At 44.9% G+C, this 144179-nt stretch overlaps 1 protein-coding gene across 2 annotated transcripts; it reads left to right on the top strand.

Moving 5' to 3' along the window:
- Nucleotides 1–31716: 31716 nt before the first annotated feature.
- Nucleotides 31717–138347, top strand: ICOSLG (inducible T cell costimulator ligand). 2 transcript variants are annotated; one of them, XM_063441796.1, is made up of 5 exons: nt 31717–31743; nt 105273–105383; nt 124492–124526; nt 136706–137059; nt 137954–138346. In XM_063441796.1, exons 2-5 carry the CDS (start codon nt 105367–105369, stop codon nt 138292–138294), a joined length of 747 nt encoding a protein of 248 aa, XP_063297866.1. In that variant the 5' UTR covers nt 31717–31743; nt 105273–105366; the 3' UTR covers nt 138295–138346. The 2 variants fall into 2 exon arrangements, with proteins under 2 accessions (XP_063297866.1, XP_063297868.1); XM_063441798.1 differs by having other exon boundaries at nt 31719–31743; nt 136706–136933; nt 137954–138347.
- The last annotated feature ends 5832 nt before the right edge of the window (nt 138348–144179 follow it).

Here is a 144179-nt window from a genome sequence, read left to right as displayed (position 1 = left end):
CACACACACACACACCCTGACAGACATACTCACACACATACTAAGACACACACACAGACACACACACAGACACACTGACAGACACACTGACAGACATACACACAGAAATAGTGACATACACACACAGAAACCCTGACAGACACAGACAGTCCAGGTGTGTAAAATGAGGAATAGATATAATGGGGCACAGGGCAGTGCTGAAATATAGCTGGAGGTTTTAATGACAGTAATTTCACCCATAACATAAAAAGACATAATGTCATTGGAAGACAATGCAAAATAATTACAACATGAAGCTATTGGAGCATCTATAAAACCTTATGCAAACATAAAATGGACATTGGCATGCATGAAAGCAATTCCCCTCTGGATTTAAAATGGATTCAGGCACAAGAATTAACCTGATATTGCAGGCATTTGTAATGATCTATAACTATGTATAACAATTGGTCATTAAAGCCATATGTAAAGCCATCATCACATGCATATGTAATGCACGGTATATAACAAACACACAGAAAAGCAGATCACTGTATAAAAAAACAAAAAAGCAATCTCAATACATTGCAATGTGAATTTTGTAGTCCAAGTCTTCACACCCTCCAAACTACTTAGCATGTACACTTTATAATTTTCAGATATACAACCAGGATGGGTAAAAATCTGTGCTCTAACCCTCTGGCCCTTCCTTATGGGTTCCCTGGGGTCCAGTGGCAGGCTGAGGAAGTTGAGAGTGTGAGGCTCCTGCACTCCATCTCCCTCCTGACGGCCTCCTCCTCCTCCATCCCATGCGGCTTCATTCTATCTGGGAGGAAGTGACTCACGGCAGTCACTTCCTCCCAGCCTGCTGCAGTAAAACAAGGGGGCCCGGTCGTGCTGTTAAAGGGCCACAGTGCCCGACCGGGCCCTCTTAGTGTGTGGGCTCCTGATGCTTAGTGTGTGGGCTCCCGATGCAGCTACTGCACCGGCGGGCCCATGGGGAAAATACATTTTTTTTTTACGGACAGCGGGGCCCACGGGGTAGCTGCATTGGGCCCCCCAGGAGTAAGTGGGCCCGGGGCAGCTGCCCTGTTTGCCCCGCTTTAAAGACGGCCGTGGGATGGATGTGTGTGATTGGTTGTGTATGAATGTGTGGGTGGGATTATGTGGTGTGTGAGTTTGGGCCCAACAAACAGCTTCCCTCCCGCCCGCCCCATGGGTTTGTTTCGTCACAGCTAGCCGGGGGTATGTCCTTGCCAATTAAGTTTGATCATGTGGAATGAGGTGGTCAAGTTTCAGGTCTCGACCTCCCCTGCTCTATAGGGTTAGTTTACCTGTTATGACGTGCCCACCGAGCGAGGAAAAGGTCAGCTGGTGGTAAGCGTTGGGAGGAAAAGGAATTTATACCGAGGGGGGAGGTGAGAAGAAGTGATACATAGACCCATGGTCAGTATATTAGCAAGGACAGTTGGGTAACACTGTATGACACTATGTGTTAAGTTATTTGTTAAGTTATGGTTATTTATGTTTGACGTTTGGTTTATATCAAGTAAAGTAAAGATTAAAATAAATTATAGATGTTTTATACAGTAATTATCATATGTTATAATAAATGCTGTGGCCGGTTTCATCCATACTACGTTGTATGTCATTATTGGGTGGTAATTGGGATAGTTCCATGTTAGTATGCGGCATCACAATTCCCCACTACGTACATACATGTCCCCAAATATTCTCTGTGCCTCCAAGATGAGTAATTAGAGTGACAGAGACATCGCTGGTGTTATTCAATAAAAACGTAAGTTGGTTTAAAAACTTTAGGGTACAAAATGCAAACTGGAAAATGTTCTCCAAGTCAGCTAAGCTTCCCATTATAAAATTCACTTTGAGCTGCGATATTTCACACTAACCCATGCCCTGTGTATGGCTATTCTCACCTATGGGATCACTGCAAACTTCCAGCTCCACATACAGTACACAGCAGCGCAGATCACCCCTTGCGGCTGGCTGGAGCGTGAGATGCTCGGACACGTTGTACAGCCCTGTCACGGGATGCTGCTGAGGCTCCGCAGGTTGGGTTATGTTCTCATGCTGCTCCTGGACAGGTTTCCAGATGACTTGGGCCTTGGGATAACCATTGTGAGAGGTGCACCAGGCGGTTCGCTGCACTGTGTCATGTCCGCTTCGGATCCCAATGTGAGGTAGAGAGAATTCTGCTACATAAAGAAAGACATGGTCAAAGTCACGGTCTAAACACCAGAATGCTGGCAATCAGCCTTGCAGATAAAATCAATGATGTTTTGTGAGACACATAGCTTTTTACAATTTGCAGTTTCCATGACTAGTAGTGGCTGTCAGACATAAGGACACTAGGGGCTTCCAACACAAATAGATTCAGTAACCTAATCTGACATCTGGCGTCAATAGGTAAAGGTTCAAGAAAACAGGGAAAAGTCACATGTTCAAAATAAACATATCAAGGACTCATGGCTTGACCTCAAGCCAAGTTTCAAAGAAGGGGGTAACCTTTAAATTAAGTACAGCAGAGAAAAAAGGAGTCCCTTAAACGAAGCTCCGTCTGAAGCAGGCCACGGGTAACCCGACTGGTTACCTCCGCTAATTCCCTTCCTTCAGCCGGTCAGGAACCATTTAAAGTACCACACACAGCTTTTATGCATAACCCTGTGCAAGGGGTTTGCCACACAAACATACAAGGACACATCCCATGATCCTCCTACTCCCTGGGGTCCTAACACAGTAAGGGACTCCTTTCCCTTTGTCCCCAAAGCCCGCCACTAAATCCATAGAGCTCCCCACACCAACCACCAGGGGTCTTTTTCCCCAAGAGCCTCTGTGCCTGAAAGTCCAGACGCGGGAAAACAGGACCTTCCCTTTGTCTCCCAGACCAGAAAAGCACGCCTGCAGGAAAAGAGCTGGTCTCTTTGTCCCTCAGGCTCATAAGAGCCCGCCAAACTCGCCAGTGCCCCAAAAGTGCCCACACCAATCTTAGAGACCCTCACCTCGGTCCCTCGATCAACTAGTCTCCGTTTGCGAGGTCTCGGTGTGAAACCCAGACACGGTCTCCTTTCAGGGTATGAATGCTCCCCATGGCCGCCGTTCGTCTATATGAATGGTGGCCACCCAGGCGAGCACTCATTAATTACTTCCCTTGCGGTTTCATACCTGTGTTGCGAGTGCGATCATTCTGATTAATTGGTGTGAGCGTTCTAATGGGGCACCAGGGAGGTCCTCGTTCGGGAGATAAACGAGGTGGGAAACAATACACAAATGCTCCCCCTGGTGGCATTCGCCTTTGCGAATGGCGGTCACCCAGGGAAGCATTTATTAACTGTTGTGGTCCCTTGCGGTTTGGGGTTTTGACACATGTTGCGAGGTGTGAACATTCTAGCCTAATATTCTAAATGAGGTATTGGGGTGGTCCCCGTTCGGGAGACGAATGGATTACCTTCGTGTAAGCACTTCTGAACGGGTAAAACAGGAAAAAAGAAAAGGAAAACTCACGAACGAGCAGCGGTTCTGCCACACGTCAATACAGAGGGGGAAGGAGTCCCTACCTTTATTGGATCTAGGGATAAACGTGACAACAGTAACCAGAACTATGGGAACAATAGGGTGGGGGTAGTGCTTTGGAGTCAATATCCAATATTTGGTGTCGGTTGGCTCAGTATGCGCACAATGTCCAAAAAGGACAATGCCTTAAGTTTACACCCAACTAGTACCAAAACCCACCGACACTAGCCACTAACCACAGGGTAGAGGTAGGAATAGAAAAGAGGTAAATGGGGGATGTTAGTGTGGGAATCTTGATAGACATCCAAAAACACTGTCCATATTCCAATTAAAGCTCCCCCTAACCATACCTCGGCACCGTGGATAAATCCACTAGTACCTACCTAAACCAAACTTTCCCTGCCTGGAAAGAAGCAAAAAAAAAAAAAAAAACTAGTGCTAAATTAAAGTAACATAGTGCTACAAAGTGCTATCAAGTGCAAAAAAGTTTAAAATAAAAGAGCTTGACTCGCATTTTGGCAGCACGCCGTCGTCAGGAGCAGGTAAAGTAACACATTACTATAGGGTTAAGTATTTTTTTCCATGCTGCTGACAGGGCGCTTAGTTTAGCCTACTGAGACCAGCCTATCGCATTGCTAGGGTAGAGTTCTTCGTTTGAGCCCAGCCTATCGCATTGCTTGGGTAGTGTTTCTAGTTTGAGCCCAGCCTATCGCATTGCTTGGGTAGTGTTTCTAGTTTGAGACCAGCCTATGGCATTGCTAGGGTAGAGTTCCTAGTTTGAACCAAGCCTATTGCTTGAATTGAGTTCCTAGATTAAGCTCAGCCTATCGCATTGCTCAGGTAGACTTCATAGTTTGAGATCAACATATCACATTGCTTGGGTAGAGTTCCTAGTTTGAACCCAGCCTATCGCATTGCTCTAATAGACTTCATAGTTTGAGATCAACCTATCGCATTGCTTAGGTAGAGTTCCTAGTTTGAACCCAGCCTATCGCATTGCTCTAATAGACTTCATAGTTTGAGATCAACCTATCGCATTGCTTAGGTAGAGTTCCTAGTTTGAACCAAGCCTATTGCATTGCTTAAATTGAGTTCCTAGTTTAAGCTCAGCTTATCGCATTGCTCGGGTAGACTTCATAGTTTGAGATCAGCCTATCGCATTGATACGGGAGAGGTCCTAGTTTGAACTCAGCCTATTGCATTGCTTGGGTAGAGTACCTAGTTTGAGCCTAGCCTATCACATTTCTTGGGTAGCGGTTTTGATTGGTCAATGTCTTACCCCATACAGAAAGGCGCAGCTCGTCACTATGCTCTCTGCTGTAGCTCCCCTCTTTCAGCAGGAAGAGGTGACACTCATAACCACCCTCATCCCATGGCGTGACATGCCGCAGAGACAGTGTAATGTTGTCCTGGTATAACTGGGTGCGATTCCGGAACTTCCTGTCCTGTTGATCGACACGCTCTTGGCCATTGGAGAAGGCAAATACAACCTGGAGGGAGTTCGGCCGTTGGATGAATAGCCGGAGGGTGAGCCACTCTGCTGGGCTGGGTGGAGGCACGGCCCAATGTAATTCCACACTGCCCCCCACTTTGGCCAAGATCAGCTTTGCTTCTGCAAACCCTGGGGGCGACAGGGACATAAATTTAATAAAAGGAATGGAACTTTTTAGCTGTGAAGAAAGGTTAACAAATTTAAACCTCTTTAGTTTTGAAAAAACATTGCCTCAGAGGGTATATGATAACATTATGCAAATATATCCGGGGCCAATACAAACCATTGTGTATAAATCTATTTACAAACAGGACTATATATAGGACACAAGGTCACGCGTTGAGACTGTAAGAAAGAAGATTTGGTCTAAGGCAAAGGAACTTTTTTTTACTATAAGAACAAAAAGAAGAAGTGTTTTTATCAGAGTCTGTACAGATATTTAAACAGAAACTAAATGCATACTTGCATAAACATAAACATAATATTTTTCTTCATTAGGGATGTGCATGGGCAAAAATTTGGTTCAGTTCGGCATTTCTGAAATTCGGGACCCCGGCTATTTGGGACTTCGGCAATTCCCTAACCCCAACCCTCCCGAAATAATCTTAAGAATCATTTCGGATGCCGATGCGAAGGCCAGAGAGCAACGTGAGCTGCAAGTTATGGACGCGCCGGCCCTGCCCAGAAGCGTAACGCAGGAAGTTCAGGGAACTGAGGAATGCGGACAAGGACTCTTACACAGAGTGGGCTTGCCGGATGCACCGAGCTGCATCTGACTGGATCAATGGCGGCCATGCAACCACCTTGGAGGATGTATTACAATTACTGTTACTCGAACAAATCTTCAATTTGGTGCAGCCTGACGTTAAAGACTGGGTGAAAGACCGCCAACCTCTTACTCTTCCAGAGGCGGACAGATTAACGGATGAGTACACAGATGCCCACAAACTGGACTGCCCTCAACCCAGGGTCCAAACTCCCAGAACTGACTCACCAGTACCGACAACCGGGGGAAACTATCGCCCTTCTCCATGACCCACTACGAATAGTTATGGACAGCAACAAAAGACTGTGCCTCGCTGCTATTGGTGCAACCAAGTAGGTTACATAAGGAATAATTGTCCCCTGGAACCCCCCAGACCAATTGGACCTGGCCAGGGATCCCAAGGACCGCTACCCACTGCATCGACCACCCCATTGCTCAGACATGGGAAGCTATGGAGCTGAGCCAGGAAGAACTGCAGGGGGTTCTTCATGAAGCTGACGCAATAATTTGTTGAAAAATTTAAATTATAGGGTAAAAGTGTCAGGTTGCTATATGAAGGCTGTGGGCAACCCCTATAACTTAAGTACACAAGAATAAAGACCACTCACAAACGTTATGTGGAACTAAATAGAGTTCCAGCATATCTGTCATGAAGAAAAAAGCAACCCATTTGTAGTAAGCAAAATAGATAAAAATAAAACTTAAAGGGACACTATAGTCACCAAAGCAACTTCAGCTTAATGAAGCAGGTTGGGTCTGTATAGATCATGCCCATGAAGTTTCACAGCTTAGCATACTGCCATTTAGGAGTTAAATCACTTTTGTTTCTGTTTATGCAGCCCAAACCAAACCTCCCCTGGCTGTGACTGACACAGCCTGCATGAAAGCAAAACGGTTTTGTTTTCAATCAGATGTAACTTATTTTAAAGTTTTTATCTCCTGCTCTGTAAATTGAACTTTAATTACATACAGGAAGCTCCTGCAGGGTCTAGCAAGCTATTAACAGAGCAGGAGATAAGAAATTCTAATTTAAACAGAATGTGCAAAAAAGGAAATGTAAACTTTAGACAAATCTTTACAGGAAGTGTTTAAAAGGCTCTGTAAGTCGTATGCAGGGAGGAGTGACAAGGGCTGCATAAACAAAGTGATTTAACTCTGAAATGGCAGAGAAATGAGCAGCGAGACTGCAGAGGCATGTTCTATACACCAAATTCATTACGCTAAAGTTATTTTGCTGACTATAGCGTCCCGTTAACGTTTATTAATACATTAAAATAGTAAACAAGAGAGTGATATGAGAAAAATAATGATGGTAAATAAAGAACCTATCTAATATATCATCAAGAAAGTCTGTATATTGGGTGAAGTTAATATATTAACAATATAGCTGCCAAACATGTATCCAGTTTGGGAGAAAAATAAGCAGGGAAAAAGAAACAAAAGTATCTGTAGATCGATACAAATTAGCAAAGAGGTTTCAGAGAGGCAAACTGAGCAGTAATATTTCTATGTGCCTTCGAGGGGTTCGTCTTGCGCACCTAGTTATGCCAACTCTCCTGGGATGGTGGGAGGAGACTATGGTGCACATTGCAGATAACCAGATATATACAGACCATATCTTAAAATGGTTTAGGTATATACTGATCCTCTGGACTGGCCCAGTGGCCCACTTTAAACAACTAGTGGAAACACTGAATCATAATAACATCAATTTAAAACGTATCCACGTTATAGTTACCAATGAATTGGTCTTTTTGGACCTAACTATTAATATCCTTGAAGATGGGGAAATTACCACTAAGCTTTACAGAAAACCTACCGCAACAAACAGCCTGTTACATTGGCACAACATCATCCCTATAATCTCAAAGCAAACTTACCTTATGGCCAATATCTGCGAGCTAAAAGAAATTGCTCAAACTCTCAGGAATTTGAAAGAGAAGCTAAAGATCTTAGGTACAGATTTAGAAATTTAGGCTACCCTAATAGGGTACTGAAAAAAAGCCTATCAGCGAGCCAAATGGGTTGGCAGGTCAGAGAGTCTACATAGATCATCTAGAAGTACATCTACATCTACTACAACTACAAGATTTATAGCCCAAGAAGTCGTCAATAGTGATGTCGCGAACATAAAATTTTCCGTTCGCGAACGGCGAACGCAAACTTCCGCAAATGTTCGCGAACGGGCGAACCGGGCGAACCGCCATAGACAGGCGAATTTTAAAACCCACAGGGACTCTTTCTGGCCACAATAGTGACGGAAAAGTTGTTTCAAGGGGACTAACACCTGGACTGTGGCATGCCGGAGGGGGATCCATGGCAAAACTCCCATGGAAAATTACATAGTTGATGCAGAGTCTGGTTTTAAACCATAAAGGGCATAAATCACCTAACATTCCTAAATTGTTTGGAATAACGTGCTTTAAAACATCAGGTATGATGTTGTATCGATCAGGTAGTGTAAGGGTTACGCCCGCTTCACAGTGACAGACCAAACTCCCCGTTTAACGCACCGCAAACAACCGCAAACAGTCCATTTGCACAACCACAAACTCCCCATTTGCACAAGGTTGGATACCGATCGATGGTTCGATATTCTGAGCCCTCTCTGATTTACTGTACACGACTATTCGATATTCCCACAAATTTTATATAGCATTTTATGTTTGTTTGAGACCACCTTAAAAATATTGGATATCGCTAAAAATCACGATCACTATATACTTTCTCTACAAACCTCTAAAACTAACCAAACTACTCATCCATCCGCTATACCACTTTATCCCACCTAGAACTAGTGCCCAGTTAAAATACTTGACTCTTACTTACCCACACTCAGTCATGCCACACACATTTCACCACTACTCTCACTGAATCCCTCTGACTACGGCTAAATTCATCTTCTACATCAGAACACTACTCCTAAGATTGGGTTGTATCCATGTCTTGCGTCTTTCATTTAGAATAGGGGCACCTTCGGTCTCCTTCAACACTGACACTCCAGTGCATATTATTAAAAGATTGGGCAGATGGAAATCCTCAGTCTACAACCGATATATTCCTCATCCCGAGAAAGAAATGAGGAAAGCTTTTAAAAGCTTTTAAAAGTTTGGCTTTGTAAATTTGATGCAATAAGTGTGTTTTTCTTTAATACCTTTTCACCCTCTTTGCATGAACCCGATTTACATATATTACTAAGATGTTTCTGAACATATATATTATATTATTCACTCATAGTGATGTACCGAACTGTTCGCTGGCGAATAGTTCCTGGCGAACATAGCGTGTTCACGTTCGCCACGGCGGGCGAACAGATGCGCGGTTCGATCCGCCCCCTATTCGTCATCATTGAGGAAACTTTGACCCTGTGCCTCACGGTCAGCGGACACATTCCAGCAAATTAGCAGCAGACCCTCCCTTCCAGACCCTCCCACCTCCTGTACAGCATCCATTTTAGATTCATTCTGAGCTGCATTCTTAGATAGAGGAGGGAAAGTGTAGCTGCTGCTCATTAGATAGGGAAATTGATAGCTAGGCTAGGGTATTCAGTGTCCACTACAGTCCTGAAGGACTCATCTGATCTCTGCTTTAAGAACAGCACCCCAAAAACTCCTTTTTAGGGCTAGAACATCAGTCTGCTTTTTTTCCCTGTGTAATCTAATTGCAGTTGCCTGCCTGCCAGCTTCTGTGTCAGGCTCACAGTGGATACTGTGCCCACTTGCCCAGTGCCACCACTCATATCTGGTGTCACAATAGCTTAAGCTTGACATTTAAAAACAAAAAATTTTTTTCACTGTAATAGATTGAATAGCAGTTAGTTGTCTGCCAGCTTCTGTGTCAGGCTCACAGTGGATACTGTACCCACTTGCCCAGTGCCACCACTCATATCTGGTGTCACAATAGCTTAAGCTTGAAATTTAAAAAGCAGTTAGTTGACTGCAAGCGTCTGGGTGTCAGGCCTTCAGCGTGTACTCTGCCAACCTCTGCCAGTGTACTTTGCCACTCATATCTGGTGTCTCTATAGCGTGCCTTTACAAAGAAAAAAAGTTTTTCACTGTAAGCTAATAGCAGTCAGTGTCCTTAAAGCGGGTGTCAGGCCTTCAGCGTGTGCTCTGCCAACCTCTGCAAGTGTACTTTGCCACTCATATCTGGTGTCTCTAGAGCGTGCCTTTAAAAAGAAAAAAAGTTTTTCACTGTAAGCTAATAGCAGTCAGTGTCCTTAAAGCGGGTGTCAGGCCTTCAGCGTGTACTCTGCCAACCTCTGCAAGTGCACATTGCCACTCATATCTGGTGTCACAATAGCGTTGATTTAAAAACAAAAATTTGTTTTCACTGTTATAGATTGAATAGCAGTTAGTTGTCTTCAAGCGGGTGTGTCAGGCCTACAGCGTGTACTCTGCCAACCTCTGCCAGTGCACAGAGCCACTCATATCTGGTGTCACAATAGCGTGCATTTAAAAACAAAAAACTTTTTTCACTGTTATAGATTGAATAGCAGTTAGTTTTCTTCAAGCGGCAGGGGCGGACTGACCGGTCGGGCACTTCGGACATGGTCCGAGGGCCCGGCCGGGAGGGGGGCCCACCATCAGGGGGCCCGGCGGCACACTCTGAGGGGGCTGGCCGCCCCTTTAAATGCTGCAGCCGCCTGAGCGCTCTCTTAAGAGCCTCAGGCGGCTGCAGCTTCTCACCTCCCCTCCCCTGTAGCGTGGTCGAGCTGCTCTCCGGTCCGCGGTGCCCGGCCAGAGTGATAGGAAGGTGCACACTGAGTGTGCACCTTCCTGTCAGTCCGGCCGGGTACAGGAAACAGAAACTCCTGTTCCTATCACTCCGGCCGGGCACCGCGGACCGGAGAGCAGCTCGGCCACGCTACAGGGGAGGGGGTAAGAACAGAGGGGGAGGGGGTAAGAAGAAAGTGGGAGGGGGCAGGGGTAAGAAGAAAGTGGGAGGGGGGGAGCGGGTAAGAAGAAAGTGGGAGGGGGGTAAGAAGAGAAAGGGAGGGGGGGTAAGAAGAGAAAGGGGGGGTAAGAAGAAAGAGGGTGGGGGGTTAAGAAGAGAAAGGGGGGTAAGAAGAGAAAGGGGGGGTAAGAAGAGAAAGGGAGGGGGGTAAGAAGAGAAAGGGGGGTAAGAAGATAAAGGGATGGGGGTAAGAAGAGAAAGGGGGGTAAGAAGAGAAAGGGAGGGGGGGTAAGAAGAGAAAGGGAGGGGGGTAAGGAGAGGGAGGGGGGTAAGAAGAGAGAGGGAGGGGGTAAGAAGAGAGAGGGGGTAAGAAGAGAGAGGGGGTAAGAAGAGAGAGGGAGGGGGGTAAGAAGAGAGGGAGGGGGTAAGAAGAGAGAGGGAGTAAGAAGAGAGAGAGGGGGGTAAGAAGAGAGTGAGGGGGGTAAGAAGAGAGGAGGGAGGGGGTAAGAAGGGGGTAAGAAGAGGGGGAGGGGGAGTAAGAAGAGGGGGGAGGGAACAGTAAGAAGAGGGGGAGGGGGGTAAGAAGAGGGGGAGGGGTGTAAGAAGAGGGGGGAGTAAGAAGGGGGTAAGAAGAGGGGGAAGGGGGAGTAAGAAGAGGGGGAGGGGGGAGTAAGAAGGGAGGGGGGAGTAAGAAGGTGGTAAGAAGAGGGGGAGGGGGAAGAAAGAAGAGGGGGGAGGGAAGAGTAAGAAGAGGGGGGAAGGGTGGTAACAAGAGGGGGGAGGGGGGTAAGAAGAGGGGGGAGTAAGAAGGGGTAAGAAGAGGGGGAGGGGGGAGTAAGAAGAGGGGGAGGGGGGAGTAAAAAGAGGAAGGGGAGAGTAAGAAGAGGGGGGAGGGGGGTAAGAAGAGGGGGAGGGGAGTAAGAAGAGGGGGTAGGGGGAGTAAGAAGAGGGGGTAGGGGGTAAGAAGAGGGGGTAGGGGGGAGTAAGAAGAGGGGGAGGGGAGTAAGAAGAGGGGGGAGTAAGAAGAGGGAGGAGTAAGAAGAGGTGGGGGTAAGAAGAGGGGGAGGGAAGTAAGAAGAGGGGGTAGGGGGGAGTAAGAAGAGGGGGAGGGGGGTAAGAAGAGGGGGTAGGGGGGAGTAAGAAGAGGGGGGAGTAAGAAGAGGGGGGAGTAAGAAGAGGGAGGAGTAAGAAGTGGTGGGAGTAAGAAGAGGGGGAGGGGGGAGTAAGACGAGGGGGAGAGTAAGAAGGGGGAGTAAGAAGAGGGGGAGAGTAAGAAGGGGGGTAAGAAGAGAGTGAGGGGGGAATAAGAAGAGGGGGAGAGTAAGAAGGGGGGTAAGAAGAAGGGGAGGGGGGAGTAAGAGGAGGGCAATTGCTGGTCTTGCCGCAGCTGGTCTGCCTCCGTGGCTGAGATCATCAAACTTGCCAATCCAATTCCTGGTGGTCGCAGTGGTAAGAGTGAACTCTAGCCCCATAAACACACTGCCCCCACACACCATACACATTCACACACTGCCCCCCATACACCCACACACACCATACACATTTACACACATTGCCTCACACACACACACATACACTGCCCACCCATACACACACAGCCCCCCATACTAACATTGCCACACACATACACAGCCCCCTCATACACACATTGCCCCACACACCCTACACATTCACACACTACACCCCCTCACACACACTGCACCCCTTACACATTGCACCACTGCTCCTATACCCTACTACAGCCTCATATCCCAGCAGACCCCAGGTAAGTTGTCAAACTGTTCTTAAACGGTTTGACTACTTACTCTGAAAGGGGGGCCCGGCCCTCCTGGCACCATAACGACTACACAGAGCAGTAGTGGTTATTGTGCATGGATTATTTCTTTAAATAATCTACAAGTACACAGGCTGGCCAGTAGCCAGCCAGCCAGCCCACAGGCCACCAGTTAGGCTTACAGCCAGCAAGCCCACAGCCTGCCAACCACAGCCAGCAAGCCCACAGCCTGCCAACCGCAGCCAGCAAGCCACAGCCTGCCAGCCATGGCCCATTAGCCCTCAATTGTAGTCTCTACTGGGGCCTCGAAGGGATTATTGCACTTTTGTTCCTTGTGTCTAAAGATTGTGTAGGGTGTGGCTGGAGGCGGTGCATGGAGGCGGGACATGGGTGGCGCTTGCTGCGGAGTATAGGTGGGGCCTGTAAGGGGGCCCTTGATTTATTTTGCCCGGGGGCCCTGAGGGTTCTCAGTCCGCCCTTGTCAAGCGGGTGTGTCAGGCCTACAGCGTGTACTCTGCCAACCTCTGCCACTGCACAGTGCCACTCATATCTGGTCTCACAGTAGCTTGCACGCATAGTACCACTAATCCAAAAAAAAAAGTGACAGGCAGAGGCAGGCCACCCCGCAGGGGCCATCGTGGTCGTGGTGCTGTGATTCCCTTTGGCCCTAGAATAATGCCCAGTTTTCAGAGGCCACGTACCCTGAACTTGAAAAGTTCTGAGGACATAGTTGACTGGCTAACACAGGACACCCAATCTTCTACAGCTTCCGCTCGGAACCTTGACGCACCATCCTCCTCCAGCTTAGCTTCGGGCACCTCTCAAGATACCACTCACCCGTCTGCCGCCACCACCAACACTAGAACCACAGCCGCTTCACTTGGTATGTCAGAGGAGTTATTCACACATCCGTTTGAAGAAATGAGTGATGCGCAACTATTATTGCCAGAGGATGTAGATAACAGGGATATGTCTCAGGCAGGCAGCATTACACACATGGACGTACGGTGTGATGATGATGATGTTGTACCCGCTGCTGCTTCCTTTGCTGAGTTGTCAGATACAAGTGAAGCGGTTGATGATGACGATGCGTCCATGGATGTCACGTGGGTGCCCGCTCGGCAAGAAGAAGAACAGGACGAAAGTTCAGATAGGGAGACAGAGAGGAGGAGGAGGAGACGAATTGGAAGCAGGGGGAGGTCGTCGCAAGAAGCTAGTGGCACAGTCAGACAGCATGCATCGGCACCCGGGGTCAGCCCGACAGCACGCCAATCAAAGCATGCTGTGTCCACCACCAGAATGCCGTCATTGCAGAGCTCAGCAGTGTGGCATTTTTTTTGTGTGTCTGCCTCTGACAACAGCGATGCCATTTGCAACCTGTGGCAAAAGAAACTGAGTCGTGGGAAGTCCAACACCAACCTAGGTACAACTGCTTTGCGTAGGCACATGATCGCACATCACAAACGCCTATGGGATCAACACATGAGTACAAGCAGCACGCAAACTCAAAGCCGCCATCCTCCTCCTGGTCCAGCATCTTCAGCCACGTCAACCACTGCTGTCCTCCTTGCCCCCTCTCAACCATCCGCCACTCCGTCTCCCGCCTTGAGCAGTTCCCGCTCATCTGCCCACAGTCAGGTGTCTGTCAAGGACATGTTTGAGCGTAAAAAGCCAATGTCAGAAAGTCACCCCCTTGCCCAGCGTCTGACAGCTGGCTTGTCCGAACTATTAGCCCGCCAGCTTTTACCATACAAGCTGGTGGAGTTTGAGGCGTTCCAAAAATTTGTAGCTATTGGGACACCGCAGTGGAAGGTACTCGGACGAAATTTCTTTTCACAAAAGGCAATCCCCAACCTGTACTCGATTGTGCAAAAGGAAGTAATGGCATGTCTGGCACACAGTGTTGGGGCAAGGGTCCATCTGACCACTGATACCTGGTCTGCAAAGCATGGTCAGGGTAGGTATATCACCTACACTGCGCATTGGGTAAACCTGCTGACGGCTGCCAAGCATGGAATGCGTGGCTCTGCAGAGGAGTTGGTGACACCGCCACAACTTGCAGGCAGGCCTGCTGCCACCTCCTCTACTCCTCCTACTCCATCCTCTTCCATAACCTCCTCGGCTGAGTCCTCTTCTGCTGCTGCGTCTTGCTCCACATCAACGGCACCCCCCCAGCTCCCCAGGTACTATTCCACATCCCGGATACGGCAGTGTCAAGCCATCTTGGGTTTGACTTGCTTGAAAGCAGAGAGTCACACCGGACAAGCACTCCTGTCCACCCTGAACGCACAGGTGGAAAAGTGGCTGACTCCGCAGCAACTGGATATTGGCAAAGCCTGCTCCAACAAGAAAAAGCCGTTAATGAATATTTGTATGACCGGGGTGCTAGGACAGCCTCTGGGGAGCTGGGAATTTTTTTGCCACGTTACTGTACGCTCATGCGCAATGCCTGTAGGCTCATGCGTCCTTTTGAGGAGGTGACAAACCTAGTCAGTCGCACCAAAGGCACCATCAGCGACATCATACCATTTGTTTTCTTTCTGGAGCGTGCCCTGTGAAGAGTGCTGGATCAGGCCGTAGATGAGCGTGAAGAGGAAGAGGAAGAGTTGTGGTCACCATCACCACCAGAAACAGCCTTATCAGCATCGCTTGCTGGACCTGCAGCAACGCTGGACGAGGATTGTGAGGAAGAGGAGTCAGAGGAGGAATGTGGCTTTGAGGAGGAGGAGGAAGACCAACCACAACAGGCATCCCAGGGTGCTCGTTGTCACCTATCTGGTACCCGTGGTGTTGTACGTGGCTGGGGGGAAGAACATACCTTCATTGACATCACTGAGGAGGAGGAACGGGAAATGAGTAGCTCGGCATCCAACCTTGTGCAAATGGGGTCTTTCATGCTGTCGTGCCTGTTGAGGAACCCTCGTATAAAAAGGCTGAAGGAGAATGACCTGTACTGGGTATCCACGCTACTAGACCCCCGGTATAAGCAGAAAGTGGCGGAAATGTTACCGAATTACAACAAGTCGGAAAGGATGCAGCATTTGCAAAATAAATTAAAAAGTATGCTTTACACAGCGTATAAGGGTGATGTCACAGCACAACGGGAATCTAACAGGGGGAGAGGTGGAAGTCATCCTCCTCCTCCCACGACCACGCCGGCAAGGACAGGACTCTTTAAAGACGTGTTTTTGATGGAGGACATGCGGACCTTTTTAAGTCCTACGCATCGCCACAGCCCTTCGGGATCCACCCTCAGAGAACGACTCGACCGACAGGTAGCAGACTACCTCGCCTTAACTGCAGATATCGACACTCTGAGGAGCGATGAACCCCTTGACTACTGGGTGTGCAGGCTTGACCTGTGGCCTGAGCTATCCCAATTTGCGATAGAACTTCTGGCCTGCCCCGCTTCAAGTGTCCTGTCAGAAAGGACCTTCAGTGCAGCGGGAGGTATTGTCACTGAGAAGAGAAGTCGCCTAGGTCAAAAAAGTCTAGATTACCTCACCTTTATTAAGATGAATGAGGGATGGATCCCGAAGGGACTGAAACTGGGCGATACATTCGACTAAAAAAGGCCTGATGAGATGAGCTGCCTTGGGCTAAAAATGGTCCACACGCTGCTGTATTTTAGCTCTGAATGCCGGTTGACTTGCGTGACTTATCCGCCACTAACTAGGGTTCAAGCCGCAATGTTTTAGGGCACTTTCTGCCTGGGAAACAAACATCAATTTTTATGGCCGCTGCTACAGCAGCGGCTGCAACAATACCTAATTTTTCAGGCATGTGTACATGCCTAATTTTTCGGCCATCTGGTGCTGCACTGTGGCTTCAAAAACCAAACAAAAAAAAAGGCACATAACAGGGATTAAACTGATAGGAATAGTACTACTTAACACACCACTCCTATCTGGTGGCACATTAGATTGCACGCGCAGTGCCCCAAATTTGAAGTAGGAGGACCGACCAAGCATCTTTTTCCATCTCCCGGTTCCTAAAATCGATGCCATATACACGTCCCCTGATAAGGCGCCAGCTCGTTATTCTCTTTTTCACTTCACTAGGGATACTTTACTGCACTATGGGCACTTAGACCCACTCTTTGTCTTGCACAGTGTTATTCCTAGCCAGCATCTGTGATGGGAAATCAGGCAGTCATCTAAACGTTTAGATTGAGCTTTAGCTTAGATTAGGGCTAGTTTAGAGGATTCTTCTTAGACCTCTCTGAGTCTTTATAGCCCTTCTACCTATCCAGCATTTCTGGAAACTAGCTAAGAGAAAGGGTGGCTGTGTGTCTGTGATACATTTAACTTTATATCACCTTATTGACACTTTATCACTCCGGTCTCCATACTCTCTGCCTATACCCATCTATTTAGAGGGAATTTACTTGCCCCTGCCAATATTATATAATAGGTAATAGTATTACCATTATTACACAATTAGGTCTCTGAGGACAGGTGTCAATCCATATCTGCCAAGTGACCCTATGTAGGGGGAACAGTCCCTATTCTGCTCTGTGTCAGTGTGTATCAGGGATCATTAGGATAGGTGTCAATCCATATCTGCCAAGTGACCCTATGTAGGGGGAACAGTCTCTATTCTGCTCTGTGTCAGTGTGTATCAGGGATCCTTAGGATAGGTGTCAATCCATATCTGCCAAGTGACCCTATGTAGGGGGAACAGTCCCTATTCTGCTCTGTGTCAGTGTGTATCAGGGATCATTAGGATAGGTGTCAATCCATATCTGCCAAGTGACCCTATGTAGGGGGAACAGTCTCTATTCTGCTCTGTGTCAGTGTGTATCAGGGATCCTTAGGATAGGTGTCAATCCATATCTGCCAAGTGACCCTATGTAGGAGGAACAGTCTCTATTCTGCTCTGTGTCAGTGTGTATCAGGGATCATTAGGATAGGTGTCAATCCATATCTGCCAAGTGACCCTATGTAGGGGGAACAGTCCCTATTCTGCTCTGTGTCAGTGTGTATCAGGGATCATTAGGATAGGTGTCAATCCATATCTGCCAAGTGACCCTATGTAGGGGGAACAGTCCCTATTCTGCTCTGTGTCAGTGTGTATCAGGGATCCTTAGGATAGGTGTCAATCCATATCTGCCAAGTGACCCTATGTAGGGGGAACAGTCTCTATTCTGCTCTGTGTCAGTGTATATCAGGGATCCTTAGGATAGGTGTCAATCCATATCTGCCAAGTGACCCTATGTAGGGGGAACAGTCCCTATTCTGCTCTATGTCAGTGTGTATCAGGGATCCTTAGGATAGGTGTCAATCCATATCTGCCAAGTGACCCTATGTAGGGGGAACAGTCTCTATTCTGCTCTGTGTCAGTGTGTATCATGGTCTCTGAGGATAGGTGTCAATCAATATCTGCCAAGTCACCCTATGAAGGGGGAACAGTCTCTATTCTGCTCTGTGTCAGTGTATATCAGGGATCCTTAGGATAGGTGTCAATCCATATCTGCCAAGTGACCCTATGTAGGGGGAACAGTCCCTATTCTGCTCTGTGTCAGTGTGTATCAGGGATCCTTAGGATAGGTGTCAATCCATATCTGCCAAGTGACCCTATGTAGGGGGAACAGTCTCTATTCTGCTCTGTGTCAGTGTGTATCAGGGATCCTTAGGATAGGTGTCAATCCATATCTGCCAAGTGACCCTATGTAGGGGGAACAGTCTCTATTCTGCTCTGTGTCAGTGTGTATCATGGTCTCTGAGGACGGGGAACAGTCTCTATTCTGCTCTGTGTCAGTGTGTATCATGGTCTCTGAGGACAGGTGTCAATCCATATCTGCCAAGTGACCCTATGTAGGGGGAACAGTCTCTATTCTGCTCTGTGTCAGTGTATATCAGGGATCCTTAGGATAGGTGTCAATCCATATCTGCCAAGTGACCCTATGTAGGGGGAACAGTCCCTATTCTGCTCTATGTCAGTGTGTATCAGGGATCCTTAGGATAGGTGTCAATCCATATCTGCCAAGTGACCCTATGTAGGGGGAACAGTCTCTATTCTGCTCTGTGTCAGTGTGTATCATGGTCTCTGAGGATAGGTGTCAATCAATATCTGCCAAGTCACCCTATGAAGGGGGAACAGTCTCTATTCTGCTCTGTGTCAGTGTATATCAGGGATCCTGTGTGTCTTACACACAGTAAGACACACTCAATCCATATCTGCCAAGTGACCCTATGTAGGGGGAACAGTCCCTATTCTGCTCTGTGTCAGTGTGTATCAGGGATCCTTAGGATAGGTGTCAATCCATATCTGCCAAGTGACCCTATGTAGGGGGAACAGTCTCTATTCTGCTCTGTGTCAGTGTGTATCAGGGATCCTTAGGATAGGTGTCAATCCATATCTGCCAAGTGACCCTATGTAGGGGGAACAGTCTCTATTCTGCTCTGTGTCAGTGTGTATCATGGTCTCTGAGGACGGGGAACAGTCTCTATTCTGCTCTGTGTCAGTGTGTATCATGGTCTCTGAGGACAGGTGTCAATCCATATCTGCCAAGTGACCCTATGTAGGGGGAACAGTCTCTATTCTGCTCTATATAATAGGTAATAGTATTACCATTATTACACAATTAGGTCTCTGAGGACAGGTGTCAATCCATATCTGCCAAGTGACCCTATGTAGGGGGAACAGTCCCTATTCTGCTCTGTGTCAGTGTGTATCAGGGATCCTTTGGATAGGTGTCAATCCATACCTGCCAAGTGACCCTATGTAGGGTGAACAGTCCCTATTCTGCTCTGTGTCAGTGTGTATCAGGGTCCCAGAGGACAGGTATCAATCCATATCTGCCAAGTGACCCTATGTAGGGGGAACAGTCCCTATTTTGCTCTGTGTCAGTGTGTATCAGGGATCCTTAGGATAGGTGTCAATCCATACCTGCCAAGTGACCCTATGTAGGGGGAACAGTCCCTATTCTGCTCTGTGTCAGTGTGGCTCTGAGGACAGGTGTCAATCCATATCTGCCAAGTGACCCTATGTAGGGTGAACAGTCCCTATTCTGCTCTGTGTCAGTGTGTATCAGGGTCTCTGAGGACAGGTGTCAATCTATATGTCAAGGTGTCAATATGTCATATGTCAGGTGTCAATCCATATCCATTGTGATTTAGGAATGTTAGGTGATTTCTGCCCTTTATGGATTAAAACCAGACTCTGCATCAACTGTGTAATATTCCAAGGGAGTTTTGCCATGGATTCCCCTCCGGCATGCCACAGTCCAGGTGTTAGTCCCCTTGAAACAACTTTTCCATCACTTTTGTGGCCAGAAAGAGACCCTGTGGGTTTTAAAATTCGCCTGCCCATTGAAGTCTATGGCGGTTCGCCCGTTTCGCGAACGTTTGCGGAAGTTCCCGTTCGCCGTTCGCGAACCGAAAATTTCGTGTTCGCGACATCACTATATTCACTCACTCACTCACTCACTCTCTGGGCCGGCCTAAGACATCATGCTGCCTAGGTCCAACGATAAATGACTATGAGGGATAATGTATAATAAACACAGGTTACTGGCTATGGGGGGGATAATGTATAATAAACACAGGCTACTGCTATGGGAGGGATAATGTATAATAAACACAGGTTACTGGCTATGGGAGGATAATGTATAATAAACACAGGTTACTGGCTATGGGGGGATAATGTATAATAAACACAGGTTACTGGCTATGGGAGGATAATGTATAATAAGCACAGGTTACTGGCTATGGGAGGGATAATGTATAATAAACACAGGTTACTGGCTATGGGAGGGATAATGTATAATAAACACAGGTTACTGGCTATGGGGGGGATAATGTATAATAAAATCTGTGTTTATTATACATTATCCCCCCCCCCCATAGCCAGTAACCTGTGTATAATAAACACAGGTTACTGGCTATGGGGGGGATAATGTATAATAAACACAGGTTACTGGCTTTGGAGGATAATGTATTGGATATTCACACAGTAAGACACACTATGATATACACACAGAAAGACACACTATGATATTCACACAGTAAGACACACTATGATAATCACACAGTAAGACACACTATGATAATCACACAGTAAGACACACTATTATATTCACACAGTAAGACACACAGTGATACACACACAGTAAGACACACTATGATATACACACAGTAAGACACACTATGATATTCACACAGTAAGACACACTATGATAATCACACAGTAAGACACACTATGATAATCACACAGTAAGACACACTATGATATTCACAAAGTAAGACACACTATGATATTCACACAGTAAGACACACTATGATACACACAGTAAGACACACTATGATATTCACACAGTAAGACACACTATGATATTCACACAGTAAGACACACAGTGATACTCACACAGTAAGACACACTATGATATACACACAGGAAGACACACTATGATATTCACACAGTAAGACACACTATGATATTCACACAGTAAGACACACTATGATATACACACAGTAAGACACACTATGATATACACACAGTAAGACACACTATGATATTCACACAGTAAGACACACTATGATATTCACACAGTAAGACACACTATGATATTCACAAAGTAAGACACACTATGATATTCACACAGTAAGACACACTATGATATTCACACAGTAAGACACACTATGATATACACACAGTAAGACACACTATGATATTCACACAGTAAGACACACTATGATACTCACACAGTAAGACACACTATGATATACACACAGTAAGACACACAATGATATACACACAGTAAGACACACTATGATATACACACAGTAAGACACACACACTATGATATTCACACAGTAAGACACACTATGATATACACACAGTAAGACACACTATGATATACACACAGTAAGACACACTATGATACTCACACAGTAAGACACACTATGATATACACACAGTAAGACACACAATGATACTCACACAGTAAGACACACTATGATATACACACAGTAAGACACACTATGATATACACACAGTAAGACACACTATGATATACACACAGTAAGACACACTATGATATTCACACAGTAAGACACACTATGATATTCACAAAGTAAGACACACTATGATATTCACACAGTAAGACACACTATGATATTCACACAGTAAGACACACAGTGATACACACACAGTAAGACACACTATGATATACACACAGTAAGACACACTATGATATTCACACAGTAAGACACACTATGATACTCACACAGTAAGACACACTATGATATACACACAGTAAGACACACAATGATATACACACAGTAAGACACACTATGATATACACACAGTAAGACACACTATGATATACACACAGTAAGACACACACACTATGATATTCACACAGTAAGACACACTATGATTTACACACAGTAAGACACACTATGATATACACACAGTAAGACACACTATGATACTCACACAGTAAGACACACTATGATATACACACAGTGAGACACACAATGATACTCACACAGTAAGACACACTATGATATACACACAGTAAGACACACTATGATATACACACAGTAAGACACACTATGATATACACACAGTAAGACACACTATGATATACACACAGTAAGACACACTATGATATATACACAGTAAGACACACTATGATATACACACAGTAAGACACACTATGATATACACACAGTAAGACACACTATGATATTCACACAGTAAGACACACTATGATATTCACACAGTAAGACACACTATGATATACACACAGTAAGACACACTATGATATACACACAGTAAGACACACTATGATATACACACAGTAAGACACACTATGATATTCACACAGTAAGACACACTATGATAATCACACAGTAAGACACACTATGATAATCACACAGTAAGACACACTATGATATTCACAAAGTAAGACACACTATGATATTCACACAGTAAGACACACTATGATACACACAGTAAGACACACTATGATATTCACACAGTAAGACACACTATGATATTCACACAGTAAGACACACAGTGATACTCACACAGTAAGACACACTATGATATACACACAGGAAGACACACTATGATATTCACACAGTAAGACACACTATGATATTCACACAGTAAGACACACTATGATATACACACAGTAAGACACACTATGATATACACACAGTAAGACACACTATGATATTCACACAGTAAGACACACTATGATATTCACACAGTAAGACACACTATGATATTCACAAAGTAAGACACACTATGATATTCACACAGTAAGACACACTATGATATTCACACAGTAAGACACACAGTGATACACACACAGTAAGACACACTATGATATACACACAGTAAGACACACTATGATATTCACACAGTAAGACACACTATGATACTCACACAGTAAGACACACTATGATATACACACAGTAAGACACACAATGATATACACACAGTAAGACACACTATGATATACACACAGTAAGACACACACACTATGATATTCACACAGTAAGACACACTATGATATACACACAGTAAGACACACTATGATATACACACAGTAAGACACACTATGATACTCACACAGTAAGACACACTATGATATACACACAGTAAGACACACAATGATACTCACACAGTAAGACACACTATGATATACACACAGTAAGACACACTATGATATACACACAGTAAGACACACTATGATATACACACAGTAAGACACACTATGATATTCACACAGTAAGACACACTATGATATTCACAAAGTAAGACACACTATGATATTCACACAGTAAGACACACTATGATATTCACACAGTAAGACACACAGTGATACACACACAGTAAGACACACTATGATATACACACAGTAAGACACACTATGATATTCACACAGTAAGACACACTATGATACTCACACAGTAAGACACACTATGATATACACACAGTAAGACACACAATGATATACACACAGTAAGACACACTATGATATACACACAGTAAGACACACTATGATATACACACAGTAAGACACACACACTATGATATTCACACAGTAAGACACACTATGATTTACACACAGTAAGACACACTATGATATACACACAGTAAGACACACTATGATACTCACACAGTAAGACACACTATGATACTCACACAGTAAGACACACTATGATATACACACAGTGAGACACACAATGATACTCACACAGTAAGACACACTATGATATACACACAGTAAGACACACTATGATATACACACAGTAAGACACACTATGATATACACACAGTAAGACACACTATGATATACACACAGTAAGACACACTATGATACTCACACAGTAAGACACACTATGATATACACACAGTAAGACACACTATGATATATACACAGTAAGACACACTATGATATACACACAGTAAGACACACTATGATATACACACAGTAAGACACACTATGATATTCACACAGTAAGACACACTATGATATTCACACAGTAAGACACACTATGATATACACACAGTAAGACACACTATGATATACACACAGTAAGACACACTATGATATACACACAGTAAGACACACTATGATATTCACACAGTAAGACACACTATGATATTCACACAGTAAGACACACTATGATATTCACACAGTAAGACACACTATGATATTCACACAGTAAGACACACTATGATATTCACACAGTAAGACACACAATGATATTCACACAGTAAGACACACTATGATATACACACAGTAAGACACACTATGATATACACACAGTAAGACACACTATGATATACACACAGTAAGACACACTATGATACTCACACAGTAAGACACACTATGATATACACACAGTAAGACACACTATGATATATACACAGTAAGACACACTATGATATTCACACAGTAAGACACACTATGATATACACACAGTAAGACACACTATGATATCCACACAGTAAGACACACAGTGATACACACACAGTAAGACACACTATGATATACACACAGTAAGACACACTATGATATTCACACAGTAAGACACACTATGATATTCACACAGTAAGACACACTATGATATACACACAGTAAGACACACTATGATATTCACACAGTAAGACACACTATGATATACACACAGTAAGACACACTATGATATTCACACAGTAAGACACACAATGATATTCACACAGTAAGACACACTATGATATTCACACAGTAAGACACACTATGATATTCACACAGTAAGACACACTATGATATTCACACAGTAAGACACACTATGATATTCACACAGTAAGACACACTATGATATACACACAGTAAGACACACAATGATATACACACAGTAAGACACACTATGATATACACACAGTAAGACACACTATGATATACACACAGTAAGACACACACACTATGATATTCACACAGTAAGACACACTATGATTTACACACAGTAAGACACACTATGATATACACACAGTAAGACACACTATGATACTCACACAGTAAGACACACTATGATACTCACACAGTAAGACACACTATGATATACACACAGTGAGACACACAATGATACTCACACAGTAAGACACACTATGATATACACACAGTAAGACACACTATGATATACACACAGTAAGACACACTATGATATACACACAGTAAGACACACTATGATATACACACAGTAAGACACACTATGATACTCACACAGTAAGACACACTATGATATACACACAGTAAGACACACTATGATATATACACAGTAAGACACACTATGATATACACACAGTAAGACACACTATGATATACACACAGTAAGACACACTATGATATTCACACAGTAAGACACACTATGATATTCACACAGTAAGACACACTATGATATACACACAGTAAGACACACTATGATATACACACAGTAAGACACACTATGATATACACACAGTAAGACACACTATGATATTCACACAGTAAGACACACTATGATATTCACACAGTAAGACACACTATGATATTCACACAGTAAGACACACTATGATATTCACACAGTAAGACACACTATGATATTCACACAGTAAGACACACAATGATATTCACACAGTAAGACACACTATGATATACACACAGTAAGACACACTATGATATACACACAGTAAGACACACTATGATATACACACAGTAAGACACACTATGATACTCACACAGTAAGACACACTATGATATACACACAGTAAGACACACTATGATATATACACAGTAAGACACACTATGATATTCACACAGTAAGACACACTATGATATACACACAGTAAGACACACTATGATATCCACACAGTAAGACACACACTATGATATACACACAGTAAGACACACTATGATATACACAGTAAGACACACTATGATATTCACACAGTAAGACACACTATGATATTCACACAGTAAGACACACTATGATATTCACACAGTAAGACACACTATGATATTCACACACAGTAAGACACAATATGATATTCACACAGTAAGACACACTATGATATACACACAGTAAGACACACTATGATATTCACACAGTAAGACACACTATGATATACACACAGTAAGACACACTATGATATACACACAGTAAGACACACTATGATATTCACACAGTAAGACACACTATGATATACACACAGTAAGACACACTATGATATTCACACAGTAAGACACACAATGATATTCACACAGTAAGACACACTATGATATTCACACAGTAAGACACACTATGATATTCACACAGTAAGACACACTATGATATTCACACAGTAAGACACACTATGATATTCACACAGTAAGACACACTATGATATTCACACAGTAAGACACACAGTGATATTCACACAGTAAGACACACTATAATATTCACACAGTAAGACGCACTATGATATTCACACAGTAAGACGCACTATGATATACACACAGTAAGACACACTATGATATACACACAGTAAGACACACTATGATATCCACACAGTAAGACACACTATGATATCCACACAGTAAGACACACACTATGATATTCACACAGTAAGACACACTATGATATACACACAGTAAGACACACTATGATATTCACACAGTAAGACACACTATGATATACACACAGTAAGACACACACTATGATATTCACACAGTAAGACACACTATGATATTCACACAGTAAGACACACTATGATATTTTTTTTCTTTCAGGAAGTGTTCCGGAGGATTGGAGGAAGGCAGATGTGGTTCCTATATTCAAAAAGGGTTCAAAATCCTTGCCTGGAAATTATAGACCTGTGAGCTTAACTTCTGTGGCTGGTAAAATATTTGAAAGGTTATTAAGGGATAATATTCAAGAATTCCTTGAGAAGAATATGGTTATCAGCAAAAATCAGCACGGTTTTATGAAGCACAGGTCATGTCAAACTAACTTGATTGCGTTCTACGAAGAAGTAAGTAGAAGTATAGATCAGGGTGTTGCAGTGGATGTGATCTATTTGGATTTTGCCAAGGCATTTGATACAGTTCCACACAAAAGATTAGTGTTCAAACTCAAGGAAATCGGTCTCGATGAAAATGCTTGTTCTTGGGTAGAACATTGGCTTAAAAACAGAATACAAAGAGTTGTCGTTAATGGTAAATTTTCAAGCTGGACAGAGGTGGCAAGTGGTGTCCCTCAGGGGTCTGTTCTGGGACCCCTTCTATCTAACATTTTTATAAATGATCTTGAAGACAGCATTGAAAGTCATGTTTCAGTGTTTGCAGATGACACAAAACTTTGTAAAATAATACAATGTGAGCAAGATATTACTTTGCTGCAGAAGGATTTAGATAGACTGGAGGACTGGGCACTCAAATGGCAGATGAAATTTAATGTTGAAAAATGCAAAGTTATGCACTTCGGCGTAAAGAATACACAAGCAACGTATACCCTTAATGGAAGCGAATTAGGGATAACAACACACGAAAAGGACTTGGGAATTGTTATAGACAACAAACTATGCAACAATGTGCAATGTCAATCAGCAGTGGCCAAGGCCAGTAAGGTATTGTCATGCATGAAAAAGGGCATTCATTCTCGGGATGAGAATATCATTTTGCCTCTCTATAAATCACTGGTAAGACCACATATTGAATATGCTGTGCAATTTTGGGCACCTGTTCTAAAGAAGGATATCATGGCACTAGAAAAAGTGCAGAGGCGGGCTACAAAATTAATAAAAGGAATGGAACATATCAGCTATGAAGAAAGGTTAACAAATTTAAACCTATTTAGTTTAGAAAAACGTCGCCTGAGAGGGGATATGATAACATTATACAAATATATTCGGGGCCAATACAAACCATTGTGTGGAAATCTATTCACAAACCGGACTTTACATAGGACACGAGGCCATGCGTTTAGACTGGAAGAAAGAAGATTTCGTCTAAGGCAAAGGAAAGGTTTTTTTATTGTAAGAACAATCAGGATGTGGAATTCTCTGCCTGAAGAAGTGGTTTTATCAGAGCCCATACAGATGTTCAAACAGCTACTAGATGCATACTTGCAAAGACAGAATATTCAAGGATATAATCTTTCAATGTAGGGTAATAACTGCTTGATTCAAGGATAAATCTGACTGCCATTCTGGGGTCAATAAGGAATTTTTTGTCCTAGCTTGTTGCAAAATTGTGCTTCAAACTGGGGTTTTTTTTTTTTGTTTTTTTTTCTCTTTTGGATCAACAGCAAAAAACAGGAGTGAGGAAGGCTGAACTTGATGGACGCAAGTCTCTTTTCAGCTATCTAACTATGTAACTATGTAACTATATTCACACAGTAAGACACACTATGATATCCACACAGTAAGACACACTATGATATACACACAGTAAGACACACACTATGATATTCACACAGTAAGACACACTATGATATACACACAGTAAGACACACTATGATATTCACACAGTAAGACACACTATGATATTCACACAGTAAGACACACTATGATATTCACACAGTAAGACACACTATGATATCCACACAGTAAGACACACTATGATATACACACAGTAAGACACACACTACGATATTCACACAGTAAGACACACTATGATATACACACAGTAAGACACACTATGATATTCACACAGTAAGACACACTATGATATTCACACAGTAAGACACACTATGATATTCACACAGTAAGACACACTATGATATCCACACAGTAAGACACACTATGATATACACACAGTAAGACACACACTACGATATTCACACAGTAAGACACACTATGATATACACACAGTAAGACACACTATGATATTCACACAGTAAGACACACTATGATATTCACACAGTAAGACACACTATGATATTCACACAGTAAGACACACTATGATATTCACACAGTAAGACACACTATGATATACACACAGTAAGACACACACTATGATATTCACACAGTAAGACACACTATGATATACACACAGTAAGACACACTATGATATTCACACAGTAAGACACACTATGATATTCACACAGTAAGACACACTATGATATTCACACAGTAAGACACACTATGATATTCACACAGTAAGACACACTATGATATTCACACAGTAAGACACACTATGATATTCACACAGTAAGACACACTATGATATTCACACAGTAAGACACACTATGATATTCACACAGTAAGACACACTATGATATTCACACAGTAAGACACACTATGATACACACACAGTAAGACACACTATGATATTCACACAGTAAGACACACTATGATATTCACACAGTAAGACACACTATGATATACACACAGTAAGACACACTATGATATTCACACAGTAAGACACACTATGATATACACACAGTAAGACACACTATGATATACACACAGTAAGACACACTATGATATACACACAGTAAGACACACATGTACATTAATCTACACATACACAGTACATCAGATGTGCACATATTCTTTGTATCATTCTTATCATTTGTATAGCGCCGACATACTCCACAGCACGGTACAATTATAGAATGGGGATAACTGACAGCAAGTGAAGCAGTCCCTCCACCAACAAGGATCGCGTACACACACTTACTGAACGAAGCGTGAAACGTGTTATGTTACCTGCACTCAGCACCATACACAGCATGTGCAGGAAAATCCACGAGGGCCGGCTTCCACCACACATATCATCTCTCTCCAGGACACCTAGCTGAGGCCCATGGCAGGTTCCCCCGATGGGAGTGAGAATCCGCTCAGCTGGGAGTGAGAATCCGCTCGGCTGGGAGTGAGAATCCGCTCGGCTGGGAGTGAGAATCCCCTCTGCTGGGAGTGAGAATCCGCTCGGCTGGGAGTGAGAATCCGCTCTGCTGGGAGTGAGAATCCCCTCTGCTGGGAGTGAGAATCCCCTCTGCTGGGAGTGAGAATCCGCTCGGCTGGGAGTGAGAATCCCCTCTGCTGGGAGTGAGAATCCGCTCGGCTGGGAGTGAGAATCCGCTCTGCTGGGAGTGAGAATCCACTCGGCTGGGAGTGAGAATCCGCTCGGCTGGGAGTGAGAATCCGCTCGGCTGGGAGTGAGAATCCGCTCTGCTGGGAGTGAGAATCTCCTCTGCTGGGAGTGAGAATCCGCTCTGCTGGGAGTGAGAATCCCCTCTGCTGGGAGTGAGAATCCGCTCGGCTGGGAGTGAGAATCCGCTCGGCTGGGAGTGAGAATCCGCTCTGCTGGGAGTGAGAATCCGCTCTGCTGGGAGTGAGAATCCGCTCTGCTGGGAGTGAGAATCCGCTCTGCTGGCAGTGGGAATCCGCTCGGCTGGGAGTGAGAATCCGCTCGGCTGGGAGTGAGAATCCGCTCTGCTGGGAGTGAGAATCCCCTCTGCTGGGAGTGAGAATCCGCTCTGCTGGGAGTGAGAATCCGCTCTGCTGGGAGTGAGAATCCGCTCAGCTGGGAGTGAGAATCCGCTCTGCTGGGAGTGAGAATCCGCTCTGCTGGGAGTGAGAATCCGCTCTGCTGGGAGTGAGAATCCGCTCGGCTGGGAGTGAGAATCCCCTCTGCTGGGAGTGAGAATCCGCTCGGCTGGGAGTGAGAATCCGCTCGGCTGGGAGTGAGAATCCGTTCGGCTGGGAGTGAGAATCCCCTCTGCTGGGAGTGAGAATCCCCTCTGCTGGGAGTGAGAATCCGCTCGGCTGGGAGTGAGAATCCGCTCTGCTGGGAGTGAGAATCCGCTCTGCTGGGAGTGAGAATCCCCTCTGCTGGGAGTGAGAATCCGCTCGGCTGGGAGTGAGAATCCGCTCTGCTGGCAGTGGGAATCCGCTCGGCTGGGAGTGAGAATCCGCTCAGCTGGGAGTGAGAATCCGCTCGGCTGGGAGTGAGAATCCGCTCGGCTGGGAGTGAGAATCCGCTCTGCTGGGAGTGAGAATCTGCTCGGCTGGGAGTGAGAATCCGCTCGGCTGGGAGTGAGAATCCCCTCTGCTGGGAGTGAGAATCCGCTCGGCTGGGAGTGAGAATCCGCTCGGCTGGGAGTGAGAATCCGTTCGGCTGGGAGTGAGAATCCCCTCTGCTGGGAGTGAGAATCCGCTCGGCTGGGAGTGAGAATCCGCTCTGCTGGGAGTGAGAATCCGCTCTGCTGGGAGTGAGAATCCCCTCTGCTGGGAGTGAGAATCCGCTCGGCTGGGATTGAGAATCCGCTCGGCTGGGAGTGAGAATCCGCTCAGCTGGGAGTGAGAATCCGCTCGGCTGGGAGTGAGAATCCGCTCTGCTGAGAGTCCTTCCCCACTGTGAGTGAGAATCTCCTCTGCTGGGAGTGAGAATCTGCGCTGCTGGGAGTGAGAATCCGCTCGGCTGGGAGTGAGAATCTCCTCTGCTGGGAGTGAGAATCCGCTCGGCTGGGAGTGAGAATCCGCTCTGCTGGGAGTGAGAATCCGCTCGGCTGGGAGTGAGAATCCGCTCAGCTGGGAGTGAGAATCCGCTCGGCTGGGAGTGAGAATCCGCTCTGCTGAGAGTCCTTCCCCACTGGGAGTGAGAATCTCCTCTGCTGGGAGTGAGAATCTGCGCTGCTGGGAGTGAGAATCCGCTCGGCTGGGAGTGAGAATCTCCTCTGCTGGGAGTGAGAATCCGCTCGGCTGGGAGTGAGAATCCGCTCAGCTGGGAGTGAGAATCCGCTCTGCTGGGAGTGAGAATCTGCGCTGCTGGGAGTGAGAATCCGCTCGGCTGGGAGTGAGAATCTGCTCGGCTGGGAGTGAGAATCGGCTCGGCTGGGAGTGAGAATCCGCTCTGCTCAGAGTCCTTCCTTGCTGGGAGTGAGAATTCGTTCGGCTGGGAGTCCTTCCCCGCTGGGAGTTAGAATCCGCTGTGCTGGAACTCTCTATATCCCCCCTATAATGGCAGGTTCAGTCTCACTATGGTGCAGTAAATTGGGGAGTGTGGCCCCCGGGGCTCCTAACAGAGCTCTCGTGGCGGAGGCTGAGACCATGTTACTTAATCTGAGCTCTCCGCACCCCACCCCCACTCACTGCACTGAGCATCACTTCCCAAAAACAGCCCACGACTGCAGGAGGGAGTACCAGGGGAGACGAACACCCTGTCTCTGTATAACACCCCGCCCCTGTATAACACACTGAGGGAGATACCCCGTCTCTGTATAACTCACTGAGTGACAGTAACACCCCGTCTCTGTATAACTCACTGAGTGACAGTAACACCCCGTCTCTGTATAACTCACTGAGTGACAGTAACACCCCGTCTCTGTATAAAACACTGAGCGACTCTTACACCCTGTCTCTGTATAACACACAGTCTCTTTATAACACACTGAGTGACACTAACACCCCGTCTCTGTATAACACACTGAGTGACAGTAACACCCCGTCTCTGTATAACACACTGAGCGACACTAACACCCCGTCTCTGTGTAACTCACTGAGTGACACTAACACCCCGTCTCTGTATAACACACTGAGTGACACTAACACCCCGTCTCTGTATAACACACTGAGCGACAGTAACACCCCGTCTCTGTATAACACACTGAGCGACACTAACACCCTGTCTCTGTATAACACACCGAGTGACAGTAACACCCCGTCTCTGTATAACACACTGAGTGACAGTAACACCCCGTCTCTGTATAACACACTGAGCGACACTAACACCCCGTCTCTGTGTAACTCACTGAGTGACACTAACACCCCGTCTCTGTATAACACACTGAGTGACACTAACACCCCGTCTCTGTATAACACACTGAGCGACAGTAACACCCCGTCTCTGTATAACACACTGAGCGACACTAACACCCTGTCTCTGTATAACACACCGAGTGACAGTAACACCCCGTCTCTGTATAACTCACTGAGTGACAGTAACACCCCGTCTCTGTATAACACACTGAGTGACAGTAACACCCCGTCTCTGTATAACTCACTGAGTGACAGTAACACCCCGTCTCTGTATAACACACTGAGCGACTCTTACACCCTGTCTCTGTATAACACACAGTCTCTGTATAACACACTGAGCGACAGTAACACCCCGTCTCTGTATAACACACCGAGTGACAGTAACACCCCGTCTCTGTATAACACACTGAGCGACTCTTACACCCTGTCTCAGTATAACACACTGAGTGACAGTAACACCCCGTCTCTGTATAACACACTGAGTGACACTAACACCCCGTCTCTGTATAACACACAGTCTCTGTATAACACACTGAGCGACAGTAACACCCCGTCTCTGTATAACACACTGTCTCTGTATAACACACTGAGCGACTCTTACACCCTGTCTCTGTATAACACACAGTCTCTGTATAACACACTGAGCGAAAGTAACACCCCGTCTCTGTATAACACACCGAGTGACAGTAACACCCCGTCTCTGTATAACACACCGAGTGACAGTAACACCCTGTCTCTGTATAACACACTGAGCGACACTAACACCCCGTCTCTGTATAACACACAGTCTCTGTATAACACACTGAGCGACTCTTACACCCTGTTTCTGTATAACACATAGTCTCTGTATAACACACTGAGTGACTCTAACACCCCGTCTCTGTATAACACACTGAGCGACTCTTACACCCTGTCTCTGTATAACACACTGAGCGACACTAACACCCCGTCTCTGTATAACACACAGTCTCTGTATAACACACTGAGCCACACTAACACCCCATCTCTGTATAACACACAGTCTCTGTATAACACACTGAGCGACACTAACACCCCGTCTCTGTATAACACACTGAGCCACACTAACACCCTGTCTCTGTATAACACACAGTCTCTGTATAACACACTGAGCGACTCTTACACCCTGTCTCTGTATAACACACAGTCTCTGTATAACACACTGAGCGACTCTTACACCCTGTCTCTGTATAACACACAGTCTCTGTATAACACACTGAGCGACACTAACACCCCGTCTCTGTATAACACACTGAGCCACACTAACACCCTGTCTCTGTATAACACACAGTCTCTGTATAACACACTGAGCGACTCTTACACCCTGTCTCCGTATAACACACAGTCTCTGTATAACACACTGAGCGACTCTTACACCCTGTCTCTGTATAACACACTGAGCGACACTAACACCCCGTCTCTGTATAACACACTGTCTCTGTATAACACACTGAGCGACTCTTACACCCTGTCTCTGTATAACACACAGTCTCTGTATAACACACTGAGTGACTCTAACACCCCGTCTCTGTATAACACACTGAGCGACTCTTACACCCTGTCTCTGTATAACACACTGAGCGACACTAACACCCCGTCTCTGTATAACACACAGTCTCTGTATAACACACTGAGCCACACTAACACCCCGTCTCTGTATAACACACAGTCTCTGTATAACACACTAAGTGACTCTAACACCCCGTCTCTGTATAACACACTGAGCGACTCTTACACCCTGTCTCTGTATAACACACTGAGCGACACTAACACCCTGTCTCTGTATAACACACAGTCTCTGTATAACACACTGAGCGACTCTTACACCGTCTCTGTATAACACAATGAGCGACACTAACACCCCGTCTCTGTATAACACACAGTCTCTGTATAACACACTGAGCGACTCTTACATCCCGTCTCTGTATAACACACAGTCTCTGTATAACACACTGAGCGACTCTTACACCCTGTCTCTGTATAACACACTGAGCGACTCTTACACCCTGTCTCTGTATAACACACTGAGCGACTCTTACACCCTGTCTCTGTATAACACACAGTCTCTGTATAACACACTGAGCGACTCTTACACCCTGTCTCTGTATAACACACTGAGCGACTCTTACACCCTGTCTCTGTATAACACACTGAGCGACTCTTACATCCCGTCTCTGTATAACACACAGTCTCTGTATAACACACTGAGTGACTCTTACACCCTGTCTCTGTATAACACACAGTCTCTGTATAACACACTGAGCGACTCTTACACCCTGTCTCTGTATAACACACTGAGCGACTCTTACACCCTGTCTCTGTATAACACACTGAGCGACTCTTACACCCTGTCTCTGTATAACACACAGTTTTTGTATAACACACTGAGCGACTCTTACACCCTGTCTCTGTATAACACACAGTCTCTGTATAACACACTGAGCCACACTAACACCCCGTCTCTGTATAACACACAGTCTCTGTATAACACACTGAGCGACAGTAACACCCTGTCTCTGTATAACACACTGAGCGACACTAACACCCTGTCTCTGTATAACACACTGAGCGACAGTAACACCCTGTCTCTGTATAACACCCCGTCTCTGTATAACACACAGTCTCTGTATAACACCCTGTCTCTGTATAACACCCTGTCTCTGTATAACACACAGTCTCTGTATAACACCCTGTCTCTGTATAACACCCTGTCTCTGTATAACACACAGTCTCTGTATAACACCCTGTCTCTGTATAACACACAGTCTCTGTATAACACACTGAGCGACTCTTACACCCTGTCTCTGTATAACACACAGTCTCTGTATAACACCCCGTCTCTGTATAACACACAGTCTCTGTATAACACCCTGTCTCTGTATAACACACAGTCTCTGTATAACACACTGAGCGACTCTTACACCCCGTCTCTGTATAACACACAGTCTCTGTATAACACCCTGTCTCTGTATAACACCCTGTCTCTGTATAACACACTGAGCTATTGTGAATTTTTGTGCGCGGTGGTTATGGTTATTTGTCCTAGTGATATTTAGAGCTGTATTTCGTGCAGAGTGTGAGTTTTATTGCTGTGGAGCTTTGTGATTTACCTACACATACTGCAAGCATACACTGGGCTCCCCCGCAATAATTTCATTCAGATTGTCTACACCGGAGCGACCGTGAGTCACAGTTATCACTTCCCCATTAAATCCCCATTGATGTCACAGCCTCTGGTGGGGGGGAAACCCGGGATCTAATGATACACACTGTCTGCTATTTATTTATTTTTTATATATATTTATAAATCTTTATTTTTCAATTTAAAAATTTCATCCATATACATTTTTTCAAAAATAAATTTGAAACACAGTACAGTATATTACATTACAGTAAAATAAATAATTATGCATGTTTTGTATTAGAACCGTATTTCATATATTTACACGTGTTCTGCTATAACTACAGTCATACTAAAAAAGAGGATATAACCTACGATGCCGTTCCTCTTACTTACTTATATCTCACATTTCACTGCTACCTAGAAGTGGCTGTCTATAGGGGGGTGGGGGGGTTTGAGTTTTACGGTTAAGGTATCTAGCCCAAGGGGCCCAAACTTCATCATATTTCTCCCTGGATATCTTGTTTAATGCTATCCCAGCTTCCATTCTGCATTGATATTCTATTTGTATACGTATATCTTGCCAGTTTAACGAACCCATACTTCTCCAATTTCTAGCCATAACAATTTTTATTGCCATATTGATTTTTGGCAAATCTAAGTGGAACAAGAACATTTGAGGCGTAATAACAGTTTCAACCTTCAAAATAGAATCTACCAGTTCCGATAAGATTATTTTCATAGGTTTCAGCTCCTCACAGTCCCACCAGATGTGGGAGAATGAGCCTAGCTCCCTGCCGCATCTCCAACAATCTGGTAGGAGTGTGGGTTGAAATCTATGAAGGCGAGTGGGTACCAGGTACCAACGGTATACAAGTTTGAAGTACACTTCCTGTATATTCACCCCATATATATATCTTTTTACTGATTATAAGCCCGAAAACCAATCCTCAGCCGAGGATGAAAAATGGAGTTCTTCTTATAAATTTGTTAAATCTAGATGCTATTTTTTTTTTTGTAATGGAATGCTACGAACTGGTCAATTGGAGAAGTTTCCGAAAGGACTTTTCCCATAGTAAAAGATTTTATTCTAAGGTAGTTAAACATTTCCTTCGAAGGGAGGTTATATTTAGACTGTAACATTGGAAATGGCAATATTTTGTTATCATTTAGAAGTTCCGCAATTTTTACAATTCCACAGGATTTGTGTTTTCTTTATATTTATTTTATAACCTGAGAATTTACTATACTCGTTAATAAGACGAAATACGGCTGGGATAGATCTAATAGGGTCTGTAAGGGTCAATAGAACGTCATCTGCATAAAGTGCAATTTTGTTCTCCAAACTATTCACTTTTAGCCCACTGATGTCATCATTCTGTCTAATTGCCGCTGCCAACGGTTCTATAGAGAGGATATATAGCAGGGGTGCCAAAGGGCATCCCTGCCGCGTCCCATTTCTAATTGGGAACCATTTTGATTGAAACATAAATCCTGAAACTCTTGAGGATCTTTATATAACGCCATTGTACACTCCTTGAAAAGACCCTCTATACCGAAGGCCTTCAAAACCTCCTCCAAATACTTCCAGTTAACCCGGTCGAAGGCCTTCTTGGCATCGAGGGTAACCATGGCAAAGGGAGACAAACTTTGATCCACATGATATAGAACATTCAATAGTTTCCTAATGTTATCAGATGTACCCCTACCCTCTACGAACCCACTCTGATCTAAATGTACAATATCAGGTATATTTTGTTTGAGTCTATCAGCCAAAATTCTAGAATACATTTTAATGTCCAAGTTAATAAGAGAAATTGGTCCGTAATTCGAGGTGTATATTGGGTCCTTATCTGCCTTAGGAATTGGCATTATAGAAGCCTGGAGTAATTCCGATGGGATAGGTTTATAGTTGGCAAATTCTTTAAATGTCTTTAATATGTATGGGGAAATTATATCATTTAATTTTTTATAACAAATTGATGAGAAGCCATCTGGACCTGGTGCTTTGCCCGCTGTTAATGCTTTAATGGTGTTACTAATCTCCTGTATGGAGAATGGAGCGTTTAACTGATTTAATTTCTCCATAGATATTTTTGGCAGGCTCAGTTTATCCAAGAACTGCTTTGTTTCCCCTACGGATGGCTCATTACATTTTAAATTATATAGACTTTTGTAATAGTCTTCAAATGCATTAGCTATTTGAGTTGGTGAAAAAAGTTTTTTATTTCCAGCTATTATATAGTTTATAGATTGAAGTTTATTTTTATTTTTTAATTTGTTTGAAAGGTTTTTCCCTGTTTTGTTATTTCCATAGTACCATCCCTGCTTTAATATTAACTGTGACGAAGTGCCCTTCGCCACTTGGGCCTGGAGAGGACTGCTTGCCAGCCTCTTGCCATGTGATTATGGTCCCTGGGAGATTGGGCCCTTTTAAAAAACGTATTCGGCCCTAACAGAGTGCATGTCACTCATTCTGGCCCTTTAAACACAGTGAGGCCATTCGGTACTTGCCCTGTGTGAGCGGTGATACCCCCAGATAGCTATGCCATGGAGCCTATTCATATAATGAAAGACTATGGGAAAGACTATGGGAAAGCTCCATAGATCCCAGCTATCTGGGGATATGTTACATGTCTGTGTATTATGTATAAAAAGTAACTTTATGTATTTTAAAGTGTTTTACTGTCTTTGTGTAACCATGTGCTCAATGGAGTCTGCCTCTATCCCTGGATAATTGGATTACTTCCCCCCATTGTCTCCAGGATAGAGGCCTCTGTAAAACCTGTGTGATTTAGCCATGCTGACAGGGGTTTTAAAAGATACTTTACTAACTTTTGAACCCCTGGTCTGATTCATGCCATTTTTTAATATGTTGTTCCCCTGAATGGATTGATTGTGGATATGTAATTTTATGTGAATGTGATGTATGGTTTTAAAGTTACCGAGTATGTGTGGAAACTGTATTTTTACTGTATGTAATAATTATGTTAATTGCTTATCTGAGGGGAGGGGATGTTTAGGTTGTACTGTTACTTGATTGGTTATTTTATGCCTCCCCCTGGGTGTGTCCTGTATGTGCACAACTGTAATAAAAAGCAGGCTGGGTGTTCCAGACCTGAGACCACTGCTTGACCCTCAACACGGAGCCTTGTCTCGTTCTTGGGGGGATTCACTGTATGCTGTTGGAGACTGATTGCCAGGAGTGTAAGCTGATGTCTGCTTTTCCTGTTCGTCTGCTAGCAGCTATTCGTGAGGTTCCAGTTTGGAGTGCTATTTTGTATCCAGTTTGGGAGTTTGGTGTTCTGCAGTAGCTGTGCCTGTCTCTCAGAAAGGGGCATATCGCCTAAACGGATTTTAACCCCTTGTCTGCTGAAACGGTCCGTTACATTAGCATTGCTTTATTATTTTTTTCTTGAGTTCTTGCTAATATTTTTTTCCTAATCTCCTTGATATCCTCCAGAATTTTATGATCTAAAGTAAGCTTATGTAGGCGTTCTTGTTTTGCCAAATCAATATTAAGCTCATTCAGCTCTTTCCCCTTCTTTTTTTATGTTAGCACCCAGTTTTATAAGACATCCTCTCATATATGATTTGAAGGTACACCATAACATGGCATTGGAGACATCCCCTGTATCGTTGGTTTCAAAAAATTATCTAGTCTGGGTACGCAGTTCTTCTACATTAATTTCTGATTTTAATAAGGTTTCATTTAATCTCCATCTATCTCTACGTTTATATTCAGCATTATTTTTTATAACTAAGCTTACAGGTGCATGGTCGGACCATGTTATAGGTCCAATTATCACCTTATTAACTCACTCCAAAGTTTCAGCTTTAACCAAAACATAGTCGATTCTAGTATATGTCTGATGAACGTTTGAATAAAACGTATAATCTCGCTCCTCTGGATTGCATGTTCTCCAGGAATCATATAAACAGTTTTTTGCTAAGAAAGTCTGCATCATTGATGGTCCTGTTTTTTGATTGTCATCTTTGTATGCGGGCTTAGTTCTGTTCCTATCTATTTTAGTATCTATAATGCAGTTAAAATCCCCGCCGATAATTAGGCTTCCAGACGATACGCGGTCAATCTTTTGCATCAGATTTCCCAGAAATCTATATGGAAGTTGATTTGGAGCATAAACATTTACCAAAGTGTACAAAATATCATTGATTCGAACTATCACTATGAGAAACCTACCACCAGGGTCAGCCTCCTCATAGATCAGCTCATATTTCAAGCTACTTGAAAAGAAAATTGCCCCCCCCTCCTTTCTTATTCTTTCCTACCAAATTAGATCTATGGACCACTGGAAATTTTTTATAATTCCATAGTTTGGAAGTAGAATTAACCCAATGTGTTTCTTGAACAAAACCGATATCTGTTTTACTGTCGATCAGTAGTTTATACAGATAGCCTCTTTTCTGTCCTGAATGTAAGCCCCTTGCGTTAATAGATAATATGTTTAGTGACATCCTACCGCAACTCTCCCCACACCCACTTCCCCTCTAGCCTCCCCTCAGGTAGCATCCAATACACAAATCCACTCATACCTTCCCCAGTCGGCCATATAGTATTAAACCTCCTGGAGAAGCTCAACATCCAACTTTCTATTGCAACATTGATTCCATAATATGAAGTTCTGTATAAAGTCTTCATATTGGACCCTGGACCAGGATAGTAGGCATTTTTATCTTTGTTTTTCTCTCTTTCTCTTCCCTTCAGCCAATTCTGCCCTTCTTTTCCCTTTCATTTTCCATTTTCAGAGACATTACAATATTATTTTCCTTTATCCATAATATACAGTATCAACCCCGGGGTCTATCTGCAGGTTCCTCCCTGCTGATAACTTTAATTTTATCTAAAACGGCTTCCTCTATCATCATGTTCTTATATTCAAATTGTCTTTCCCTTTCCTCCTCCTTGCCCCTCCTCTCTCCTCTCCCTTTTCAAATCTCCTTTCTCTTTCCCTTACTTTCCCTTTTGTGCGCTTTTCCTACAATATTTGTTGAGCTTGTGAATATTGTGAAGCTCACTTTCATTCATTTCGTGCACCTAAGTTGTGTATCTATATTTATAAATTATACTTTAAGCTCTTCCTCCCTATTCATTACTTTAGATGTGAATCTATCCTTATTTTTCAGTTGCTTTTTCTTATATAAGTGTCAACTATAACATTTCTAAGACATTTCCATTTCTACACCATATCAAAAAACCTTTATAAAATATTTACTAAATTTATGGGTATTATGAACCTCTTTTTCATTCATTTCGTGCTGCTAAATTTAATTATGTGTCTATATATATAAGTTATAACTTTAGACTCTTCCTCCATTATCATTACTTTAAGTGTGAATCTATCCTTGTTCTTCACTATATGTGATGTGGTGAGGTGACACTCTAAAACATTTCCGTTTCTACACCGTATCAAAAATCCCTAAGAGAAAAAAAAAAAAAAAAGGAGAGGAGATTCAATTTGAGTTATCATTTTCTGTTTTAGTGCCGTGTTATCTCTGAAGATATATGTTTGGTCTTTAAAAAAGACCATAATTGCCTTCGGGAACAGCCACTTATATCTTATCTCCATGTTCCTAAGGATTGCCGTTTCCTCTGAGAAGGTTCTTCTTGCTTGTCTTGTCTTTTGAGATAAGTCCTGAAAAACTTCAAAGTGTCTCCATTCTTCGGTGTCTAGAGTCCCGTTCCTTATTTTCTGCATTATTAGATTTTTTATCCAAAAGCTAGAAAAGCAAATCATAACATCTCTTGGGTAGGACTTGTCAATTCCGTTTGGTCTGGACAATCTATGGAATCTTTCAAAGGTTTCAGGGCCCAACGTCTGTCGTCTGTCCAGATAAGAATATAGATCTTCTTGTGTTATTGATTCTGGTATGCCTCTGACTCTTATATTGTTTCTCCTGGAACGATCTTCTAAGTTTGTCATTTTAATCTCAGTGTCATGCAATCTCTTCTCTAGCTGTGTGTTAGATGTTTTGATTTGTTCGTATTCCTCTTGTACTTTTTGTAGTATATTTGCTTGGCTTGAGAATTTCTCAGAAAGAATGGCAATTTCCGATCTAAGATCTTTAGTGTTAAGGTCAATGTCCGTTATGATTTTTTTATGTAGATTGTCCAGCATTTGGGTTAATAATTGTTGCGTCAATCCCTGTGAGTTTTTTGGCAGATGTGGAAGGTCATCCTCTGATATATTTGATATTTGATGGACAGAGAGCTCAGCACTTTCTGGGGGCAGAGATTTCCGTGGCCTCTCTGGTTCTGTGTGTGCCATTCTTGGTGAGTAGAATGTGCCAATTGTTGCCTTCTTTTTCTCCATACTTTGGGCTTTCTCTTTTTTAGGAGCCATGTGTAGTGGCAGGACTCTTAAATTAAACTTGGCTCCGCTTACGATAAGCTATTGTATATTTCTTTAGCATATGTCTTAACATTTTATTTTTTCTTTCACTTTTCCTCCAGCCTTTCTTATTTAAAAAGGTTCTGTTTTTTCTTTTCTTTTTCTCTTTTTCCCTTTACTTCGTTCCCCTCCTTCCTTCTTATTTTCCCCTCTTTTTTTCCTTTCTTTTTCCCTTTTGTTTTGACTTTAAATCTCAAATAGCTGTCCCTTTAAGTAGTTGTCCCTTTCAGGTATGAGGTGGAGGTCAGTAAGTATTTACTCACAGGTATTATTTTTATGCACACTGGGACCGCTTACATGCCCATAAAAAAAAAATGCCCAAATCAATCTTCTGTTAATAAAACATAAATACCTGCAGACTGAGGGTTATAAAGTCGGTCTTATGTGCCCTTGTCAGCCCAATCCCTTTTTTAATTCCGTTGAGTTCAGCATCTTTACTGCATCATTGTAGCAGCTTTGAGTGACCTTCAGCTGCTCAACCGCATAGCAAAATTGTTGCCTCACTGCCTTCAATTTTTCAACGCCGTTGTGCTCGGCGTCCTTACTGCCTCGCTGCCTCGCTTGCTTCGCTGCCTCACTTCCTGGTCCGTGAAAGCGCGCGGTCCTGCCGCTTGCATACGCACCTACGTCACGTACCGCCCGCCCATAGCCCACACTGTCTGCTATTAAACAGCGCTATGTATTAACGAGCCATTAACCAGCGCTATGTATTAACGAGCCATTAACCAGCGCTATGTATTAACGAGCCATTAACCAGCATAATGTATTAACTAGCCATTAACCAGTGCTATGTATTAACGAGCCATTAACCAGCACAATGTATTAACTAGCCATTAACCAGCATAATGTATTAACTAGCCATTAACCAGTGCTATGTATTAACAAGCCATTAACCAGTGCTATGTATTAACGAGCCATTAACCAGCGCTATGTATTAACGAGCCATTAACCAGCGCTATGTATTAACGAGCCATTAACCAGCGCTATGTATTAACTAGCCATTAACCAGCACAATGCATTAACTAGCCATTAACCAGCACTCTGTATTAACTAGCCATTAACCAGTGCTATGTATTAACTAGCCATTAACCAGCGCTATGTAGTAACTAGCCATTAACTAGTTAAGTATTACTTTACTGAGAGGGTAGTGGATGCATGGAATAGCCTTCCAGCTGAAGTGGTAGAGGTTAACACAGTAAAGGAGTTTAAGCATGCGTGGGATAGGCATAAGGCTATCCTAGATATAAGATAAGGCCAGGGACTAATGAAAGTATTTAGAAAATTGGGCAGACTAGATGGGCCGAATGGTTCTTATCTGCCGTCAAATTCTATGTTTCTATGTTAACTAGCCATTAACCAGCACAATGTATTAACTAGCCATTAACCAGCACTATGTATTACAGTGAGAGAAAAAAGTATTTGATCCCTGCTGATTTTGAACGTTTGCCCACTGACAGAGAAAGGATCAGTCTATAATTTTAATGGTAGGTGTATTATAGTGAGAGACAGAATAACAAAACAAAAATAACAGGAAAACATATGTCAAAAAAAGTTATAAATTGATTTGAATGTCAATGAGTGAAATAAGTATTTGACCCCTTTGACTTAGTACTTGGTGGTAAAACCCTTGTTGGCAATCACAGAGGTCAGACGTTTCTTGTAGTTGGCCACCAGGTTTGCAGACATCTCAGGAGGTATTTTGTCCCAATCCTCTTTGCAGATCCTCTCCAAGTCATTAAAGTTTCGAGACTGACTTGTATTAACTAGCCATTAACCAGCACTCTGTATTAACTAGCCATTAACCAGTGCTATGTATTAACTAGCCATTAACCAGCGCTATGTAGTAACTAGCAATTAACCAGCACAATGCATTATGAAGAAATAAAAATATAGAGTCACAGCGTGTTACCCAAATAGATACCAAAACACTCAAAACACCCGTGTGGTAACCTCTCTATCCACACAAAAATCACAAAATAATATACATACAATGGGTGGAATAGTTCGGTTCAGGGTAAAAGACGATGGTATGGAAACAAATGGAATAACTGTGGAGATAAAAAAAGTGTACAAGCACCTAGTGCAATATCATACAGTACAAGTAAAAACAACGTAAACAGAGTTCTTTAGTACTCACAAGGAGGGAGCCAATTGGAAATGGCTCAATCCAGATGCCTGTGGGATAGTTAGAAGGGATCCCACTTCCTTCCAAAGTGCAAATAGTGCTTCACCGGTTTCAAGGAGGAATGTCCACACCAACCAAATGTTAGGGACTAAATCCTTTTAATGAAGATGAATAAAATGCAGGTAGTGATGTATAATACAAACAAAAAAGCAAACTCAATAAAATCCACTAAGATTGTGGTGAAATATAAAAGTCCTCTGTGGGGGTAAAAAAAAAAAACTTGCAAAACGCGTTTCGCCCAAGTCCTGGGCTTCCTCAGTTGCTGATGGTGTCCTGTTTGGAGGTATCCTTATGTATCTGCTCGGGGAGATGCTTACTGCCGTGTTCGCGCGCTTTCCCCGTTTCCGGTCGCGCGTCTATGACGTGTTTCCGGTCCGCGATCTGTAAACTGGATCGTTGTTGGAACGCATATGCGTTCCACATATTCAACAAACTTTATTGTTCTCGTTTTTCAGTCCGTGAACGGTAGGAATATCGAATAAAATGTTCGTTTTAAATAAAGTGCATAGAGAAGTGAAAATAGATTAATCAAACAGATACATATATTCATAAATAGAACATATAAATGAACAGAAATGCAAAGCATTATAGAAACCCTTAAAGATAAAGGAAAGTATATTCCTAAGTGTGCCTATTATTAATTATCTTATCTTAACAATAGTTCAGATCTTCTTTATAAAAATATTAGTAATTAATAAAAACTTTCTGGGAAATGTAATCGAGAAGAGAAGGAAGGGCAATTCCTAAAAGGGGAATCTAAAACGTATTACAGAAAAAGAGAGTAAAAATATTGAGCCATGTGGATCCTATAACACTAGATCTTAAAATTCAACGTATCAGACATATATACATAAAATTAGACTTTCAGAGAGATACAACTCTGGTATAGTCTCTTGGGGTCCCAATCGTGCTGTATAAAAATTAAAAATAAAAATACCATATTAATATACTAAAATATGGTATACTACAAGATGTTATAAAAAATGACATATTTCGAAATCTGCATTAAGACCATTAGGTATGAGAGTGTTAAAGTTAAAAATAAATCTCATTTCTTCTTTCCCCAGCTTATTAATATAATTGCCCCCCCTCCAATCCTTTTGGACTAATTTTATTGCGCAATGCATTAACTAGCCATTAACCAGCACTCTGTATTAACTAGCCATTAACCAGTGCTATGTATTAACTAGCAATTAACCAGCGCTATGTATTAACTAGCCATTAACCAGCACAATGCATTAACTAGCCATTAACCAGCACTCTGTATTAACTAGCCATTGACCAGTGCTATGTATTAACTAGCCATTAACCAGCGCTATGTAGTAACTAGCCATTAACCAGCACAATGTATTAACTAGCCATTAACCAGCGCTATGTATTAACTAGCCATTAACCAGTGCTATGTATTAACTAGCCATTAACCAGCGCTATGTAGTAACTAGCCATTAACCAGCACAATGTATTAACTAGCCATTAACCAGCGCTATGTATTAACTAGCCATTAACCAGCACTCTGTATTATCTAGCCATTAACCAGTGCTATGTATTAACTAGCCATTAACCAGCACAATGTATTAACTAGCCATTAACCAGCACTCTGTATTAACTAGCCATTAACCAGTGCTATGTATTAACGAGCCATTAACCAGTGCTATCTATTAACTAGCCATTAACCAGCACTCTGTATTAACTAGCCATTAACCAGTGCTATGTATTAACGAGCCATTAACCAGTGCTATCTATTAACTAGCCATTAACCAGCGCTATGTATTAACGAGCCATTAACCAGTGCTATGTATTAACGAGCCATTAACCAGCGCTATGTATTAACGAGCCATTAACCAGCGCTATGTATTAACGAGCCATTAACCAGCGCTATGTATTAACTAGCCATTAACCAGCATAATGTATTAACTAGCCATTAACCAGTGCTATGTATTAACTAGCCATTAAACAGCACAATGTATTAACTAGCCATTAACCAGCGCTATGTATTAACGAGCCATTAACCAGCGCTATGTATTAACAAGCCATTAACCAGCACAATGTATTAACTAGCCATTAACCAGCGCTATGTATTAACGAGCCATTAACCAGTGCTATGTATTAACTAGCCATTAACCAGCGCTATGTATTAACTAGCCATTAACCAGCACAATGTATTAACTAGCCATTAACCAGCACAATGTATTAACTAGCCATTAACCAGCGCTATGTATTAACTAGCCATTAACCAGCGCTATGTATTAACTAGCCATTAACCAGCACAATGTATTAACTAGCCATTAACCAGCGCTATGTATTAACTAGCCATTAACCAGCGCTATGTATTAACTAGCCATTAACCAGCACAATGTATTAACTAGCCATTAACCAGCGCTATGTATTAACTAGCCATTAACCAGCGCTATGTATTAACTAGCCATTAACCAGCACAATGTATTAACTAGCCATTAACCAGCATAATGTATTAACTAGCCATTAACCAGCGCTATGTATTAACTAGCCATTAACCAGCACAATGTATTAACTAGCCATTAACCGGTGCTATGTATTAACTAGCCATTAACCAGCGCTATGTATTAACTAGTTAAGTGTTACTTTACTGAGAGGGTAGTGGATGCATGGAATAGCCTTCCAGCTGAAGTGGTAGAGGTTAACACAGTAAAGGAGTTTAAGCATGCGTGGGATAGGCATAAGGCTATCCTAGATATAAGATAAGGCCAGGGACTAATGAAAGTATTTAGAAAATTGGGCAGACTAGATGGGCCGAATGGTTCTTATCTGCCGTCAAATTCTATGTTTCTATGTTAACTAGCCATTAACCAGCACAATGTATTAACTAGCCATTAACCAGCACTATGTATTACAGTGAGAGAAAAAAGTATTTGATCCCCTGCTGATTTTGAACGTTTGCCCACTGACAGAGAAAGGATCAGTCTATAATTTTAATGGTAGGTGTATTATAGTGAGAGACAGAATAACAAAACAAAAATAACAGGAAAACATATGTCAAAAAAAGTTATAAATTGATTTGAATGTCAATGAGTGAAATAAGTATTTGACCCCTTTGACTTAGTACTTGGTGGTAAAACCCTTGTTGGCAATCACAGAGGTCAGACGTTTCTTGTAGTTGGCCACCAGGTTTGCAGACATCTCAGGAGGTATTTTGTCCCAATCCTCTTTGCAGATTCTCTCCAAGTCATTAAAGTTTCGAGACTGACTTGTATTAACTAGCCATTAACCAGCACTCTGTATTAACTAGCCATTAACCAGTGCTATGTATTAACTAGCCATTAACCAGCGCTATGTAGTAACTAGCAATTAACCAGCGCTATGTATTAACTAGCCATTAACCAGCACAATGCATTAACTAGCCATTAACCAGCACTCTGTATTAACTAGCCATTAACCAGTGCTATGTATTAACTAGCAATTAACCAGCGCTATGTATTAACTAGCCATTAACCAGCACAATGCATTAACTAGCCATTAACCAGCACTCTGTATTAACTAGCCATTAACCAGCGCTATGTAGTAACTAGCCATTAACCAGCACAATGTATTAACTAGCCATTAACCAGCGCTATGTATTAACTAGCCATTAACCAGTGCTATGTATTAACTAGCCATTAACCAGCGCTATGTAGTAACTAGCCATTAACCAGCACAATGTATTAACTAGCCATTAACCAGTGCTATGTATTAACTAGCCATTAACCAGCGCTATGTAGTAACTAGCCATTAACCAGCACTCTGTATTAACTAGCCATTAACCAGTGCTATGTATTAACTAGCAATTAACCAGCGCTATGTATTAACTAGCCATTAACCAGCACAATGCATTAACTAGCCATTAACCAGCACTCTGTATTAACTAGCCATTAACCAGTGCTATGTATTAACTAGCCATTAACCAGCGCTATGTAGTAACTAGCCATTAACCAGCACAATGTATTAACTAGCCATTAACCAGCGCTATGTATTAACTAGCCATTAAACAGTGCTATGTATTAACTAGCCATTAACCAGCGCTATGTAGTAACTAGCCATTAACCAGCACAATGTATTAACTAGCCATTAACCAGCGCTATGTATTAACTAGCCATTAACCAGCACTCTGTATTATCTAGCCATTAACCAGTGCTATGTATTAACTAGCCATTAACCAGCACAATGTATTAACTAGCCATTAACCAGCACTCTGTATTAACTAGCCATTAACCAGTGCTATGTATTAACGAGCCATTAACCAGTGCTATCTATTAACTAGCCATTAACCAGCGCTATGTATTAACGAGCCATTAACCAGTGCTATGTATTAACGAGCCATTAACCAGCGCTATGTATTAACGAGCCATTAACCAGCGCTATGTATTAACGAGCCATTAACCAGCGCTATGTATTAACGAGCCATTAACCAGCGCTATGTATTAACTAGCCATTAACCAGCATAATGTATTAACTAGCCATTAACCAGTGCTATGTATTAACTAGCCATTAAACAGCACAATGTATTAACTAGCCATTAACCAGCGCTATGTATTAACGAGCCATTAACCAGCGCTATGTATTAACAAGCCATTAACCAGCACAATGTATTAACTAGCCATTAACCAGCGCTATGTATTAACGAGCCATTAACCAGTGCTATGTATTAACTAGCCATTAACCAGCGCTATGTATTAACTAGCCATTAACCAGCACAATGTATTAACTAGCCATTAACCAGCGCTATGTATTAACTAGCCATTAACCAGCGCTATGTATTAACTAGCCATTAACCAGCACAATGTATTAACTAGCCATTAACCAGCGCTATGTATTAACTAGCCATTAACCAGCGCTATGTATTAACTAGCCATTAACCAGCACAATGTATTAACTAGCCATTAACCAGCATAATGTATTAACTAGCCATTAACCAGCGCTATGTATTAACTAGCCATTAACCAGCGCTATGTATTAACTAGTTAAGTATTACTTTACTGAGAGGGTAGTGGATGCATGGAATAGCCTTCCAGCTGAAGTGGTAGAGGTTAACACAGTAAAGGAGTTTAAGCATGCGTGGGATAGGCATAAGGCTATCCTAACTATAAGATAAGGCCAGGGACTAATGAAAGTATTTAGAAAATTGGGCAGACTAGATGGGCCGAATGGTTCTTATCTGCCGTCAAATTCTATGTTTCTATGTTAACTAGCCATTAACCAGCACAATGTATTAACTAGCCATTAACCAGCACTATGTATTACAGTGAGAGAAAAAAGTATTTGATCCCCTGCTGATTTTGAACGTTTGCCCACTGACAAAGACATGATCAGTCTATAATTTTAATGGTAGGTGTATTATAGTGAGAGACAGAATAACAAAACAAAAATAACAGGAAAACATATGTCAAAAAAAGTTATAAATTGATTTGAATGTCAATGAGTGAAATAAGTATTTGACCCCTTTGACTTAGTACTTGGTGGTAAAACCCTTGTTGGCAATCACAGAGGTCAGACGTTTCTTGTAGTTGGCCACCAGGTTTGCAGACATCTCAGGAGGTATTTTGTCCCAATCCTCTTTGCAGATCCTCTCCAAGTCATTAAAGTTTCGAGACTGACTTGTATTAACTAGCCATTAACCAGCACTCTGTATTAACTAGCCATTAACCAGTGCTATGTATTAACTAGCCATTAACCAGCGCTATGTAGTAACTAGCAATTAACCAGCGCTATGTATTAACTAGCCATTAACCAGCACAATGCATTAACTAGCCATTAACCAGCACTCTGTATTAACTAGCCATTAACCAGTGCTATGTATTAACTAGCAATTAACCAGCGCTATGTATTAACTAGCCATTAACCAGCACAATGCATTAACTAGCCATTAACCAGCACTCTGTATTAACTAGCCATTAACCAGCGCTATGTAGTAACTAGCCATTAACCAGCACAATGTATTAACTAGCCATTAACCAGCGCTATGTATTAACTAGCCATTAACCAGTGCTATGTATTAACTAGCCATTAACCAGCGCTATGTAGTAACTAGCCATTAACCAGCACAATGTATTAACTAGCCATTAACCAGCGCTATGTATTAACTAGCCATTAACCAGCACTCTGTATTATCTAGCCATTAACCAGTGCTATGTATTAACTAGCCATTAACCAGCACAATGTATTAACTAGCCATTAACCAGCACTCTGTATTAACTAGCCATTAACCAGTGCTATGTATTAACGAGCCATTAACCAGTGCTATCTATTAACTAGCCATTAACCAGCGCTATGTATTAACGAGCCATTAACCAGTGCTATGTATTAACGAGCCATTAACCAGCGCTATGTATTAACGAGCCATTAACCAGCGCTATGTATTAACTAGCCATTAACCAGCATAATGTATTAACTAGCCATTAACCAGTGCTATGTATTAACTAGCCATTAAACAGCACAATGTATTAACTAGCCATTAACCAGCGCTATGTATTAACGAGCCATTAACCAGCGCTATGTATTAACAAGCCATTAACCAGCACAATGTATTAACTAGCCATTAACCAGCGCTATGTATTAACTAGCCATTAACCAGCACTCTGTATTATCTAGCCATTAACCAGTGCTATGTATTAACTAGCCATTAACCAGCACAATGTATTAACTAGCCATTAACCAGCACTCTGTATTAACTAGCCATTAACCAGTGCTATGTATTAACGAGCCATTAACCAGTGCTATCTATTAACTAGCCATTAACCAGCGCTATGTATTAACGAGCCATTAACCAGTGCTATGTATTAACGAGCCATTAACCAGCGCTATGTATTAACGAGCCATTAACCAGCGCTATGTATTAACTAGCCATTAACCAGCATAATGTATTAACTAGCCATTAACCAGTGCTATGTATTAACTAGCCATTAAACAGCACAATGTATTAACTAGCCATTAACCAGCGCTATGTATTAACGAGCCATTAACCAGCGCTATGTATTAACAAGCCATTAACCAGCACAATGTATTAACTAGCCATTAACCAGCGCTATGTATTAACGAGCCATTAACCAGTGCTATGTATTAACTAGCCATTAACCAGCGCTATGTATTAACTAGCCATTAACCAGCACAATGTATTAACTAGCCATTAACCAGCGCTATGTATTAACGAGCCATTAACCAGCGCTATGTATTAACAAGCCATTAACCAGCACAATGTATTAACTAGCCATTAACCAGCGCTATGTATTAACGAGCCATTAACCAGTGCTATGTATTAACTAGCCATTAACCAGCGCTATGTATTAACTAGCCATTAACCAGCACAATGTATTAACTAGCCATTAACCAGCGCTATGTATTAACTAGCCATTAACCAGCGCTATGTATTAACTAGCCATTAACCAGCACGATGTATTAACTAGCCATTAACCAGCGCTATGTATTAACTAGCCATTAACCAGCGCTATGTATTAACTAGCCATTAACCAGCACAATGTATTAACTAGCCATTAACCAGCGCTATGTATTAACTAGCCATTAACCAGCGCTATGTATTAACTAGCCATTAACCAGCACAATGTATTAACTAGCCATTAACCGGTGCTATGTATTAACTAGCCATTAACCAGCGCTATGTATTAACTAGTTAAGTATTACTTTACTGAGAGGGTAGTGGATGCATGGAATAGCCTTCCAGCTGAAGTGGTAGAGGTTAACACAGTAAAGGAGTTTAAGCATACGTGGGATAGGCATAAGGCTATCCTAGATATAAGATAAGGTCAGGGACTAATGAAAGTATTTAGAAAATTGGGCAGACTAGATGGGCCGAATGGTTCTTATCTGCCGTCAAATTCTATGTTTCTATGTTAACTAGCCATTAACCAGCACAATGTATTAACTAGCCATTAACCAGCACTATGTATTACAGTGAGAGAAAAAAGTATTTGATCCCCTGCTGATTTTGAACGTTTGCCCACTGACAGAGAAAGGATCAGTCTATAATTTTAATGGTAGGTGTATTATAGTGAGAGACAGAATAACAAAACAAAAATAACAGGAAAACATATGTCAAAAAAAGTTATAAATTGATTTGAATGTCAATGAGTGAAATAAGTATTTGACCCCTTTGACTTAGTACTTGGTGGTAAAACCCTTGTTGGCAATCACAGAGGTCAGACGTTTCTTGTAGTTGGCCACCAGGTTTGCAGACATCTCAGGAGGTATTTTGTCCCAATCCTCTTTGCAGATCCTCTCCAAGTCATTAAAGTTTCGAGACTGACTTGTATTAACTAGCCATTAACCAGCACTCTGTATTAACTAGCCATTAACCAGTGCTATGTATTAACTAGCCATTAACCAGCGCTATGTAGTAACTAGCAATTAACCAGCGCTATGTATTAACTAGCCATTAACCAGCACAATGCATTAACTAGCCATTAACCAGCACTCTGTATTAACTAGCCATTAACCAGTGCTATGTATTAACTAGCAATTAACCAGCGCTATGTATTAACTAGCCATTAACCAGCACAATGCATTAACTAGCCATTAACCAGCACTCTGTATTAACTAGCCATTAACCAGCGCTATGTAGTAACTAGCCATTAACCAGCACAATGTATTAACTAGCCATTAACCAGCGCTATGTATTAACTAGCCATTAACCAGTGCTATGTATTAACTAGCCATTAACCAGCGCTATGTAGTAACTAGCCATTAACCAGCACAATGTATTAACTAGCCATTAACCAGCGCTATGTATTAACTAGCCATTAACCAGCACTCTGTATTATCTAGCCATTAACCAGTGCTATGTATTAACTAGCCATTAACCAGCACAATGTATTAACTAGCCATTAACCAGCACTCTGTATTAACTAGCCATTAACCAGTGCTATGTATTAACGAGCCATTAACCAGTGCTATCTATTAACTAGCCATTAACCAGCGCTATGTATTAACGAGCCATTAACCAGTGCTATGTATTAACGAGCCATTAACCAGCGCTATGTATTAACGAGCCATTAACCAGCGCTATGTATTAACTAGCCATTAACCAGCATAATGTATTAACTAGCCATTAACCAGTGTTATGTATTAACTAGCCATTAAACAGCACAATGTATTAACTAGCCATTAACCAGCGCTATGTATTAACGAGCCATTAACCAGCGCTATGTATTAACGAGCCATTAACCAGCGCTATGTATTAACAAGCCATTAACCAGCACAATGTATTAACTAGCCATTAACCAGCGCTATGTATTAACGAGCCATTAACCAGTGCTATGTATTAACTAGCCATTAACCAGCGCTATGTATTAACTAGCCATTAACCAGCACAATGTATTAACTAGCCATTAACCAGCGCTATGTATTAACGAGCCATTAACCAGCGCTATGTATTAACAAGCCATTAACCAGCACAATGTATTAACTAGCCATTAACCAGCGCTATGTATTAACGAGCCATTAACCAGTGCTATGTATTAACTAGCCATTAACCAGCACAATGTATTAACTAGCCATTAACCAGCGCTATGTATTAACTAGCCATTAACCAGCGCTATGTATTAACTAGCCATTAACCAGCACGATGTATTAACTAGCCATTAACCAGCGCTATGTATTAACTAGCCATTAACCAGCGCTATGTATTAACTAGCCATTAACCAGCACAATGTATTAACTAGCCATTAACCAGCATAATGTATTAACTAGCCATTAACCAGCGCTATGTATTAACTAGCCATTAACCAGCGCTATGTATTAACTAGCCATTAACCAGCACAATGTATTAACTAGCCATTAACCGGTGCTATGTATTAACTAGCCATTAACCAGCGCTATGTATTAACTAGTTAAGTATTACTTTACTGAGAGGGTAGTGGATGCATGGAATAGCCTTCCAGCTGAAGTGGTAGAGGTTAACACAGTAAAGGAGTTTAAGCATACGTGGGATAGGCATAAGGCTATCCTAGATATAAGATAAGGCCAGGGACTAATGAAAGTATTTAGAAAATTGGGCAGACTAGATGGGCCGAATGGTTCGTATCTGCCGTCAAATTCTATGTTTCTATGTTAACTAGCCATTAACCAGCACAATGTATTAACTAGCCATTAACCAGCACTATGTATTACAGTGAGAGAAAAAAGTATTTGATCCCCTGCTGATTTTGAACGTTTGCCCACTGACAGAGAAAGGATCAGTCTATAATTTTAATGGTAGGTGTATTATAGTGAGAGACAGAATAACAAAACAAAAATAACAGGAAAACATATGTCAAAAAAAGTTATAAATTGATTTGAATGTCAATGAGTGAAATAAGTATTTGACCCCTTTGACTTAGTACTTGGTGGTAAAACCCTTGTTGGCAATCACAGAGGTCAGACGTTTCTTGTAGTTGGCCACCAGGTTTGCAGACATCTCAGGAGGTATTTTGTCCCAATCCTCTTTGCAGATCCTCTCCAAGTCATTAAAGTTTCGAGACTGACTTGTATTAACTAGCCATTAACCAGCACTCTGTATTAACTAGCCATTAACCAGTGCTATGTATTAACTAGCCATTAACCAGCGCTATGTAGTAACTAGCAATTAACCAGCGCTATGTATTAACTAGCCATTAACCAGCACAATGCATTAACTAGCCATTAACCAGCACTCTGTATTAACTAGCCATTAACCAGTGCTATGTATTAACTAGCAATTAACCAGCGCTATGTATTAACTAGCCATTAACCAGCACAATGCATTAACTAGCCATTAACCAGCACTCTGTATTAACTAGCCATTAACCAGTGCTATGTATTAACTAGCCATTAACCAGCGCTATGTAGTAACTAGCCATTAACCAGCACAATGTATTAACTAGCCATTAACCAGCGCTATGTATTAACTAGCCATTAACCAGCGCTATGTATTAACTAGCCATTAGCCAGCGCTATGTATTAACTAGCCATTAACCAGCGCTATGTATTAACTAGCCATTAACCAGCGCTATGTATTAACGAGCCATGAACCAGCGCTATGTATTAACTAGCCATTAAGCAGCATAATGTATTAACTAGCCATTAACCAGCACAATGTATTAACGAGCCATTAACCAGCGCTATGTATTAACGAGCCATTAACCAGCGCTATGTATTAACGAGCCATTAACCAGTGCTATGTATTAACGAGCCATTAACCAGCACAATGTATTAACTAGCCATTAACCAGCGCTATGTATTAACGAGCCATTAACCAGTGCTATGTATTAACTAGCCATTAACCAGCGCTATGTATTAACTAGCCATTAACCAGCACAATGTATTAACTAGCCATTAACCAGCGCTATGTATTAACTAGCCATTAACCAGTGCTATGTATTAACTAGCCATTAACCAGTGCTATGTATTAACTAGCCATTAACCAGCGCTATGTAGTAACTAGCCATTAACTAGTTAAGTATTACTTTACTGAGAGGGTAGTGGATGCATGGAATAGCCTTCCAGCTGAAGTGGTAGAGGTTAACACAGTAAAGGAGTTTAAGCATGCGTGGGATAGGCATAAGGCTATCCTAGATATAAGATAAGGCCAGGGACTAATGAAAGTATTTAGAAAATTGGGCAGACTAGATGGGCCGAATGGTTCTTATCTGCCGTCAAATTCTATGTTTCTATGTTAACTAGCCATTAACCAGCACAATGTATTAACTAGCCATTAACCAGCACTATGTATTACAGTGAGAGAAAAAAGTATTTGATCCCTGCTGATTTTGAACGTTTGCCCACTGACAGAGAAAGGATCAGTCTATAATTTTAATGGTAGGTGTATTATAGTGAGAGACAGAATAACAAAACAAAAATAACAGGAAAACATATGTCAAAAAAAGTTATAAATTGATTTGAATGTCAATGAGTGAAATAAGTATTTGACCCCTTTGACTTAGTACTTGGTGGTAAAACCCTTGTTGGCAATCACAGAGGTCAGACGTTTCTTGTAGTTGGCCACCAGGTTTGCAGACATCTCAGGAGGTATTTTGTCCCAATCCTCTTTGCAGATCCTCTCCAAGTCATTAAAGTTTCGAGACTGACTTGTATTAACTAGCCATTAACCAGCACTCTGTATTAACTAGCCATTAACCAGTGCTATGTATTAACTAGCCATTAACCAGCGCTATGTAGTAACTAGCAATTAACCAGCGCTATGTATTAACTAGCCATTAACCAGCACAATGCATTAACTAGCCATTAACCAGCACTCTGTATTAACTAGCCATTAACCAGTGCTATGTATTAACTAGCAATTAACCAGCGCTATGTATTAACTAGCCATTAACCAGCACAATGCATTAACTAGCCATTAACCAGCACTCTGTATTGACTAGCCATTAACCAGTGCTATGTATTAACTAGCCATTAACCAGCGCTATGTAGTAACTAGCCATTAACCAGCACAATGTATTAACTAGCCATTAACCAGCGCTATGTATTAACTAGCCATTAAACAGTGCTATGTATTAACTAGCCATTAACCAGCGCTATGTAGTAACTAGCCATTAACCAGCACAATGTATTAACTAGCCATTAACCAGCGCTATGTATTAACTAGCCATTAACCAGCACTCTGTATTATCTAGCCATTAACCAGTGCTATGTATTAACTAGCCATTAACCAGCACAATGTATTAACTAGCCATTAACCAGCAAGATATAACTGGTATGTGAGCGCTCCAATTAATTATGCAGATCTACATAAAAATCAAGATGAAAATATCAATAAACTTAAAAATGACCAATCTCGCCGAGATCACCACAATGACCACCATAAACCACAATTGAATGTACTGGGTGAGTCTTATCTGAATCAGAATACTCTACACATATATATAAGAGTATAACAAAATATCATTTATTGTATAATAAACCAATCATAAAAAATGAAACAACATCTCAAAACGTCCAGTATCAGATGTAATCGTGATGAATAGTAAGGGGCCCCTTATTCATATTCTTGTCGACAAAGGACTGATGTAAAAAATCCGAGATGTGCACATTAGCATAAAAACTATATGTGAACTCAAAAAAGTTCAAGCAGTAGGCTCCAGTCCAGTCCGTGAAAAAATATATAAGTGGATAAACGGATAGTGCCCAGACGACCAAGCCGTCTTACCAGCACTTAACCAGCACTCTGTATTAACTAGCCATTAACCAGTGCTATGTATTAACGAGCCATTAACCAGTGCTATCTATTAACTAGCCATTAACCAGCGCTATGTATTAACGAGCCATTAACCAGTGCTATGTATTAACGAGCCATTAACCAGCGCTATGTATTAACGAGCCATTAACCAGCGCTATGTATTAACGAGCCATTAACCAGCGCTATGTATTAACTAGCCATTAACCAGCATAATGTATTAACTAGCCATTAACCAGTGCTATGTATTAACTAGCCATTAAACAGCACAATGTATTAACTAGCCATTAACCAGCGCTATGTATTAACGAGCCATTAACCAGCGCTATGTATTAACAAGCCATTAACCAGCACAATGTATTAACTAGCCATTAACCAGCGCTATGTATTAACGAGCCATTAACCAGCGCTATGTATTAACGAGCCATTAACCAGCGCTATGTATTAACTAGCCATTAACCAGCATAATGTATTAACTAGCCATTAACCAGTGCTATGTATTAACTAGCCATTAAACAGCACAATGTATTAACTAGCCATTAACCAGCGCTATGTATTAACGAGCCATTAACCAGCGCTATGTATTAACAAGCCATTAACCAGCACAATGTATTAACTAGCCATTAACCAGCGCTATGTATTAACGAGCCATTAACCAGTGCTATGTATTAACTAGCCATTAACCAGCGCTATGTATTAACTAGCCATTAACCAGCACAATGTATTAACTAGCCATTAACCAGCGCTATGTATTAACTAGCCATTAACCAGCGCTATGTATTAACTAGCCATTAACCAGCGCTATGTATTAACTAGCCATTAACCAGCACAATGTATTAACTAGCCATTAACCAGCGCTATGTATTAACTAGCCATTAACCAGCGCTATGTATTAACTAGCCATTAACCAGCACAATGTATTAACTAGCCATTAACCAGCATAATGTATTAACTAGCCATTAACCAGCGCTATGTATTAACTAGCCATTAACCAGCACAATGTATTAACTAGCCATTAACCGGTGCTATGTATTAACTAGCCATTAACCAGCGCTATGTATTAACTAGTTAAGTGTTACTTTACTGAGAGGGTAGTGGATGCATGGAATAGCCTTCCAGCTGAAGTGGTAGAGGTTAACACAGTAAAGGAGTTTAAGCATGCGTGGGATAGGCATAAGGCTATCCTAGATATAAGATAAGGCCAGGGACTAATGAAAGTATTTAGAAAATTGGGCAGACTAGATGGGCCGAATGGTTCTTATCTGCCGTCAAATTCTATGTTTCTATGTTAACTAGCCATTAACCAGCACAATGTATTAACTAGCCATTAACCAGCACTATGTATTACAGTGAGAGAAAAAAGTATTTGATCCCCTGCTGATTTTGAACGTTTGCCCACTGACAGAGAAAGGATCAGTCTATAATTTTAATGGTAGGTGTATTATAGTGAGAGACAGAATAACAAAACAAAAATAACAGGAAAACATATGTCAAAAAAAGTTATAAATTGATTTGAATGTCAATGAGTGAAATAAGTATTTGACCCCTTTGACTTAGTACTTGGTGGTAAAACCCTTGTTGGCAATCACAGAGGTCAGACGTTTCTTGTAGTTGGCCACCAGGTTTGCAGACATCTCAGGAGGTATTTTGTCCCAATCCTCTTTGCAGATTCTCTCCAAGTCATTAAAGTTTCGAGACTGACTTGTATTAACTAGCCATTAACCAGCACTCTGTATTAACTAGCCATTAACCAGTGCTATGTATTAACTAGCCATTAACCAGCGCTATGTAGTAACTAGCAATTAACCAGCGCTATGTATTAACTAGCCATTAACCAGCACAATGCATTAACTAGCCATTAACCAGCACTCTGTATTAACTAGCCATTAACCAGTGCTATGTATTAACTAGCAATTAACCAGCGCTATGTATTAACTAGCCATTAACCAGCACAATGCATTAACTAGCCATTAACCAGCACTCTGTATTAACTAGCCATTAACCAGCGCTATGTAGTAACTAGCCATTAACCAGCACAATGTATTAACTAGCCATTAACCAGCGCTATGTATTAACTAGCCATTAACCAGTGCTATGTATTAACTAGCCATTAACCAGCGCTATGTAGTAACTAGCCATTAACCAGCACAATGTATTAACTAGCCATTAACCAGTGCTATGTATTAACTAGCCATTAACCAGCGCTATGTAGTAACTAGCCATTAACCAGCACTCTGTATTAACTAGCCATTAACCAGTGCTATGTATTAACTAGCAATTAACCAGCGCTATGTATTAACTAGCCATTAACCAGCACAATGCATTAACTAGCCATTAACCAGCACTCTGTATTAACTAGCCATTAACCAGTGCTATGTATTAACTAGCCATTAACCAGCGCTATGTAGTAACTAGCCATTAACCAGCACAATGTATTAACTAGCCATTAACCAGCGCTATGTATTAACTAGCCATTAAACAGTGCTATGTATTAACTAGCCATTAACCAGCGCTATGTAGTAACTAGCCATTAACCAGCACAATGTATTAACTAGCCATTAACCAGCGCTATGTATTAACTAGCCATTAACCAGCACTCTGTATTATCTAGCCATTAACCAGTGCTATGTATTAACTAGCCATTAACCAGCACAATGTATTAACTAGCCATTAACCAGCACTCTGTATTAACTAGCCATTAACCAGTGCTATGTATTAACGAGCCATTAACCAGTGCTATCTATTAACTAGCCATTAACCAGCGCTATGTATTAACGAGCCATTAACCAGTGCTATGTATTAACGAGCCATTAACCAGCGCTATGTATTAACGAGCCATTAACCAGCGCTATGTATTAACGAGCCATTAACCAGCGCTATGTATTAACGAGCCATTAACCAGCGCTATGTATTAACTAGCCATTAACCAGCATAATGTATTAACTAGCCATTAACCAGTGCTATGTATTAACTAGCCATTAAACAGCACAATGTATTAACTAGCCATTAACCAGCGCTATGTATTAACGAGCCATTAACCAGCGCTATGTATTAACAAGCCATTAACCAGCACAATGTATTAACTAGCCATTAACCAGCGCTATGTATTAACGAGCCATTAACCAGTGCTATGTATTAACTAGCCATTAACCAGCGCTATGTATTAACTAGCCATTAACCAGCACAATGTATTAACTAGCCATTAACCAGCGCTATGTATTAACTAGCCATTAACCAGCGCTATGTATTAACTAGCCATTAACCAGCACAATGTATTAACTAGCCATTAACCAGCGCTATGTATTAACTAGCCATTAACCAGCGCTATGTATTAACTAGCCATTAACCAGCACAATGTATTAACTAGCCATTAACCAGCATAATGTATTAACTAGCCATTAACCAGCGCTATGTATTAACTAGCCATTAACCAGCACAATGTATTAACTAGCCATTAACCGGTGCTATGTATTAACTAGCCATTAACCAGCGCTATGTATTAACTAGTTAAGTATTACTTTACTGAGAGGGTAGTGGATGCATGGAATAGCCTTCCAGCTGAAGTGGTAGAGGTTAACACAGTAAAGGAGTTTAAGCATGCGTGGGATAGGCATAAGGCTATCCTAACTATAAGATAAGGCCAGGGACTAATGAAAGTATTTAGAAAATTGGGCAGACTAGATGGGCCGAATGGTTCTTATCTGCCGTCAAATTCTATGTTTCTATGTTAACTAGCCATTAACCAGCACAATGTATTAACTAGCCATTAACCAGCACTATGTATTACAGTGAGAGAAAAAAGTATTTGATCCCCTGCTGATTTTGAACGTTTGCCCACTGACAGAGAAAGGATCAGTCTATAATTTTAATGGTAGGTGTATTATAGTGAGAGACAGAATAACAAAACAAAAATAACAGGAAAACATATGTCAAAAAAAGTTATAAATTGATTTGAATGTCAATGAGTGAAATAAGTATTTGACCCCTTTGACTTAGTACTTGGTGGTAAAACCCTTGTTGGCAATCACAGAGGTCAGACGTTTCTTGTAGTTGGCCACCAGGTTTGCAGACATCTCAGGAGGTATTTTGTCCCAATCCTCTTTGCAGATCCTCTCCAAGTCATTAAAATTGCGAGACTGACTTGTATTAACTAGCCATTAACCAGCACTCTGTATTAACTAGCCATTAACCAGTGCTATGTATTAACTAGCCATTAACCAGCGCTATGTAGTAACTAGCAATTAACCAGCGCTATGTATTAACTAGCCATTAACCAGCACAATGCATTAACTAGCCATTAACCAGCACTCTGTATTAACTAGCCATTAACCAGTGCTATGTATTAACTAGCAATTAACCAGCGCTATGTATTAACTAGCCATTAACCAGCACAATGCATTAACTAGCCATTAACCAGCACTCTGTATTAACTAGCCATTAACCAGCGCTATGTAGTAACTAGCCATTAACCAGCACAATGTATTAACTAGCCATTAACCAGCGCTATGTATTAACTAGCCATTAACCAGTGCTATGTATTAACTAGCCATTAACCAGCGCTATGTAGTAACTAGCCATTAACCAGCACAATGTATTAACTAGCCATTAACCAGCGCTATGTATTAACTAGCCATTAACCAGCACTCTGTATTATCTAGCCATTAACCAGTGCTATGTATTAACTAGCCATTAACCAGCACAATGTATTAACTAGCCATTAACCAGCACTCTGTATTAACTAGCCATTAACCAGTGCTATGTATTAACGAGCCATTAACCAGTGCTATCTATTAACTAGCCATTAACCAGCGCTATGTATTAACGAGCCATTAACCAGTGCTATGTATTAACGAGCCATTAACCAGCGCTATGTATTAACGAGCCATTAACCAGCGCTATGTATTAACTAGCCATTAACCAGCATAATGTATTAACTAGCCATTAACCAGTGCTATGTATTAACTAGCCATTAAACAGCACAATGTATTAACTAGCCATTAACCAGCGCTATGTATTAACGAGCCATTAACCAGCGCTATGTATTAACAAGCCATTAACCAGCACAATGTATTAACTAGCCATTAACCAGCGCTATGTATTAACGAGCCATTAACCAGTGCTATGTATTAACTAGCCATTAACCAGCGCTATGTATTAACTAGCCATTAACCAGCACAATGTATTAACTAGCCATTAACCAGCGCTATGTATTAACGAGCCATTAACCAGCGCTATGTATTAACAAGCCATTAACCAGCACAATGTATTAACTAGCCATTAACCAGCGCTATGTATTAACGAGCCATTAACCAGTGCTATGTATTAACTAGCCATTAACCAGCGCTATGTATTAACTAGCCATTAACCAGCACAATGTATTAACTAGCCATTAACCAGCGCTATGTATTAACTAGCCATTAACCAGCGCTATGTATTAACTAGCCATTAACCAGCACGATGTATTAACTAGCCATTAACCAGCGCTATGTATTAACTAGCCATTAACCAGCGCTATGTATTAACTAGCCATTAACCAGCACAATGTATTAACTAGCCATTAACCAGCATAATGTATTAACTAGCCATTAACCAGCGCTATGTATTAACTAGCCATTAACCAGCGCTATGTATTAACTAGCCATTAACCAGCACAATGTATTAACTAGCCATTAACCGGTGCTATGTATTAACTAGCCATTAACCAGCGCTATGTATTAACTAGTTAAGTATTACTTTACTGAGAGGGTAGTGGATGCATGGAATAGCCTTCCAGCTGAAGTGGTAGAGGTTAACACAGTAAAGGAGTTTAAGCATACGTGGGATAGGCATAAGGCTATCCTAGATATAAGATAAGGCCAGGGACTAATGAAAGTATTTAGAAAACTGGGCAGACTAGATGGGCCGAATGGTTCTTATCTGCCGTCAAATTCTATGTTTCTATGTTAACTAGCCATTAACCAGCACAATGTATTAACTAGCCATTAACCAGCACTATGTATTACAGTGAGAGAAAAAAGTATTTGATCCCCTGCTGATTTTGAACGTTTGCCCACTGACAGAGAAAGGATCAGTCTATAATTTTAATGGTAGGTGTATTATAGTGAGAGACAGAATAACAAAACAAAAATAACAGGAAAACATATGTCAAAAAAAGTTATAAATTGATTTGAATGTCAATGAGTGAAATAAGTATTTGACCCCTTTGACTTAGTACTTGGTGGTAAAACCCTTGTTGGCAATCACAGAGGTCAGACGTTTCTTGTAGTTGGCCACCAGGTTTGCAGACATCTCAGGAGGTATTTTGTCCCAATCCTCTTTGCAGATCCTCTCCAAGTCATTAAAGTTTCGAGACTGACTTGTATTAACTAGCCATTAACCAGCACTCTGTATTAACTAGCCATTAACCAGTGCTATGTATTAACTAGCCATTAACCAGCGCTATGTAGTAACTAGCAATTAACCAGCGCTATGTATTAACTAGCCATTAACCAGCACAATGCATTAACTAGCCATTAACCAGCACTCTGTATTAACTAGCCATTAACCAGTGCTATGTATTAACTAGCAATTAACCAGCGCTATGTATTAACTAGCCATTAACCAGCACAATGCATTAACTAGCCATTAACCAGCACTCTGTATTAACTAGCCATTAACCAGTGCTATGTATTAACTAGCCATTAACCAGCGCTATGTAGTAACTAGCCATTAACCAGCACAATGTATTAACTAGCCATTAACCAGCGCTATGTATTAACTAGCCATTAACCAGCGCTATGTATTAACTAGCCATTAACCAGCGCTATGTATTAACTAGCCATTAACCAGCGCTATGTATTAACGAGCCATGAACCAGCGCTATGTATTAACTAGCCATTAAGCAGCATAATGTATTAACTAGCCATTAACCAGCACAATGTATTAACGAGCCATTAACCAGCGCTATGTATTAACGAGCCATTAACCAGCGCTATGTATTAACGAGCCATTAACCAGTGCTATGTATTAACGAGCCATTAACCAGCACAATGCATTAACTAGCCATTAACCAGCGCTATGTATTAACGAGCCATTAACCAGTGCTATGTATTAACTAGCCATTAACCAGCGCTATGTATTAACTAGCCATTAACCAGCACAATGTATTAACTAGCCATTAACCAGCGCTATGTATTAACTAGCCATTAACCAGCACTCTGTATTAACTAGCCATTAACCAGTGCTATGTATTAACTAGCCATTAACCAGCGCTATGTATTAACTAGCCATTAACCAGCACAATGCATTAACTAGCCATTAACCAGCGCTATGTATTAACTAGCCATTAACCAGCGCTATGTATTAACTAGCCATTAACCAGCGCTATGTATTAACTAGCCATTAACCAGCGCTATGTATTAACTAGTTAAGTATTACTTTACTGAGAGGGTAGTGGATGCATGGAATAGCCTTCCAGCTGAAGTGGTAGAGGTTAACACAGTAAAGGAGTTTAAGCATGCGTGGGATAGGCATAAGGCTATCCTAACTATAAGATAAGGCCAGGGACTAATGAAAGTATTTAGAAAACTGGGCAGACTAGATGGGCCGAATGGTTCTTATCTGCCGTCAAATTCTATGTTTCTATGTTAACTAGCCATTAACCAGCACAATGTATTAACTAGCCATTAACCAGCACTATGTATTACAGTGAGAGAAAAAAGTATTTGATCCCCTGCTGATTTTGAACGTTTGCCCACTGACAGAGAAAGGATCAGTCTATAATTTTAATGGTAGGTGTATTATAGTGAGAGACAGAATAACAAAACAAAAATAACAGGAAAACATATGTCAAAAAAAGTTATAAATTGATTTGAATGTCAATGAGTGAAATAAGTATTTGACCCCTTTGACTTAGTACTTGGTGGTAAAACCCTTGTTGGCAATCACAGAGGTCAGACGTTTCTTGTAGTTGGCCACCAGGTTTGCACACATCTCAGGAGGTATTTTGTCCCAATCCTCTTTGCAGATCCTCTCCAAGTCATTAAAGTTTCGAGACTGACTTTTGGCAACTTGAATCTTCAGCTCCCTCCACATATTTTCTATTGGATTAAGGTCTGGAGACTGGCTGAGCCACTCCAGGACCTTTATGTGCTTCTCCTTGAGCCACTCCTTTGTTGCCTTGGCTGTGTGTTTTGGGTCATTGTCATGCTGGAATACCCATCCACAACCCATTTTCAATGCCCTGGCTGAGGGAAGGAGGTTCTCACCCAAGATTTGATGGTAAATTGCCCCGTCCATCGTCCCTTTGAGTGGTGCAGTTGTCCTGTCCCCTTAGCAGAAAAACACTCCCAAAGCATAATGTTTTCACCTCCATGTTTGACGGTGGGGATGGTGTTCTTGGGGTCATAGGCAGCATTCCTCCTCCTCCAAATACGGCAAGTTGAGTTGATACCAAAGAGCTCAATTTTGGTCTCTTCTGACTACAACACTTTCACCCAGTTCTCCTTTGAATCATTCAGATGTTCCTTGGCAAACTTCAGAGGGGCCTGTACATGTGCTTTCTTGAGCAGGGGGACCTTGCGGGCGCTGCAGGATTTCAGTTCTTCACGGCATAGTGTGTTACCAATGGTTTTCTTGGTGACTATGGTCCCAGCTGCCTTGAGATCATTAACAAGATCCTCCAGTGTAGCTCTGGGCTATTTCCTCACTGTTCTCATGATCATTGAAACTCCACGAGGTGAGATCTTGCATGGAGTAATAGACCGAGGGAGACTAACAGTTTTTTTGTCTTTCTTCCATTTGTGAAAATCGCATAAAAACACCAACTTTTTTTACATGCGTTCTTCTGGATTTTTGTTGTTGTTCTGTCTCTCACTTTTACAACCAATCAGAGTGTTGAGTCAAATTACACAGCGTGGGGAAATATCAAAGAACTTTCCCACGCTGTGTAAAATGACACAGAGCACTCTGATTGGTGGATTTTAAGGTCATGCCATTTGGGATGAAGAATGCCCCAGCTACCTTCCAACGGATGGTGGACAGGCTCCTTGATGGCTTCCAGGAATTTGCTTGTGCATACCTGGATGATATTGCGATCTACAGTGAGTCCTGGGAGGAACACCTGGTGCACGTAGGGGTAGTACTGGATAAAATTCGGGCCGCTGGCCTGACGTTGAAGCCAGAAAAGTGTCATCTAGGCATGGCTGAGGTACAATACTTGGGTCACAGGGTGGGGTGTGGGAGCCAGAGACCAGAGCCGGCCAAGATAGAGGCAGTAGCGAACTGGCCCACACCTATCACTAAGACCCAGGTATTGGCCTTCCTAGGGACAGCAGGGTATTACAGACGCTTTGTCCCTGACTACAGCTCTATCGCTAAGCCCCTGACTAACCTGACTAAGAAAAATCTCCCTAAGCAGGTCCTGTGGTCTCCAGCTTGTGAAGCTGCGTTTCAAGCACTTAAGCAGGCTCTCGTGAATGCCCCTGTCCTGGCTGCCCCAGTTCCTAACAAACGTTTTCTCGTCCATACAGATGCTTCCATGTATGGACTGGGGGCTGTGCTGAGCCAGGTTGGGGAAGATGGAGGAGAGCACCCTGTCGCATATCTCAGTAGAAAGCTGTTACCCCGGGAAGTGAGTTATGCGGCAGTGGAGAAAGAATGCTTAGCCCTGGTCTGGGCATTGAAAAAGTTAAGCCCTTATTTGTATGGACAGGAATTTTCCCTTGTGATGGACCACAATCCCCTTGTCTGGCTTAACCGGGTCTCAGGAGACAATGGTAGACTGCTGCGGTGGAGTTTAGCCCTACAACCTACAACTTCACCATCAGCTACCGACCCGGTAAGCAGAATGGGAATGCAGACGGGTTGTCGCGGCAAACCGATGTTCTTGCTACCTCCTAGTCCGGTCATCCCCAAGTTGACCCGCTAAAGGGCCAAGCCGGGTCTGCCGGAGTGTCCCACAAGGGGGGAGCCGTGTGACGAACCCATCTGTATAGACTTATATTGCCGGTTCGTCTGTTTGCCTTGATTTCATGGATTTCCTGTCCGTATGACCATGTTCGTCTGTTTTCCCTAGTACAGATTGAAACTACCGAACAAACGGCCACCCAGGAGAGGAGTGTGCTGCTTGTTAACACCTTGACCACAATTAGAACGTTGCGGTTAACCGCAGACACCTCTCCCTTCCATTCGTACGGGTGGTCGTTGTTCGTATGCTGACCACGAGGCGGCGGCCATTTTGGACACGAGGAGAATCAGCGGTGTTCGGTGCAAAACCTATGGAACTAAAAACGGATACTTTATCTGCCGAACACCGCTGGAGGCTGCCGCCCACCTTCTATTTCGTTGAGGCGTATGAACACCGGTCAGTTCGGGAGTTTCTCTAATTCGTATGGACTTTACCCAGGTAGCCGTCCCATGGAGTCATTCGTATACCGAAGGATGGGGATACGTTACACGAACCATATGCAATCGGTATTTCTGGCTTTATGTATTTTATTGTATTTTTCTTATTATGTTTTAAAATGGCGATGGTCTCTATCCTTGGAGATAATTAGATTTCTCCCTCATTATCTCTGGGATAGAGAAGAAGGATTTATGGGTAAAATGGGAAGGGCTTGTATTGAAGCCACTGCGATTGGCTACTGTCCCATATGTTTTACAGTCTTCCACAAGGTCCCCTAGGGGAGTGTCCACCTTGTGGAGACCCGCATAAATACCGGGCAGATAGCCCCCATTAAACACAGTCCTGTTTGACCTTCAAGACGGAGCTTTGTCTCGTTTGTGGAGGGATTTACTATTGGGACAGCGTTTTCATTTATTTCTAGCTGTGAAAGGATTTCGGATGGATTGCTGATCGGGAGTTGCCGCATTCGTATGCTCCGTTCGGGAGTTTTACGATCGGTTGGACTAAAATTGCATTTCTGGAGAAAGGGGATTATCTACTAAACGGCGGCTCCGTTCCCCTGGCGGTGAGTGTCGTAACAACTATTGACTCTGTTCAGTAGTTTGTTCGTTTTCAAACTACCGAACTAGACCGACCGCAAGCACTGATTCTCTGGAACTGTTTTGGGCATGGGACCATGTATGCGGTCGGTCAAAATGTGACTTACTTGGAATTCCTAAACCCCTGAACTGATCTGGGTGATTTTTGGATATGGACAAAAAATTCTACTTACCAACAAAGTTTACAGATAAATAGATATACTGTACTTAGCTTAGTACAATGTAGATAGCTTTTCGAGAGGCCTTTCCCACTTGCGCCTCTGTAGTGTCAGATGGATAAAAATAGAAATAGAGATACAGCTAGGTGCTAAAATATAAAAGACAAACAGCACGCAGCGATGTACAGTATATGTGACGAACCCTGCTGCATAAGACCTATATTGCTGGTTCGTCTGTTTTCATTGGATTCGTGGATTTCCTGTCCGTACGCTGTTGTTCGTACGTTTTCTAAAGTACCGATTGAAACTACCGAACATCGGCCACCCAGGAGAGGAGTGTGCGGCTCATTAACACCTTGACCACAAATTAGAACGTTGTGGTTAACCGCAAACACCTCTCCATTCCATTTCGTACGGGTGGTCGTCGTTCGTATGCCGAACACGAGGCGGCGGCCATTTTGGACACGAGGCGAATCAGCGGTGTTCGGTGCAAAACCCATGGATCTAAAAACGGACTCTTTATCTACCGAACACCGCTGGAGACGGCCGTCTCCCCTTCTATTCCCTTGGAGGCATACGAACACTGTTCCGTTCGGGAGTTTCTTTCATCCGTATGAACTTACCCAGATAGCCGTCCCATGGAGTCATTCGTATACCGAAGGACTTATGAGAGACTTTGACTCCATGGCGATTGGACTGTGTACATCGGACCTGAGCGCTATTCGGTAGGAATATGCCCTCAGATCCAGGCTATCTGGGGATACGTTGCACGAACACTATATATTCGGTACTTCTGATTTTATGTATTTTATTGCATTTTTTGTGTTTGGGTTTAAAATGGCGATGGTTCCTATCCTCGGAGTTAATTAGGTTTCTCCCTAATTATCTCCAGGATAGGAAGAGATGTATTATGGGTAAAATGGGAAGAGCTTGTGTTATAGCCACTGTGATTGCTACTGTTTAATATATTTTTCAGTCTTCCACCAGGTCCCCTAGGGGAGTGTCTACCTGGTGGAGACCTGCATAAATACTGGGCAGGTAGCCCCCATTAAACACATTCTGCTTGACCTTCAAAACGGAGCTTTGTCTCGTTTGTGGAGGGATTGACTATTGGGACAGCGTTTTCGTTTATTTCTAGCTGTGGAAGGATTTCGGATGGATTGCTGATCGGGAATTACCGCATTCGTATGCTCCGTTCGGGAGTTTTATGATCGGTTATACTGGAATTGCATTTCTGGAGAAAGGGGATTATCGACTAAACGGCGGCTTCACTCTCCAGGCGGTGAGTGTCGTAACAATTGGTGGCAAGCGACGGGATGAATCCCACCGCCCTGAAGGCCAGCTACACACCCCGGATTGGAAATGCAATATGAGGAATTAAGGCGTGCTACCCTTAAAGACATTTTGGAGCGCAGAGGACGATCAGCGAGCAATCTCAAGAAAAGAGAGATTATTGCTATATTGGTAGAGATGGATACAGCACAGGGAAGGGAGATAGCTAATGTGCCTGACCTGCTAGATTTAACACCCGAGGAGATAGCGTTTAAGGCTGGCACACTTTGGCCCCAACCCTGCAGCGGATATTGTGGTGCAAGTACAAGCCGCAGTGGCAGCACAACAGGCGCTCCAGAGAAGCGGAGCTGCAGCAGCAGAGGTACCCCATAATAACAATGGGAAGAAAAAGGTACCATTTGCTGCTTTTAAAAATTTTATTGAGACTGAAGGAGAGATAGACGGGTTCCTGGCGGACTTTGAACGACAGTGTGCTTTACACCAGGTGCCCGCAGAAGAATGGGTTCCTATCCTCTCTGGGAAATTATCCGGCCGGGCCAGTGAAGCTTTTCGGGCCATCCCAGAGGAGGAACTCACTAGCTACCGGGCAGTAAAAGATGCCCTTTTGACCCGGTACGCTGTTACCCCTGAGGCGTACCGGAGGCGATTCCGAGACAATAATAAACAGGCTGGTGATTCCTATGTGGAATGGGCATGCCGGGTACACCGCACGGCAGCCCACTGGATGACAGGGTGTCGAGCGGTAACTGGGGAAGAGGTGCTGCAAGTGTTCCTGCTAGAACACTGCTTTGACAAGTTACCTGCAGGAGTTCGTGAGTGGGTCAGGGACCGTAAACCCGCTACCTTCCAGGAAGCTGCTCGTCTGGCTGACGAATGCACTGATGCCCGTAAGCTCGATCAGACAGCAGCCAAGGTCCCTGCCCGAGTGGAATACAAACCGGCAGCACCTCCAACCACCAACCTATATCACCCCCCAGCACAACGTACCCCCGCTATACCGCCAGCAACCAACCATGGGCAGTCAGCCCGATTCAACAAACGGGGTTACTCCAACCAGGTCCAGTGCTATGGATGCAAGCAGATGGGACATAAAAGACCAGAATGCCCTTTAAATCATGCCAACCAAGCACCGTCCTGGAGAAACCCAGCCGGCGGAGCCCAGCAGCCACCTCAGCCGTCTGCTCACTGCCTTGAGCAGGAGGAGTTTTGGGGTTTCCTTCACGAAGCAGACCCAGTCCAAGCAGCTCAGCAGGACAACCGCCAACACCACAGGCAGACCGTTAAGTTGAATGGGAAAGAGGTCACTGGTCTAAGAGACACCGGAGCTACTATGACCTTGCTCCAAAAGAACCTGGTTTCGGAACACCAACACACCGGGAATACTGTGGCAGTAAGGGTGGCAGGAGGCGCCGTGTTCCGCCTGCCTGTTGCCCGGGTTCATTTGGACTGGGGAGTGGGAGCTGGACATGTGAATGTGGGGGTTATGAAGGACTTGCCTGCCGATGTTTTGCTGGGAAATGATTTGGCCCCTCTGATTTCTGCCTATGCTACTATGGGACCTGGCGAAGCCAATCCAGTGACTACCCGTGCTCAGACCCGTGCTGCTGGAACCGGCCCACCTGCTGCTGAGACCCAGGTAAGAACCGATTCCCCGACTGACACCCCAGGGCAGACGTTAGCTAGTTGGGATTCCCCAGAGGAGTTCGGGAGGGAAACCCAGACAGACCCATCTCTCCAGAGGTATAGGGGCAGAGCAGACACTGGAGAAGAAGGAGCAGAGGGGGAGCGGTATGAGTGGGTGGGGGACAGGTTATATAGGATCCCTAAGCCGTCCCAGAAAAGTGTTGCCCCTCCGCCGAATCGACAGCTGGTAGTGCCCGCGAAATACCGGCGGGAGATTCTGCGGATAGGGCATGATGTCCCGCTAGCCGGACATCTAGGGTCCCGCCGCACAGGCCATAGGATTATGCAGAATTTTTTTTGGCCAGGAATTAACCAGGCTGTGCGGATATATTGTAGCACGTGTGACACTTGTCAACGGGTAGGGAAGCGGGGGGACCACCCAAAAGGTAGGCTTATGTCGATGCCTATTATTGGGGAGCCCTTTGCCCGCATAGCCGTTGATATTGTGGGTCCACTGGCCAGGGCTAGTCCATCTGGTAAGAAATACATTCTCACCGTGGTGGACTATGCCACTCGCTATCCAGAGGCAGTAGCGCTGTCTAATATAGAGGCAGAGACAGTTGCTGATGCCCTGGTTAGGATTTTTACCAGGGTCGGGTTCCCTCAAGAGATTCTCTCTGACCAGGGAACCCAATTTACCGCTGTGCTCACCCAGCAGCTGTGGAGGGTATGCGGCATTAAACCGATACTTAGTTCCCCATACCATCCACAGACTAACGGTCTCTGCGAGCGATTTAATGGCACCCTCAAACAGATGCTGAGGACCTTTTCTGACACTTGCCGGGACTGGGAGCGATTTCTGCCTCATCTGTTGTTTGCCTACAGAGAGGTGCCCCAGGAATCTACTGGGTTCTCCCCCTTTGAGCTGCTTTATGGGAGAAGGGTCCGCGGACCTCTGGATCTCATTAGAGGCCACTGGGAGGGGTAGACAGAGCAGGAAGGGACCCCCATTGTGCCATATGTTCTGGAACTTCGGGACCGCATGGAGAAACTGTCTCTGATGGTAAGAGAGAACCTCCAGGTGGCCCAGGGGAGACAGAAGAAATGGTACGATCGGGGTGCCCGACAGCGAGTATTCCAGGTTGGGCAGAAGGTATTAGTGCTCAAACCTGTGAAGGCGAACAAGATGCAAGCATCTTGGCAGGGCCCGTATAAAGTATTAGCTCAGGTGTGTGATACTACTTACCTTATAGCCAGCTGTTCAGATGACAGGATCCAGCGATCCTTTCATGTGAACATGCTAAAGGAGTATCAGGAACGACCTGAGGATGTAGCTGCAGTATGTGCCCCCGCTGCAGACGATACCGAAAGCTTACCCTTACCCGACCTATTAGCAAGAGGTGCTCAGACGGATCTGACTGATCTCGTACAGCTAGGGGACAGGTTAAGCCCCGCAGAGAAGGAACAGGCGAAACAGCTTCTGTGGGAGAAGCAGGCGACGTTCTCCCAAGAACCCGGCTACACTACCCTAGCTGTACATAAGGTAGAGACCCCTGGACAGAACCCCTTAAGACAGCCCCCTTACCGTATCCCGGAAGCAGTCCGAGAAGGAATGCGGAAGGAGATAGAGGAGATGACCCAGCTTGGGGTCATCGAGCACTCCGATAGCCCTTGGGCCTCCCCTGTAGTCCTGGTGCCTAAGAAAGATGGGACCACCCGGTTCTGTGTGGACTACAGGAGGCTCAACGAGCGGACCACCACTGACGCCTACCCGATGCCACGGGTAGACGAATTATTAGACCGCATTGCCAGGGGACGCTATCTGACCACCATAGACCTGTGTAAGGGCTACTGGCAGATTCCCCTGGCCAAGGACGCTATCCCCAAGTCGGCCTTCGTCACCCCCTTTGGCTTATACCAATTTAAGGTTATGCCATTTGGGATGAAGAATGCCCCAGCTACCTTCCAACGGATGGTGGACAGGCTCCTTGATGGCTTCCAGGAATTTGCTTGTGCATACCTGGATGATATTGCGATCTACAGTGAGTCCTGGGAGGAACACCTGGGGGTAGTACTGGATAAAATTCGGGCCGCTGGCCTGACGTTGAAGCCAGAAAAGTGTCATCTAGGCATGGCTGAGGTACAATACTTGGGTCACAGGGTGGGGTGTGGGAGCCAGAGACCAGAGCCGGCCAAGATAGAGGCAGTAGCGAACTGGCCCACACCTATCACTAAGACCCAGGTATTGGCCTTCCTAGGGACAGCAGGGTATTACAGACGCTTTGTCCCCGACTACAGCTCTATAGCTAAACCCCTGACAGACCTGACTAAGAAGAACCTCCCAAAGCAGGTCCTGTGGTCTCCAGCTTGTGAAGCTGCGTTTCAAGCACTTAAGCAGGCTCTCGTGAATGCCCCTGTCCTGGCTGCCCCACTTCCTAACAAACGTTTTCTCGTTCATACAGATGCTTCCATGTATGGACAGGGGGCTGTGCTAAGCCAGGTCGGGGAGGATGGAGGAGAACACCCTGTCGCATATCTCAGTCGAAAGCTGTTACCCCGGGAAGTGAGTTATGCGGCAGTGGAGAAAGAATGTTTGGCCCTGGTCTGGGCATTGAAAAAATTGAGTCCCTATTTGTATGGACAGGAATTTTCCCTTATCACGGACCACAATCCCCTTGTTTGGCTTAACCGGGTCTCAGGAGACAATGGTAGACTGCTGCGGTGGAGTTTAGCATTACAACCATATAACTTCACCATCAGCTACCGACCCGGTAAGCAGAATGGGAATGCAGATGGGTTATCACGGCAAACCGACGTCCTTGCTACTTCCTAGTCCGGTCATCCCCAAGTTGACCCGCTAAAGGGCCAAGCCGGGTCTGCCGGAGTGTTCCACAAGGGGGGAGCCGTGTGACGAACCCTGCTGCATAAGACCTATATTGCTGGTTCGTCTGTTTTCATTGGATTCGTGGATTTCCTGTCCGTACGCTGTTGTTCGTACGTTTTCTAAAGTACCGATTGAAACTACCGAACATCGGCCACCCAGGAGAGGAGTGTGCGGCTCATTAACACCTTGACCACAAATTAGAACGTTGTGGTTAACCGCAAACACCTCTCCATTCCATTTCGTACGGGTGGTCGTCGTTCGTATGCCGAACACGAGGCGGCGGCCATTTTGGACACGAGGCGAATCAGCGGTGTTCGGTGCAAAACCCATGGATCTAAAAACTGACTCTTTATCTACCGAACACCGCTGGAGACGGCCGTCTCCCCTTCTATTCCCTTGGAGGCATACGAACACTGTTCCGTTCGGGAGTTTCTTTCATCCGTATGAACTTACCCAGATAGCCGTCCCATGGAGTCATTCGTATACCGAAGGACTTATGAGAGACTTTGACTCCATGGCGATTGGACTGTGTACATCGGACCTGAGCGCTATTCGGTAGGAATATGCCCTCAGATCCAGGCTATCTGGGGATACGTTGCACGAACACTATATATTCGGTACTTCTGATTTTATGTATTTTATTGCATTTTTTGTGTTTGGGTTTAAAATGGCGATGGTTCCTATCCTCGGAGTTAATTAGGTTTCTCCCTAATTATCTCCAGGATAGGAAGAGATGTATTATGGGTAAAATGGGAAGAGCTTGTGTTATAGCCACTGTGATTGGCTACTGTTTAATATATTTTTCAGTCTTCCACCAGGTCCCCTAGGGGAGTGTCTACCTGGTGGAGACCTGCATAAATACTGGGCAGGTAGCCCCCATTAAACACATTCTGCTTGACCTTCAAAACGGAGCTTTGTCTCGTTTGTGGAGGGATTGACTATTGGGACAGCGTTTTCGTTTATTTCTAGCTGTGGAAGGATTTCGGATGGATTGCTGATCGGGAATTACCGCATTCGTATGCTCCGTTCGGGAGTTTTATGATCGGTTATACTGGAATTGCATTTCTGGAGAAAGGGGATTATCGACTAAACGGCGGCTTCACTCTCCAGGCGGTGAGTGTCGTAACAGTATATATAGCTAGCACGCAGTGATGTACAGTATATATAGCTAGCACGCAGTGATGTACAGTATATATAGCTAGCACGCAGTGATGGACAGTGTATATAGCTAGCACGCAGTGATGGACAGTGTATATAGCTAGCACGCAGTGATGTACAGTGTATATAGCTAGCACGCAGTGATGTACAGTATATATAGCTAGCACGCAGTGATGTACAGTATATATAGCTAGCACGCAGTGATGGACAGTGTATATAGCTAGCACGCAGTGATGGACAGTGTATATAGCTAGCACGCAGTGATGTACAGTATATATAGCTAGCACGCAGCAATGTACAGTATATATAGCTAGCACGCAGCGATGTACAGTATATATAGCTAGCACGCAGTGATGGACAGTGTATATAGCTAGCACGCAGTGATGTACAGTATATATAGCTAGCATGCAGTGATGGACAGTATATATAGCTAGCACGCAGTGATGTACAGTATATATAGCTAGCACGCAGTGATGGACAGTGTATATAGCTAGCACGCAGTGATGGACAGTGTATATAGCTAGCACGCAGCGATGTACAGTATATATAGCTAGCACGCAGTGATGTACAGTATATATAGCTAGCACGCAGTGATGTACAGTGTATATAGCTAGCACGCAGTGATGTACAGTATATATAGCTAGCACGCAGTGATGTACAGTGTATATAGCTAGCACGCAGTGATGTACAGTATATATAGCTAGCACGCAGTGATGGACAGTATATATAGCTAGCACGCAGTGATGTACAGTGTATATAGCTAGCATGCAGTGATGTACAGTGTATATAGCTAGCACGCAGTGATGTACAGTATATATAGCTAGCACGCAGTGATGTACAGTATATATAGCTAGCATGCAGTGATGTACAGTGTATATAGCTAACACGCAGTGATGTACAGTATATATAGCTAGCACGCAGTGATGTACAGTGTATATAGCTAGCACGCAGTGATGTACAGTATTTATAGCTAGCACGCAGTGATGTACAGTATATATAGCTAGCACGCAGTGATGGACAGTGTATATAGCTAGCACGCAGTGATGTACAGTATATATAGCTAGCACGCAGTGATGGACAGTATATATAGCTAGCACGCAGTGATGTACAGTATATATAGCTAGCACGCAGTGATGTACAGTATATATAGCTAGCACGCAGTGATGTACAGTGTATATAGCTAGCACGCAGTGATGTACAGTATATATAGCTAGCACGCAGTGATGTACAGTATATATAGCTAGCACGCAGTGATGTACAGTATATATAGCTAGCACGCAGTGATGTACAGTGTATATAGCTAGCACGCAGTGATGTACAGTGTATATAGCTAGCACGCAGTGATGTACAGTATATATAGCTAGCACGCAGTGATGTACAGTATATATAGGTAGCACGCAGTGATGTACAGTATATATAGCTAGCACGCAGTGATGGACAGTATATATAGCTAGCACGCAGTGATGGACAGTGTATATAGCTAGCACGCAGTGATGTACAGTATATATAGCTAGCACGCAGTGATGGACAGTATATATAGCTAGCACGCAGTGATGTACAGTATATATAGCTAGCACGCAGTGATGTACAGTATATATAGGTAGCACGCAGTGATGTACAGTATATATAGCTAGCACGCAGTGATGGACAGTGTATATAGCTAGCACGCAGTGATGTACAGTATATATAGCTAGCACGCAGTGATGTACAGTATATATAGCTAGCACGCAGTGATGGACAGTGTATATAGCTAGCACGCAGTGATGTACAGTGTATATAGCTAGCACGCAGTGATGTACAGTATATATAGGTAGCACGCCATTTATGTGAATGTGATGCATACTTTTAAAGTTATGAATAATGTGGAAAAACTGTATTTCTCTGCCTGTGATAATTACATTACCCATTGTGTAAGGTAATTGTATCACAGGCAGAGGGGAGGATTTTGTGTGGGAGTGTCTGAGTGTATTGTACGTGTTTATTGGTTGTTTTCCAAAACCCTGTGGGTGGTACTAATGTGTAAGAATGTGTATATAAGAACAATAAACCCACAGCTCTGTCTGTTCCTGCTTGACCCTCAAAACGTTTTGTCTTGTTCTTGGGGGGATTTATTGTATGCTGTTCCAGTTCGACTGCTAGGAGTCTAAACCTATTCGTATGGTTTTTCCTTTTCGGCTGTTTACAGTATTCGTAGGTTTGAGAGCATTCATATGCTTCTCCGGTTCGTTGGATTGGTGTCTACAGTAGCTGCCTGTATATCTGGAAGGGAATATCTCCTAAACGGCTTTTAACCCTTTTTATGCCTGGGGGTGCCGTTACAATCCCTATTTCTATTTTTATCTATCTGATTTTTGGATATGTTGGTCTCCCAGATCAGGGCTATCAGGGGATGTGGGGGACATTATGTGTTTTAGGGTACTTTTGGGGTTTTATAAAAATATGTGTTTTTTCTGCCTGGAGATAATTGAGTTAATACAGTATCTGACTCAATTATCTCCCAGGTAGAGGGGAGGGATTGAATGTTTGTTATGGGAGTGCCATGCGTTTAAACACTGTTATGATTGGTCTGTGTCTTTGTGTTGGAGTCCCCAACAAGGTCCATGTGGGCGTACCCCTTGCATGGGGATTGTCATGAAAGGCCAGTGTGGCACCATTAAAATTCATTCCTGCTTACCCTCAACACAGATCCTCGTCTCGTGATTGAGGGAACCGATATACCTGCTATAATCCCTGCTCTTGCGATTGCTCTTTGGAGTGTTATAATCACTAGCTCTTTTAAGAGCTGTTCCTGCTAGACTCTCTGGAGTAGGAGAGGTTCACCCTGTAACGGATCACCTGGCACCCCGACTGGGTACCTCCGTTAACGGATGCTTCCTAGCTGACGCCGAGGACTATGAGCACCGGACACCACAACCATTGCAGACTCCACAACCGCCGTAGCTTAACTGGAATCTCGTCGTCTTCCTTCCACCCTGGATCAACCTCTGACATCCAGGAGAGCGTAACAGGAACAGCTCTTAAAAGAGCTAAGTGATTAGAGCCCAGGGGCGTATACAAAGTATAGCAATCCCCACTGTGATTATAGCAGTTCCCCTCCAATCACGAGACAAGACTACATGTTGAGGGTCAAACAGGAGCAGAAAGTTTAATGGCACACACTGGTCTTTTATACAAGTTTTACAGTAAAGGTGATGCCCAGGTGGACCTAGTTGGGCATCGAATACAAAACATACAAACCAGTAAAAACAGAGGTTTACATTCAGACACTCCCATACAGGGTACACAATACCTCCCCTCTGCCTGTGATACAATGGACTAAGTCAATTAACTCTAAGCAGAAAAAAACCTCAATTTTTATAAAGTCTGGAAAACACCCCAAAACACCACATATCCCTCTTACAACCCCTGATAGCCCTGATCTGGGTAAGCAACATATCCAAACATCACCCAGATCAGAGCAGGGGTTCAGGAAAATCCTGGAAGTCTCTTTTTTGACCCACCATGCACATGGTCCCATGTCCAAAACAGTTCCAGAGAATTAGGCTGTGCAGCCGGTCTATTTCAAATAGTTCAAATATCGTTAGAATTATCGAATAAACTGGTGAATGGTTCGTGGGCTCCAATGTACCGAACGCCGCTGCGTTCGTATTAAAATTAAACAAATGGCTAGAAGTTCCAGCAGTGTTCGTGCAGTCGAGTGGCTGAAAACAGTTCCATGCGTTCGATGACAAAACACAGCTGGCCATTCGACAGTTTAAGATGCCCGCCGCCACATGTTCGTGCATACGAACGCTGACTCCCCAGCCATTTGTCAATTAAGCTGCAGTTAACCACAGCTTCTGGGAGGTTAACGAGCAGCACACTCCACTTGCGGGTGGTCCGGTTGTTCGTCAGTTTGTTCAGTAAATGAACACCATTATCACAATCCATTCGGCATGCCCCATTCACTGAACCATTGTAGGGAAAAGGCACAAAGGCCTTTCCATAGTCCTGAACCAACGTTCAATACAGGGTCCATAATCACAAGGCAACAGGCTGGCCATTAGTCTTCTCCAAAAACCAGTGGCAAAGTTGCTTTCGTCACACACCCCCTGGAAGCTGGATTCTGGTCTTGGGTCCAGGGTGGGTAGAGGACGGCGAGACCCCAACCAAGCTGTAACGCTGGAAGTGGGGACTACAGTGCTGATGGTGTCTGGTGGAGTGCTTGGCGGAGACATTGGCAACCTGGAGAACGGCGATGCTGGAGAGCGACATGGCACCCAGAACACTTAATTTAAGACCCCCACTCAAAATCATCTTTTAGCTGTGGCCAAGGATACGATTAACGAGCCCTTCAAGAGATCCCCCCATTGAAATTAGAGTACTGTAGCTATTATTGGAAAGTCCCATCTGTTGTCGGACATTATAAATACCGATAAGGATGACAGGCCTCTGTCACACACCAAGAGCGGTCACTCTGATCATTCACTAACGTGGGGAGACGTGCGCTCATCTTGGTATACTGAGAATAACGCGGTCCAGACATTGAAATATAAAACTCAAAAAGTATAAAATGTGTCATAGTGTAGTATATAAATAAATTTAGATTAAGGTATTTAGGCTAATGAGACTTTTCATTTTAATTGTAAAATATACATAATTTCATTATAGTATTTAAAGACCATGATTGAGACTTGGGTCTTCGTACAATGCTTATTTGGTTGTTTGTTTTCTCTTGTTTTCTAATATGAAAGATATAGCAAAGCATATTTAATGGTTAAGGCCCTGGGGAGTCAGCACAGCTAAACGGACAAGGGCACATGTATGAGTGTGGGGATGGTGCTAGTAATTGGCTATATGTGGTTAGGGGAGTGGCTGTATGTGTTTGGGGGTGTGGCTATATGTGTTTAGGGGAGCGGTTATGGGTTTATAGTGGGGCAGGGATCATCTTACCTCAGTGCCTTTTGGGATTCTGGCCAGCAAACATCTTCCCTCCCACGCACCCTAATTTTCTGTTTTTGTTCCGTCACAGCTAGCAGGGTGCGTGTCCTTGCCAACAGGGTTGGGGAGCAGATGGAATGTCAAGAGATGGTCAAGGTGGGTCTCAACCTCCCCTGCTCTGTAAGGTAAACTTTTAAGTTATCGAATAGGACGTGCCCACCGAGCTAGGAGCCGGCTGGTGGTAGAGCATTTAAGATGATGGGAATTTTTGGTTTGGACGAGGGGGGAGGCGAGACACCAGTGGGTAAAGTTTTGGTGCATAGGCACCTGGTTAAGTTCGTTGGCAAGGATGGTTATTTAAGTTGGAGGCTGTAGGGCAATAAGTGTAATTTATATGTTAATTATGGTATGTATATGTATATATATTTATGTGTTTATTCTTTTTCTTTAATTAAAATATAAATAAAGTTCTGATGAGTCCTACAGTTGTAAGTTTAATAAATGCTGTGGCCTGTTTCATCGAATATTCGTTGTTTGTCATTATTGGGGGGAGAATTGGGGTAGTCTCCTTACTCTTAGTCGCACCACATTCCCCGCTACGTACATACATGCATACTGGGACTTTATTATCCAATAGTTGTGGTGTACATATGTCTTAATTAATTTTGAAAATCTTAAATTAAAACTTAGACAAAAAAAAAGAATACAAAGTGTTAAGATTTCCCTTGTATCAGGGATATTATTATTATTGCCATTTATATAGCACCAACAGATTCCATAGCGCTTTACAATATGAGAGAGGGGATGTAACTATAAATAGGACAATTACAAGACAACTTACAGGATAGATCCAGTGTTTATTGTGCTAAGATTCACAATAACATTTGGGGGGGGGGGAGGGAGCATGAAGATGGGTCAGACACCCCAAACACAATTTCATTCAGATTGTACGATATTTAAGAAATCAAGTCTGATCAGCAACTTATTTTGTTAGATATAACCTAAATCCCGACATATTGGCAATTTTTGTTGGAAGGTTGAAGATGAGATACTCCTACCACAACTAAGATCAGCACAAATTCTGTTTCATTTTGTTAGTTCAGGTTTGATCAGCTCGTTATTTGGTCATCGCTAACCTGATTCCAGAGATATTGATTGTTTTGTGAGTTCAGGTTCGATCAGCTCGCTATTTGTTAGTTAGGTTTTAGTCATGGATAATCCCATTCCAGAGATATTGATCATTTTGTTAGTTCAGGTTTGATCAGCTCGTTATTTGGTCATCGCTAACCTGATTCCAGAGATATTGATTGTTTTGTGAGTTCAGGTTCGATCAGCTCGCTATTTGTTAGTTAGGTTTTAGTCATGGATAATCCCATTCCAGAGATATTGATCATTTTGTTAGTTCAGGTTTTGTCAGGGCTCCGCGGGCAGCGGTGAGGGGAGGCTGCAATCCTCTCGCAGCACTCATCCTCTCCTCTTGACACGCCGCTCGCGTCCTCCTCTCCTCCTCCCAGCGGCAGCATGTCTAACGCTGCACGCTGGGAGCCGGCACTGTTGTCAGAACGCGCGTTAAAGCTACAGCGCAACAATCACAGTGGGGGGTATAGATATCCCCCACGTGTGATTGTTAATTCTGATTGGAAGTTATCCAATCAGAATTAAGATTAGGTTATAAATACTTACCTTTTCTGTCTCTCAGTGCCCTGTTGTGGTCTTTGCTTACTAGTATTGATTCTGAACTTGTGTTTTCTGGTTACGTACTCTCTGGCTTGTTATACTGACTTTGTGACTCCTACCCTTTGACCTCGGCTTGTTTCTCGTTATTCTGTCTTCTGGTTCCCCTTACTCGGCTTGTCTCCTGACTATTCTGTGTGTGCTTAGCCCGGCCACTGTGTGTGTGTGTGTGTGTGTGTGTTAGCGTGTTGGGTTCCCAGAATCGTGACATTAAAACAGGGCCAAAATGGAACCAGCTGACATTCCACAGCTACTTGTTAATCAGGAGGCTAGAATGGATGGTTTAGACCACCGTATGGACCAGTTTGCCCAGGCCTTACAAACCATACTGGCTCGTACTGCACACTTGTAACCTGCCGTTCAGGAGGTTGCTGCTGCTGTGTCCGAACCCATTCCCACTCCAGTACTTGTCCCTGCTCACGTAGTTCATATCAAACCGCCACAGCGCTACAGTGGTGACCCAGCTTTGTGTCGTGGTTTCCTCAACCAAATTGATATCCATTTGGTGATGAATCCACGTTCCTATCCCACTGACAGGTCCAAAATTGCCTTTTTGATAAACCACCTGTCCGGGAGAGCTTTAGCATGGGCCAACCCCATGTGGGAGAATACGTCTCCTACGTCCTTTGCCGATTTTTTGTCAGCATTCAAACGCACGTTTGATCAACCCGGTAGGGTTGCCTCTGCTGGCAAAGCTCTGCTTAGGGTTCGACAGGGTAACAGATCTGTAGCGGATTATACTATCGAATTCCGCACTCTAGCAGCTGAAGTGGTTTGGAATAACGACGCCCTCGTAACAGCCTTTCAGGAGGGTTTGGCCGCTTACATACTGGATGAAATAGCATCCAGGGAACTGCCTGTTCTTCTGGATGATGTTATAGACTATGTAATCCTTATTGATAACCGCATTAGAGAGAGGCGTAGTCAAAGGCGGCTGGATACACGGGTGTTACCTGCTCTACCCAGCACTGCATTACTAGCATTACCCGCTCCTAGGCAACCATCCCCCGAACCCATGCAATTGGGTGCTACGAGGTTAACGGAGGCTGAAAGAACGTATCATAGAAGGGAGGGGTTATGTCTTTATTGTGGAAAGAGGGGGCACCACTGTAATACCTGCCCTAAATTACAGGGAAACTACAGCACCAAAGGCCTAGAGAGGGGTCTGCCTCGGGTGTTATGACTTTGTCCCCTCATGTGTCCATCTCCAGACCGTTTATTACTGTAACGGATCGCCTGGCACCCCGACTGAGTACCTCCGTTAATGGATGCTCCTAGTGCTTCCTGAGGACTCCAAGCACTCTGGCAGACACCACAATCACCGAATCCGAGAAACCTTTAAATTCTCCCAAGCATATGAATGCTGTAGACCATTGAATAGGAACCATACGAATAGGCTTGTACTCCTAGCAGTCAACTGGAACAGCATGCAATAAATCCTTCCCCCAATAATGAGACGACACATCACTTTGAGGGTAAAACAGGAACTCTCGACTGGCTCATCCAGCCTGGCTTTTATTACAATAATCCACATACAGGCCACACCCAGGGGGAGGCATAAAATAACCAATCACATACATGGTTCAGCCCACACATCCCCTCCCCTCAGATAACATTAAACCCAATTATCTGGTACACTTTTCCAGCCAAGTTCTGGATGTACCCCAAAAACAGGGGGTACACCTTTAAATCCAGCATCGCTGGATAGCCCTTATTCAGGGGGGAAACATATTCAAAATTCAAGTCATTCGGATGAATGGTTCGGGAGATATGGGTTTCCAAAGATTTGACCGACCGCATGGGTAAAGTATCCGAAAACAGTTCCATGCATTTTGGCCCTGCGGTCGGTCACAAACAAGGGAATGAAAACAGGCGAATTGCCTGTGTTATAGAGCCTGGAGAGGGTTTGAATGAATTCCCTTGTTTGTGGGGTTCTTTCTACCGAACGGCGGGTCATTCGGTAGTTTCTATACGAATTCCTGGAAGTATGGAGGTCTCAGCGGTGTTTGCCTAGTCAAGTGTCCGATTTTAGTTCCAGACACTCGACGGCAAAACACCGCTGTTCGGTAGTTTAAGATGGCCGCCGCCACGTGTTCGTTTCCCGAATGGCGGCCACCCAGAGGACAAAGAATACATTACACTGATTGCCAATTACCCGTTTGCAACATTGTTGCAAACGGTAATTGGAGGCACACTTATTCCTGGGTGGTCTGGTTGTTCGGTAGTTTCACTCAATATAATGAATGGAGTGATTCTACCGAACAATCAGATGAATGCTGCATACATATCCCAGGTTAAACTCAACACATAAATACATATGTAATATTAAAGGCAGTATACTGGAATATGCTCCACAGTCTTAAAGGGACAGTAGTCCCAAAAGTCCCAATATGTCCATCGCTGATTTTAAAGGGCCAGTAGCAGCAATATAAAGTACAATATGCCCCAAATAACCCAGGGGCCATAGTCAGCAGGTAGGAGGCTAGCAAACAGGCTTCTCCAGGGCCCAGTGGCGAGGTTGGTTTCGCCACAATTACGGTTTCTCTTTTGGTCAATAAAACCACTCTAACAACTAAAGCCTTGATCGATTCAGGTGCGGCAGATAACCTTATGGATGAGAACTTTGCCAAAACCGCAGCCCTGACTTCGATCCGAAAGGCCACACCCTTGGCCGTTGAGGCCATAGATGGTAGACCACTTGAGAAACCTCTGGTGACCCATGAAACCCAAGATATAGTTATGTCTGTGGGTGCTTTACACAAGGAAAGGTTAACCTTCCAAATAATTGACTCCCCTACTGCTTCCATCGTTCTGGGTTTTCCCTGGTTAGTCAAACACAACCCAGTACCTGATTGGGGTTGTCTAGATATACTCTCCTGGGGGGAATCTTGTCAACGAGACTGTATGGCTCATGTACGTCCTGTTTGTTTATTCAACGTGGCCACGGCTAAACCACTTTCTGTTTCTGTCCCTTCTGTGTATGCAGACCTTGCATTGGTTTTCGACAAAAGGGAGGCAGATAAGCTACCTCCACATCGTGACTATGACTGTGCCATAAACCTGTTACCGGGTACTATGCCCCCTAGGGGTAAGGTCTACCCTCTTTCTGAGAAAGAAAACCAGGTCATGGAGGAGTACATACGGGAAGCCTTAAGTAAAGGTTTTATTAGAAGGTCCTCCTCTCCTGCTGGTGCTGGTTTCTTTTTTGTGGCAAAAAAGGAGGGCGATTTGAGGCCGTGTATAGACTACAGGGCTCTAAACAATATAACGGTTAAAAATGCCTATCCGATCCCTCTCATCACTGAGTTGTTTGATCGTGTTAAAGGTTCTAGATATTTTACTAAACTAGACCTCAGGGGGGCTTATAACCTTGTTCGTATAAAGGAGAATGATGAATGGAAAACGGCGTTCAATACACGTAGTGGGCATTACGAGTATCTTGTCATGCCTTTTGGATTGTGTAAGGCTCCTGCCGTATTTCAGGATCTCATAAACGATGTCCTTAGAGATCTACTGCATGTCTGTGCCGTAGTCTACCTTGATGACATACTTGTATATTCTCCATATTTGAAGACACACCATACTCATGTTAGGATGGTGCTTAAGAGGTTGTTGCAGAACGGTCTTTATTGTAAATTAGAAAAATGCTTATTCGACCAAACTTCTGTACAATTCCTGGGGTATGTCATTTCTGAACAAGGATTCAGCATGGATCCTTTCAAATTGGAAGCTATACTGTCCTGGCCCCTTCCCCAAGGACTTAAGGCAATACAGCGATTTATAGGGTTTGCCAATTACTATGGGAAATTTGTTAATAACTTTTCATCCATCATTTCCCCTATCACTAAACTGACTAAAAAAGGATTACACCCCAGGGTTTGGACTCCTAAAGCTATTGTGGCCTTCGAGACTCTTAAAAAGGCATTTGCCACTGCCCCTGTGTTACACCATCCTGATCCTTCCCTTTGTACTGGAAGTAGACGCTTCTGAATCAGGTATAGGAGCAGTGTTGTCACAAAGACAATCGTATGACGAACCCCTCCTTTCCTGTTGTTACTTTTCTAAACGCTTGTCTGAGTGTGAAAAGAACTACGACGTCGGGAACAGGGAATTATTAGCTATAGTGATGGCTTTTAAAGAATGGAGGTGCTTGTTAGAAGGAGCTAGACACAAAATTCGGGTTATAACCGATCATAAAAATCTATCCTATATCGCAGACGCTAAAAGGCTATCCTCTCGTCAGGCTAGATGGTCTTTATTTCTCTCACGTTTTCAGTACATCATCACTTAAAGGCCTGGATATCGCAATGTCAAGGCTGATGCGATCTCCCGCCAGTACGAACCTGTAGATTCAATTGCCTCTACCCCTGAGCCCATTGTACCTACATCTAATATAATAGCTGATACCCGTTTGGTTATTTTGTCTCTTTTTCTTGATGGTATCAAGACATACCAATCCCAAGCACCCTCTGAGACTCCTGTTGGTAAGCTATACGTAAAAGTGAAAGACAGAAAGAAGTTATTAGCTTTATTTCACACGGCCAAAACTGCTGGTCATCCAGGGGTTACCAAGACTTACAACGGTCTCCTCCAACAGTTTTGGTGGCCCTCGCTTAATAAAGATGTGGCAGATTATGTGCAGGCTTGCCGTGTCTGCACACAGTGTAAGTCCCCTAATGTTAAACCCCTGGGACTCCTTATGCCCCTATCTGTACTCAAGAAACCATGGACACACTTATCCATGGACTTTATTGTGGATCTTCCTTCATCTGATGGGCAGACAGTAATTTTGACTGTAACTGATAGGTTCTCCAAAATGGCGCACTTCATTCCGCTTAAGAAGCTACCTTCTGCGGTTCAGTTGGCTCAGGTGTTTGCCAAAGAAGTGTTCCGCTTGCATAGTATACCACAGGATATCGTATCTGACAGGGGTCCTCAGTTTGTCTCTCGGTTTTGGAGGGGCTTTTGTGCTGAGATGGGGGTCTCCTTATCGTTTACTTCCTCCTATCATCCGCAATCTAATGGAGCTGCCGAACGGGCAAATCAGTCTGTGGAGTTGTATTTACGATGTTTCACGAATGCACACCAGGACAACTGGTCCCATCTCCTTCCCTGGGCTGAATTTGCCAGCAACACTGTGTCTCATTCTTCTACTGACGTAAGTCCTTTTATGGTGGCTTATGGGTTCCAACCCTCTGTCCTTCCCGGTGTGTTCTCCAACAAGGGAATGCCCGCTTTGGACAAGCACCTCGCCTCCTTACGGAAGATGTGGGATCAGGTCCATGCTGCTCTTTGTCGTGCGGCTGCTGCTCAAAAGTGATTTGCTGATCGTCGTAGGTGTGCGGCTCCTTCTTATGCTCCGGGTGATAGGGTTTGGTTGTCCTCTAGGAATCTCCGCCTTAGGGTTCCCTCGATGAAGTTCGCGCCCAAGTTCCTTGGTCCCTATAAGGTATTGTGTAGGGTAAATCCTGTGTCCTACTCCCTGGCCTTGCCTCCTTCCATGCGTATACCTAACACCTTTCACACCTCCCTTTTGAAGCCCTTGCTCTGTAATCGGTTCTCTGGGTCTCTCAGGCATTCCGATGCCCTCCGCGCAGTCTCTAGTGACGTGTACGAGGTGGCTGCTCTCCTTGATTCTCGTTTCTCTCGAGGTCGGTTGCAATATCTAGTTGATTGGAAGGGTTACGGCCCTGAGGAGCGGTCGTGGGTTTCTGTCTCTGATTTGGACGCGCCCTCTTTGATCCGCTCCTTTCATACGCGGTTTCCTTTGAAGCCTTCGGCTTCCCGCCCTCCGGGCGGTCCTCGAGGGGTATGTCAGGGCTCCGCGGGCAGCAGTGAGGGGAGGCTGCAATCCTCTCGCAGCACTCACCCTCGGTCCATCGCCGCCCGCGGTCCCCTCTCCCCTTACCGGTCAGCGAGCGGCGTCCTCTCCTCTTGACACGCCGCTCGCGTCCTCCTCTCCTCCTCCCAGTGGCAGCATGTCTAACGCTGCACGCTGGGAGCCGGCACTGTTATCAGAACGCCGGGGTCACTCACGTGACCCGGCGTTAAAGCTACAGCGCAACAATCACAGTGGGGGGTATAGATATCCCCCACGTGTGATTGTTAATTCTGATTGGAAGTTATCCAATCAGAATTAAGATTAGGTTATAAATACTTACCTTTTCTGTCTCTCAGTGCCCTGTTATGGTCTTTGCTTTATAGTATTGATACTGAACTTGTGTTTCTGGTTACGTACTCTCTGGCTTGTTAAACTGACTTTGTGACTTTCTCCTACCCTTTGACCTCGACTTGTTTCTCGTTATTCTGTCTTCTGGTTCCCCTTACTCGGCTTGTCTCCTGACTATTCTGTGTGTGCTTAGCCCGGCCACTCTAAGGTCCGGTACGGCACCTTTTCTGTGTGTGTGTGTTAGCGTGTTGGGTTCCCAGAATCGTGACAGGTTTGATCAGTTTGTTATTTAGTCATCGCTAACCCCATTCCAGAGATATTTATCATTTTGTTAGTTCAGGTTCAATCAGCTCGTTATTTGGTCATCGCTAACCCCATTCCAGAGATATTGATTATTTTGTTAGTTCAGGATCGATCAGCTCGTTATTTGGTCATCACTAACCCAATTCCAGAGATATTGATCATTTTGTTAGTTCAGGTTCGATCAGCTAGTTATTTGGTCATCGCTAACCCCATTCCAGAGATATTGATCATTTTGTTAGTTCAGGTTTGATCAGCTCGTTATTTAGTCATTGCTAACCTGATTCCAGAGATATTGATTGTTTTGTGAGTTCAGGTTCGATCAGCCTGCTATTTGGTCATTGTAACGGACCGTTTCAGCAGAAAAGGGTAAAAATCCGTTTAGGCGATAATCCCCTTTTCACAAAAAGGCACAGCTACTGTAAAAGCACCAAAACTCACGAATTTGGATATAAATGAATGCACCAAACTCCCGAACTGCATACAAGTGAATAAGGTAGCACTCCAACTGGAACCTCATGAATAGCTGCTAGCAGACGAACAGGAAAAGCAGACATCAGCTTACACTCCTAGCAATCAATCTCCAACAGCATACAGTGAATCCCCCCAAGGACGAGACAAGGCTCCGTGTTGAAGGTCAAGCAGTGGTCTGTTTATTCAGGGCTACCTGCCCCTGTATTTATGCAGGTCTCCCACCTGGTGGACACTCCCCTAGGGGACCAGATGGAAGACTGAAACAGCAGACAGACATGTATCATTTTTGTACACACAGCCACAATACTTTCCCACAATGCATCCTGGTTTCCTCCTCCCTGCCCTGGAGATAATTAATGAAGTAATTCAATTATCTCCTAAGACAAAGGCCAGACTCCATTATGCACATGGTGACACAGAAACAGACTATCACTTTAAAATACATACAGACACATTTTATACACAAAACACAGACATGTAACATATCCCCAGATAGCTCAGGTCTGGGTGCACATTATTAGGTGAATGGCACCCAGATCACACAAATACATTTTAATTGCCATGGAGCCAAAGTCTTTAATTATACGAACAGGCTCCATGGCAGGCTATCTGGGTTACTACAGTTCACATAAAACATAAAATACCGAATTCCCTGCATTCACCAAATCCATACAAATGAGAACCAGGGGCTGGAGGTTCAGCGGTGCCTGCACGTAAAAGTGTCCGATTTTGGTGCATGAAAGCCGGGCAGAAAAGCGCTGGCTGCCCGGGGAGCTCCAGAACACCGCCACCTAGCGGCCGCTAAGTGTAACAGCGGCCACCCAGTAACAAGCAATTAAGCTGCGGTTAACCGCAGCTTCAGGGAGGTAAATAGGAGGCACACTCCAGCTCCTGGGTGGCTAATTAACAACGCCGGACGGCTTCCCACGGCTCTGGGGAGGTTGGTGAACGGCTGTTTGTTCGGTAGATGAAATCTACCGAACTGCTGTGCAGAAAGGGAGAAATAAATCCTTCTGCACAGTAAAATTAACCCTTTAGCTGCCGGTCCATAATCCAAAGGCAGCAGGCGGGCAACCAGGCTCCTCCAATACAATGTGGCGAGATTGGTTTCGTCACAGTCATCGCTAACCCCATTCCAGAGATATTGATCATTTTGTTAGTTCAGGTTCAATCAGCTCGTTATTTGGTCATCGCTAACCTAATTCTAGAGATATTGATCATTTTGTTAGTTCAGGTTTGATCAGCTCGTTATTTAGTCATCCTTAACCTGATTCCAGAGATATTGATTGTTTTGTGAGTTCAGGTTCGATCAGCTGGTAATTTGGTCATCGCTAACCCCATTCCAGAGATATTGATCTTTTTGTTAGTTCAGGTTCAATCAGCTCATTATTTGGTCATCGCTAACCTCATTCCAGAGATATTGATCATTTTGTTAGTTCAGGTTTGATCAGCTCGTTATTTAGTCATCGCTAACCTGATTCCAGAGATATTGATTGTTTTGTGAGTTCAGGTTCGATCAGCTCGCCATTTGGTGAGTTCAGGTTCGATCAGCTCGCTATTTAGTCATCGCTAACCCCATTCCAGAGATATTGATCGTTTTGTTAGTTCAGGTTCAATCAGCTCGTTATTTGGTCATCGCTAACCCCATTCCAGAGATATTGATTATTTTGTTAGTTCAGGTTCAATCAGCTCGTTATTTGGTAATCGCTAACCCCATTCCAGAAATATTGATTATTTTGTTAGTTCAGGATCGATAAGCTCGTTATTTGGTCATCGCTAACCCAATTCCAGAGATATTGATCGTTTTGTTAGTTCAGGTTTGATCAGCTCGTTATTTGGTCATCGCTAACCCCATTCCAGAGATATTGATCATTTTGTTAGTTTAGGTTTGATCAGCTCATTATTTAGTCATGGCTAACCCCATTCCAGAGATATTGATCGTTTTGTTAGTTCAGGTTTGATCAGCTCGTTATTTGGTCATCGCTAACCCCATTCCAGAGATATTGATCATTTTGTTAGTTTAGGTTTGATCAGCTCGTTATTTAGTCATGGCTAACCCCATTCCAGAGATATTGATTGTTTTGTTAGTTCAGGTTTGATCAGCTCGTTATTTGGTCATCGCTAACCCCATTCCAGAGATATTAATCATTTTGTTAGTTCAGGTTTGATCGGTTAGTTATTTGTTCATCGCTAACCCGATTCCAGAGATATTGATCATTTTGTTAGCTCAGGTTTGATCAGCTCGTTATTTTCTTATCGCTTACCCGATTCCAGATATATTAATCATTTCGTTATGTTCTTTCAGGTGTAAAATAAATGTTGGTTGTTACATCGATTGTGCCTTCAGGCCAGTATTCCAACACATGCTATCCAGTACCCAGCATAGAGAGCACAGCACTCCCCCTACCCTTCCTAAACGCTCAGTTATATTCAATTTATGCAAATAGCAAGCCAATCACTTCTCATCTAGAGAATTGAGGGACTAACCCACCTCCAGACCCCCCAAAAATGGTCAATAAATCTGGATTTATGCCAGCTGTGATAAAGTAACTGGCTGACCAGATCTAACAAATATCTAGCAAAATGAACCAAAATGGAAGCAAATTTCAGGTAAAGGGCCCCGGCTAACCTGCACCCCCACCCCAATAAAACTGATTGTGAATCAGTTTTATTGGGGTGTTGGATCTAATGAAATAAACACGGGATCCATCCTGAACTATCGGAAAACTGTCATCTTTTATGATTGTGTGGCTTATTTGTATAATGTGCGGCCCAGTACCCCCATAAAATAGGTAACATTTCAGAATTTAGTTAGATGTAGCGAAATAACTAGCGGATAATAACTAGTGATGTCGCGAACATTAAATTTTCCGTTCGCAAACGGCGAACGCGAACTTCCGCAAATGTTCGCGAATGGGCGAACCGGGCGAACCGCCATAGACTTCAATGGGCAGGCGAATTTAAAAACCCACAGGGACTCTTTCTGGCCACAATAGTGATGGAAAAGTTGTTTCAAGGAGACTAACACCTGGACTGTGGCATGCCGTAGGGGAATCCATGGCAAAACTCCCATGGAAAATTACATAGTTGATGCAGAGTCTGGTTTTAATCCATAAAGGGCATAAATCACCTAACATTCCTAAATTGTTTGGAATAACGTGCTTTAAAACATCAGGTATGGGGGGGGCGGAGCCAACTACCGAGCTGCTCAGACGCCATTTCTGACGGCTCTGATCTCGACTCTACAATCTCGTCTAAATCAGGAGTACCGACTCCAACTCCATCACCAAAGTCACATACCTCGACCCAGGAAGGTGCACTGCATCGATAGATGCCCTTCTTGGCGAAAAAGACGGTACCGAAGCGGAAACGCAAATCCGGAGCCTACCCCACACATACCCTGCCCGCCCTGGAGGCGCTCTTCGGCGGAGCCTACCAAGGCATCTTACACAGCCCGAACATTGGATCCTCTCCCAACCCAGGGACTCATATGCCTGCCATGGGACGACGTTCCCAGAAAGCTGGAACCCAGATGGAAGGGAGAGATATCGGGGCCATGCTCCAGCGGCCCACTAGGCCCAAACAGGCCTTAGAGGAACACCAGCCCTCCCCAACTCACACAGGACAGGCTGAGCAAGCAGAGGGTGGCAGCCTTTGTACAGCACCACCAGCACCCCCAGAGGGATCGCCACCAGCGACTAAGCACGACCTGCAAATCCTTTTACACGACTTCCACAAAATTCTCTCAAAAGAATTGGCAGGACTCACGGCAGACCTACAAAGCACAAAAGACAAAGTACAGGCCATGGAGACTGACGTGGCAGAAGTCTCAACCAACCTGACACATATACAAGACTCGGTACAAGAGCTCCAGAAATCACATCATAATATGGCCCTACACCTAAATGCCCTCGAAAACAGCCACAGACGCAACAACATAAAAGTAAGAGGCATCCCTATCAAGGTCACTGCGGAAGAGCTGCCGCATTACATAAGGCGATTACTAGCAACTATTCTACCTCCAATTGGTAATCTACCGCAAATTGGTAATCGACGGAATATACAGGGTCGCAGGTCCCCCAAGAACATCACCACAAACCGCCAGGGACGTTATCCTGCGATGCACATCCTCCTCTGAAAAAGGACAAATCATGGCGGCACTGCGGGGCAAGACCCCACTATATTTTGAGGACTCAAATCTTTCCTTTTACCAGGACTTAACAAGGGCCACCCTACAGTGGCGCCGATCACTCCACACAGTGACCCAACGATTACGAGCCGCCAACATAACCTACAGGTGGGGAGCACCGGGCTCACTACTGTCAACCCACAACGGGACTACCCATACACTGACCTCGATCACAGAAGCCTCATCCTTCCTGGAAATGCTGGGACTGACAACCGCAGACACACAAGTATCGGAGGGACTGGAGGAACCTGATGCCAGTGCTCCCTCGGCTTCCAGATCTGGCCTGACCCACCGCCTGGCCACTTGATAACAAAAACGTGACTGTTTTGCCTTGCTTTGTTTTGTTTTGTTTCCATGTTTATAAGTTAGACGTCATATTTACAAGCCTGTATGTTGCACAAAGTATCGCAAGTCCCACCCCCACCCTGGGTGACAAGGGACCTTACCTGAACTGCCCAAACTACCTGGGATCCCCCATAAGGGCGCCCGTACCCGCTTCGGCATCACCCACTGACCAGCCAACCACGAGATCACAACCCCCCCCCCCCCCCGTAGACCCCCTACACATTGACAGCTAGTAGCAGGGGACTGGACCACCAACGACACAATGACACAAACTCACTGTGACTCCAATCCTAGTCTCAGACCCGTAATCCGAAACTTAAACACCTTCCATGAGTACTGACATGCTCAAGTTAACTTGAATGACATCCAATTGCCCTTTGACATGTCTTATCACATGCTTTAGATACATCAAAATACGTGCGGTATCACTGATAGAAAATAATATTGTTACATGATCTTTACCTATGTTACACAACTGTATGCCTGTTTTATCGCACCACTCTGCTGTTGTGGCAGGAGGGGTGCGCCTGTTTAACATGCGCACGACTAAATAAAGAATTTAAATTAAAAAAAAAAAAAAAAAAACATCTGGTATGATGTTGTATCGATCAGGTAGTGTAAGGGTTACGCCCGCTTCACAGTGACAGACCAAACTCCCCGTTTAACGCACCGCAAACAACCGCAAACAGTCCATTTGCACAACCGCAAACTCCCCATTTGCACAAGGTTGGATACCAAGCTAGCCATGTCCTGTTCCTTGTCCTCACTGATGTCATTGAAGGTCTCTTCCTCCACCCAGCCACGTACAACACCAAGGGTCGCCGAAAGGTGACAACAAGCCCCCTGTATTTTTTTTTTAAATGTACACTACTGTTACACCAGATATGAGTTGCACTGGTGTGACACTGTGCCCTGGCAGACCCTGAAACGCACACGTGTGAAGGAAACTGACTGCTATTATTTCACAGTCAAATTTCTAGTTTTTTTTTTTTTAATGTACACTACTGTTACACCAGATATGAGTTGCACTGGTGTGACACTGTGCCCTGGCAGGCCGTGAAATGCACACGTGTGAAGGAAACTGACTGCTATTATATTACAGTCAAAAAAGCTTTTGTTTTTTTTTTAAATGCAAGCTATTGTGACACCAGATTTGAGTGGTGGTACTGGGACCACCTTAAAAATATTGGATATCGCTAAAAATCATGATCACTATATACTAGACATGTGCAATTCGTTTCGGTCCGAATTAAAATTCGTCCGAATTTAAGATAATTCGGACATTCGGGTGCTTCCCGAATGTATAATAAACACAGGTTACTGGCTATGGGGGGATAATGTATAATAAACACCGGTTACTGGCTATGGGGGGATAATGTATAATAAACACAGGTTACTGGCTATGGGGGGATAATGTATAATAAACACAGGTTACTGGCTATGGGAGGATAATGTATAATAAACACAGGTTACTGGCTATGGGGGGATAATGTATAATAAACACAGGTTACTGGCTATGGGGGGATAATGTATAATAAACACAGGTTACTGGCTATGGGGGATAATGTATAATAAACACAAGTTACTGGCTATGGGGGGATAATGTATAATAAACACAGGTTACTGGCTATGGGGGGATAATGTATAATAAACACAGGTTACTGGCTATGGGAGGATAATGTATAATAAACACAGGTTACTGGCTATGGGGGGATAATGTATAATAAACACAGGTTACTGGCTATGGGGGGATAATGTATAATAAACACAGGTTACTGGCTATGGGGGGATAATGTATAATAAACACAGGTTACTGGCTATGGGGGGATAATGTATAATAAACACAGGTTACTGGCTATGGGAGGATAATGTATAATAAACACAAGTTACTGGCTATGGGGGGATAATGTATAATAAACACAGGTTACTGGCTATGGGGGGATAATGTATAATAAACACAGGTTACTGGCTATGGGAGGATAATGTATAATAAACACAGGTTACTGGCTATGGGGGGATAATGTATAATACACACAGGTTACTGGCTATGGGGGGATAATGTATAATAAACACAGGTTACTGGCTATGGGGGATAATGTATAATAAACACAGGTTACTGGCTATGGGAGGGATAATGTATAATAAACACAGGTTACTGGCTATGGGGGATAATGTATAATAAACACAGGTTACTGGCTATGGGAGGGATAATGTATAATAAACACATGTTACTGGCTATGGGGGGGATAATGTATAATAAACACAGGTTACTGGCTATGGGGGGATAATGTATAATAAACACAGGTTACTGGCTATGGGGGGATAATGTATAATAAACACAGGTTACTGGCTATGGGAGGATAATGTATAACAAACACAGGTTACTGGCTATGGGGGGATAATGTATAATAAACACCGGTTACTGGCTATGGGAGGGATAATGTATAATAAACACAGGTTACTGGCTATGGGAGGATAATGTATAATAAACACAGGTTACTGGCTATGGGGGGATAATGTATAATAAACACCGGTTACTGGCTATGGGAGGATAATGTATAATAAACACAGGTTACTGGCTATGGGAGGATAATGTATAATAAACACAGGTTACTGGCTATGGGAGGGATAATGTATAATAAACACAGGTTACTGGCTATGGGGGATAATGTATAATAAACACAGGTTACTGGCTATGGGAGGGATAATGTATAATAAACACATGTTACTGGCTATGGGGGGGATAATGTATAATAAACACAGGTTACTGGCTATGGGGGGATAATGTATAATAAACACAGGTTACTGGCTATGGGGGGATAATGTATAATAAACACAGGTTACTGGCTATGGGAGGATAATGTATAACAAACACAGGTTACTGGCTATGGGGGGATAATGTATAATAAACACCGGTTACTGGCTATGGGAGGGATAATGTATAATAAACACAGGTTACTGGCTATGGGGGGGATAATGTATAATAAACACAGGTTACTGGCTATGGGGGGGATAATGTATAATAAACACCGGTTACTGGCTATGGGGGGATAATGTATAATAAACACAGGTTACTGGCTATGGGGGGATAATGTATAATAAACACAGGTTACTGGCTATGGGAGGGATAATGTATAATAAACACAGGTTACTGGCTATGGGAGGATAATGTATAATAAACACAGGTTACTGGCTATGGGGGGATAATGTATAATAAACACAGGTTACTGGCTATGGGGGGATAATGTATAATAAACACAGGTTACTGGCTATGGGGGATAATGTATAATAAACACAAGTTACTGGCTATGGGGGGATAATGTATAATAAACACAGGTTACTGGCTATGGGAGGATAATGTATAATAAACACAGGTTACTGGCTATGGGGGGATAATGTATAATAAACACAGGTTACTGGCTATGGGGGGATAATGTATAATAAACACAGGTTACTGGCTATGGGGGGATAATGTATAATAAACACAGGTTACTGGCTATGGGGGGATAATGTATAATAAACACAGGTTACTGGCTATGGGGGGATAATGTATAATAAACACAGGTTACTGGCTATGGGAGGATTATGTATAATAAACACAGGTTACTGGCTATGGGAGGGATAATGTATAATAAACACAGGTTACTGGCTATGGGGGGATAATGTATAATAAACACCGGTTACTGGCTATGGGGGGATAATGTATAATAAACACAGGTTACTGGCTATGGGGGGGGATAATGTATAATAAACACAGGTTACTGGCTATGGGGAGGATAATGTATAATAAACACAGGTTACTGGCTATGGGAGGATAATGTATAATAAACACAGGTTACTGGCTATGGGGGGGATAATGTATAATAAACACAAGTTACTGGCTATGGGGGGATAATGTATAATAAACACAGGTTACTGGCTATGGGGGGATAATGTATAATAAACACAGGTTACTGGCTATGGGGGGATAATGTATAATAAACACAGGTTACTGGCTATGGGGGGATAATGTATAATAAACACAGGTTACTGGCTATGGGGGGATAATGTATAATAAACACAGGTTACTGGCTATGGGAGGATTATGTATAATAAACACAGGTTACTGGCTATGGGGGGGATAATGTATAATAAACACAAGTTACTGGCTATGGGGGGATAATGTATAATAAACACAGGTTACTGGCTATGGGGGGATAATGTATAATAAACACAGGTTACTGGCTATGGGGGATAATGTATAATAAACACAGGTTACTGGCTATGGGAGGATAATGTATAATAAACACAGGTTACTGGCTATGGGGGGATAATGTATAATAAACACAGGTTACTGGCTATGGGGGGATAATGTATAATAAACACAGGTTACTGGCTATGGGGAGGATAATGTATAATAAACACAGGTTACTGGCTATGGGGGATAATGTATAATAAACACAGGTTACTGGCTATGGGGGATAATGTATAATAAACACAGGTTACTGGCTATGGGGAGATAATGTATAATAAACACAGGTTACTGGATATGGGAGGATAATGTATAATAAACACAGGTTACTGGTTATGGGGGGATAATGTATAATAAACACAGGTTACTGGATATGGGAGGATAATGTATAATAAACACAGGTTACTGGCTATGGGGGATAATGTATAATAAACACAGGTTACTGGCTATGGGGGATAATGTATAATAAACACAGGTTACTGGCTATGGGGGGGATAATGTATAATAAACACAGGTTACTGGCTATGGGGGATAATGTATAATAAACACAGGTTACTGGCTATGGGAGGGATAATGTATAATAAACACAGGTTACTGGCTATGGGGGGATAATGTATAATAAACACAGGTTACTGGCTATGGGAGGGATAATGTATAATAAACACAGGTTACTGGCTATGGGGAGATAATGTATAATAAACACAAGTTACTGGCTATGGGGGGGATAATGTATAATAAACACAGGTTACTGGCTATGGGGGGATAATGTATAATAAACACATGTTACTGTCTATGGGGGGATAATGTATAATAAACACAGGTTACTGCCTATGGGGAGGATAATGTATAATAAACACAGGTTACTGGCTATGGGGGGATAATGTATAATAAACACAGGTTACTGGCTATGGGGGGATAATGTATAATACACACAGGTTACTGGCTATGGGGGGATAATGTATAATAAACACAGGTTACTGGCTATGGGAGGATAATGTATAATAAACACAGGTTACTGGCTATGGGGGGATAATGTATAATAAACACAGGTTACTGGCTATGGGAGGATAATGTATAATAAACACAGGTTACTGGCTATGGGGGGATAATGTATAATAAACACAGGTTACTGGCTATGGGGGGATAATGTATAATAAACACCGGTTACTGGCTATGGGGGGATAATGTATAATAAACACAGGTTACTGGCTATGGGGGGATAATGTATAATAAACACAGGTTACTGGCTATGGGAGGATAATGTATAATAAACACAGGTTACTGGCTATGGGGGGATAATGTATAATAAACACAGGTTACTGGCTATGGGGGGATAATGTATAATAAACACAGGTTACTGGCTATGGGGGATAATGTATAATAAACACAAGTTACTGGCTATGGGGGGATAATGTATAATAAACACAGGTTACTGGCTATGGGGGGATAATGTATAATAAACACAGGTTACTGGCTATGGGAGGATAATGTATAATAAACACAGGTTACTGGCTATGGGGGGATAATGTATAATAAACACAGGTTACTGGCTATGGGGGGATAATGTATAATAAACACAGGTTACTGGCTATGGGGGGATAATGTATAATAAACACAGGTTACTGGCTATGGGGGGATAATGTATAATAAACACAGGTTACTGGCTATGGGAGGATAATGTATAATAAACACAAGTTACTGGCTATGGGGGGATAATGTATAATAAACACAGGTTACTGGCTATGGGGGGATAATGTATAATAAACACAGGTTACTGGCTATGGGAGGATAATGTATAATAAACACAGGTTACTGGCTATGGGGGGATAATGTATAATACACACAGGTTACTGGCTATGGGGGGATAATGTATAATAAACACAGGTTACTGGCTATGGGGGATAATGTATAATAAACACAGGTTACTGGCTATGGGAGGGATAATGTATAATAAACACAGGTTACTGGCTATGGGGGATAATGTATAATAAACACAGGTTACTGGCTATGGGAGGGATAATGTATAATAAACACATGTTACTGGCTATGGGGGGGATAATGTATAATAAACACAGGTTACTGGCTATGGGGGGATAATGTATAATAAACACAGGTTACTGGCTATGGGGGGATAATGTATAATAAACACAGGTTACTGGCTATGGGAGGATAATGTATAACAAACACAGGTTACTGGCTATGGGGGGATAATGTATAATAAACACCGGTTACTGGCTATGGGAGGGATAATGTATAATAAACACAGGTTACTGGCTATGGGAGGATAATGTATAATAAACACAGGTTACTGGCTATGGGGGGATAATGTATAATAAACACCGGTTACTGGCTATGGGAGGATAATGTATAATAAACACAGGTTACTGGCTATGGGAGGATAATGTATAATAAACACAGGTTACTGGCTATGGGAGGGATAATGTATAATAAACACAGGTTACTGGCTATGGGGGATAATGTATAATAAACACAGGTTACTGGCTATGGGAGGGATAATGTATAATAAACACATGTTACTGGCTATGGGGGGGATAATGTATAATAAACACAGGTTACTGGCTATGGGGGGATAATGTATAATAAACACAGGTTACTGGCTATGGGGGGATAATGTATAATAAACACAGGTTACTGGCTATGGGAGGATAATGTATAACAAACACAGGTTACTGGCTATGGGGGGATAATGTATAATAAACACCGGTTACTGGCTATGGGAGGGATAATGTATAATAAACACAGGTTACTGGCTATGGGGGGGATAATGTATAATAAACACAGGTTACTGGCTATGGGGGGGATAATGTATAATAAACACCGGTTACTGGCTATGGGGGGATAATGTATAATAAACACAGGTTACTGGCTATGGGGGGATAATGTATAATAAACACAGGTTACTGGCTATGGGAGGGATAATGTATAATAAACACAGGTTACTGGCTATGGGGGGGATAATGTATAATAAACACAGGTTACTGGCTATGGGGGGATAATGTATAATAAACACCGGTTACTGGCTATGGGGGGATAATGTATAATAAACACAGGTTACTGGCTATGGGGGGATAATGTATAATAAACACAGGTTACTGGCTATGGGGGTAATGTATAATAAACACAGGTTACTGGCTATGGGAGGATAATGTATAATAAACACAGGTTACTGGCTATGGGGGGATAATGTATAATAAACACAAGTTACTGGCTATGGGGGGATAATGTATAATAAACACAGGTTACTGGCTATGGGGGGATAATGTATAATAAACACAGGTTACTGGCTATGGGGGGATAATGTATAATAAACACAGGTTACTGGCTATGGGGGGATAATGTATAATAAACACAGGTTACTGGCTATGGGAGGATAATGTATAATAAACACAGGTTACTGGCTATGGGAGGGATAATGTATAATAAACACAGGTTACTGGCTATGGGGGGATAATGTATAATAAACACCGGTTACTGGCTATGGGGGGATAATGTATAATAAACACAGGTTACTGGCTATGGGGGGATAATGTATAATAAACACAGGTTACTGGCTATGGGGAGGATAATGTATAATAAACACAGGTTACTGGCTATGGGAGGATAATGTATAATAAACACAGGTTACTGGCTATGGGGGGGATAATGTATAATAAACACAAGTTACTGGCTATGGGGGGATAATGTATAATAAACACAGGTTACTGGCTATGGGGGGATAATGTATAATAAACACAGGTTACTGGCTATGGGGGGATAATGTATAATAAACACAGGTTACTGGCTATGGGGGGATAATGTATAATAAACACAGGTTACTGGCTATGGGAGGATTATGTATAATAAACACAGGTTACTGGCTATGGGGGGGATAATGTATAATAAACACAAGTTACTGGCTATGGGGGGATAATGTATAATAAACACAGGTTACTGGCTATGGGGGGATAATGTATAATAAACACAGGTTACTGGCTATGGGGGATAATGTATAATAAACACAGGTTACTGGCTATGGGAGGATAATGTATAATAAACACAGGTTACTGGCTATGGGGGGATAATGTATAATAAACACAGGTTACTGGCTATGGGGGGATAATGTATAATAAACACAGGTTACTGGCTATGGGGAGGATAATGTATAATAAACACAGGTTACTGGCTATGGGGGATAATGTATAATAAACACAGGTTACTGGCTATGGGGGATAATGTATAATAAACACAGGTTACTGGCTATGGGGAGATAATGTATAATAAACACAGGTTACTGGATATGGGAGGATAATGTATAATAAACACAGGTTACTGGTTATGGGGGGATAATGTATAATAAACACAGGTTACTGGATATGGGAGGATAATGTATAATAAACACAGGTTACTGGCTATGGGGGATAATGTATAATAAACACAGGTTACTGGCTATGGGGGATAATGTATAATAAACACAGGTTACTGGCTATGGGGGGGATAATGTATAATAAACACAGGTTACTGGCTATGGGGGATAATGTATAATAAACACAGGTTACTGGCTATGGGAGGGATAATGTATAATAAACACAGGTTACTGGCTATGGGGGGATAATGTATAATAAACACAGGTTACTGGCTATGGGAGGGATAATGTATAATAAACACAGGTTACTGGCTATGGGGAGATAATGTATAATAAACACAAGTTACTGGCTATGGGGGGGATAATGTATAATAAACACAGGTTACTGGCTATGGGGGGATAATGTATAATAAACACATGTTACTGTCTATGGGGGGATAATGTATAATAAACACAGGTTACTGCCTATGGGGAGGATAATGTATAATAAACACAGGTTACTGGCTATGGGGGGATAATGTATAATAAACACAGGTTACTGGCTATGGGGGGATAATGTATAATACACACAGGTTACTGGCTATGGGGGGATAATGTATAATAAACACAGGTTACTGGCTATGGGAGGATAATGTATAATAAACACAGGTTACTGGCTATGGGGGGATAATGTATAATAAACACAGGTTACTGGCTATGGGAGGATAATGTATAATAAACACAGGTTACTGGCTATGGGGGGATAATGTATAATAAACACAGGTTACTGGCTATGGGGGGATAATGTATAATAAACACAGGTTACTGGCTATGGGGGGATAATGTATAATAAACACAGGTTACTGGCTATGGGAGGATAATGTATAATAAACACAGGTTACTGGCTATGGGGGGATAATGTATAATAAACACAGGTTACTGGCTATGGGAGGATAATGTATAATAAACACAGGTTACTGGCTATGGGGGGATAATGTATAATAAACACAGGTTACTGGCTATGGGGGGATAATGTATAATAAACACAGGTTACTGGCTATGGGGGGATAATGTATAATAAACACAGGTTACTGGCTATGGGGGGATAATGTATAATAAACACAGGTTACTGGCTATGGGAGGATAATGTATAATAAACACAGGTTACTGGCTATGGGGGATAATGTATAATAAACACAGGTTACTGGCTATGGGAGGATAATGTATAATAAACACAGGTTACTGGCTATGGGGGGATAATGTATAATAAACACAGGTTACTGGCTATGGGGGGATAATGTATAATAAACACAGGTTACTGGCTATGGGGGGATAATGTATAATAAACACAGGTTACTGGCTATGGGAGGATAATGTATAATAAACACAGGTTACTGGCTATGGGGGGATAATGTATAATAAACACAGGTTACTGGCTATGGGAGGATAATGTATAATAAACACAGGTTACTGGCTATGGGGGGATAATGTATAATAAACACAGGTTACTGGCTATGGGGGGATAATGTATAATAAACACAGGTTACTGGCTATGGGAGGATAATGTATAATAAACACAGGTTACTGGCTATGGGGGGATAATGTATAATAAACACAGGTTACTGGCTATGGGAGGATAATGTATAATAAACACAGGTTACTGGCTATGGGGGGATAATGTATAATAAACACAGGTTACTGGCTATGGGGGGATAATGTATAATAAACACAGGTTACTGGCTATGGGGGGATAATGTATAATAAACACAGGTTACTGGCTATGGGAGGATAATGTATAATAAACACAGGTTACTGGCTATGGGGGGATAATGTATAATAAACACAGGTTACTGGCTATGGGAGGATAATGTATAATAAACACAGGTTACTGGCTATGGGGGGATAATGTATAATAAACACAGGTTACTGGCTATGGGGGGATAATGTATAATAAACACAGGTTACTGGCTATGGGAGGGATAATGTATAATAAACACAGGTTACTGGCTATGGGGGGATAATGTATAATAAACACAGGTTACTGGCTATGGGGGGATAATGTATAATAAACACAGGTTACTGGCTATGGGAGGATAATGTATAATAAACACAGGTTACTGGCTATGGGGGGATAATGTATAATAAACACAGGTTACTGGCTATGGGGGGATAATGTATAATAAACACAGGTTACTGGCTATGGGAGGGATAATGTATAATAAACACAGGTTACTGGCTATGGGGGGATAATGTATAATAAACACAGGTTACTGGCTATGGGGGGATAATGTATAATAAACACAGGTTACTGGCTATGGGGGGGAGAATGTATAATAAACAGAAAAAAAAATAATACAAAAAAAAAATGAATGCAGCTTCAGAATTAATCTAAATTGTATGCTGTCCAGGAGAAGGGAGGGTCTGGGAGGGAGGGTCTGCTGCTGATTGGCTGGAATGTGTCTGCTGACTGTGAGGTACAGGGTCAAAGTTTACTCAATGATGACGAATGGGGGCGGACCGAACATCGCATATGTGTGCCATCCATGGCGAACGCGAACAAGCTATGCTCACCAGGAACTATTCGCCAGCAAACCGTTCGGGACATCACTAATAATAACTGATGCGACTATAAGCCAGCAATCTCTCCTGTTTGTTAGAGGGAGAGGTGACGGGACAGGCCACCCTCAGATTAAATGCTAATATTTTATATTACATGCAATTTCTATCAGATAAAATAGATCAAACCGAGTTAATGTCAGTGTTACTATGATCTCTAAAGACAGTAACACAGTATGACACAATCTCCCTGCAGGGGGCGCCTGGGAGTCATACAAACAGGAGGGCGGGGGGGGGGGGGGTAGTGAGGAAGTAAGAGAATTAAGAATGATTTTTTTTTTTAGGGCGGGAACTAGGAAGTGAAAGTAAGAAAGAAGCAAAGCAGAGCTCGGGCAAGACTGGTCAGCGGTGCAGTGAGTGGGGAGCTGTCATCAGGGAATGTCTCTCTCAACAAGGTAGGAAATAAGGAGGGGGCGACAATCACACACCGACACCCAATGTTATAACGCACCGACACACAATGTTATAACACACCGACACACACACACAGTTATAACACCGACACACAATGTTATAACACACTGACACACACACATAGTTATAATACACTGACACACACTGTTATAACACACTGACACACACACTGTTATAATACACTGACACCCAATGTTATAATACACTGACACCCAATATTATAATACACTGACACCCAATGTTATAACACACTGACACACAATATTATAATACACTGACACACAATACTATAACACACTGATACACAATAATATAACACACTGACACACACACAATTTTATAATATACTGACACACAATGTTATAATACACTGACACACACACACAATGATACAATACACTGACACACACAATGTTATAATACACACACACACAATGATACAATACACTGACACACACAATGTTATAATACACACACACACACACAATGATATAGCACACTGTAACGACCACCCTGTGTATCAGGGGGTGTATGCCGTTATAGATGTCCTTTTCCCTTGAGAGGAGATATTCTGCAATATTCTCCAGATGTCATCTCAGCTAAACCAGTAGTTGAAGGTGTAGTAGAGCTCTTACAGGAGCTAGTGACTAGCTGTGTAGCAGGTTCCCTACAAGTACAAGACAAGCAGAACTGATTTTAATGGGCCATTCCGGCCTTTTATGCAACTTTTCCAACAAGGTTGCCACCCAGATGGACCTTGTTGGGCTCAGGGAAAAACAGTGAACAACCAATAAACATAGTCAGACAATGAGACACTCCCATACATTACACACAACCCCTCCCCTCTGCTTGGGAGATAATTGAGTTAATTACTGTATCAACTCAATTATCTCCAAACGAAAAAATAAATTTTATTACACATTTTCAGAAATACCCTAAAACCATATCCAAACCCCATCAAACATACATTATCTGATAGCCCATAACTAGGGGAACAACATGTTAAAAAAAATCATGCAAATCGGTTCAGGGGTACGAAAGTTAGATGGAAGTCCCATTTCTGCCCGGCCGCACACAAGGCTCCTGCCCAGAATAGTGCCATGAATTCAGCTGGTGTGGCCAGTCTCTTTCGTGCATTATATAATGTCGATTTACAGTTCACATAATCGTTTGTGCGTGTGATGGTCATGTGCCGCTTCATTCGTATGCTATTTCTACCGAAGGCCGCCTTCTTCGGGTGAATTATCACGAGTCTAAGTGGTCCTGGAAGTCCCAGTGGTGTTCGGGCCATTGCGTGTCCGCAAATAGTTCCAGACACTCGATGACCAAATCCCGCTGGACGCGTTCGACAACACAAGATGGCCGCCGCCACGTGTTCGTGCATACGAATCGACGGCCACCCAGGGAACCACTTAGAACGTTGGAGTTGCGGTTTGGCATAAAGTCAAATGAGTCAAATGACGGCACACGACTGGCTTGGGTGGTCGAACGATCAGTAAAATGTTCGGTATACGAACAAATTGGGTACAGAGAATATACCCCAACACGCAGGATTCAGCTTAACAGTAGACAACACAAAGGGGAGATACGTCTACCCGACCTTAGAGTGGCCGGACTCGACGTATATAGGAGAAGTACAGAGTCAGGAACGATCCGAGGTCAAGGGCACAAAGAGACAGCATAAACTAGGACTAGCCGGGGTTTGGTACACAGTAAACAGCAAGCCGGCAAACAGAACAGATAAGGATAAAGAAATAACGTAGTCAGAAAACAAAGCCAAGGTCAAGTACGAAGGAACACAACTGAACACAACAAGCGCTAAAGGAAACAGAAACCACGATAGGGCAAGGAACCAAGGGAAAAAGGTGAGTATAAATAACTAAACATCTATTTTGATTGGTCCCTGTCATCTCCACGTCCCCAAAAGGTAAGTGTATGGGGAGTGTGGCATGACAGGGACCGTTTGTGCGTGTGATGGTCATGTGCCGCTTCATTCGTATGCTATTTCTACCGAAGGCCGCCTTCTTCGGGTGAATTATCACGAGTCTAAGTGGTCCTGGAAGTCCCAGTGGTGTTCGGGCCATTGCGTGTCCGCAAATAGTTCCAGACACTCGATGACCAAATCCCGCTGGACGCGTTCGACAACACAAGATGGCCGCCGCCACGTGTTCGTGCATACGAATCGACGGCCACCCAGGGAACCACTTAGAACGTTGGAGTTGCGGTTTGGCATAAAGTCAAATGAGTCAAATGACGGCACACGACTGGCTTGGGTGGTCGAACGATCAGTAAAATGTTCGGTATACGAACAAATTGGGTACAGTTTGTTCGTTTTTCAATTCATATGCCGGGTTAGGTGAAGGATATTGCAACAAGGAGTTCAGACAGTAACAAAATTATAATCCAATGAACAGGGCATCTGTTACACACACTGACACACACACAGAATGATATAATACACTGACACACAATGATATAATGTACCGACACACAATGTTATAATACACTGACACAGAATGTTATAACACAGACAGACACACACAATATTATAATACACTTGTAATGGAGCTCCCTGTACCCCGACTGGGTACCTCCGCCAAGGACCGCTTCTTAGCTGGAATAGGGGACAAACCACAGCCCTTCTGCCCACAGTCGCCATGGCTTGACTGGGGCCCTGGAACAGCTCCTTCCTGTAGCCGAATGGGGAATTCGCTCTAGACACCCCCAGTCACTGGACGACACTCAGTCCTGGGAGCTCTAGTCCTTACAAGGACTTTCCCCGTTGAATCCCCTGCAGGATGGAACAGCAGACACAGGGGTTACATCTTCCTTCCCTCCAATAACAGGACGACACACAGTTTTGGAGTGTAAGCTGGAATGCTCCAATGGCAGCCACAAGTGACCTTATATGCAAGGGGCACTCCCCCCTGGACCTCTTGGGGGACTGCAGCACAAAGTCACAGACCAATGACAAAAGGTGTTTAATTACATGACACTCCCCCACACAGCATACAATCCCTCCCCTCTGCCTGTGAGATAATTGGATCAGTAACTGTACTAATTCTAAACCAATTATCGCTGTTCCTGCTAGTGATCCTGCAGGAGTCGAGCCCTGCTACCTGCACACAGGGGCCATCACACGCTGTGTTCCCTCTCCAGCACTAACTCTCGCGAGACCCGCGGCTGTCAGAGCGTTGCCACGGGTTACCATGGCAATGCTCCGCACAGGTGAGTCTCGCGAGAGATAGAGCTGGAGAGGGAACACAGCGTGTGATGGCCCCTGTGTGCTGCGGCTACTTCCCTCCACCAGACCACCAGGCGATCTCCCCCTCCCTGACAAGGTAAGAAGCAGGGAGGGGGGAATAAAACAAAAAAATATAAACACATAAAGTAAAAAAAAAAAAATGCTCGCCCTCATCATCCAACACACACACACCATCCAACACAAACACACACACACAATCCAACACACACACAATCCGACACACAGACACAATCAAACACACACACACACACACATCATCTAACACATCATCCAGCACGCACACACACACATCATCCAACACACACATCATCCAACACACACACACACACACACACACAATCCAACACACACACACACAATCCAACACACACACACACACACACACACACATCATCCAACACACACACATCATGCAGCACACACACACACATCATCCAGCACACACACACTGCATTCATTATACACAATCTGCACTTACTACAAACACACTATATTCATTATACACACTCTGCATTCATTATACACACTCTGCACTCACTACAAACACACGACATTCATTATACACACTCTGCACTCACTACAAGCACACTACATTCATTATACACACTGCACTCACTACAAACTAGACATGTGCAATTTGTTTCGGTCTGAATATGAATTCGGACGAATTTCGGGCAATTCGGACATTCAGTGTCTTCCGAATGTCCAAATTGCTGAAGTGCCGAAGTGCCGAATTACCGAGGTCCCGAAGTACCGAAATTACCGAATTTCCGAAGTGTCAAAGTACCGAAGTTCCAAAGTGTCAAAGTGCCGAAGTGCCGAAGTTCCGAAAAAAAAAGGTCCCCCTTTCCTAGCCCCCACCCGCGCTTTTAAACTAAAGGGGGGACCTAATGTCCTCCCCCTGGCCCCCACCCCTGAGCGGTGAGTGGAGGCCCTAAATACTAAAAAGGGGGGGGACCTAATGTCCTCCCCCCTGGCCCCCACCCCTGAGCGGTGGGTGGGGGCCCTAAATACTAATGGGGGGACCTAATGTTCTCCCCCCTGGCCCCCACCCCTGAGCAGTGGGTGGGGGCCCTACAGTAAAATAAGGGGGGGACCTAATGTCCTCCCCCTGGCCCCACCCCTGAGCGGTGGGAGGGGCCCTAGATATTAAAAAGGGGGGGTACCTAATGTCCTCCCCCTGGCCCCCACCCCTGAGCGGTGGGTGGGGGCCCTACAGTAAAATAAGGGGGGGACCTAATGTCCTCCCCCTGGCCCCCACCCCTGAGCGGTGGGGGGGGGCCCTAAATAAGGGGGGGACCTAATGTCCTCCCCCCTGGCCCCCACCCCTGAGCAGTGGGTGGGGGCCCTAAATATTAAAAAGGGGGGGTACCTAATGTCCTCCCCCCTGGCCCCCACCCCTGAGCGGTGGGTGGGGGCCCTACAGTAAAATAAGGGGGGGACCTAATGTCCTCCCCCTGGCCCCCACCCCTGAGCGGTGGGGGGGGCCCTAAATAAGGGGGGGACCTAATGTCCTCCCCCCTGGCCCCCACCCCTGAGCAGTGGGTGGGGGCCCTAAATATTAAAAAGGGGGGGTACCTAATGTCCTCCCCCCTGGCCCCCACCCCTGAGCGGTGGGTGGGGGCCCTACAGTAAAATAAGGGGGGAGGACCTAATGTCCTCCCCCCTGGCCCCCACCCCTGAGCGGCGGGTGGGGGCCCTAAACACTAATAGGGGGGGACCTAATGTCCTCCCCCTGGCCCCCACCCCTGAGCGGTAAGTGGGGGCCCTAAATACTAAAAAGGGGGTACCTAATGTCCTCCCCTCTGGCCCCCACCCCTGAGCGGTGGGTGGGGGCCCTACAGTAAAATAAGGGGGGAGGACCTAATGTCCTCCCTCCTGGCCCCCACCCCTGAGCGGCGGGTGGGGGCCCTAAACACTAATGGGGGGGACCTAATGTCCTCCCCCCTGGCCCCCACCCCTGAGCGGCGGGTGGGGGCCCTAAACACTAATAGGGGGGGACCTAATGTCCTCCCCCCTGGCCCCCACCCCTGAGCGGTAAGTGGGGGCCCTAAATACTAAAAAGGGGGGACCTAATGTCCTCCCCCCTGGCCCCCACCCCTGAGCGGTGGGTGGGGGCCCTAAAGTCCTCCCCCCTGGCCCCCACCCCTGAGCGGTGGGTGGGGGCCCTAAATACTAATAGGGGGGGACCTAATGTCCTCCCCCCTGGCCCCCACCCCTGAGCAGTGGGTGGGGGCCCTAAATATTAAAAAGAGGGGGTACCTAATGTCCTCCCCCCTGGCCCCCACCCCTGAGCGGTGGGTGGGGGCCCTACAGTAAAATAAGGGGGGAGGACCTAATGTCCTCCCTCCTGGCCCCCACCCCTGAGCGGCGGGTGGGGGCCCTAAACACTAATGGGGGGGACCTAATGTCCTCCCCCCTGGCCCCCACCCCTGAGCGGTGGGTGGGGGCCCTAAATATTAAAAAGGGGTGTACCTAAAGTCCTCCCCCCTGGCCCCCACCCCTGAGCGGTGGGTGGGGGCCCTACACTAAAATAAGGGGGAGGACCTAATGTCCTCCCCCAGCCCCCACCCCTGAGCGGTGGGTGGGGGCCCTAAAAAAATGCTAACCCCCCCCTCCCAGGTGACTAGGGGTCCCCAAACCCCTAGTCACACCCTCCCCCCCGAAAAAAATTAACCCCCTACCTACCCCCCTCACCCTAAAAATAATGAGGGTGGAACCTTTAACTAAGTACCTGTAAAAAAAAATAAAACTTACCATTCAATGTTTTCTAAAATAAATAAAAAAACGTAATAACCGATACAATAAAAAAAAAAATCCTTCTTCACCCATGGAGGGCTCCGCGCAGACTGAGCTCTGCTGTAGCGGTACTTACCCTTTCCAGGGGCCGGCCGGGGTCCTCTGTTCGAGCCGTGCGCGGTCCTGCTGCTGCACGAGCCGCGCGCAGCTCATCCGAAGGCAGGAACAGGAAGGCGGGCAGTGACCGCGAGAAGCGGTCACGTGTCCCGCCTTACTCTAAGAGCGTGCCGCGGGTCTCGGGCGCGCTCTTAAAGGGACAGTGGGAGCCTAAATTGGAAAAGGCCTCCCATTGGTCCCTGTCATGCCACACTCCCCATACACTTACCTTTTGGGGACGTGGAGATGACAGGGACCAATCAAAATAGATGTTTAGTTATTTATACTCACCTTTTTCCCTTGGTTCCTTGCCCTATCGTGGTTTCTGTTTCCTTTAGCGCTTGTTGTGTTCAGTTGTGTTCCTTCGTACTTGACCTTGGCTTTGTTTTCTGACTACGTTATTTCTTTATCCTTATCTGTTCTGTTTGCCGGCTTGCTGTTTACTGTGTACCAAACCCCGGCTAGTCCTAGTTTATGCTGTCTCTTTGTGCCCTTGACCTCGGATCGTTCCTGACTCTGTACTTCTCCTATATACGTCGAGTCCGGCCACTCTAAGGTCGGGTAGACGTATCTCCCCTTTGTGTTGTCTTCTGTTAAGCTGAATCCTGCGTGTTGGGGTATATTCTCGTTACATCTGCAGGGCGGGGGAAGGATTATAAAGTCTTGCCCCGCCATGCAATTAGGCTCAGAGCACTCTGATTGGTGGGTTTAAGCCATCCAGTCAGAGTGCTCTGACAGGTAAATGAAGAGACTGACAGGTAAGTCGTTGCTGCATGAGGTTGTTCTTGTCCGGCTGTGTAACTATGTAGAGACTAACTCTCCCTTCAGGAGTCCAGCAATTACCATCTGCTGTTGAACATTCATGATCATGTAACATCCTGTGTTGTTTTATTATGTATCAGTAACTCTAAGAATAAATCTGAAGAAACTGTAAGTCAGATTGCGTATTAGTACTTTTCATTAATATAGGCGTATATTAATGTCGCAAGCCCTTGACCCAAGACTATATATACACTAAAGACCAAAATTACTACACCTGCAGAGCGCCGCAATTATGGAACGACCTCCGGCACACTTTCAAATCTTCCCCAAGCCTAAAGTCCTTTAAGAGATTCCTCTCTACATACCTCAAAACAGAATGCACCTGTCATGGTTGATTATATATTTCCTACCTGTTCTATGTTAAATTTTGTATATATTGTGTATTAATATTGTTTTTGTATTTTATTGTACCCTATTGTATCAATGCAATGTTTTGTGGACCCAGGATATACTTGAAAACAAGAGAAATCTCAATGTATCTTTCCTGGTAAAATATTTTAAAAACTAGAAAAGCTACAATTTCTGGGGAAATTGTGTGAAGTGTTCTTGCCTCCACCAGTAGTTGTGGCGAAGCCAACCTCGCCACTGTGAACTGGAGGAGCCTGGTTGCCCGCCTGCTGCCTTTAGATTATGGATCGGCAGCTAAAGGGTTAATTTTGCTGTGCAGGAGGATTTATTTCTCCCTCTCTGCACAGCCGTTCGGTAGATTCTATCTACCGAACAAACAGCCGTTTATCAGCTTCCCCAGAGCCGTGGAAAGCCGGCCAGCGCTGTTAATTGGCCACCCAGAAGCTCGAGTGTGCCTCCAATTTACCTCCCTGAAGCTGCGGTTAACCGCAGCTTAATTGATTGTTACTGGGTGGTCGCGGTTACACTTAGCCGCCACACGATGGCGCTGTTCTGGAGCTCCCCGGGCAGCCAGCGCTTGCCTGCCCGGCTTTCATGCACCAAACCCGGACACTGTTACGTGCAAGCACCGCTGAACCTCCAGCCCCTGGTTCTAATTCGTATGGATTTGGTGAATGCATGTAAATTCGGTAGTTTGTTTTGTGTGAATGTTTTAACCCAGATAGCCATGCCATGGAGCCTGTTCGTATAATTAAAGACTTTAGCTCCATGGCAATTAAACTGTATTCGGGTGGTCTGATTGCCATTCACCTAATAATGTGCACTCAGACCTGAGCTATCTGGGGATATGTTACATGTCTGTGTTTTATGTATAAAATGTGTCTTTATGTATTTTAAAGTGATAGTCGCTTTTGTGTCCCGACGTGTGTAATGGAGTTTTGCCTTTGTCCTGGGAGATAATTGAATTACTTCTCCAATTATCTCCAGGACAGAGAGGAGGAAGCCAGGATGCATTGTGGGAAAGTATTGTGGCTGTATGTACTAAAATGATACATGTCTGTCTGCTGTTTCAGTCTCCCATTTGGTCCCTATGGGGAGTGTCCACCAGGTGGGAAATCTACATAAATACTGGGCAGGTAGCCCTCAGTAAATCAGTTCCTGCTTAACCCTCAAACCGATGTGTCGTCTCGTTTTTGGGGGAATTGGATTGTATGCTGATTGCCAGGAGTGTAAGCGGATTGTATGCTTTTCCTGTTCAGCTGATTCCAGGGTTCGTGTGTTTCCAGTTCGGGAGTTTCCAGAATTTGTACAGTTTGCAGTTCGGGAGATTGGTGCTTGCAGTAGCTGCTGGTCTAGGAAAAAGGGGATTATCGCCTAAACGATTTTTATCCCCTTTTGAGCAAAACGGTCCGTTACAATTGGTGGCAAGCGGCGGGATCGTTCCTACAGCCAGAGGGACAGCTACAGACAACATCAATTCCTGGATTACAAATTGAGGGCAATGCTAGTACCCGTACAGCGACCCTATCTACGAAAGAACTCGGAAAATGGAGGAGAAGCTTCAAGATAAAGTGTACAGTTACGTATTCCTGGGGTCTGGAGCAGTCTCAGAGGAGGACATGTTGAGGTACAGAGAGATGGCCAGAGCCAGATTGTGGGACGAAGCCCTAGAAGAAGTACAGTATTCGCGAGGGGATCGGCGCCGCAGCAGAAGGCAGCAAATCCTGGCTCGAATGACAGAGCGGATGCCCCTCCTGAGAAAACAGACCGAAGAAAAGTGCATGACTAGACTCGAGATGTTAGTATATGCAGAACTGACGCTCGACGACTCATACCAGGTGATACAGTGGTACGCAGCTCAGTGTGTCCCCGAGATGGCAGAGTATGAGTTCCCAGAAGGCGGAGATTACACTGGCCTTGGCCTATTTTGGGATAATATTGATGATGAGGACTTTGGGAAAGCTACTGACTCTCGTTTTTGGGACCTGTGTTACGACCGAGAGGACATGCTGGGGCTCCCTAGCGCTATTGACCTTGAGGCAGACCTACGGTATCTGGTCACCCAGGAATGTGACCTGGAGTGGGATTACCTGCGACTCATCAATGAGGCCCGGGAAGGGACAGCCGGCCCTCTTTCCCAACAGCAACCAGCAGCACCCGAGGTAGCGGACCTCCTAGACTGGTCCTGCGAGGATCCCCAGCGGCAAATTGTATCCCAGGCAGCTGAAGGTGCAATCCTTCCTCCCCAGCGGCAGTGTGTACCCCAGGTAAATGAAGGTGCAATCCTTCCTCCCCAGTGGCAGTGTGTACCCCAGGGAGCTGAAGGTGTCGTCCTTCCTCCCCAGCAGCAGTGTGTACCCCAGGGAGCAGAAGGTGCCGTCCTTCCTCCCCAGCGGCAGAGTAAGTCCCAGGGAGCTGAGGGTGAAATCCTTCCTCCCCAGCGGCAGTGTGTGTCCCAGGGAGATGAAGGTGCCGTCCTTCCTCCCCAGCGGCAGTGTGTGTCCCAGGGAGCTGAAGGTGCAATCCTTCCTCCCCAGCGGCAGTGTGTACCCCAGGGAGCTGAAGGTGTCGTCCTTCCTCCCCAGCGGCAGTGTGTGTCCCAGGGAGCTGAAGGTGCAATCATTCCTCCCCAGCGGCAGTGTGTACCCCAAGGAGCTGAAGGTGCCGTCCTTCCTCCCCAGCGGCAGAGTAAGTCCCAGGGAGCTGAGGGTGAAATCCTTCCTCCCCAGCGGCAGTGTGTGTCCCAGGGAGATGAAGGTGCCGTCCTTCCTCCCCAGCGGCAGTGTGTACCCCAGGGAGCAGAAGGTGCCGTCCTTCCTCCCCAGCGGCAGATTGTATCCCAGGGAGCTGAAGGTGCAATCCTTCCTCCCCAGTGGCAGTGTGTGTCCCAGGGAGCAGAAGGTGCCATCCTTCCTCCCCAACGGCAGTGTGTGCCCTAGGGAGCTGAAGGTGTTGTCCTTCCTCCCCAGCGGCAGGGTGTACCCCAGGGAGCTGAAGGTGCTGTCCTTCCTCACCAGCGGCAGTGTGTATCCCAGGGAGCTGAAGGTGCCGTCCTTCCTCCCCAGCGGCAGTGTGTACCCCAGGGAGCTGATGGTGTCGTCCGTCCTCCCCAGCGGCAGTGTGTATCCCAGGGAGCTGAAGGTGTCGTCCTTCCTCCCCAGCGGCAGTGTGTGTCCCAGGGAGCTGAGGGTACAATCCTTCCTCCCTAGCGGCAGTGTATACCCCAGGGAGCTGAAGGTGTCGTCCTTCCTCCCCAGCGGCAGTGTGTACCCCAGGGAGCTGAAGGTGTCGTCCTTCCTCCCCAGCGGCAGTGTGTACCCCAGGGAGCTGAAGGTGTCGTCCTTCCTCCCCAGCGGCAGTGTATCCTGCAGGGAGCAGAGACCGTCAGTCTCACACCCCAGCAGCAGGACAAAATAATGAAAGGGGAGACAGCTGGTCCCCCTCTCCACCAGCAGAGAGAGGAGCCTGTTAACCCCTCTCCCCAGCGGCAGTTGACAGTCCAGAGAGAGGAGCTTGTTACACCCTCTCTCCAGCGGCAGCCTAACCCACCAAGGGGAGATGTTAAGCCCCGCAACTGTGCAGATGGGACCGTAGTCTCTGCACTTACAGCCCAAGGGGTAGGGACGGTCGGTCCTGTCCCCCAGCCACAGAGTGGTGTAGCCAGAGGAGAGACAGTCGGTCTCTCCCTCCCACAACCAGGCTCCAACCAGGCTACTTCTGCGGTAGTACTGGCACCAGGGCAGAGTACCGCTGGTCTCTGCCCACTCAGCAACCCACCAAGGCAGACTACCAGTCCCCCACACAGCCGTGGTGAGACACCTGGACCTGGACAAAGTTCTCCTCTACCCAGGTGTAGTAACCAGTTATTGTGGGTGGGCTGTACTGCTGTTTCTGTTTTGTGGGTGGGTTGCTGGACTAACCAGGGCACTGACCGGCAGGAGATCAGGTACCCTGTTAGTCTAATTGGTAAAGGGGAGAAGTGTGGAGAAGCCAACCTCGCCACTGTGAACTGGAGGAGCCTGGTTGCCCGCCTGCTGCCTTTAGATTATGGACCGGCAGCTAAAGGGTTAATTTTGCTGTGCAGGAGGATTTATTTCTCCCTCTCTGCACAGCCATTCGGTAGATTCTATCTACCGAACAAACAGCCGATTATCAGCTTCCCCAGATCCGTGGGATGCCGGCGAGCGCTGTTAATTGGCCACCCAGAAGCTGGAGTGTGCCCTCCATTTACCTCCCTGAAGCTGCGGTTAACCTCAGCTTAATTGATTGTTACTGGGTGGTCGCGGTTACACTTAGCCGCCACACAATGGCGCTGTTCTGGAGCTCCCCGGGCAGCCAGCGCTTGCCTGCCCGGCTTTCATGCACCAAACCCGGACACTGTTACGTGCAGGCAACGCTGAACCTCCAGCCCCTGGTTCTAATTCGTATGGATTTGGTGAATGCATGTAAATTCGGTAGTTTGTTTTATGTGAATGTTTTAACCCAGATAGCCATGCCATGGAGCCTGTTCGTATAATTAAAGACTTTGTCTCTATGGCAATTAAACTGTATTCGTGTGGTCTGGGTGCCATTCACCTAATAATGTGCACTCAGACCTGAGCTATCTGGGGATATGTTACATGTCTGTGTTTTATGACATGTGTTTTGTGTGTCTGTGTTTTATGTGTCTTTTATGACTGTGTTTTATGTGTCTTTATGTATTTTAAAGTGATAGTCTGTTTTGTGTCCCCACATGTGTAATGGAGTTTTTCCTTTGTCCTGGGAGATAATTGAATTACTTCTCCAATTATCTCCAGGACAGAGAGGAGGAAGCCAGGATGCATTGTGGGAAAGTATTGTGGCTGTATGTACTAAAGTGATACATGTCTGTCTACTGTTTCAGTCTCCCATTTGGTCCCTTAGGGGAGTGTCCACCAAGTGGGAGACCTGCATAAATACTGGGCAGGTAGCCCTCAGTAAAACAGATTCTGCTTGACCCTCAAACCGATGTGTCGTCTCGTTTTTGGGGGAATTGGATTGTATGCTGACTGCCAGGAGTGTAAGCGGATTGTATGCTTTTCCTGTTCGTCTGATTCCAAGGTTCGTGTGTTTCCAGTTCGGGAGTTTCCAGAATTCGTACAGTTTGCAGTTCGGGAGATTGGTGATTGCTGTAGCTGCTGGTCTAGGAAAAAGGGGATTATCGCCTAAACGATTTTTATCCCCTTTTGAGCAAAACGGTCCGTTACAGTAGTCTACGACTGGAGTGGGAGGAGTAACTGGGTGGAGTGGCTTGAGTAACTGTTGTGTAGTTGGAGTGGCTTGAGTAACTGTTGTGTAGTTGGAGTGGCTTGAGTAACTGTTGTGTGGTTGGAGTGGCTGGAGTAACTGTGGAAAGGTTGGCACCAACTGCCAACAGGAACTAATAGATTCCAAATAGGGCAGAGAAGAGCTTTCAAATCTTTTAAATCCCTCGAACATTCCACCAACTGCCAACAGGAACTAATAGATTCCAAACAGGGCAGTGAAGAGCTTTCAAATCTTTCAAATCCCTCGAACATTCCACCAACTGCCAACAGGAACTAATAGATTCCAAATAGGGCAGAGAAGAGCTTTCAAATCTTTCAAATCCCTCGAACATTCTACCAACTGCCAACAGGAACTAATAGATTCCAAATAGGGCAGAGAAGAGCGGTTAAAAACAAACTGCTCCAAATTGCTCACTTCACTGGCGGTTGCCATCTTCAAACGGTCATATTTACCCCCTGAACAAATCCAAGGGAGTGGCCATCCTGCTCTCAGCAGACGTCCAATTCAAATTCGAAGCGGAGATACAAGACGCGGAAGGCAGGTACCTTTTCATCAAAGGGAATGTAGGCAACTCCAAAATCACTCTGGCAAATTTATACCTCCCGAACAAGGGCCAGAAACAATTCCTGTCCGCCGCCCTACGAACCCTGGAAACATTTGGAGAGGGCACCGTCATAATTGGAGGGGACTTCAACGCCCCCCTGGACCCCAGAGTCGACACGTCGAAAGGCGTCTCCACGATCCCGGACCATGTCCTCCGAGGCATGAGATCCCTCCTCTCCGAGCATCTACTAGCGGACTGCTGGCGCATTCTCCACAATACGGAAAGGGACTACACATACTACTCAGCACCACACAGCTCCTATTCGAGATTAGACTACTTCTTCATACAACACAGGAACCTAGACACGCTGAGATCTGCCCGCATTGCACCCATAACCTGGTCCGATCACGCACCACTAATCCTCGCCATCGATGACCCCAGACCCTACAAACCGCAATGGACGTGGAAGCTAAACGAATCCCTCCTGGAAGACCCAATCATCCAAACGGAAATACGCACCGCTTTGGAACACTACTTCCTCACCAACAAACCACCTGACTGTACACTACCCATCATCTGGGAAGCGCATAAATGCGTCATCAGGGGCATTCTCATCAAGCACGGCACCCGCCTGAAGCGACAACGCGCACAAGAAATCTCACACCTCATCGACCGAGTGACCCAACTTGAAACGCGACACAAACGCTCCCTTGACGACGCTACCTACAAACAACTCCTGGACGCCAAAGCAGATCTAAACACGCGCCTCACATCTAAGATTACATTCCAGTTTCAGCTCACGAAGAAAACATTCTATGAATATGGGAACAAGAGCGGCAAACTGCTAGCCAGAGCGCTGAGAGCAAGGAGGCAAAAGAGCCATGTCCAACGGATCGCACTGAGGGGACAATCACTGCTCACGCCGAAAACCATCGCGGAGGGGTTCAGACAATATTACTCCTCACTATATAACCTGCCCGCAAACCCCTCACGCCAGACCGAAACGGCGAAGACCTTCGAGGCTCGCCAGAAGGCATATATCACACAACACATGACAACTAAACTCCCGCCCGAAACCGTCGCTGCCCGGGAGGAAGACATCACGAGCGCAGAAGTATGCTTGGCCATCAAAAAAGCCAAGCAGGGAAAGAGTCCTGGCCCGGACGGTTTTACGGCAAAATACTACAAGATGTTCGCGGACGTTCTTACCCCACACTTGCTCAACCTCTTCAACTCCATTCAAAATGGAGGCTCATTAGACCCCGCCTCGCTCCGAGCCCACGTAGTGGTAATATCAAAAGAAGGGAAGGACCCGTCCTCCTGTGCCAGTTACCGCCCGATCTCTTTGCTGAACACCGACCTCAAATTGTTCGCCAAGATTCTGGCTCTTCGCCTCCAACCGCTACTGCCAGACCTGATCCACCCTGACCAGGTGGGATTCGTGGAGGGCAGAGAGGCCAGAGACAACACCACCAAGGCACTCAACCTGATCCACGCAGCAAAGCAGGGTCCCTTGCCCGCCCTACTGATCTCAACGGACGCGGAGAAGGCCTTCGACAGGGTCGATTGGTCCTTCCTGCGGTCCACACTGGCACACCTCGGATTAGGACAGCACATGATGGCCTGGATATCGGCCCTGTACGCCAACCCAACAGCCAGAGTACAGGTGAACGGACTCCTCTCAGACCCGTTTGAGATAAAAAACGGCACGAGACAAGGCTGTCCGTTATCACCGTTGCTCTTTGTCCTCAGTCTGGAGCCGTTCCTCAACGCCATTAGAGCTCAACCTGGCATCTCCGGAATTGGAGGCAGATGGGGAGTCAGCAAAGTCTCCGCATATGCGGATGACCTCCTGTTTACAATCACCAACCCACGGCACTCTCTCAGAGAACTGCTGCAGCAATTCGACACGTATGGCACCTTGTCAAACCTAAAAATCAACTACACTAAATCTGAGATTCTCAATGTGGGATGCCCCCAAGCGCTGGTTACCAGCTTGCAGAATGACTTCCCCTTCCGCTGGTGCACAGAGGCGATCAAATACCTGGGGACATGGCTATCGGCGGACCCTACGGACACCTTCCGCATCAACTTCCCCCCCCTCCTGGAACGAATCACAAAAGACCTGAATGCCTGGCACCTCCCCCATATCACATGGCTGGGCAGGATCAGTGTACTCAAGATGAATATTCTCCCACGTCTCCTATACCTCCTACAGACCCTACCAGTACATATCCCCAAATCCTTTTTTGCACAAGTCCGAAAAACAATGACAGAATACGTGTGGCACCGTAAAAAAGCGAGACTGAACTTTGCCACTCTCACCAAACCCAAACTGCATGGGGGCCTAGGCTTACCAGACCTGACAAAATACCGACAGGCGATACACCTCCAACGACTGATTGAATGGACACACAACCCAAAAGACAAACTGTGGATCCCGATAGAGGCGAGCTTCTCGCAAACTCCCCTCCCTCTCCTCCCGTGGCTACCGAAAGCGACGCAAGGCGAATTGCCAAAACAACATCCAACGCTGAACGTCACAATGACCATCTGGAGGAGACTGGCTCTACAAAAGGACATGGCTCCGGAGCTCTCACCTCTCTGCCCTGTATCGCACAACCCACGACTCCCTCCGGCGGAGGATCCCCGCTACATTACAGCGCTGGGACTACCAACCCCCTGCAGGTTGAAGGACGTGTACAAACAGGGCGCAATCACAACCCTGAGAGAACTGGTCCCGAACAACCCGCACACCTGGTCGCTCCTCTTCAAATACCATCAACTGAAGAGGTTCCTGCAGACCACGCCAGGACTGGACTCAGCGACCCGAGCACTCACCGCCTTTGAGATGATGTGCACGAACCCCCCGAGCCCACCGCACGCAATATCGTTACTATACCGCACACAGATTACACCATCCACCGATGCACCTCTCCCTTATTTCACTAAATACTGGGAAAGGGATCTAGGACACACACTCCCTGCGGAACAATGGACCACAGTGTTCACACTCATACATAAAGCATCCATAGCCACCAAATTCCAGGAAACAGGATATAAAATGCTCTCGCACTGGTACAGGACACCCGAGAAACTATCCATAATAACAGATGCCTGCGAACCCGAATGCTGGAGGTGCGGGAGGGAACTGGGATCCCTCTTCCATATCTGGTGGACCTGCCCACACATCAAACCCTATTGGTCGGCGATTCACGCTGTCATGGTGACCATAACGGACGCAAACATACAACTCACACCGGAAACCTACCTACTCCAACTAACCTCAATCCCCACACCTAAATTCAAGAGATCAGTGATACCACATCTCCTAAACGCGGCGCGTAGTCTTATCCCGACACACTGGAAACAACCCACGGCCCCGACGCTGAGAGAGTGGCTAACCAGAGTGGAGGACATCAGACAGATCGAGGAGCTGATCCTCTCAGCGGCCGGACGTATACAGCGCTACCACGACACCTGGTACCACTGGCTAAGATGGCTCGCCTCCCCCTCCGGGACCGGAGGAGACACGCAACCCCCGGGATCAAATACGAGGCCCCCCCTGCCGGAGGGCCCAGACAGGAGCGACGGAACATCGGAGGCAGTCCCGACGGAAGGACGGATCCGAAATGAGCACGCCGATGCCGGGCCCAGGGACGGGGGGAGCTGGGACGCGGACACAGGCCCGGGAGCCCGAAGCCCACACCCCACCTCTCACACCCAGGCACACCCAAACTAATTCCTGGTCACCCCCCGCCATCGCTACCTCCCCTTCACTCCCCCCCTACTACCCCTGACCGCACGTCACCCCCTGCCAGAGTGACAACGCTGAGCACAAGAACCACCTGTGACACCTGACACACAAGACTTCTCCCTCGCACACCTGACTGAGGCCGACACAAGCCACACGCCAGGTAACGAAAGGGGGCCCTGTCAGGGAAGCAAAGCAAACACACACTACAGAACCCCGGCGACAGACCCCTTACCACACACCACGGACCAACCTGCTACCTGAGGTCCCCAATACCCATGACTCCACGATACAGGCGACTGTAACTGAAGGGATACCTCGACCCACATCTCCCTGCTGCCCACAGGCCGCCCTCCCTCCTCCAGAGCAGACCCCGTGTTCCAAACATGGAACATCAGAACACCACATACCCCACCTTATGGGGCATCACCCACCGCAACAAACCTCTATCACACACCATACCGCACCAATACCCACTCCTACGCAGATGACATCCTCACCACAAGCAGTCAGTGGCAAACAGACGTCGGACCCTATACATACACTGCAAGGTGACATACTATTGTAAATCCTCAAATGAGCGTCAGCCCCGAATGTCACAGACATAGTAATACCCTCTGTATGACTCACTGTAACATGCAATTGCAAAGTCTACTGCTACTTGGGAGGCACATGATAGCCTTCATTAATGTATATACAACTTACGCAAAAACAGGCAGCGCTCCTCATTATACGTAATTGCTACAAGCTCACTAGATAATAAGCTTCTGGTCCTTATCCTTATCCTCGCTACTTCCGAGCTAAACTCATCAATGTTTCTATGAACCAAGCAACTCACTAAACTATGTACAAGTTTCTTTCCTACCACAAATATGCTCGTACACTTGTAACCAATGCGCTTGTTAAGGCTGTTGTGGCCATACAAGAAATGTTGTGATCTTTCATGCACCATAAAAATAAAAAATATGAAGTATGAAAAAAAAAAAAAAAAAAAAAAAAAAACGGTCATATTTTAAACACTATAAATCCTACAGCGAAGAGCTTTATATTGTGAGACATTTTGATGCATAGTATGTCTCTGAAATATTAAAAATGAAAGCACAGTCGCAGTTTAGATATTGCCCTTCAAATGTGAGCTTTGCAGAGTGGAGTTTCAATGAATGTCAATGGACTGCGTGAGTTGCAAACAAATGGTCATATTGTGAAAACTATCAGGACTATGGCTTAGCTGTGGACATTTCTAGTGGCAGCAGGGATAGCTGAACGTTTTGATATAAGATTTGTGTAGGTGGGCCTGAAAATGAGGGAGTGGTGGCAGTTTAGAAATCATGTCCTGATTTTTCAGCTTTTGCCAGCTCCCACTCTAGCTTTGCCATTCATTCCTATGGGAGCAATTTCGCCACAAGAACGACGATATTCCGTGAACCATTCGGCGAAACGTTCCACAAATTAATAGCAATCCGATCGGGAACAATCTGCACGTTTTGGTATATTTTTGTCTATGTAGTGTAAAAACTGTGGGAGGAGTTAGGGTGGCAAATTTGGCTATAATAAGAATAATATATATGTGAGATAACATTAAGTGGTCTTGCTATGCAAGAACACTTAATAAATATAAATATACTGATATTGTGTTTACAAGCTAAATACATGTGAGTAAAATGTTCATCAAGATTTCAAATCTCTTTAATAAGAAAGTGGGGATATAAATGGTGGGAGGTATGTATGAGTTGATGTGGCCAGGTAGTGGGTGTGGCCAGGTAAGGGTTGTAGCCAGGTAGTGGGTGTGGCCAGGTAAGGGGTGTGGCCAGGTAAGGGTTGTAGCCAGGTAGTGGATGTGGCTAGGTAGGAGAAGCTGGGACAGGGAGGGGTTAAACTCCCTGGAATTTACCTGAAATCCCAGGTGAGAGAGATGGCGTGTTTGTGAGCTGTAGTTAGGACACGGCTCATGAATATGAAGAATTCCAGTGCCAGGTGGGTTCTAGTACTGACTGACGCTCAGGGGATTATTCATTAAGCAGAATACTATACTGAAATCTAAATGGGAAAGTTTTAGCTAAAATAAATTCTCTAAGTTAGCTCTGGTCACAGCTTGGCCATTCTACCTTTAGATTTCCTGTTTGTTATATAAATTCCAATCTCCTTCCACTCACCCTGTCTTTTCTGTCTTCACAGATTGCTGCCTGTTTTTCTCTGGACTCTCATATCGGGTACTGTAATTCTTCAGAGCATTACTTCTTCCACTATCCCTGTAGGTCATCACATCTTCATTACCTCCCTCAAATCCACCAAAACTGCTCCACAGCCCACAGTCCTTTCAATGTTCCTACAGCCTGCATGGAGCGTTACACATCCGCAAATTACTGTACAGCGTTATACTCTAATGATGGAACATTACAGCCACCACAACCACTTCACAAAGCTACCTAAATCCATAGCTTTCATCTTTCACACCATCGCGTCCAGCTAACCCCATCCATCACAGAATCGCATCTTGCTAACATTCCTCATAGCATTGCATCCAGCTAACATCCCTCACAGTGTCGCATCCAGCGATGATCCCTCACAGCGTCGCATCACGATAACCACATCCGTCACAGCGTCGCATCCCGCTAACATCCCTCACAGCATTGCATCCCGCTAACATCCCTCACAGCATTGTATCCCGCTAACATCCCTCACAGCATTGTATCCCGCTAACATCCCTCACAGCATCGCATCCCGCTAACATCCCTCACAGCATCGCATCCCGCTAACATCCCTCACAGCATCGCATCCCGCTAACATCCCTCACAGCATTGTATCCCGCTAACATCCCTCACAGCATCGCATCCCGCTAACATCCCTCACAGCATTGTATCCCGCTAAAATCCCTCACAGCATTGTATCCGCTAACATCCCTCACAGCATTGTATCCCGCTAACATCCCTCATAGCATCGCATCCCGCTAACATCCCTCACAGCATTGTATCCCGCTAACATCCCTCACAGCATTGTATCCCGCTAACATCCCTCACAGCATCGCATCCCGCTAACATCCCTCACAGCATCGCATCCCGCTAACATCCCTCACAGCATCGCATCCCGCTAACATCCCTCACAGCATTGCATCCCGCTAACATCCCTCACAGCATCGCATCCCGCTAACATCCCTCACAGCATTGTATCCCGCTAACATCCCTCACAGCATTGCATCCCGCTAACATCCCTCACAGCATTGTATCCCGCTAACATCCCTCACAGCATTGTATCCCGCTAACATCCCTCACAGCATTGTATCCCGCTAACATCCCTCACAGCATTGTATCCCGTTAACATCCTCACAGCATTGTATCCCGCTAACATCCCTCACAGCATTGCATCCTGCTAACATCCCTCACAGCATTGTATCCCGCTAACATCCCTCACAGCATTGTATCCCGCTAACATCCCTCACAGCATTGTATCCCGCTAACATCCCTCACAGCATCGCATCCCGCTAACATCCCTCACAGCATTGTATCCCGCTAACATCCCTCACAGCATTGTATCCCGCTAACATCCCTCACAGCATTGCATCCCGCTAACATCCCTCACAGCATTGTATCCCGCTAACATCCCTCACAGCATCGCATCCCGCTAACATCCCTCACAGCATTGTATCCAGCTAACATCCCTCACAGGATTGCATCCCGCTAACATCCCTCAAAGCATCGCATCCTGCTAACATCCCTCACAGCATCGCATCCAGCTAGCATCCCTCACAGCATTGTATCCCGCTAACATCCCTCACAGGATTGCATCCCGCTAACATCCCTCACAGCATCGCATCCCGCTAACATCTCTAACAGCATTGCATCCCGCTAACATCCCTCACAGCATTGTATCCCGCTAACATCCCTCACAGCATCGCATCCCGCTAACATCCCTCACAGCATCGCATCCAGCTAACATCCCTCACAGCATCGCATCCAGCTAACATCCCTAACAGCATTGCTTCCCGCTAACATCCCTCACAGCATTGTATCCCGCTAACATCCCTCACAGCATTGCATCCCGCTAACATCGCTCACAGTATCGCATCGCACTAACATCCCTCACAGCATTGCATCCCGCTAACACCCCTCACAGCATTGCATCCCGCTAACATCCCTCACAGCATCGCATCCCGCTAACATCCCTCACAGCATTGTATCCCGCTAACATCCCTCACAGCATTGTATCCCGCTAACATCCCTCACAGCATTGTGTAGCAGAGAGCTGATTTCTCGCAGCTATTCTCCACTTTAGATCCAAGGAAGGCTCAGGAACAAGTCATTAGTAAATCCACAGCAGAGTTTCCAGCAGGTAAAAAGGTACAGCGAAATCCCCACAGCACTCCCAATAACTGGACGATACACAGTTTCAGGAGTAGAACTGACAATCGTTTATTCCAAGGTTTCTTATAAAGCCTGCTCCCATGCAAGGGAGGGAACCACAGTAATTATGACAGTAACCAATGTAGTACTTGTTACCTCCCACACATCTCCTCCCCTCAGAATGAGTCATAATCCCCTTAACTTGTCTAGTACTTTACCCCAAACTTGGATGTACCCCTAAACCATCACATATCCTTAATATAATATCCAAAATTCACCCAGATCGGACCAGTGGTTCGGCAGTTACAGGAAGGTGAAGTTTGACCGACCGCACACGAGTTGGTATCCGAAAAGGGTTCCATGAGAATGGGCCCTGCGGTCGGTCTCCGTTCGGCAGTTAAAACAGACATTTATAACTGCCATCCATACTTTAATTCACCTAGATAGTGATTCGCTCATTCGGTACTTTGTAACTACCGAATGGGGATTCGTTAAGTCTCTCCGTTCGGCAGTTACGGAGCTCTGGAGGTCTCAGCGGTGTTTGGTTGTTCGAGTGTCCGATTTGAGTTCCAGACACTCGACGACAAAACACCGCTGAGATTTTCATGCGTAAGATGGCCGCCGCCACGTGTACGCATGCCGAATGGCGGCCACCCAGACACACTGTTAATGAGCCGGTTAACTTGCGGTTTGGAGAGAATGTGAACCTTAATTGCTGGCACACTTCTCTCCGGGGTGGTCTCTCCGTTCGGTAGTTTCCATAAGTATATAATACGGATGGAAACTACCGAATAACATATAATTCACATATTAAATAGGCGAATAGCAATTTCAACATAGGAAAAAATATAACAATTACAGTCACACAGGCATTTTGCAGGACAGGCTTACTGCGTTCCGCTACACTGCTCCCCCTTGCCCACAAGCCGGCATACACAGTCTGATCCCACACGGATCGGCTTGGGGATGACCGGGGTGCTCACGGATTATTTCTCCAGATCAGTTTGTCGTGACAACCCGTCGGCGTTTCCATTTTGCTTACCCGGGCGGTATTGAATGTTAAAGTCAAAGGGCTGCAGCGCCAAACTCCAGCGCAGCAGCCTGGCATTGTCCCCAGCCACCCAGTTCAGCCAGACCAACGGGTTGTGATCCGTGAGCAAAGAAAAAGCCTGTCCATACAAATAGGGTTGTAATTTCTTCAAGGCCCACACCACAGCCAGGCATTCCTTCTCGATGGCGGCGTAGCTTACTTCCCGGGGTAAAAGTTTGCGACTGATGTAAGCCACTGGATGTTCTCCGCCATCGGCCCCGACTTGGCTCAATACTGCCCCCAATCCAAACATAGAAGCGTCTGTGTGAACAAGAAAACGTTTAGTTGGATTGGGAGCGGCCAAGACAGGGGCATTAACAAGTGCATCTTTCAAGTGTTGGAATGCCTGCTCACACTCCGGGGTCCAGGTTACTTGGCGGGGAAGGTTTTTACGGGTCAGGTCAGTGAGGGGTTTGGCCAGGGTACTATAGTTGGGTACAAATTTCCGGTAATACCCTGCTGTCCCTAGGAAGGCTAACACCTGGGTTTTAGTTTTCGGGGTAGGCCACTGTGATACTGCCTCTACTTTGGCTGGTTCCGGCTTTTGTTTACCACAGCCTACTCTGTGGCCCAGGTACTGTACCTCGGCCATCCCAATGCTACATTTCGCTGGTTTCAGGGTCAAACCAGCCTCCCTGATCCTGTCTAGAACCGCTCCTATATGGGCCAAGTGTTCCTGCCAGGTATCGCTAAATATGGCAATATCATCGAGATATGCACAGGTATAGTCTTGGAACCCATCTAGGAGGCGGTCCACCATCCGCTGGAAGGTAGCCGGCGCGTTTTTCATCCCAAACGGCATGACCTTAAATTGGTACAGGCCGAATGGGGTGACAAAGGCGGACTTAGGGATGGCGTCCGGGGCCAGGGGAATCTGCCAATACCCTTTACACAAATCAATAGTGGTAAGGTATTGACCCCTGGCCATCCGGTCCAGCAACTCATCTATCCTAGGCATCGGGTATGCGTCGGATACGGTCTTTTTATTCAATCTCCTGTAGTCCACGCAAAAACGGGTCGTGCCGTCCCGCTTTGGTACGAGGACTACTGGAGAGGCCCAGGGGCTATCTGAGGGTTCAATGACTCCTAACTGTATCATCTCTTCAATCTCTTTGCGCATATTCTCCCGTACCGCTTCAGGGATGCGGTACGGAGTCTGGCGCATGGGAAGTTGACCAGGGGTTTCTACTCGGTGGGTAGCCAGAGGGGTGTATCCAGGTACATTAGAAAAGGTCTCCTGCTTTTCTTGCAGTAGTTGTTGTACCTCGATACGCTCCTGTGGGCTCAACCGATCCCCCAGTACAACCGCTCCTAAATCCCCAGCCAGCTGTCCGTCTTCTAACAGATCGGGGAGAGGTAGGCTGTCGCCTTCTTCAGAGGTGGGGGCGCAGATAGCTGTCACCTCCTCTGATCGTTCTTGGTAAGGCTTCAGCATGTTCACATGGATCATGCGTCGCCCCCCATTCCCTGCGCAGTGGCCAATTATATAAGTGGTGTCACACCTTTGTTCTACTACTTTATAAGGGCCTTGCCAGGCGGCCTGTAGCTTATCGTGTCTGACAGGTTTTAAAATTAAAACTTTCTGTCCGACCTGAAAACTGCGGTCCCTGGCGCCTCTATCGTACCAGGTGCGCTGACGTGTCTGAGCTGCCTGTAGGTTTTCCTTTACCGTCTTTGTGAGGGCGTCCAGGCGATCTCGGAGGGCCAACACATATGGTACAATAGGGGTGCCGTCAGCGCTACGGTCTCCCTCCCAGTGTTCTCTAATCAAGTCCAGGGGCCCCCTTACTCTCCTCCCGAATAGCAGTTCAAAGGGGGAAAATCCCGTAGATTCCTGCGGCACCTCCCTGTAAGCAAACAGTAAGTGCGGCAGGAATTTTTCCCAGTCTCGGTGAGTCTCTGCGAAGGTTCGGAGCATCTGTTTTAAGGTGCCATTGAACCGTTCGCAGAGCCCATTAGTCTGGGGGTGGTATGGAGCACTAATTATGGGCTTAATTTTACAAAACTTCCAGAGCTGTTGGGTGACCTCTGCCGTGAACTGAGTGCCCTGATCCGAGATGATCTCCCTGGGTAACCCCATCCGGGAGAAAATCTGCATCAGCGCCTCAGCCACCGTCTCTGCATGTATATTAGTTAAGGCTACCGCCTCGGGGTAGCGAGTGGCGTAGTCCACTACGGTCAAAATGTACCGTTTGCCTGATGGGCTAGGCTTCCGGAAGGGGCCTACAATGTCTACTGCAACCCTATGAAAGGGTTCCTCAATTATGGGTAGGGGGTGCAGCTTCGCCTTACGCTTATCCCCTCTCTTTCCTACCCTCTGGCATGTATCGCAGGTATTACAATACCTGCGCACCTCCTGGCTAATCCCTGGCCAGAAGAAACTTTGGGTCAGCCGATATCTGGTACGGCTGACCCCCAAATGTCCGGATAGCGGAATATCGTGCGCTATCCGGAGTAATTCGGTTCGGTACCTCTGAGGTACCACCAGCTGTCTTGCAGTAATGGGGTCGGACCCAGCTATCTCTTTACTCGTTTCCCGGTATAATAACTGCCTGTCCCATACAAATCTTTCCCCCTCCGCCCCCGGTTGGATAGAGGTGACCTTGTCTCGGTATACTTGTAAGGTAGGGTCAGTGATCACCTCGGCTACAAACTCGTCAGGAGGGGCCCAAGGGATACAGTCTAGGGAAGGGGAGGAATCTCTTACCTGGACCTCCGGCAGTGCGTTGTTGTGTTGGGTGCGGGCCTGTTGCCTGGTGACTACTGGGTGTGCTTCCTCGGTAGTTTGTGGTTCAAATGCGGAGGTGAGTTTGCCCAGATCATTCCCTAGGACCACCTCAGCAGGTAATTGCGGCATTAGCCCCACTTCCACATTCCCAAACCCCGCACCCCAATGCAAGTGTACCCTGGCTGTGTCCAGCCGATACACGGCTCCCCCTGCAACCCTGACAGCCACAGTCTTATTCAGTTTAGCTTTGTCCGAAACCAAATGGCTTCGTACCAGGGTGATGGTGGCCCCCGAGTCTCTGAGCCCTTGCATAGGCTTCCCTTCCAGATACACGGTCTGCCTATGGTGTTGCCGATTATCTGCCTGTGCTTGTAAGGGGTTGGCCTCATGCAGCACTTCCCACTGTTCTACAGTCGTGACTGGGACGGCAGAGCTGTAGGGAAGTGGTACCTCGTCCTGGTAGTGATGTGCTGCTGCTCTCGGTGGTGGTGGTGGAGGCCCTGGTCGGATCCAGGTGGTGCGGTCTCTAGACTGCGGACAATCCCGTTGGAAATGTCCCCACTTCTGGCATCGGTGGCATTGCACAGAAGCAGGTGTGCGGTATCTCTGCTGCGCTGCTGCTGGTGCTGGTGGAGGGAGTTGTCTTGGTGGGGGTTGAGGGTTAGGAGAGAAGGAGTTCCCCCCTAGTGGTCGCATGACAGGTTTGGTACTCATTGCTTTGGTTTGTCTGCGAGCGTCCATAAAATCATCTGCCTTTTTGGCAGCCTCGGTGAGGGTGGTGGGGTTACGATCCCTCACCCATTCCTGTAGCTCTGAGGATATCCCCTCATAAAACTGCTCCAACAGCAGCATTTGTAACAAGTCCTCCATGGACCGCGCTTTACTCGACTGCATCCACCCAAGAGCTGCCCTTTCTAGTCGGCAAGCCCACTCTGCGTGCGAATCTTTGTCCGCCTTTTTCAATTCTCTGAAGCGCCTCCGGTATGCCTCTGCTGTTATTGCATACCGGGCCAGGATAATTTCTTTTACCCGGCTATAGTTCCTAATTTCAATATCAGGCACAGTGCGGTAGGCTTCAGCTGCCCTTCCTGACAGCCGTCCTGCTAATATGGGTACCCATTCTTCCCTTGGTATGTTATGCAGCGTACATAGTCTCTCAAAATCTTGGAGGAAGGCATCTATATCCTCCTCTGCTTCCACATACGTTTTAAACGCTTGATAGGGAATTTTAGGCTTACCCTCTTGTGCCACAGCTCCTGCTGCACTTCTTTCCGGTGTTTGTGGTCTCCTGTTTCTCATCACAAACTCCTGCACCTCTGTCATTGTTTTAGAGATGATCTCTGTTGGTGGGTTTTCCCCATAAAAGGCCAGTCTGAATTGTAAATGCCTTTGGAACTCCTCCTGTTCTGTTTCAGGTCTTTGTTCCGTGGCCTGGACCTCTTCTGCTCTGTACTCTGCCATTACTTCGGTGATAAGCGTTGCTTTGGATTTGCTGCTGGCAGAAACACCTTTCGCTTCCAGAAGGTCTTTCAATGTGGTTCTCTTTAGCGTAGAAAGGTCAATCTCCATTAATCCTTGTTCCTCTGTGAGTCTGGATCCCACCGCTGCCAACCAATGTAGCGGAGAGCTGATTTCTCGCAGCTATTCTCCACTTTAGATCCAAGGAAGGCTCAGGAACAAGTCATTAGTAAATCCACAGCAGAGTTTCCAGCAGGTAAAAAGGTACAGCGAAATCCCCACAGCACTCCCAATAACTGGACGACACACAGTTTCAGGAGTAGAACTGACAATCGTTTATTCCAAGGTTTCTTATAAAGCCTGCTCCCATGCAAGGGAGGGAACCACAGTAATTATGACAGTAACCAATGTAGTACTTGTTACCTCCCACACATCTCCTCCCCTCAGAATGAGTCATAATCCCCTTAACTTGTCCAGTACTTTACCCCAAACTTGGATGTACCCCTAAACCATCACATATCCTTAATATTAGGGTACCGCTAGGTAGCCCTGATCTGGGTGAATATAATATCCAAAATTCACCCAGATCGGACCAGTGGTTCGGCAGTTACAGGAAGGTGAAGTTTGACCGACCGCACACGAGTTGGTATCCGAAAAGGGTTCCATGAGAATGGGCCCTGCGGTCGGTCTCCGTTCGGCAGTTAAAACAGACATTTATAACTGCCATCCATACTTTAATTCACCTAGATAGTGATTCGCTCATTCGGTACTTTGTAACGACCGAATGGGGATTCGTTAAGTCTCTCCGTTCGGCAGTTACAGAGCTCTGGAGGTCTCAGCGGTGTTTGGTTGTTCGAGTGTCCGATTTGAGTTCCAGACACTCGACGACAAAACACCGCTGAGATTTTCATGCGTAAGATGGCCGCCGCCACGTGTACGCATGCCGAATGGCGGCCACCCAGACACACTGTTAATGAGCCGGTTAACTTGTGGTTTGGAGAGAATGTGAACCTTAATTGCTGGCACACTTCTCTCCGGGGTGGTCTCTCCGTTCGGTAGTTTCCATAAGTATATAATACGGATGGAAACTACCGAATAACATATAATTCACATATTAAATAGGCGAATAGCGGTCGGTCTCCGTTCGGCAGTTAAAACAGACATTTATAACTGCCATCCATACTTTAATTCACCTAGATAGTGATTCGCTCATTCGGTACTTTGTAACGACCGAATGGGGATTCGTTAAGTCTCTCCGTTCGGCAGTTACAGAGCTCTGGAGGTCTCAGCGGTGTTTGGTTGTTCGAGTGTCCGATTTGAGTTCCAGACACTCGACGACAAAACACCGCTGAGATTTTCATGCGTAAGATGGCCGCCGCCACGTGTACGCATGCCGAATGGCGGCCACCCAGACACACTGTTAATGAGCCGGTTAACTTGTGGTTTGGAGAGAATGTGAACCTTAATTGCTGGCACACTTCTCTCCGGGGTGGTCTCTCCGTTCGGTAGTTTCCATAAGTATATAATACGGATGGAAACTACCGAATAACATATAATTCACATATTAAATAGGCGAATAGCAATTTCAACATAGGAAAAAATATAACAATTACAGTCACACAGGCATTTTGCAGGACAGGCTTACTGCGTTCCGCTACACATTGTATCCCGCTAACATCCCTCACAGCATTGCATCCCGCTAACATCCCTCACAGCATTGTATCCCGCTAACATCCCTCACAGCATTGCATCCCGCTAACATCCCTCACAGCATTGTATCCCGCTAACATCCCTCACAGCATTGCATCCCGCTAACATCCCTCACAGCATTGTATCCCGCTAACATCCCTCACAGCATTGTATCCCGCTAACATCCCTCACAGCATTGCATCCCGCTAACATCCCTCACAGCATTGTATCCCGCTAACATCCCTCACAGCATCGCATCCCGCTAACATCCCTCACAGCATTGTATCCCGCTAACATCCCTCACAGCATTGTATCCCGCTAACATCCCTCACAGCATTGCATCTCGCTAACATCCCTCACAGCATTGCATCCCGCTAACATCCCTCACAGCATTGCATCCCGCTAACATCCCTCACAGCATTGTATCCCGCTAACATCCCTCACAGCATTGTATCCCGCTAACATCCCTCACAGCATTGTATCCCGCTAACATCCCTCACAGCATCGCATCCCGCTAACATCCCTCACAGCATTGTATCCCGCTAACATCCCTCACAGCATTGCATCCCGCTAACATCCCTCACAGCATTGTATCCCGCTAACATCCCTCACAGCATCGCATCCCGCTAACATCCCTCACAGCATCGCATCCCGCTAACATCCCTCACAGCATTGCATCCCGCTAACATCCCTCACAGCATCGCATCCCGCTAACATTCCTCACAGCATCGCATCCCGCTAACATCCCTCACAGCATTGTATCCCGCTAACATCCCTCACAGCATTGCATCCCGCTAACATCCTCACAGCATTGTATCCCGCTAACATCCCTCACAGCATTGTATCCCGCTAACATCCCTCACAGCATTGTATCCCGCTAACATCCCTCACAGCATTGTATCCCGCTAACATCCCTCACAGCATTGTATCCCGCTAACATCCCTCACAGCATTGTATCCCGCTAACATCCCTCACAGCATTGTATCCCGCTAACATCCCTCACAGCATCGCATCCCACTAACATCCCTCACAGCATTGTATCCCGCTAACATCCCTCACAGCATTGTATCCCGCTAACATCCCTCACAGCATCGCATCCCGCTAACATCCCTCACAGCATTGTATCCCGCTAACATCCCTCACAGCATTGTATCCCGCTAACATCCCTCACAGCATTGTATCCCGCTAACATCCCTCACAGCATTGTATCCCGCTAACATCCCTCACAGCATTGTATCCCGCTAACATCCCTCACAGCATTGCATCCCGCTATCATCTCTCACAGCATTGCATCCTGCTAACATCCCTCACAGCATTGCATCCCGCTAACATCCCTCACAGCATTGTATCCCGCTAACATCCCTCACAGCATTGTATCCCGCTAACATCCCTCACAGCATCGCATCCCGCTAACATCCCTCACAGCATTGTATCCCACTAACATCCCTCACAGCATCGCATCCCGCTAACATCCCTCACAGCATTGCATCCTGCTAACATCCCTCACAGCATTGTATCCCGCTAACATCCCTCACAGCATTGTATCCCGCTAACATCCCTCACAGCATTGCATCCTCTAACATCCCTCACAGGATTGCATCCTCTAACATCCCTCACAGCATTGTATCCCGCTAACATCCCTCACAGGATTGCATCCCGCTATCATCTCTCACAGCATTGCATCCCTCTAACATCCCTCACAGCATCGCATTCCGCTAACATCCCTCACAGCATCGCATTCCGCTAACATCCCTCACAGCATTGCATCCCGCTAACATCCCTCACAGCATTGTATCCCGCTAACATCCCTCACAGCATTGCATCCCGCTAACATCCCTCACAGCATTGCATCCCGCTATCATCTCTCACAGCATTGCATCCCGCTAACATCCCTCACAGCATCGCATTCCGCTAACATCCCTCACAGCATTGCATCCTGCTAACATCCCTCACAGCATTGTATCCCGCTAACATCCCTCACAGCATCGCATTCCGCTAACATCCCTCACAGCATTGCATCCCGCTAACATCCCTCACAGCATTGTATCCCGCTAACATCCCTCACAGCATTGTATCCCGCTAACATCCCTCACAGCATTGTATCCCGCTAACATCCCTCACAGCATTGTATCCCGCTAACATCCCTCACAGCATTGCATCCCGCTAACATCCCTCACAGCATCGCATCCCGCTAACATCCCTCACAGCATTGCATTCCGCTAACATCCCTCACAGCATTGCATCCTGCTAACATCCCTCACAGCATTGTATCCCGCTAACATCCCTCACAGCATTGTATCCCGCTAACATCCCTCACAGCATTGCATCCCGCTAACATCCCTCACAGCATTGTATCCCGCTAACATCCCTCACAGGATTGCATCCTGCTAACATCCCTCACAGGATTGCATCCTGCTAACATCCCTCACAGCATTGCATCCCGCTAACATCCCTCACAGCATCGCATCCCGCTAACATCCCTCACAGCATTGCATCCCGCTAACATCCCTCACAGCATTGTATCCCGCTAACATCCCTCACAGCATTGTATCCCGCTAACATCCCTCACAGCATTGCATCCTGCTAACATCCCTCACAGCATTGTATCCCGCTAACATCCCTCACAGCATTGCATCCCGCTAACATCCCTCACAGCATCGCATCCCGCTAACATCCCTCACAGCATTGCATTCCGCTAACATCCCTCACAGCATTGCATCCTGCTAACATCCCTCACAGCATTGTATCCCGCTAACATCCCTCACAGCATCGCATCCCGCTAACATCCCTCACAGCATTGTATCCCGCTAACATCCCTCACAGCATTGCATCCCGCTAACATCCCTCACAGCATTGTATCCCGCTAACATCCCTCACAGCATTGCATCCTGCTAACATCCCTCACAGCATTGCATCCTGCTAACATCCCTCACAGCATTGTATCCCGCTAACATCCCTCACAGCATCGCATCCAGCTAACATCTCTCACAGCATTGCATCCCACTAACACAGAGTCACCCTCTACCATGTCCTAGAATTTTCTGCTGTTCTGAGTGGACCAGATGTCTTACTCTGTCTTTCTTTCAGTGTGGAAGTTCAGCACTGGACTGGTTGGCAGACTTGGAGGAGCAGTAGATATGCCCTGTTTGTACAAACCATTATCTTACGATCTTGAAAAACTCCTGGTTTACTGGCAGAAGGGCAACCCTAACTCTTCAGATTTAATGGTCATTCAGCTTCATAATGGCCAGATAACAGACACTTACCAGAATTACCAAGGACGAGTTTATATGGATCCGACTATGATGCTGGAAGGTAACTTTACACTCCACCTGAAGGATCTGTCCTTGAACGACAGTGGGAACTATAAGTGTATCATCATGTTGAACACCCCAGTCATACAAATGTTAAATCAGATCTACACAGAACTGGAGGTAGCAGGTAATCAGTACACCATCCTTCAAATCAATTAATCAATAATAAATACATTAAAATAGTTTAAGCCCTGATCAACTAACAGATTCATATTCTAATGAGCTTTTCAATAAATTCTATCTGACTAACTCACAATTGATTATAAACAGTATGCTTAAAATAATCATATCATATTGTAGCTAATATTAACAATTATTATACTTAATTAATCCACTAACTATGGTAATCCACACAACCTCAGCTAAGCTCAGATGAGATCTCCATAACCCTGCTCAGATAGGATCTTCATAACCCAACTCAAATAGGATCTCCATAACCTCATTCAGATAGGATCTCCATAACCTTACTCAGATAGGATGTCCATAATCCAGCTCAGATATGATCTTCATAACCCAGCTGAGGTAGTATCTCCATAACACAGTCCTGGTAGGATCTCCAAAACTCATCTCAGATAGGAACTCCATAAGACTGTCAGGATCTCCATAACTCTCTCAGGTCAGATATCTATAATGCGCTCAGCTAGGATCTCCATAACTCAGCTTAAAGAGGACCTCCATAATGCTCTTAGGTCAGATCTCTATACCGCCCTCAGGTAGGATCTACATAATATGCTCAGGTAGGATCTCCATAACTCAGTTCAACTAGGATCTCCATTAGGTTCTCAGATAGGATCTCCATAATTCTGCTCAGATAGGACCCCATTAAAATGCAGTTTAGATGATTTACATCTCTAGATCTCTGTGGCCTGTCTCAAGTACAATCTCCAAAACCCACTTCTATGGCCACTCACCATTTCTCATTATGCAAATTATATCTTCAATTCAAGTTTTATGTGTTTGGTTTAGTAACAGGCATTTTCCAGATGTTACAGTTTGTCAGTCCAAGACTTTCTCTTTGCAGCTCCATTCAGCATACCAGTGGTTACACACCCTGTGGAAGGGCAGCTGAAATATGGTCAGGAGGTGACGCTGACGTGCACATCATACGGTGGGAAACACCAGCCCATGATCATATGGCTAAACTCCAGTGAAGGCTCTGAGCTGATTGTGGATCAAAAACTCAATTCCATGGAGCTTTCCAGTGGCACACTTAATGTCACCAGCACTGTCACACTCAACATCACTGCCCCTCTCAATGTTACGTGCATAATACGAACTCCAGAGGAGAATGTTACCTCCCAGCAATGCAAGTTATTTGTCCTGATTTTATGTAAAGAGTGGAATTATGGAGAAATGAGATGAGGAGATATAAGAGGGTTTAATGAGGGATCTCAAACTCTGGCCCATGCAGATGTTGTTCACAAATCAGAGAATTTTTTAATGCAATATGTAATAAGAGAGCTCCTGTACTCCTGCTGAATGTCTCTGTTAGGTTAAGATTCCTGGGGCTTTGGGGAAGAGAGTACCTCCACACATTATATGTCACCTAGTGCCCTGATTGGTGGTCAGGGGACCTTTTTTCAAATAGCACCCTGATTGGTGGTCAGGGGACCGAGCGATACCTGATCAAAGATTCACCAGATCGCAGCACAATCTCAATCCAGTGAACAGTTCCAGTGTATTTTAAGGTATCTCCCAGTCAGGCACTTTATGTGCAGGACAGGTCCGGGCAATCCTCTGAGGTCCCCAATTCTGGCTGTGAGGCAGAATAAGCATCCCCTTCCCATCTCTATGGATAAAAAAAAAAACCTTTTGAAGGGTCAGGAGCAGCCAGTATTGAGGCTTGGGTTAGAGCAGTCTTAAACTGTTGGAAGTCCGCTTCGCATTCAGGACCACAGGAACTGTCTGGGGAGGACTTTCTTGGTCAGGTCATTTAGGGGTTTGGCTATGGAGCTGTAGTTGGGGATAAACTTTCTTTAGTACCCTGCTGTACCTAGGAAATGCCAAAACTGCCTTTTTGTGCTGGGGACAGGCTAATTCAAGATGGCTTTGAACTTGGCTGAATCGGGCCACTGTTGCTCGCAGCCTACTTGGTGTCTTAGGTACTGTACCTCAGACATCCCGATGCAGCACTTTTCCGGATTTATGGTCGAACCTGCGGCTTGGATGTGAGCCAGTTCAATCCTTAGCAGGGCCGGCGCGTCCATAAGGCGGCCCAGGCGGCCGCCTTAGGGTGCCCAAGCAGGGGGGGGCGCAAAAATCCGTATCCCCAGCCATCGGCTAGGGATTCGGATTTTTATAATGCCGCAGCCTACCTTGCCCTGCTGAGGCTGCTCTCCGACTCCTTTTGGCTCCCTCCCTTGACGGAGGTGAAGTCTCTGTCTGCCGCCGCCCACTCCTGATGACGTCAGGAGGAGGGCGCGACTTACACCTCCCCCAGAGTCCCCGGCGGTCCACAGTGTCGGGCTACCTCTGCGGGCTCCAATATGGCGGCGCCCATGTACACTGGAGCCCGCCCGCCCGCCCTTGGAGCCAGGCCAGCCGGACTGTAACAGGAAGGGAAGGGGAGGGAGACAAGGAGGAGAGGGAGACAAGGAGGGGAGGGAGGCAGATAGGCCCAGGCGGATTTCATGGTGAGTAGGTGGCCTGACTTCCGCCGCCCTCCCACTCCCCCTGACTCCATATTGTCCAGGTCCTGCAGGCAGCAGACACACCTTGGAAGAACTGCCTCTTCTGCAAGACTGCTCCCCATAGTGTTGGAGTGCCTGCAGTCTCCTCAGATCCCCCTCATTTTAGATCAGGCTGCCAGCACTTCAAGGGGGTAAGTTTGATTTTTTTTTTATATTTAATGTTTTAATTGTACACTGTCTGTAACCCCCTGTCAGGGCACTAAGGGGTCAGAGTGACAGGGGGTTACAGGCTCCTAATCCTAAACCATTTTGTCCCCAAATCCACTATCATTTGTTCCTCGGCATCCCATTTCTCACTGTATCCCACAACAAGCCCCTTTTCACTTGGTTCCCTAATTTAGTCTTAATTCGCTGTATCTCCTTAAAGGGATACTGTAGTACCAGGAATACAAAGCTGTGTTCCTAGCACTACTGACCCTCTGCCTACCCTTTCCCTCCTGCCCCCCACCTGTAAATAAAGGGTTAAAAAGCCTTTACTTGCCTTATCTTAGCGCAGCGCCTAGCGGGGTCTAATGCGCATGCGCACAGCAAATGCCGAGTGCACATTAGACCTCCCCACAGGAAATTATTGAATCAATGCTTTCCTATGGGTAAAAATCTGAACCTGGAGGTCCTCATGCAGAGCTTGAGGACGTCCAGCATCAGATAACGGACCAAACGTCTGTTTCAATTCCAGAAGCGTCCCTTTTGGTAGACAGCCACTGAGGGCAGACTTAGTGATGCAATGTAAACATTGCAGTTCTTTGGAACTGCAATAGTTTACATTGCAGCACTACGTGCAAAAGGGACACAGCACCGAGACCAAGGCAGCGTTTACATTTGCTTCTAAGGACATCTCTAGTGGCTTTCAAATGGCTTTATCTCTTAAAAAAAACAAAAACAAAGTGTGTATCTATCTAAATATCTTTACAATCTAGTGTTTTGTCACACCTCTAAAACATTTCAGAAACGGCAAGAAAAATGTATGGGGGGGGGGGGGGTGGCAAAATGCTCCTTCGCCTGTGTAGACAAAATTCCTTGCACCGGCCCTGATCCTTAGGTGTTGCAAGTGTTCATCTCAGGAGTCACTATAGACTGCAATGTCATCCAGGTATGTAAAGGCAATAAAGAAATTCCCAGGCACTCAAATTGTTAAAGCCGCAGGCAGATTTAATGAAACAAAAAAGGCAGCAATGTTTTGCCCTTCTAAGCTTAAAAAAGACCTCTTAGAAAGTCGAAACGTTGCTGCCTTTTTTGTTTCATTAAATCTGCCTGCGGCTTTAACACTTTTAGTGCCTGGGGATTTCTTTGTTGCCTTAACGTGTTGGGATTGCTGGTCCTGTTCCAGAGCACCGGTGGCTGCTGGGATTGAGTGCGGCTCCTATAATCACATTTGCAATCCAGGTATGTAAAGGCATAGTCATATAGTCCATCTCGTAGCCTGTCATTCTCTGTAAAGTGGTTGGGGCATTTTTCATCCCAAAAAGCATGACCCGAAATTGATACAGGCCAAACAGGGTGGTGAATATCCCAGATCACCGCTGGAACATAGTTGTAGAACTGCTCCAAAAGGATCAGCTGGGTTGCATCGGCCAGGGTGGTCACCTGCCACCTCAGTACCCAGTTGTCTGTGGCCCACTGCATCTGATGGACCCATTAAGCTTAGGACAGTGAGGCTGCTTTCTGAAAGCCCTGAAACTTCAATCATTATGCCTCTTTGGTGATGGCATAGCGAGCCGGTAACTTTTTCTTAACTCGATAATTGGTAGTGTCCTCATCAGGCACCACTCGGAAGGCATTGGCAGCTCGCCCAAATAGCTAGCCTGCCAGGATGGAGATTTAATCCGCAGGATCCACATGGTGTAGAGAACACTGCCTCTCAAAGTCTCTTAAGTATCTGTCAATGTCATCTCCTGTCTCCCAGAACCAGGGCCGGACTGGCGGGATACCGGGGAATTTCCCGGTGGGCCGGTGGACTTGGGGCCAGGGCCGGACTGGCCCAGCGGAATACCGGGGAATTTCCCGGTGGGCCGGTGGCCCGGTGGACTTGAATGCGTCGGCGTTGTCTGCTATGCTCCTCTCACACTCCCACACATTATATGTCCCTGGATAGCTCGTCACTATCACGGTAGTCACCATCCCTGCGGGCTGAAGATGGACACTTTATGGAGGTCCCCAGATTACTCCTATGTTTTAGTCACCCTGTGCCAATTATACATACAGAGTGTTTAATGTTAGTTATTCTCCCCCCCCCCCCCCCCCTCCACCCCTTTCCTTGTTGTTTTCTCAGAAGGGTGTTGTCCCCTTGTTCCAGAGACCCCTTTCAAAAACCTGTAGTTCACTCAATAAAGCAGTTCTACTTCACCCTTCACTAAGTCTCGGCTAATGTTTGGGTGAGACAGCTATACATGTAGACACTCTGCAAGAGAGAGTGATTACTTGGAATGGTAACACAGGACCTTGTTTCAGGGTGGGAAACTCCAGATAGACCCCAAGCAAGCTGCGGCGGCTAGGGCCTGAAGCGCTATGGGTGTCCTGGTGATAGCTGGAGTGCCAGGCAGTCCATCACAGTCACCTTGGTGTCTAAATAGTGCCTTGACTGGAGGTCAGAGGACTGAGCGATACCCGATCAAAGATTCACCCGATTGTGGTCCTGATTTGTCGAACAGTTCCAGACTGTTTCAGGGTATCTCCCGGTCAGGCACTTGGTGTGTATGATGGTTCCAGGCAATCCCAGAGGTCCCCACTTCCAGCTGAAAGGCAGAATGAGCATTCACTAGGTGACATATAATGTGTGGAGGCCCCAGGAATCTTAACCTAACGGAGATATTCAGCAGGAGTACAGGAGCTCTGTTACATATTGCTGATTTGTGAACCCTTTCCCATAGTGACAATAGCCCTTTTTTGTCCATGTTGGAATGGGTTTGCATGACAGAACAGATGGCCAGAGAAAAATCATGGGAATTGTAGTTCAGCATCACCTGGGAGTTTGAGATACCTGATTTAAATTGAAAACTAGGTGTGAATTTGGAACAATACAATGGGAATAGGAGATTAGAGGACACTATGGAACAGTATGCAGGGAATAAATAACGGACAATATGGAGCAGTAATAAAATAGTAGGAGTCCAGGCACTCCTTGGTTCAAGACAGGCACTTTATTGAGAACCACAACAGCAACGTTTCGACCCCAAAAGGTCTTTATTAAGAAACACAACAGTAACGTAAGCTTGACAAAGTGCCTGTTTTGAACCAAGGAGTGCCTGGACCCCTATTATTTTACTAATGTTTGGAAATCTGGTGTTTGATTCCTGCTCGGCAAGCACCCTGGCTCAGATTTGTGGGAGTGAGTACTATTCAATATGGAGCAGTAAGACCTAATAGAAAGTGGTGTGAGGACAATATAAGATGAGAGGGGAATATGGAGCAGTAGGAGGGAGGATATTGGGTAATAGAAGGGTATGTGGAGCAAATGGAAGTGCAATCTAAAGTAGAAGTTGTAAAACATTACACACTCCGGTACCTTACATAGACACACCTACGAATACACTCACACTCGAATACCTTACACAGACACACCTACGAATACACTCACACTCGAATACCTTACATAGTCTCACACACACACACTAATATACACACTGTAATACCTTACACAGACACACACACACACTAATATACACACTGTAATACCTTACACAGGCACACACACACTAATATACACACTGTAATACCTTACACAGGCGCACACACACTAATATACACACTGTAATACCTTACACAGACACACACACACTAATATACACACTGTAATACCTTACACAGACACACACACACTAATATACACACTGTAATACCTTACACAGACACACACACACACTAATATACACACTGTAATACCTTACACAGACACACACACACACTAATATACACACTGTAATACCTTACACAGGCACACACACACACTAATATACACACTGTAATACCTTACACAGACACACACACACTAATATACACACTGTAATACCTTACACAGACACACACACACACTAATATACACACTGTAATACCTTACACAGACACACACACACACTAATATACACACTGTAATACCTTACACAGGCACACACACACTAATGTACACACTGTAATACCTTACACAGACACACACACACTAATATACACACTGTAATACCTTACACAGACACACACACACTAATATACACACTGTAATACCTTACACAGACACACACACACACTAATATACACACTGTAATACCTTACACAGGCACACACACACTAATATACACACTGTAATACCTTACACAGGCGCACACACACTAATATACACACTGTAATACCTTACACAGGCACACACACACTAATATACACACTGTAATACCTTACACAAACACACACACACTAATATACACACTGTAATACCTTACACAGGCACACACACACTAATATACACACTGTAATACCTTACACAGGCACACACACACTAATATACACACTGTAATACCTTACACAGACACACACACACTAATATACACACTGTAATACCTTACACAGGCA

The sequence above is a fragment of the Pelobates fuscus genome, chromosome 1 (assembly GCF_036172605.1).
Source record: "Pelobates fuscus isolate aPelFus1 chromosome 1, aPelFus1.pri, whole genome shotgun sequence".
Taxonomy (NCBI): domain Eukaryota; kingdom Metazoa; phylum Chordata; class Amphibia; order Anura; family Pelobatidae; genus Pelobates; species Pelobates fuscus.
This window is presented reverse-complemented; position numbering and strand designations above follow the sequence as displayed.

Excerpts from the sequence above, each read along its gene's own strand:
- ICOSLG (XM_063441796.1), top strand. Across the intron at positions 124,527-136,705 it reads TCTCTGGACTCTCATATCGG|TGTGGAAGTTCAGCACTGGA; the intron begins GTACTGTAATTC and ends TCTTTCTTTCAG. Across the intron at positions 137,060-137,953 it reads CACAGAACTGGAGGTAGCAG|CTCCATTCAGCATACCAGTG; the intron begins GTAATCAGTACA and ends TTCTCTTTGCAG.